The sequence below is a fragment of the Zalophus californianus genome, chromosome 2 (assembly GCF_009762305.2).
Source record: "Zalophus californianus isolate mZalCal1 chromosome 2, mZalCal1.pri.v2, whole genome shotgun sequence".
In the NCBI taxonomy this organism is placed as follows: domain Eukaryota; kingdom Metazoa; phylum Chordata; class Mammalia; order Carnivora; family Otariidae; genus Zalophus; species Zalophus californianus.
This window is the reverse complement of record NC_045596.1, coordinates 62,251,376-62,395,554: the sequence shown is the minus strand read 5'-3', so window position 1 is coordinate 62,395,554 and position 144,179 is coordinate 62,251,376. Positions and strand designations below refer to the sequence as shown.

General features: G+C 36.2%; 1 protein-coding gene across 5 annotated transcripts; it reads left to right on the top strand.

Annotated features, from left to right (window-relative positions):
• Positions 1-27,669: 27,669 nt before the first annotated feature.
• On the top strand, positions 27,670-130,358 carry CNOT6L (CCR4-NOT transcription complex subunit 6 like). Of its 5 annotated transcripts, none has more exons than XM_027598656.2 (12): positions 27,670-28,013; positions 69,283-69,404; positions 72,246-72,432; positions 73,691-73,776; positions 90,370-90,459; positions 98,401-98,469; positions 101,084-101,241; positions 103,463-103,617; positions 114,199-114,350; positions 118,836-119,063; positions 121,414-121,616; positions 126,233-130,358. In XM_027598656.2, exons 2-12 carry the CDS (start codon positions 69,293-69,295, stop codon positions 126,443-126,445), a joined length of 1,653 nt encoding a protein of 550 aa, XP_027454457.1. In that variant the 5' UTR covers positions 27,670-28,013; positions 69,283-69,292; the 3' UTR covers positions 126,446-130,358. The 5 variants fall into 5 exon arrangements, with proteins under 5 accessions (XP_027454457.1, XP_027454459.1, XP_027454455.1 ...); XM_027598658.2 differs by lacking the exon at positions 27,670-28,013 and adding an exon at positions 28,556-28,858; XM_027598654.2 differs by lacking the exon at positions 27,670-28,013 and adding an exon at positions 29,030-29,148.
• Positions 130,359-144,179: the final 13,821 nt, after the last annotated feature.

Below are 144,179 nucleotides of genomic sequence, written 5' to 3'. Positions count from 1 at the left end.
TCTTCTCTTCAAAGAAGTGAAACACTGAGTCACATGTTAAAAAGTTATTAAAGAAAACAATTTAGGTTATGCAAAAAAAAAAATTAAGCACTTCCTGAAGTATTCTTTTGGAGAACTGTAAAATGGGGTGGAAGATGGGAAGCTTTTATAGGATAAGGAATAAAGAACAAGGAAATGAAAAACAGAAAATATCTGATTGGCTGGGGCCAAATAGTCAACCTTGTTTGGGATGAGAAGGCCCAAGTTGGCTTGGCATTTGTGGATCTACTGACTGATATGCTATGTTCCTGGTCAAGCAGAGCATTTACAGGGACACAAAAGTGATCCCAGTTTCAGTTCGCTGACACAGCATCCCATGTAGAAGCAAGCTCCGTCTTGGGTCCAGAAATTTGTTTCGAAACATACTATAAAAATAGAGTGTTTTCTCCTGAGAGAAAGAATAGAATTTGACATTAAAAGAACAGAATAGTCTTTTCAACAAATGATGCTGGACAATTGAACATCCAAATGCAGAAGAAATGAACCTTAACACATAGCTTACACCTTACATGAATTACTCAAAATGGAACATAGACCTAAATGTGATCCACAAAACTATAAAACTTTTAGAAGCATAGGAGAAACTCTAGGTGACCTTGGTTTTGGCTGTAACTTATTAGATAAAACACCAAAGGCACAATCCATGAGAGACAAAATGACAAATTAGACTTTATTAAAATTTTAAGATTTTGCTCTGTGAAAGATATATTAATAGAATGAGAAGACAAGCCACAGACTGGGAGAAAGTATTTGCAGGCCACGTATCTGATAAAAGACATATCCAAAATATGTAAAGAACTTAAGTATTGTTAATAAAGCTAAAATGAATATTTTGTCCATAAATTTTTGCTAAGTGTTTGACCATTAAAAAAAAGAAGATAAGAGTTCTGGAAGGACAACTCCTGGGTCAGAGAATATGAACTATTTAAAGCATGCATCTTAACTTTTTTTTTTAAAGATTTTATTTATTTATTTGACAGAGAGAGACACCGTGAGAGAGGGAACACAAGCAGGGGGAGTGGGAGAGGGAGAAGCAGGCTCCCAGCTGAGCAGGGAGCTCCATGTGGGACTCTTATCCCAGGACCTGGGATCATGACTTGAGCCGAAGGCAGACGCTTAACCAACTGAGCCACCCAGGTGCCCACATCTTAACTTTTAAAAAGTGGTAATATTTAATTTTTTTGTGACAAAATTATTCTATTAAATCCAAATGAGGCAGAGGCGTAAAATAAGAATGGAAGAGAACTTTAGCTGCCTCTATTTTGACCTCAGACTTTCTAGCTGGGTTCTTCTTTCCAGCTGGTCTCCTGGCTCAGGCAGAAAACCCTGACAGCAAAGCATCCCCTGATGGGAATTGAAACTACCCCCTCAAGCAATAAGGACTGCCCTAAGCCAGCAAGACCAGACCCATGATTGACTCCAAGGCAATGATCTATTTGACCTTCATTGCCTACCTGCACGTACCCACCCACCTTTGTCCCACATATTCCTTATATATACCTGGAAGTATTTTCAGTACTTTGGAGACAGTTTTTGAGACACTAGGTTGGTCCACTGAACTAAATTCCTTTCTTGTTTCACCATCACTGTCTCTCTGCTTTTGGATTTTGTCAGCGGTGAGTGGACCAACCTGGTCTGTTTGGGATCCCGGGAGCCAGGTGCTCTTGCACCCCTGCACCCTAGATACAAGAACAAGAAACATAGAAAAGGAAATGAATATAGGTGAGTAAAACACACAGTTGAATAAAAGCAGAACTAGGATTTGAATACTAAAGAAATAACTAACTCATATAATGCTTACTATATGCTGGCACTGTTCTAAGCACTTCAGATATATAAACTCCTTTTATTCTACGACAACCCTATGACATGAGTACTATTATATATTATGCCCATTTTATAGATAAAGAGATTGAGGCATAGGGTGGTTTTTAAAAAAACTTGCTCGAAGTCACATGGCTAGTAAAGAAGTGCCATTTGAGCACAAGGCGTGGCTCCAGTCTATACTATCTGCTATTATACTGTATACCATCATTGAAGCCAACAACCATTCCTCAAATGTCTACTATATACAAGGCATTATATAAGACATAACAAGAAAAGCAAGAGTTTTACTCATGAGAAATTCATAATGTTGTGGGAGAAACCTGCAGCTAACTCACTTTGGGAACACATAAGCAAGAATAACTTAGCCCAGGTGGGGTAAATCTCAGGTTTCAAATGAAAGTTGAGAAATCATTAGTGGCTTAAAGAATGTGTAGGTGTGGAAACTGATAAGGATGTAAAAAACACTCAAAGGAGATTGAACTTTAGGTAAATTGTTCATTAAGAGCCCTGATCATTATTGACATTTGGAAAAATCGGCTTCAGGCTAATTTATTTTAGTTAACCCACTTTAGGCAACTACTTTTGTTTTTATTTGCTTGTTTAGAAAGATTGTTTTTTTATGAAGTCTTCCTGAGCACCTGCTATGAAAACGAGTGAGAATCTGGAGATACTTGAATTAATGCCATAGGGCCGTGGGTCAGAATCCAGAGAAGGGCTTGTTAAAACACAACAGGTCCCACCCCTAGACTTTCTAATTCACTAGGTCTAAAGTGCACGGGAGAACTTCCATTTCTAACAAGTTTCCAGGGTGATGAGGTGACTTTGAGATGGTCTGAAGGATACCACACCTAGGAAACCCGCTGCCCTGGGGGAATCACTAACTGGGAGGGACGATGGTTTTTGAGAAGGTTCACAGCTGACTTTGTAATGGAAGGCTTTTCTAAGGAAAATCCAAGGCAGAGTGGATTCTGGAAGGGGTTTGGCATTGACAAAAGCAGGGACTGTCAGAAAGGGTTCTCAGAAAGCAAGTGGTGTAGGATGTTTGTAAGTTAGGAAAGGTGGGTGAGACCTGGTAGAAAAAGCAGCCTTGCCTGCTAGGCTAAGGAGCTTGACTTGTCACTGAGTCCTTGGGGATTGAAGGCTTTTAATAAAGACAAGGGAGAAACAGTAATAACTTCCATCACAAAGCTCCTTTGGCACTGATAAAAGGTAGGGATACCTGCCACATTCCTTAAAAAATGAGAAAAATAGAACTTAATAATGCAAAAGGACTAAAAGCAATTATTTCTAGATGATCTTTTCCCAAACAAAAGTCTGGAATTGGGCTGCATCTTCCAAACAGAGGGACTTCTGTTAGACATTTTACATTAGAAACTCAAGACAAACTTATTTAATGCTGTAACAACATTTAAAAGTATTTCAATTCTTTCTTCCTTTCTGGTTGTAGCTAACTACCTGGGAAGGGAATACAGTTGATTTTTCTAGGCAGATTTTGACATTTAAAATAATGCATAAGCCTGAGGGGTAGGAATTTTCATTACTTAGGTTTACTTTCAGGAAATCAAATTGCTGTTTGTATAATGTTATCCAGCAGGATTTGTTCCATATTAAGAATGAAAAGGACATTGTAAATGGATATTAATAATACCTCAGATATATTTAAATTTTAGTAGGGAATTAAAACCAGCACAATAATAATGTACATTTGCCAGTGATTATCCTGAGACATAATGCTGGTCAATACTTCAAAGAGGCAGGTAAAGCTAAGAACCAGAGATTGGAATTGAAAAAGGTAAAACACCCAGAAATCACTCAGAGAATTCATGTTCGAAACACAACCATGCAACAAAAGGGATTTTGTGCCTATTAGTCAAAAGCTTTAGTTCAACACTGATGTCTCTCAACCACCTGTAGTTTTGCTTAGCCTCGGAAAGGTCTAGGCATTTACTGGCACATGGCAAGGTAGACTGTGTTCTAAGAGTCGCATGCCACAAAGAAAAACTTTTAATTTCCAGAACAGTTTCTAAATGTAACTGTGAAGGCCTCATTCACATGAACAATAGGCAGAAGGGAAAATTGCTATTCAGAACACAGAAGATGAAGGGAGGTGAATATCCAAAGCCAAAGAAAGTAAATAAAAATTCATATGAACATTAAATGAAATGAGGAAAAGAAATCCTCACTTCTGCATGCAGACAAGTTTCCCCCTAGGGCAACTCGGTTAATTCCAAAAAAGCTCTAGGAAAATACCCAATAAAATGTAGTGAGGAAAGGAAAAGAAGGAAAATAGATTTAGTAAAAGCTCACCTACTGCCAAAAATATAATTTTCCCTCTCTTCCTTCAAAGTATACCTATCAATACCAATACTTTTTTCAGTAAGAACAATTTCATCAATTTTAAAATGTGAAATTCAATAAAATACAGCAAAGAAACGTCAGTAATTCAGATCCATTTAAACTTTGTCCGTATTCTGTCTCTCTCCTCTGTTTCTCTCTTCCTAGGCATAGAACAGAAGGAAATTATATTTTGGCACTGGAGAAGAAATGTGTTTGTGCATTTAAAGAGTGCAAAGCCAAAAAAAAAAAAAAGAAAAGGTGCAAAGCCTAGCTAATAGTGATCATGATATTTTACTATAGGTAAGTTATAAACCAAGATGCTAAACCATACCTGTAGCAAGGAGACATTTCTTATCTGGCTTAGTCTTTCCTCTTTTCCAGCCAAGCATTAGCAAATGACCCACTACTACTGCCATGGGAGAAAGCTCTGCGGTTCTACCTCTTTGTTCCAGGGAGACAACGGGGCTCTGGGACAGTCAAGGGAGGGGCCAATGAACACCAAGTTGTCTTTGCAGCTTCTTACCTTTGGGATCTTAAGCAAAGCATTTATTCATTCACCCATTCATTCATTTAATCACTCCCTTTGAACTCAGATAATAGCACCAGAGGAGTAGCTGTGAGGAAGAGCTAATTAAATAATACACAAGTGCTTTGCGAACATAAAGTGCTTTATTTAATCATTTCTTTAGAAACCGAGATATGGGGCGCCTGGGTGGCTCAGTTGGTTGGGCGACTGCCTTCGGCTCCGGTCATGATTCTGGAGTTCCGGAATCGAGTCCCGCATCAGGCTCCCTGCTCGGCGGGGAGTCTGCCTCTCCCTCTGACCCTCTTCCCTCTCGTGCTCTCTATCTCTCTCTCAAATCAATAAATAAAATCTTCTAAAAAAAAAAAAAACCCAGATATCATATACGACTTAATTTGATAAGTCAGATTTTTTTCACAATCAACTTATTTGTTAAATCAGATTTCCCTGAAAATAAGTAGGAAAATTAAAAAGATCTTTTAGAGAATATTATAAAATCTTTAAGGTTACTAAGGAAAAACAACAACAACAACACTGTTTCAGAGCCAAGATTGGTATCCTTCTGTTTTAAAAGTTTTTCTAATTTCAAAACAGAATAGGATTAAGGTTTATTTAATATATTCCTTCAACAAACATTTATTGATCACTTGCTATGTACCAAGAATATATGTATCAAGTCTGTCCCTTGACAAAATAAACACACAATCTCTGGATACAATAAAATAATCAAATACTCGTGAAGAGAAGGAAGCAAATGAAAACAATTTTCTTCCAAATATCTCCAAACTTAAGCCATAGTGGTAAAATCCACTCCAGAATTTAGAGAATAATTCTTTTCAGCCTGAGAATGATACCCATTGCCTGAAATGTCTGGATGACAAGGCTATTTTCAGTTTAAGATTGTTAATATAGCACAATAAAATTTTTTTAATAACAAAAGTAATATAAATCCAACGAGTATAAAAAATATGGAAGTCTCTCCCCAGCAATCCCATTCCCCAGGAGTCACCACTGTTAACATGTTTATTCATTCAGACTTTGTTTTTCTGTATACTAAATTACAATAGATGACCCAAGAAAGTAGAAATTCCCAAAGTACTGGAAAATTTGACAGTCAAACCTCTTCTACAATTGATGAGAACCCAAGACAATCTTAAGTTACCCAAAGATTGACAACAGTGTATTTCCAGTGTTGTATGGTTCTCCTAGTTGATCAGTAGTCTGTTATGTTTCCTTGCCACACTGGTGTATGAGTAGCAAGGTACAGAGAATTTGTATCTTCAGTCCCTTCCTAGTCCTTGGATGACCATAAAAGTAAGAGCTGAAAACTTCAAAATAATCACAGTATCAAAATTTGGGCATCACTGGGTGCCTGGGTGGCTCAGTTGGTTAAGCGACTGCCTTCGGCTCGGGTCATGATCCTGGAGTCCCGGGATCGAGTCCCACATCGGGCTCCCTGCTCGGCAGGGAGTCTGCTTCTCCCTCTGACCCTCTTCCCTCTCGTGCTCTCTATCTCTCATTCTCTCTCTCTCAAATAAATAAATAAAATCTTTAAAAAAAAATGGGGGCATCACTCTTCACAGGGCTTTAGCTGGTCCTTAATGATTCCTAGACTTGAATCACCTCATGTTGGATACTTCCAGCAGGGAGGACTATAACACGCCCCCTTTCCCAGCCAGTCCTCTCATTCTATTGATATCTGCAAGACCTTCATTAAGTCTGGCCAAACACACATGTGAAAACCAGGCTAATATTTACTCCTTCAATAAGTGTTTCTGAATACTTGCTTTATGTCAAAGAATATTTATGAAGGAATACCCTGAGGGGTGCCTGGGTGGCTCAGTCAGTTAGGCGCCTGACTCTTGGTTTTGGCTCAGGTCATGATCTCAGGGTGGTGGGATTGAGCCCCATGTCAGGCTCTGCCCTTGGTGCAGAGCCTGCTTGGGATTCTTTCCCTTTCTCTCCCTTTCTGCACACTCTCTCTCTTTCTCTCAAATAAATAAAATCTTGAAGAAGAAGAAGAAGAAGAAGAAGAAGAAGAAGAAGAAGAAGAAGAAGAAGAAGAAGAAGAAGAAATACCTGAGAGGAACTTAAGGCCAAATTTCTCAGAAAACTGAGATCAGAGAGGTGAAGAGATTTTTCCAAAATTACACAGCTGGCTGTTAAGCACAGTCAACTCAGGACCTGGGTCTGTATCTAGGTTAGAGTGATACAGCAGGGAAAGAAGTTTCCAGGAGATGTAAGCTTCCCAAGAAAATAAAACAAAATTTGAAAAAAAAAAAAGGGTACTATTTTAAGATAAGTACACAAAATATAGCATGATTAGGTGCTTACCAATCCTTTATGACTTACATGAAATTGCTACTGAGAGCAGAAAAATAGAGCAATGTACAAGAAACATCAAAGGCAAGATTAACAATTTAGTCTCCTGAGTAAAACATTCTATGCGCCCCACGTAAACTGCTCATAAGATGTTTTAGATAAAAAGACTTTCCAACAGCCAGAACAAAACCCAGCACTAAATTCTAGGAGTACATGAAGAGACTGTTACATCTACTAAGTATCTTAAAACAGGTTCTATTCTCAATTACAAGGATTACATTGATGCTGACATATTTCTGTTCTAAAGCTCTCTTTGCTTTATGCTAAATCTTAGTCCACAAATGTATAATTTTAGGAATATGATAGAAAAATATGATAAAAATACAGCTGATAGAGATTTTAATCCATATCTTAAATGACCTTACTGAATTTTCTTACCTGATTTTGGTTGTCATACTACTTGAGTGACAAACATCCAACTTTGATTTGCAGTTTGCCTTTCAGTGTGGCAGGTAGTTAAGTGCATGAGACTTTTGAGACTTAGTTTTATATGATTTAGACATATGTAAGACTAATGAAGACTTTTGGAAGTAATATTATCAAGTCTTACATTTTTACTTCATTTTTAGTTTGTCATTTCCATCTAATCCTTCTATTTAAAAACTCTCTGATGATTTCTATTCATTTACCTTGACTTTAAGAAATTGTCTAGCTGCCCCATGCTGTTTTTCTGAGACAAATATCTAATGCTACAGAATTTCATTTGAACAAAAAGTCAGATCTTTTTTATATTCATTTAATAATATAATATCCCCTTAACTCTCCAATATTTTTGATATTTGGAGCTAATTCATTGACATAGACAATTGGGTCAGTGTTTTCACTTTATGCAGTCTTAAATAGGGCTCATTAGAAAGCGCTGTTTAGGTCCAATGCAATTATGCAATTATTTAGGTCCATGCAGTTCATCTCCTGGGTTTCTCCAGCTCCTATGCTTCAAATAGCACTATCTCCGTTAGTAGTTACTAAGGTCTACATTCAACATAGTGAAAAGTCTAGTCCTACCTGTTAAACATATAAATAAAATCTATACTAATTTTCTACACAAGGGTTTAGTGAAAAATATTTATACAATAGAGGTTGTGGTTCAGAAACTTCAAGAGAGAGTAAAACCACATTTAAATTTAAATATAAATGACCTGATGAAATAATGTATAACATTATTATTAGAGGCAGAAGAATCAGGTCCTAAAGGTAAGAATGGCTGAATTTGAGATCTAGATTTGCCACATACACGAAGATGTCATCTGGCATCTCTGAATTTTCTTATTTGCTAAAAATGACAGTTATGATGATATAACTCTGATTTCTTCAAAACAATACTGTTGTAAAGATCAAATGAGCTGACTGTACCTTAAAAAGTTTTGTAAATTGTAAGGTGCTATGCAAAATCAGAAACACAGTAATAAAATATTTGTTAAAAAATGCAAAGTAATATCTCATTTTCCCTACCAAACTGGAGAAAACTGGAGAGGTTTAGAATGGCATTATACTTTCTTGTCTTACCTCTATTTATTGGACCTTTGCTGCACACCTCAGATTTCAGGTAACTATGCTTATTATCTTTTTTTATAATGAGACAGTATTGTGCCTATGTCCACCATTAAGAATTTCAACCAGCTTCTGTAATGTATTATGTGTTAAAGGGAAAAAACACATTAGGCACAGATTTTTCACTTTACTAACAAAACATTTACCTAATATCTTCTGGGGAAAATATAGAGAGGGCTATTCTATTAAAAGTTAAGAATAGCCAACGTAAAGTATAGAAAAACTTTTTAAGAAATGAAAAGCAACCTAACTTGAGAGATGATCAAAGAAAAGCCTTCAGGGAAGTCTTTTCCCCAGTCAAGAAGGATGTATTTAAAGCTTACTGAAAAGAGAGAGGAAAGAGCTATTAGAACAATAAGAATTGTTGATATGACAGAATCTAAGAATGGTGTCAAGGGAGTAAATCAGGCAAGGCAGATGAAGCACAAAAGCACAAGTGTTCTTACAGGAGAGAGAAATTGAAAAATGCTACAAAAAAGAAAGTTAATGAGCTAGGGAAATTCAGATATCCCTGAAGTTACACATAAAAGAAATAGTTATTTATGTTTGTGTCTATCTCAGCCACTAGATCTTTAGTTCCTTAAAGCAAGATGCCATGTCTTATTCATAGTTGTGTCTCCTGGAGCAACTAGCTAAGTTCCTTGTTCATGGGAGGTACTAAGTAGGTACTGAGTTGAACCTGAATAAAAGTTACCTGTATTGTATGTTAGATGCTGGTTAGGAAACACAGTAATAGTCACAAAGTAAGACAAAGCTCATTAAGTATATACTGGCTCAATTATTCATTCTACAAATTCTCAGTAAGCACCATGTGCTAGGAAGGCTCTGAGGATAAAGCAATGAGTCGTGTGTTAGGATTCTGTTTTTCTTTACAAAAATGTAACCCAGATCTTCCAAGTTTAACATTAGAAAAATTTCCAGATGATTAGGAGACAGTTGGACCATGTGGCCATGCCTTTTTCCTCTGGCCTTCCCTTGGCATGGGGATCTTTAAACTGATTGTCATTGAGATAATCATACTGGGGAGGGGGTGCAGATCCTGCTTATGGCACTCTGGCCCAAGTGTGGGCAAATGACCCTCTCCGGTTTCCCATAATGCATTTAGTTTACTAAAGAGGGGTGCCTGGCTGGCTCTGGCGGTAAAGCATGTGACTCTTAATCTCAGGAGTGTAAATTTGAGCCCCACATTGGGGGGTAGAGATTATGTAAAAAAATAAAAAACTAAAAAAAAGTTTATTAAAGATTGGGGGAATAACAAAAGATAACCTGAACAATAGGGAAATAATAGTGTGAATTTGGATAATCTGGATTGAGGTTATACCATGCCTCCAAAGCTCATGTGCTACCCTAGAGGGGGGAAAAAAAGACAATTAAAAAACAAAACAGATCTTACCTGCATCCTTCCTTCTTGGCTCTCCTTTTGCTACCACATGGTGGATCATGGGAGCCATCTTTAATAGAAATCACTCAAAAATACCCTTCCAGGGGTGCCTGAGTGGCTCAGCCAGTTGAGTACCTGACTCTTTTGGCTCAGGTCATGATCTCAGGGTCCTGGACTCGAGCCCCAAGTCCGACTCTACGCTCAACGTGGAGTCCGCTTGTCCCTCTCTCTCCCCCTCTACATGCAAGGGCTCTCTCTCTCTCTCTCTCTCTCTCTCAATAAATAAATATTTTAAAAAATATACTTCCAAACATTCTGATTCTTTGACCTTTGGAGATCAAATCTTACTTCATATCAATTTTGGGCCCACCCACTCAGAAAAATATTCCTGTCTGAGGAGTAGCCCCTTTCCTTGGCAAGTATCAACGTAGTTGCTCAGACTGCATCACAACACAAGAAGCTGAATGAATATTCTCTCAAGAGATACATACAGGGCGCCTGGGTGGCTCAGTTGGTTAAGCGACTGCCTTCGGCTCAGGTCATGATCCTGGAGTCCCGGGATCGAGTCCCACATCGGGCTCCCTGCTCGGCAGGGAGTCTGCTTCTCCCTCTGACCCTCTTCCCTCTCGTGCTCTCTGGCTCTCATTCTCTCTCTCTCAAATAAATAAATAAAATCTTTAAAAAAAAAAAGAGAGATACATACATACAGTCAGTACAGGTGGGAAAGTTAGTTCTGCATCATGAGGATACTAAACTGTAGTTTCCTCTTTCATTTGTAATTAGGAAAATGGGCTCTGTGTTTATTAAAATAAGAATAATATAAAAACTAAGTTTGTTGATCGGTTCTGATATCCCACCAAGTTTCATATGCAGATCACACAGAAAGGAAAAAAGCCTCTACATACACAGGTTCAAAATTTGAACCTTCATTACTTTGGCACAAAGCACTCTGTGAAGGGGAAAAGGCTGTGAGGAAAAGACAGGAAGAAAAGCTATTCTTCAAATGTCTTCTATGCGCTAATATAGTTCTAGCAACACCCATAAATATCTCATTGTACCTTCCCAACAACCCTGTGAATTTGGCTCATTTTATAGGTGTGGAAAACAAAACACAAAGGATCTAAGTGAAGAAGTCTGTTCATGTTTAGCTTGCAATTATTGTGCTAAATCAGATTGAACTCAGCTTCCTGTAGTCACTCAACAGATATTTACTGTGAATTTACTATGTACAAGCATTACAATGTATCGTAGGGGAAACAAAATGACATACGTTCTCTGTCCTCAGATTACTTCCATTCTAGTAATGGAGGAAAAAATCACTCCACTAATGAGGAGGTTATTCATAACCACTGAAATAATGTTTTCAGATGACAATAGTGGGATTAAAGCAACCATCCAGCAGTTTAAAAAGTGAATGGCTAGGGAGGAAAAAGAGGCAATGAACATGTAATAGGATACTCCCTGGACATGTTGGTGCAGGTTAAAAATTCTCAAGCTCCTTTAAAAATTAAATTTGCTCAGTTATATTGAGTCATTCATTCAGAGACTGCCTGGGGGTAGGGACATTAATTAGAACCAATTGTAGCAGGTCCAAATCTAACACAGATCTTCTCTTTATTTTTATTTTTTTAAAGATTTTATTTATTTATTTGACAGAGAGAGACACAGCAAGAGAGGGAACACAAGCAGGGGGAGTGGGAGAGGGAGAAGCAGGCTTCCCACAGAGCAGGGACCCTGACGTGGGGCTCGATCTCAGGACCCTGGGATCATGACCTGAGCCAAAGGCAGATGCTTAATGACTGAGCCACCCAGGTGCCCCCAGATCTTCACTTTAAAAGGCCCGGGGAGGAGGGAGTGGCAAACAGGCTCATATTTCCAGAAAAGAACTGTTCTAGAAAGATCAAAAAAGAAAGGCAATTATGAAGGGAAGCGGCATCAGAAGGTGAGAAAAGCACTGAACAGAAAGAGAATGGCTGCTCTAAGAAGTAATAAAAACTATATCTGAGCCTGGGTGGCTCAGTCGGTTAAGCATCTGCCTTCGGCTCAGGTCATGATACCGGGGTTCTGGAATTGAGGCCCAGGTTGGGCTCCCTGCTTGGTGGGGAGCCTGCTTCTCCCTCTCCCTCTACCTGCCACTCCCCCTGCTTGTGCTCTCTCTGTGTCAAAAAAAAAAACAAAAACAAAAACAAAAAAAACACTATATCTGGCAATACGTTGTTGTAGCTAAGCTCATGGACCTAAACATTAAAAAGACCTGGATTTGGATCCTGGCTCCCTTGAAGAAGGTTATCCGACATCTTTGAGCCTCAGGTTTCTTATCTGTAGAAAGGGGGAAAATAACTTGGACTTCTTCATTAGAAGTTTTAAAAGATTGCTTAGCATTCCATTGAATTAATAGGACACTAGTGGATTACCAACTATTCACCAAATTCAAGGACACAGTCTCCTTAAATCACCAAATAATCATAATAGAAACCACTTACTGAGAGTTTACAACTTCTTCATTCTGCCTTCTAATGAAGTCATGTCTGAGCACTTCATTATATTATTTCATTTTATTATCCTATATTTTACGACTAATGCATTGTATTGCTTTTAAAAACTTGTTCAAAAAATAAAACTTATTTATGTTCATTGAATATCTTACTTATGCATTTCATCTCAGGATAATAAGGAAGGCATTATAAAATATTTGCTATTAGAATGGAGTATTGGGCCTAATGGAGTTGAAAGCCATGCTCTAGGATTATATTTAATGGCAAGAAAATATATTAATAACATAAGGTCACCACAAAAGACCCAGAACAGCTAAAGCAATCATGAAAAAGAAAAGCAAAGCTAGAGGCCTCATCTGGATTTCAAGTTATATTATAAAGCTGTAGTAATCAAAACAATATGGCACAAAAATAGACACATAGATCAATCGAACAGAGAGTCCCAAGATAAACCTATAATTATAAGGTCAATTAATCTTTGACAAAGCAGGAAAGAATACCTAGTGGGAAAAAGACAGTCTCTTCAACAAATGGTGTGGGGAAAACTGGACAGCAACATGCAAAAGAATGAAATTGAACCACTTTCTTACATCATACACAAAAATAAATTCAAAATGGATTAAAGACCTAAATGTGAGACCTGAATCCATAAAAATCCTAGAAGAGAGCAAGGCAGTAACTTCTCTGATGTCAGCTGTAGCAACTTTTTTCTAGATAGGTCCCTTGAGGCAAGGGAAATAAAAGCAAAAATAAACTATTGGGACTTCATAAAAATAAAAAGCCTCTGCACAGCAAAGGAAACAACAAAACTAAAAGGCAACCTACAGAATGGGAGAAGATATTTGCAAATGACATATCCGATAAAGGGTTAGTATACAAAATATATAAAGAATTTATACAACTCAACACCCAAAAAACAAATAATCCAATCAAAGAATGGGCAGAAGACAGGAACATTTTTCCAAAAAAGACATACAGATGGCCAACGAACATATGAAAAGATGCTTAACATCACTCATCGATGGGAAATGCAAATCAAAACTCCAATGAGATATCACCTCACACATGTCAGAATGGCTAAAATCATCAACACAAGAAACAATAGGTATTGGCAAGGATGTGGAGAAAGAGGAACCCTCATGCACTCTTGTTGGGTATGCAAACTGGTGCAGACAGTGTGGAAAATAGTATGGAGTTTCCTCAAAAAGTTAAAAAATAGAACTACCCTGTGATCCAGCAATTGCACTACTGGATATTTACCCAGATAATTCAAAAACACTAATTTGAAGGAATTTATGCACCCCAGTTTATAGCAGCATTATTTATAATAGCCAAATTATGGAAGCAGCCCAATTGTCCATTGACTAATGAATGGATAAGGAAGATGTGGCATATATATTATATATGTATGTATATTTATATACATATAAATATATATACACATAAATATATGAATACATATATAAATATAAATATATAATGGAATATTATTCAGCCATGTAAAAAATGAAATCTTCCCATTTACAATACATGGATGGGGCTAGAGAGTATCATGCTAAGAGAAAGAAGTCAGTCAGAAAAAGACAAATGCCGTATGATTTCACTGATACAGAATTTAAGAAACAAAACAAATGAGCAAATGGAAAAAAAAAAGAGAGAGAGAGACAAACCAAGAAACAGACTTTTAATTACCAGAGGGGAGTTGGGTGGGGGGGAATGGTTAAGTAGGTGATGGGGATTAAGGAGCACACTTGTGATGAGCACTAGGTGATGTATGGAATTGTTGAATCACTATATTGTACATCTGAAACTAATATAACACTATGTTAACTGGAATTAAAAAGACTCTTAAAGGGGCGCCTGGGTGGCTCAGTTGGTTAAGCGACTGCCTTCGGCTCAGGTGATCCTGGAGTCCCGGGATTGAGTCCCACATCAGGCTCCCTGCTGAGCAGGGAGTCTGCTTCTCCCTCTGACCCTCCCCCCCATGCTCTCTCTCTCTCTCTTTCATTCCCTCTCTCAAATAAATAAATAAAATTAAAAAAAATAAAAAGACTCTTAAAAAATAATACAGGATCAAGTGAAAAAAGAAAATTTCAAAGCATTACCTGTGGCTTGATCCCATTTTTATAAACAAACAAAACCCTCAAGAACTCACACTCCTTTCCCTATGGTAACTTATGGAATCACAGTAACCCAACTGAAGAGGCCTCTTATGTGCTCTATAGTTTGGTAGCATTTTGATCAAATAATTTGTGTGCTTTATTTTAATTAGAGAATTATAGAAATGTATTATTTAGGTTCCCAGGAATCACATGGGAAACAAAATATGGGTTCTAATCTTGGCTTTATTATTTAAGCCAAGTCATTTAATTTTTATAAGTTAATTTTATAAGAAAAACCTAAGGCCTAGGGATACATTATCAATAACAAGAATTCCAGCTTTCTGGTCCTATAATTATAAGCATTTCCCCAAGTATGGTGCATGGAACAATGATACAATAGGACATTTATGGGTCTTAAGTAAATAGAGTTCTGTCATCAATATATTTGAGAAAGCACTGGTTTAAACGAAGTTAGACATGTTTCCTTAGGTAAGACTTTTCACTTTTTTAAAAATTTTATTTATTTATTTGATAGAGACACAGCGAGAGAGGGAATACAAGCAGGGGCAGTAGGAGAGGGAGAAGCAGGCTTCCTGCTGATCAGAGAGCCCGATGCGGGGCTCGATCCCAGGACCCTGGGATCAAGACCCGAGTGGAAGGCAGATGCTTAACGACTGAGCCACCCAGGTGCCCCACCTTTTCACTCTTTTTTTGTTCAGCTTAAGGGTATTGTGAGTTTTCAAGAGAAGCACGGTTGTAGCATTTCCTGTACATAATTTGCTACAGATTTTCCCCTTTCCCTAAACCCTCAGAATTTCATGGAAGTAGTGTTCTATATAGCAGGTGTTGGAATATACTAATTTAAGGCAATGTACATTTTAGAAAAGTTTTTATTTTCAAAGTACTGAGTCCCTATGGTTAATTTTCAGGCATTGTAATAAGCAATGAGGGAAATTGTTTTGTGTAGTGATTCTCTTAAATCACATCATATGTTGGAATCCTAACTTGCAAGTTTAGGCTGACAGAAAGAAGAAACTGAAAACATTAACAAAAGAACACAAATTAAAAAAAAAACAACAACACAGGGGCGCCTGGGTGGCTCAGTCAGTTGAGTGTCCAACTCTTGATTTTGGTTTGGGTCGTGATCCCAGGGTCTTGGGATTGAGCTCCACGTTGGGTTCTGCACTTGTCCTCCTCCCTCTGCTCCTCCCCCTACTCATGCTCTCTCTCCCTCTCAAATAAATAAAATCTTAAAAAAAGAACACAAATTAAAATGTGTGATGAGCGTGAATCATTTTAGAACAAGAGAGTGAAATAGAAGCTCTTTTCACACTAAAAGACTGTTATATTTCATAAAATCAGTCCAAAAAAACCAGGTTTGGCTGGTCTATTCAGTTTAAAATATTGTATCTGAAAATTTTTTATAGAAAAATAATACAATGTAGATATGGAGCACAATGTAGGTATGCACAGAATATAATATTATGGATGGAAAACAAATAGGAAAAAAATTAGATGATTTGAAATATTAGATACACTGTGCTTTCCTCGTTATTTGGGGGATTGGGCCACCAATATAGACTAACTAAATAAAAAAGTGGAGTTTAATTCTGGAAAGAACACAAATAACAAAATTATCTCTGTTGCAGAAAATAGCATAATCTCTTTAATGATTATATTAAAGGTCAACTGGTAGAAGTTTGCCAAAATTGTTTTGTGTGGGTGTATCAGCAGTTGGTATTAGTTAAAAAAAAAAAAAAAACAACCCAAACCAAAAATCTATTGTTTAGCATTTTTTTAAAAAAGATTTTATTTATTTATTTGACAGAGAGACAGTGAGAGAGGGAACACAAGCAGAGGGAGTGGGAGAGGGAGAAGCAGGCTTCCCACTGAACAGAGAGCCCGATGCGGGGCTCCATTCCATGACCCTGGGATCATGACCTGAGTCGAAGGCAGATGCTTAACAACTGAGCCACCCAGGTGCCCCTGTTTAGCATTTAAAGAGTTATTCTAGATTACATAAATGTCAAATTTCAAAATGTAAATTATTTAATGTGTGGAATATCTGATGCAAAATTTTAACATCTAGTTTATTTGCTCTGCCATACAATGTACTTCTGGGCCACAGTTTCCCACAGGAGAAGGTATATCAAAACTAATTTTAATAATATACAAAGTAGAACTTAAATCATGAAGGTAAGTCTACCATCCAAATAAAAACAAAACAAGACAGTCAGATAGGGCGCCTGGGTGGCTCAGTTAGTTAAGCGACTGCCTTCTGCTCAGGTCATGATCCTGGAGTCCTGGGATCGAGTCCCACATCGGGCTCCCTGCTCAGCGGGGAGTCTGCTTCTCCCTCTGACCCTCTCCCCTCTCATGCTCTCTCTCTATCTCATTCTCTCTCTCAAATAAATAAATAAAATCTTTAAAAAAAAAGTCAGATAATGGATTCTAAAACCAAATTAATGATTTACTAACATAAAATTCTTAAGGATAAAAGCAATACTGAAGTCTACATTTTACCAAACAGTTATTAAGTCTCTACCTCACAAGTCATTAAGCTACATTTCTGGGTGGGTGAAGGGAATGTCATCACTCTAATCCAGGGTCCACATCAGTATTATTTATTGTGAGTCAAACAGATAGTATGTGTCTTCTGATGAGAGGCAATATGGTATTCAGAACGTACCTATTAAGTATTCTAGCCAGAAATACTTACTTTGAATCCATTAAAACCTTACGTATAACAGCCAATTTACAAAAAAACACAGGGGACAGTGGAATAAACCAAATGATAACACAAGGAAGAAATTAGACAAATCATAAAGTGTGACATTCTCCAGGATAATTGTCCCAGTTCCTTCAAGTCAAGGTCATAAAAAAGGGACAGTACTAGATAAAGAGAGACTTAGCCACATCAACTCGATGTAATGTGTGGTTCTGGATTGGAGACTAGTTTGGACACACCAGCTCTAAAGGACATTTTTGTGTCATTAGGGAATTTTTAGACTATATTCTATGTGTTAGATAAAAGAAATATTTACTGAAATAGGTGGACATCATTGGCTGATAAAAGCAGGCTACAAAACAGCATACACAGTATGAGTTGATTTAGTTTAAAAATATAGAAAGAGAACCAGGAAGACATACATCACTAAGGTGTTAAATGTAGTGGAAATGTAACATTTTTATTTTTGTTTGTCTATATTTTCTACAATGCAATTCATTAATAAAGGGCTATTAACACCAACAAAATATATGGCCCTCAAGGAAATGAGTTTCCCAATGACTTACCAGGCTGTATATTAGGAAGGGAATTTGACAAAAGCTAAGTTTTTCTGGGTCTCAATTCTACAAGTGAATGCTGGACTTCTAGTCTCATGCAAATGTTTCTGTCCCACCCCATTCCTATCCCCTATTCTTCTATCAGTCAAATACTTCTGAGAGTCTTTCACAATTTAAGAGTAAACTCTTCTTGTCTCCTAAAGACACAAAGAGAAAAGGATTAGGCTTCTTTCCCCAGTTTAGGAAATGGTGGAGGGAATCCTTTTTTTGTTGGGCCCGTTCCTCACTGGTGTCCTGAGAACACAGGAGTGGCAAACCAGATGGGCTAGAGCTTGACATTCACTAGAGCATGGTTTACTGGTGGTAGGGCTGCTGGGTCTGAAGTGCAACTCTGCACTTGCAGTTTTTTAATATCAGAGGGAGGAGATCAGGTTTCTAGCTCTGATGTGCTAGCTGGACATCTGGGCAGAGCCTCCTCAGCAACACACACCCTGAGGACATGACCTGTTACCCTCTGTGTTTTACCTGTAGCTGCCTGTCCACCATTCTCTCTCTTGCTGTTCCAGCTTCTCATGTACAATGGGGTAAGTCAGCCAACCAGCCATCTTCCTTTCTGTGGGAAGGAACTTTGGTCTCAGACCAATAGTGTAGTTAGTGCAACAATCTCTTCAGCATAATAGGGGACATATTTTTAGAGGCTATACTAAATGTACTTTGTTGACAGGAAAAATCCCAGAAAAGTGTAACTGGTTTCTAAAAGAAATATAAAAATGCTTCATAGACATTTCATAGAAATTTTAGAGCACATGAAGTATCCATTCCTCACAACACTTTAGGAAAATTACGGTACTATGCATGCTTTCAGAATAACATGCCAGGTAGCATAATCTTGATAAAATGTACCTGTTTTTCTACTCTTTCTTTTTTTTAATTTAATTTAATTTTATTATTTTATGTTAATCACCATGCATTACATTATTAGTTTTTGATGTAGTGTTCCATGATTGTTTCTTAATGCACTCCTACTTCCCTATTGAATATTCTGATATTTTAATTAAAAAGCATATAATCAAAGCAAATAAATCCAGAGGTTGAACATCTACATTCTCTTAGAAATCTGGAATTTCATAGAAATTTCTTATCTGAAAAATCACCCCTTAAGCACAATATACTAAAAATCACCCCTATAGCAACTGACTATAACTTTATTAACAGATTCACATATCAGTGTGGGGCCTGGATTGACATTATATAATCTATGATTTCAATCTCTAGCTCATGCTTGGTACACAGAATTGAAGGTTGCCCTGAAAAACGAGAACAAGAAAAACAAAAAAGCAAATCCTCCTCAACGCAGTTAGCATGAGAACACAGTGACATTTGGTATTTTTGGTAAAGCAGTTATATGGGTCAACCCATGCATTAGCATATAATTTCTTCTATCCACCAAAAGAGTTGATCAGGTAAAAATTTAACTTAATTGATCAGATAATTATAAATTTTGCACTATCAAAGGAAACAAGTAAGGAAGAAAAAGGTGAGGTTAGGTGGGTAGGTTTGTTCTGGGGAACTGATTAGGGTGTGTTACCAGAAAACAAGGCATTATAGCTCATAAAGAAGAAATTCCTTGCAGGAAGAGAGCAAAAAGAGATATAACTTCCTTTAACCATTTATTTGTCTTTGTTTAATAACATAATTATAAGACATAATAATATATATCATTTTAAAATTATTTAGTATTTTTCATAATATTTACACTTGGTATCTTCACCATTAGGTTGTTCAGGGTATGTAATGTCTTGATTTTACTCCACCGTTTTTGATAGATAAAGAAGCTGGGAAATGACAATCCTGGCAAATTGCCAAAGGTAGAGAAAGTATTTAATGACAGAATTGGAAGTAGAACACATCACTCCTGCCTCCTACCTCGGTGTAAACAGATATGTGTATTTCCACAATTTTTCAGGCTCTGGTTACCTGGAGATTTCTGGTGAAGAAATTTCTTGAAGTAAACACATGCTTTAAGTATTTTCTACTTGTGATTATGTCTTTTAATTATGTCAATGTGTTTTTTTAAATGTGTTTTGTTTTTATGATTTTTACTTCTCATAAAATCTAATGGAAGAAAGTATATTAACTGCTCCTTGAAGGTATCTTTGAAAAATTCACAGTATGACTCAAAATGATATAAGTCAGCACAAGTCTGTATACTATATTTATTGATTTAGTCAAGAAACATTGTCTGACAACAGTTATTATTTCACTTGTTTTCATGCCAACCTTGCAAGTACATATTATACTTATGTTTCAGATGAAGTTAAGCAATTTGTCTGGTATGGTGAGAGGCAGAGCCAGAATCTGTATCCTGTCTTGACTCAAATCTGTTTTACTCCAAAAGCCATAGGATTTTTAGTATACCAAATAAAACGTCAGAGTCCCTTCTCTCAAAGTGCTGTGGGTATTCAGATGGGGAGGGAGATATTCTGGCTGTGGTGGGTACATCAAGTAAAGCTTTACAAAAGAAGGAGCATTGGAACTGATGTTTGAAAGATGTACTTTGCTTTGATTATGTGGAGATAGGCTGAGAAGTGGAAGCCAAGACCAATGCCAAACAAAGGTACAGAGTGGGAGTCAGGGCATATGCAGGGAACAAGTTTGGATGGAATTTAGGGTGCGTGAAGGAAAAATGTGCTGAGTTTGTAAAGGTGTCTGAATCCAGGTTCTAAAGATCCTTGAACAAAAGGCAGTGGGGAGCCTTTACTAATTACCATTGGCTTAGACATATAGGTATGAATACAAAACACACAGCCTTAAAACTTTAATGGTAACAGGGTGAGGAGTATCATCCTCTTCTTAAGGGGACATTTTTCTTTTTTAATTTATAAAGGGTAAGAGAATCCTACTTGACAAGTCAGAATTTATAGAGTGTTCAGTGTACCAAAAATAAACTCTACTGACCTTTTAGAAAGAGATTGATTATTGGTTTCAAAAAACAGACCATGAAAATTTTATTGAAAGTGTCTTGCTTTAATTTAGATAAACATAACTTTAAGTTTGCTTTGTTAGAGTTTAAACTTTTAGTTTTGAAACTCAGTACAATGCCTTAACTGTATTTCTTTGGACTCATCAACCATCCAATATTGAAATGATGGATTGTATGCATGCCACACCTATCCTGAAGCTTCCCAGTGTATTTATTTATGGTGGCAGTACGGTTAACTGAAACACTCTTTCCCAGCTTCCCTTTCAGCTAGTTGTGTCCTGTCATTAAGTCTGGGCCAATGAAATGCAAGGAAATAGGCCTTCCAGGAAAGTGCCCAGATATGGGGGTAATTTTCGCCCTTCTAGGAGAATGGGTGGGATAGCTGGAATCCCAATGGCTATACCTCAGATAACCTCTTTGGTACCTTTGAACAGAATAGAAAGAAACACCATTCCTTGCAGAGGAATTCGAAAAAAAGTTCCTCTTCTGGGCAGCTGCATTACCTTGTGGTATATAGATCCCACTCACTTCTTGGTCAGGTGCCTTTGCAGTAAATGAAGTGCACAGCCATAGGAGGTGGCTCTGACAGCTGTATTGGATGCGGAGGCAGGAAATGGAGCCATGTTTTAAGGATAGCAGGGAGGAGACAAATCCCTGCTGAACATGGATGTGCCATTTCAGCCCTGAATCGACTACTCCCATACTTCCTTTATGTGAGAGCCAAATAAAATTTATTTTAAGTTACTGTTATTTCTGATTTCTTGCATAGCAGCTAACTGTTATAAATTAAGACCAAATGGTTTGGTTTAAGAAGTGCTACCGGTAATTAATTAATTATACAGATGTTTCTTGAGCATTATGTATAACTCTGTGATGTGCTAGGAATAAAAACAGGGCTTAAATCTAGGCTGTGAAAGACAGATGCATACTTACATAGATAATTACAGTATACCATGACACGGTTGCTCAGTTCACATTTTGCACATAGACATCTGGTCAAAAAGTGAGTGCGGGCTGGGCTCTGATAGACTGCATTCATGCAGACAGGGAATCTTTTCTAGTTCATCTCCACAAATGAGATGTCTCTTTATAAAGACTATGATTCAAACAAGAATAATGCCTTAGTTCAGTGATTTCCAAATTTATTTAGCAGCAGTTAGCCTTCTTTGAAAGAACCCTCACGCAGAAACAATGTGTTAGTCCGTATGTTTTGGTTGTAGAGGTCTAGCTCAAATTAATTTAGATGTAGAAGAGAATTTACTAGTTAATTTAACCACATACATTGTAATTAAAGTGGGCACAGTGTGCTAAGGAAATACACAGTAGGGCTTTTAAAGATGGCTCCACAAAGGAAGTGATGCTTGAGCTAAAGCTTAAAACATGATTTCAAGAGGAGGACAAAAATGGGAAAGGGCATACCATGCTGAGTAAGTACCTTGTGCAAAAACATCTAAAAGAGCATGTCCTGCTTTGGAAATAAGTGGTTCATTAAAAGCAGGGGTGAGAGAGAGAGGCTGATAGTTAATGGCTTCAGGTGGTGGTGGTAAGGGAGAGGCAGATCATTAAGGGCCTACATATATGCTTGTGAAATTGGCTTTTCGTTTATAGATTATGGGAAGTCATTGAAAGATTTTAAAGAGCAGAGTAAAATGAATAGAATATGTATTAGAAGGATGTTGGGATTATAGTTAGTAGGGATGCCTTAATAGACAAAATGCTAAAACTCAGGCAAGAGGAGACAGGCTGACTTAAGACATTAGCAGTTCACTGGGATGGAGGGAATAGATTAATGAAAGTATTTAGTAGGTCAAATTGGTAGATTGTGGTGATGATGGGAGATAAAAGTTAAGGATGATTCCTAGGATTCTGCATTGGGGAACCATTCCTATTAGCATGGTGGTACCATTTTTTTCAAAAGACTATTTATCTACCTAGAGAAAGAGTGTGCACAAACAGGGGGAGGGGTAGAGGGAGAGGGAATGGGAGAGAGAGAGAACCCCAAGCAGACTCTGCACTGAGAGCAGGAGCCCCAAGAGGCGCTTGATTCCATGAACCTGAGATCAGGACCTGAGCAGAAATCAAGAGTCGCTTAACCAACTGAGCCACCTAGGTGCCCCATGGTGGTACCATTTTTAATGAGAGAGGGTTCCACAAGGCCAGGAATAGATGTTGGGAGGAAAGACAATGAGCTCAGTTTTAAGCATACTGATCTTGAAATATGTACAGACTGTTCAGGTGGAGATACCCAGCAGGAAATTGACAATGTAGGTCTGAATGTGTGGCGAGAACTCTGGATTGAAAATGTAGATTGGAAATTATAAGCCTAAAGATGGTGTTAAAACCTGTAGCTCTGACCTGTCTTAGACTCAAAAGAGTGTGTTTGGGTCCAGTATGAACCACATCTGAGAGGCTTAAAGAGGAAAAGGCATCTGTTATGGCCTCCATGCAGCCAAATAGCTTCTCACTAAGCAGTCAGTAAGTGAAATTGCCACTGTTGTGATTTATTCTTTTAGATTAAGGTTGTTTCTCTAAGTAATTCCCTCTTAAAAATATCATTGGGAGGAATTAAACAGGTGACAGGATAGTGTAACAAAGAGAACTGAGATCAGTTCCTAACACTGACTTTGCCATTGACTGCCTGTGTGATGTTTAGCAACTCACTTTGCCATAGGTTCCTCATGTGGAATATGAATTAGGACAAGGTGACCTTCAACGTTTGGTAGACTACAATTCAACCAATAATAATGTCTTTTTTTTTTTAAAGATTTTATTTATTTATTTGAGAGAGAGAGAATGAGAGATAGAGAGCACGAGAGGGAAGAGGGTCAGAGGGAGAAGCAGACTCCCCGCCGAGCAGGGAGCCCGACGCGGGACTCGATCCCGGGACTCCAGGATCATGACCTGAGCCGAAGGCAGTCGCTTAACTAACTGAGCCACCCAGGCGCCCTCAACCAATAATAATGTCTTATTATAGTTTAGTTCAGTGACTTTCAAACTTATTTAGCAGCAGTTAGCCTTCTTTGAAAGAACTTTCAGGCAGAGACACAATGTATTAGTCAGGATGTTTTGGTTGTGAGGTCTGACTCAAGTTAGTCTAGAAGTAGAAGGGAATTGACTAATTTAACCGTACTATGTGAAAAGGTGCAGCTGGACCCCATGGGTGACTGGCAGCTCAGACTGGTGCACCACTAGGACTTGCTCTACTTTCATCTCTGTGTAATGGCTTCATTCCACAAAAGCAGTATGTGGCCACTTGCCATTATCAAGACTTCCTTCTTTCCTCAGATTACCACTGTAGTGGGATAGCCCTTCTTTCCTTATTTCCACCTGAACATCTCCTGGGAAAGAGCTCTGCTTGCTTTGGCTTGAGTCACATGCCCACTCTGCAGCCAAGAAGTTGGGGGACTGAGCTGCAGCTGCCACTAAAGTCACATAGTTTCTTCAAAAGAAAGGAATATTGTCTGTAGGAAAAGGAAAGTTACCAGGGAGACAAATAGAGGGTCAATATGTAAAACAGAAACTTTCTAGTTGAAGTCCCAGCTATCTGGTCCCCTCTGTACCCTAGGTGGTTTCTGGAGTATACCTTCGAAAACCCCATGAGGATCCTTGGAATATAGCATTAAAATAATCAATTGTATTGATTGGATAGCATGCCAGGTACCTGCAAGTCCTTGATAAACTGAAGTACTAGATATTGATGGTGGTAGTGCTTAATTAGAAAATTTCTGGAATAAGGTAAGTACTAGAAAGAGTGGTACTGATGTTGATGGGGATGGGGTGGAGATTCTGAATATTCAGGGATCAAGGAACTTGAGATGGGAAGTATAGAAAGAAAGAGAAGGCAAGAGGGCACCAAGATGAACTTTGCCTGCTTTGCCATTTTATCTAGGACTAACATATCATATGGCACACTATAATGGTGGAAAATGTTCATCTTTGGCCAAGGTGGTGGGATGGTCCTTGGTGTCATCCAAAGTCATTCTAGAGAAAGGAATAAAGGGGAGGTTGATGGACAGAGAGAGTTGGTGAACCTGGAGAGGGGCAGAGGCAGTGAGTAAAGACACCTTTCTTGGATGGAAATAGCCATGGTAGATGGTAGCTTAAAAAATATTAGAAATAAAGTAATGAGGATACAGGGAGACAGAAGAGGAATAAGATAAGATGGGAAGATGGAGAGGAATGTGGTTCAGTAAAGGGTAGAATATGTCACTGGAATATAGTTTGGATGCCCTGTCAGGAGGTCTGGGAAGTAAAAATTCAAGATCATCTTGATTAATACCTGTTTAAAAGTTGTACTAATGAGTATCAGGTAAAATTACATTTAATTTATTTTACCAATTACATCTTACTAAATAAATGTGATACTTTTCTTGAAAAATTAGCAATATTAATTGCTAATTTGGAAAAGACACAGGTGGTCACTAGAACATCAAGTACTTTTGTTCTTTAAATGATTTTATTTATTTATTTGTCAGAGAAAGAGCACAAGCAGGGAGAGTGGGAGGCAGAGGGAGAGGCAGGCTCCACACTGAGCAGGGAGGCGGATGTGGGACTCGATCCCAGGATGCTGGGACCATGACCTGAGCCGAAGGCAGATGCCCAACCAACTGAGCCACCCAGGCGTCCCTCAAGTACTTTTTTTTTAATTGGGAGGGAATGAACAATTCTGTAACAAATATGCAAATAAACATAAGTGTTGTTTCAGAACAAATTGTACCTACACAGTGCTGCTATTACCAACTTGGTCAAAAAGGCCTTACTTAAGCCAGAAGCTTTCAGTGGGATAAATCACTTTTTTAAAAAGAGAGACTTTTCTAATGTGTTCTTATTTTTAATCTTAATAAAAAATTGCAATGTCTGACAAACATGAAAAATTCCCATGAAATGAGACATCAAAACAGGTTACCATTCTGTTGCAAACTTTGATCTACTATAAAACTGCTTTTTAAAAATGGCTTAAGTGCTAATGTCTTGCTGTTATTGCAATGTATTTTTAATTGGAATCTTAAGAGTTTTTTAGTATCAATGATGATTTAATTTCTCAGCATCTATACAATGCCAACTATTTGAAAATTATTTCTCTGATCTCAATCTCATAGCAAATGAGAAAAACGATCTGTTTTTGGGATGATATAGTTATTTTTATTAATATAGAAAAGTTTTACTTTCCTTTTGTTTTCGGTGAGTCAATACATTTGCTATGGTATAGAGAGAACATTCCTGAGAGTAGAGGTTATTTAAACTTAATCTGCATTCGATTGGTTTTTTTAATTAAAAAAAACCCCACCTACTATTCTTAACTCCGAATGTCACAATTACAATTATTCAATGGATTGTGATCATTTACTATATGAAATTCAGAGACCAACAATGAACATTCCCCATATAAACCTGAGCTTCAAGACTAGCAAACCACACCATTTATTAATGCTTCCTTAACATCCGCAAAGTCTATCCCCTTTCCTCACCCCAGTCGCTACTTGCTAGTCAGCCTGTGAGAGCGATAGCAGAGATAGCATATGGTTCTAGTAAAAATGCCAGTGCCATCAGCCTTATCCTCCTGGGTATTGTTGTGACTATTAATTTTGTGTTACCTTTCATAATTTCATTTCTGGTTGTTCCGTGAGAATTTCCTGTTTAGAGTCTGTTTCCCCTACAACCATTGCGAGCTACATAAGAATAGGGACTATATATGCTTATCTTTGTGTTTCTGAGGCTAAATACAATGTCTGGAACATAATATCCCCTCCATTGATCTTTGTTTATTATATATAAACGAATAGCTAGGAATTTATATATCTATAGGTATTTGAAGAAGCTTAAATCTTTTGAGGATATGCCATCATCACATTTACATTTTTCAGATGTTTATTTTCCTCTTTTCTTCAGCAGTTGGTAGTATTTCTCCTTGGGGGAAGAGTGTGTGCCAAATAGAAATGCTGTGGCAAAAGGCCATTCAGGCAGGTTTACTATTCTGGGCTCCTGAAGTGCCTTGTTTCTTTATTACTTACAAAGTTAGAAATCACTATTCATATACGTCAGCCTAGAGTGAAGATAGTTGGGAATGAGTGAGGCTTCCTCCAGGATTAAGGCCATTTTGACAACTATTACAGAGGCTGGAATGGGGGTGCTAGAGAGGGAAATAGAAACTTAACACGGTTGGAAAACAAAGTAGCCCACAGTCTTCTATATCTTAAGGGGCTTCTTCACTCACTCACTCACTTTCTGGTGACAAAAATGAAAGTGGTGCAATTGTTCTTTTGCAATGGTGGACTCTTAATATCTCACCAGTTCTGGCTAAATGATGATTTGTATGTACCACCCCCCCCCCACCCCCCCGGTAATGAAGGCCTTTGACATTCAATAATAAAGGCCTAATTAATTCCAACCAACACAACATGCTTAGTATGCTAAACAACACCCCTGTTGGGGGGAAAATACTCTACGCCGCTAATATACCCTTATGCTGCTTGTTTAAGTACGCAAGCCCGGAGCATGCATCGAGAAATTCAAGCAATAGGAGTATTCTGCCTCTAGAGTTGGTATAATTTTTGGACTACCGGTGGTAAAAAGCAGAAGCTGATCCACAAAAACATAATTAATCCCCAGAAACTTAAAATGTCAAGGCCACATTCACCAAGTAAACATTAATCTTTCTCGTTTACGTTTTGATGTTTTCATGGGGGGGGGCACTGCCAAACGAACGTAATTCTATCGCGAGAAGGGAGAATTAGCAAATAAAAAGGAAGGGGATTAACGCAGAGCGTCACAGGTTCTTTTATTTACCTTTCGCGACACAACTTACAGATGTTATATGTAAAAAAAAAAAAAGCCAAAAAAACCCATCGAAGATGTCAGGAAACCTTTCCTTCCGTCATTTCACCTCACCTGGCGTCTCATTAGCTACCCAGACCAGCGCTCAGCTTCGCAGTCAGGCAGCCTCTGGCGAGCATGCAGTAAACAGCGCCGAGTCCAGGCACGAACACAGGGTGAGGAGGGTTCGCCAGTCTCTTCCCCACCATGGCTTTGTGGACGTGGATGTTTGATACCCTACCTGTCTTCCCAGTTCCGCTCGTCACTCAAGCCAAGAAAAGAGAGTAAAAAAGCGGTAAGGGTAAAGGAGAAAATGGGTAAGACTCCGGGCAGCCACGCGCGCACGCGCGCCAAGACCAAACGCGGTGACCAGGGGGCGGGGCCGAGTCGCGGCGCTGGAGCTCCGCCTCCTTCCCCCACCCCCACCCCCACCCCCCCGCGCAGGGGAGTGACTGACTCTCGCCAGCCCCTCCACGTCAATCAACCCTCCTCCTTCTCGCACTCTCTGCACCTTGTTATTAATCTTAGTACCGATATCGCGCGGACGCCTCTCCCCCGGCCTTCGGGGGTGTGAACGTGTGTGAGCGAGAGCGAAGGCACCGAAAGCTGGCGTCTCTGTGCGGCAGCCTTGGGCCCGGCAGCAGCAGCAGGCGCAGCAGCAACCCCCGCAGCGGCGGCAGCCCCAGCGCCAGGAGGCCAAGGCCAAGGCCAGGTTCTGCGCCGCTCTCGGAGTAATAGCCGAGGCTTCGGAGGCTGCGGGGGCGCCGCTTCCTCCGGCAGGGGGCTTTCGCGTCGGCGGCCGCGGGGCCTCTCCTGAGCGCCCAGGGTCACCGTTCCTGAAACCCGGCGGCGCGGCCCTCGTCCCCCTCCCCGCCCCCAGTCCGTGTCCTCGCTCCCGTCAGCCGTCCTCTTCGCCGCCGCCTCTGCTGTTCCTCAGGCGGCCCGGCCCGGCCCGCCCGCCCCGCGTCCCCTCCGGCCGGTGCCTCTCCCCCCGGCGGGCTGCCTGCATGTCTTTGCTGCCCTCAGCCCCGCCGCCACCGCCGCCGCCGCCTCCCCCGCCGCCGCAGCACCAGCACCAGCAGCAGCCGCCCCGCCGCCGCCGCCGCCGTCGCCGCCCGGACCCCGGCGCGCTGAATGCAGGTGAGGAGGGGGCGCAGGCCCTCCGCGACCCCAGGCCCGGGCGCCTTGTGCGCCCGTCCGCCCGCGAGCGGGGTGCGGGCCCTGCCTGTCGCGGCGGCTTCCCTTCGGGGCGGGCGGGAGCGAGGCCCGCCCGTGGGTGTTTGTGTTTGCGTCTGCGGCTTCGGAGGGGAAGCATCTGTGGGGGCCTGGTGCGCGCGCGCGCGTGTTTGTGTGTGTGTGTGTGTGTGTGTTTCCCGTGCCGGGGGGAAATGGCTGCTGTTGCCCCTCCTGGGCCAGAGGAAGAGAATGAGGTAAAGTGTTTTTGTGCCTCCTAGTAGATCGAGAATGGTGGGAAGAGGAGCGTGTCCCCGGGGAAATGAGGTGGGAGAGGGACAAATGCGAGTGTGGGTGTGCGAGTTGGGACTCTGGCGGGCGGGGAGGCTGCCTGAGGACCCAGAGCGAGTGGGTGTGTGTCGGGTGTGGGGTTGACCCGCGTCGCTGTCGGAGGCGGCGAAGGTTCCGGGGTGTGTGTGTGTGTGTGTTGGGGGGGGGCTCCGCGCCCAGGGCCCGGGACTCTGGGGGCGGATTTCGTGTGTCTGGGACCCCCCGAGTGGCGTGTCCCTCCCTTTTTGTGGCCGAGGCTCCGGTGCCTCGCAGGTGAGAGCTTCTCGGCTTCGGCCCGGCCGGGGAGGGTAGTGTGTGTGCGGCACGCGCACAGCAGCCAGGCCGGGAGAGCCGCGGGTCGGGGCCGCGCCGCTGTTCCCGGGGCCCGGCAGGAAGCGCGCCGGCCTGCAGCGCGGCCTAACCGCCTCGGCGCCCGCCCGCCAGCGCGCCAGCCTCCCGCCAGCCTCCCGGGACGCCTCCCGGGACGCCGGGCCCGCGGGGGCCCAGGGCGCTGCCTCAGGCCTGGGCAGGTGAGGGTCGGAGGCGGAACGCGCCGATTGCAGTCGCCTCGGCCGCCTCCGCGTCTGCTGAGGAGAGGCGAAGGCAGATTTTGGCGTTCGAACTGCAAGCTCTTCCCCTAGCCGGCGGTGGGACCCGAGGGAAAGTGAATCAAAGCAGTAAAATCTCGGGAATACGCGGTGTTGAGATCCCTTCCCTTCGTCTTTCTCTGAAGGCTGGGTGGAGAGACTAAGTACACGTTTTCAGTTTTCGTTGCAGATATTTTCTCTTGGATAATATGTATGCAATTTTTAAGAAAACATTTTTCTTGAGAGGCGGGGGAAGAAATGGAGCCTGGCTTCCCTGTCCTGTGGTGTTGGTGGGATTGGATCGATTTTGTGCATTTGAAATTGTTTTATCCTGCCTCCTAGGGGGAAAGGCGTGTACGCGCCGAGCTGAGGAGGTCGGTGAGGAAGAGGAAGTTACTGTAGCTGTCATCGTCCTTAACTCGGCCTCTTTAGCTGTTTAGATGGATTGTGTTCAGGAGTTTGGCTGAGCCGTTTGTACACGTTGGAAGCACAGTACTACATTTTACTACCGTATTGCCCCTACTTATCTTAATTGTCAATCAGGATAGTCACGTACAAACAAGTTTTCACTCAGAATCTCCAGAACCTAGATCGAGTAGCCTTTATTGTCTACCCAGTGTGTGCTCCTGGGAAGCTATTTTGAGGGTAGTCTAAGCAAAACGGAACTATAAAGATAAAGCTGCCAATAGGTGTACAGTGCATTGTAGACCCAAATAGAAATGGTATTTGGGTAATTATTTGCTCTACTTTACTCCACCCTCTTTCCGTTTGCATTTAGTAAGCTCATCTAGCTAAAACCCTATGGATAAAGTCATGATACAGATGGGATCTTTGCAGACCATGCTCTGTATAAAGGCCAGATAGCTCTGTTTCTAAACTGGTCTCACAAAGAAATGTTCCAGGCTGTTCACTGGGAACAAGAGTGGAGGGAAGAATAGGAGTGGAGAGCTGTTTTCTATGACCACTGCTGGAAAAACAACGTATGTAGTTTAGTGGAAAAAAGGACTTGTTTTACAGACCTCAGAACTCTGGCTGTGCCATTTTTCTTAGCTGTTTGACCTTAGCAAGTTACCTAATGTCTATAAACCTCAATTTTCTCATTTGTAACAAGTAGATAATACATTTATAGTAAGATTGTCCTGGAGGTAGAATGAGAAAACATGTTTGGCACATAGTAGTTGCTTAGTTAAATATTCCTCCTCCTGCGGCCCTGATTGTGGGCACTGAAAAACATGTATAGAAGTACAAATACCCATTTGATAATTGAGAGCAATATTATGTAACTGTAGGTTAAAAATCAAGACAATAGAACATTGCAGAGTCCTTTGATAATACATAAGGTATATATAAACAATTTTAAGTTGTATTTTGTGTCTTTCCTAGAAATGAGACTGTCATTAAAGTGGCCTAGTATATTAGTTTATAGACTGTCTAGTCATACATTTTTACCCCCATATTTTTGAATAGGCATCTCCCAGTTTCCCTGTTCTTTATGAATTCTATGTAGTCCTGGAAAAAATTGTTCACACTGTTATGTAGCACATATATGTTCCAGTACAATCAAGCATTAAAATGGATCAAGAAACTATAGTTTACCCTTATAGATTCACAAAGAATAGTGCCCAGAAAATTGCTGTGTAACTCTTTTAGTTTATGTTGACTAATTTGGTAAACAAAAACCTCTTGGAATATTTTCCTGAATGGTTTAAGGAAAAATCCTCAGTCAGCTTTCAATAGTTTTCCATTTTTATTCTGTGTGGAGTAGTAAATGTGCTGTTCAATTTTAATTGTATTGTGGTGGGAAAAAAATACAGAATTTAAAGGCAATGGAGAGGTTAAAGAAGGATTTTTTTCTTTTTTCGTGAAGGCAGGGTGAAGAGAATGTGGGAGGAGTTTCATTGGGTTAAGTTTGTACTATCTGTTTACTAATGCCAGGTTTCCCAGTTAGGCCTTATTTTTATCAGCAATGTTAAACTTTTAAAAAAAAACCTGTAAAGCACTAAAATTTTAACACTTTTATGAAGCCCAGTAGGGAGAACTTTATTAGAATGCAAAATGTCATGGTTTTGTTAAAGTATGTGTCTTACGGGCATGTGTGCATTTACAATGAACAGAGTTATCTGCCATATGGTTATATTTAAAGGAAGAATTCTTACCTTAAGAATTATAGATGATAATAAAATAAAGAAATACACGGAAATTATGGATAATTTTTAATACTTTAAGAACAGTAAAATAGTGAATTTTGCCTTTAAGTATATATTAGATATTACAAATTAGACATGAATTACAATGTTTTAAAGCACTTCATAATTTTTTAATTTGGGAAAATTGAGGAAAACATTTCTTTGTAATTATGAAAATACACTGAACTAAAATAAAATATTAAGACATCTGGACAGTAAAATTTATTAACAGTGGAACTGCTCATTGCTATCATTGTTTAAAGTAATTATGTTACAACAAAATTAAGGTGGAAAATTGTTTAGATTTTAAAATTTAATGTTACTTAAAGAGCTTTTAAACAATCTTTCCAAAATAGCCCTTACAAATGTCTTTGGGGGGAATTGAAATACATAAGACTTTGTGCATGTATTACTTTGGATAATGCTAATTAGGGTAATAAATACACCAGAATTTCAGTGGCTTAACACATGTAAGTTTGTATTTTGCTCATATGTAACAGTTCTGTGCAGGTGCTCCTGGTTAGCAGGCTTGTGGCTTTCCTCCATGTGGTATCTGAGGGACCCACACTCCTTAACATCTATGGCTCTAGCATTCTTTAGGGCTTTGGAGCCTTGTGTGTTACTTACAGGCCATTTCTTAAGAACTCCCAGACTTAAAGTGACAAACATCTGTCCACATTGGACTGGTGAGAATTTGTCACAGAGCCTTATTTGAATGCAAGGGGGATGGGAATGTAGTCCCCAGATGGTGGACGGCTTGGGGCATTTCATGATGTTGTTTTAGATGGTAGCGTATATTTATGAAATTATGTCAAAAAGGTGAGTTATAATACTTGAAGGAGTTAAAGCCACAAGAGGAGGAAGAGCTCTCTCCTATGAGGAGTTTGAATGACAAGTGAAATCTAGCTATTTAAAGATACAAATTTTACAGAGAACATAACAATTGGATTTTATAACCTTTAGTAGGTCTCTCCTTTACTATCTAGTTATCAACCGTCATTGTGGTCTACTGGTTTCGGCTCTTTGAGTTTTTCTCTTTGTACTTTGAAATCAATTGACTTTGAATTTCAGTTTCTGTGTTACAGTTCCATGGGAAACACAGTTTTGAATTTTAACTCTCTCTTTAGGATAAAATGTTATTATTACTTAATACTTTAAGGAAATATTTAGGTGGACCTTACTATGTTTTCTTGTTTGCTGTTGCTGTTTTTGTAATTCTAAAGTCATTTTAATATATGTGAGACTTCGCTCAACAATAAAATCGTCAAATAAACAACAAAGGTTTAATTATTAACTTGTGCTCATGTTTCATGATGAAAATACTACAACTTTCTTTAACTGCACTAACAGTGAGCCTCTAGTATATTAAATGAATTTTATCTCTGGGCAACTTTAATTTTAATTAAATCATAACATTCTTCCATTACGTAGGATTATTGTAATGTGAAACCTTAGCTCTGTGTTCTCCACGTATTTTTATTCTGAACAGTTGGGTTAAAGATCTGAGGAATTTTATATATATCTGTATTCCTCCAAAAGAAGCTTTTTTTTTTAAGATTTTTATTTATTTATTTGACAGAGAGACAGTGAGAGAGGGAACACAAGCAGAGGGAGTGGGAGAGGGAGAAGCAGGCCTCCCGCCAAGCATCGCCATGCGATGCGGGGCTTGATCCCAGGACCCTGGGACCGTGACCTGAGCTGAAGGCAGACGCTTAAGGACTGAGCGACCCAGGCACCCCTAAAGGAAGTCTTTTGAGTAGTCTTGTTAACTACTCCATGGTATATATTTTTAATGCATTTTGAAAATTCCAGCCCTTATTTGAGGGCCCATTCTTACACTTGGTTCTAACGTACGAAAGAAGTAGAAGAAACCCTTGCAAAGCTTGTAGGTTATGAGGAAAGGAGATAAAACATATAATTCAGTTATTTCAAAACAATGAATGAACAAGCGCAAGTCACTACAGTATAAGCTGTTCGCAGACATTCTGAGGGAGTAACATGAAATGGGATGGTGGGTGGGTCAGGGACTACTTAAAAAATTGGGAGGGTTTTTTTGGTAACAGTTTTTTTGAGATAGAATTCACTTACCATAGAAGTAGCCCATTTAAAATATGTAACTCAGTGGTGTTTGGTATATTCACAGTTGTGCAGCCAGCATCATAATTTTAGAACATTTATATCACCCGAGATATAAATCCTATATCCTTTAAGAGTACCCGCCATACTCCCATACCCTTAACTTCTAGGAAATCACTGATCTGCTTTCTGACTATATTCGCCTATTCTGAACATTTCATACAAATGGAATCTTAATGTAATATGTGGTCATTCATTACAGGCTTGTTTCACTTACCCCATTTTCAGGGTTTCATCCATATTGATTTCATTCTTTTTATGGCTGCATAATATGCTATTGTATGCATATATACTACATTTTGTTTATCAGCTAACGGACATTTGGGTTATTTCTACTTTTTGGCTATTATAAATAATTCAGTTATGAACATTCATATACAAGTTTTTGCGTACATAGTTTCAGTTCTCTTGGGTATATGCCTAGGAGTAAAAGTGCTGGATTGTATGCCTCTGTGTTTATTTTCTCTTTCTTTATTTTTTAAAGATTTTATTTTTTAAGTAGACTCTACCCAGTGTGGGGCTCGAACTCAAAACCTTGAGATCGTGAGTCGCATGCTCTACTGACCAAGCCAGCCAGGTGTGCCCCATGGTGCCTCTGTATTTAAACTTTTGAGGAACTTCTGTTTTCCAAAGTACCCTCACCATTGCACATCCCTACCAGCAGTGTATGAGGGCTCCGGTTTCTCCACATCCTTGCCAACGTTTGTTACTATCTTTTTGATTATAGCTGATCATAGCTCTCCTACTGAGTGTTAGTTATTTCACTGCAGTTTTGATTTGCATTTCCTTAAAGATGCTGAGTGTCTTTTCATTTGTTTATTGGCCATTTGTATATATATTTTTTGAGAGGTATGTATTCAAATCCTTTGCCCATTTTTAAGTTGTTATTTATCTTTTGATAACTCAGTTGTAACAGTCTTTTGTATCTTATAGATACAAATATTTCCCCCAAACTTGGTGAGTTATCCTCTCACTGCCATGATGATGTCTTTTTAAAGAATGAAAGTTTTAAATTTTGATGAAAGTTTAATTTTTTTTAAAGATTTTATTTATTTATTTGACAGAGAGAGACACAGCGAGAGAGGGAACACAAGCAGGGGGGAGTGGGAGAGGGAGAAGCAAGCTTCCCAGGGAGCAAGGAGCCCAATGTGGGGCTTGGTGACCTGAGCCAAAGGCAGACCCGTAACGACTGAGCCACCCAGGTGCCCCGAAAGTTTAATTTTTTGTTGCTTGTGCTTTTGGTGTCATATCTAAGAAAATTGTTTACTAATCTAAGGTCATGGAGATTATGCTTCTGTTTTGTGCTAAGAGTTTTTTAGTTTAGCACTTATATTCTTTTTTTTATTTTATTTCATTTATTTATTCATGAGGGACAGAGAGAGAGAGAGAGGGAGAGAAGCAGAGGGAGAAGCAGGCTCCCAAGGAGCAGGGAGCCCAATGCGGGACTCGATCCCAGGACCCTGGGATCACGACCTGAGCCGAAGGCAGACGCTTAACCATCTAAGCCACCCAGGCGCCCTAGCACTTATATTTAGATTTATGATCCATCTGAGTTAATATCTGCATATGCCTCGATGTAGGGAGTCTAACATTATGTTTTTTGCATGTAGATACCTAGTTGTCCCAGTACCATTTGTGGAAAAGACTGTTCTTTGCCCATTTAATTGTTTTGTCATGCCTCTGGAAAATCAGTTAACTATAAACTTGAAGGTTTATTTCTGGAATTAGTTTAATTCCATTGATTTGTTTGATTTTCATTATACCAAGTACTGTCTTGACCACTATAGCTTTATTATTGAGAAGGGGAAATCTTCCAAATTCGTTCTTTTTCAAGATTGTTTTAGCTATTTGGTGGATTTCCTGTTTCCATATGAATTTCAGGATCACCTTGTCAATTTCTACAATGAAGCCAGCTGGAATTTTGATAGGAATTGTGTTAAATCTGTAGATAATTTGGGGAGCATTGCCATCTTAACAATACTAAGTCTTTTCCATTTATTTAGATTTTCTTTGATTTTTTTCCCCCAACAGTATTTTTCAGTTTTCAGAGTCTAAGTTACTGCATTTATTCCTAAATATTTTATTCTTTTAGATGCTATTATAAATGGAATTATTTTCTTAATTTTGGGGGGTTCATTGCAAGTGTATAAAAATACAATTGATTTTTTCTCTTGATCTTGTGTCTTGCAACCTTGCTGAATTTGTTTATCAGGTCTAATACTATTTTAGTTCATTACATAGCATTTTCTGTATAACAAGGGTCATGTCATCAGTGAAGATAGTTTTTACTTCTTTTCCAATCTGGATGCGTTTTATTTCATTTTCTTGTCTAATTGTCTTGGCTGAAACCTCCAGTACATTGTTGAAAAGAAGTGTCAAGAACAGATAATCTTGTCTTGTTCCTGATCTTGGGGGAAAGCATTCATCTTCCACTATTAAGTATGTTGTTAGCTGTGGGGTTTTCATAGATGCTCTTTGTTAGGTTGAGGAAGTTCTATTTCTAGTTTGTTGAGTGTTTCTCTCATGAAGGGGTTCTGGGGTGTTAGGGTTGAGTTTTGAGGGTAGTATGAAATATGGATTACAAAAGTGAAGATACTGTGTCCAGTATTGAGAGGCAGGTAATAATGCTTAACTTGTTTGAGAGAGAGGAGCTAGCTTTCACCACCCTCTTTTCCCTCTCCCTTATTTCCTCCCCTCCGTACTCCTTTAATGTTCTCTAATTGCCTTCCCATTGATCCATATACACATTTGGAGGGGATTAATCCTTTACTGAAGATTTTCTGAATAATTCAGCTTTCTTGAGTAGTGGAGAATATTGTTTCTCTTCAAAAAACGTTTAATAAAAACAATGTGAGGATTTTTTTTTTTCTGATTACATTGATAGCTAGTTTGGAGGGGGACACAGTTAAGCAGAATACTAAACCATAAATGAAGAGCTAACCATAGGATAAAAAAGATGGGAACACATTTTTGTGATTATCGAGGGTGTAGTTAATGAAGAATTCCATATTTATTTTGAACCTGGTTGTTAACTGACTTTTTCCCAAATTATTTCAGCATGAATGGTTTTGTTTTTGTAAGTTTTCTAAAAAACTTGTTAGCTTTCTTGGGAATTTTGTTCTGCAAAGTAAGGTTATGTTTCATTTGATGTGATTATTACCCTTTAATTTTTGGAACTTCAATTGTGTGTCCATGCAGCTACATTCTGATTAGATAAATATTTTAAAAAAGACTTATTTCTGTCCCATGTTATACATCACAGAAGTTAAATAACTTTGGATTAGCCAGAATCTTCCTGTTTACAAGTCAAAATTAGTAAGTGGTAATAGATTTTTTGTTCTGTATTCTCTTTTGTAGCAGGATACATTTCATTTTTTTTCAGATCACATTAAAATCTCTTTACAGAAAAATTTTTAATTTTTTTGAAGAAATAAGTAGTTCACTTTGCTTTGTGAGGGACTAATACTGAATAGATGCCAGGTATTTTGGGGCTTTCATATTGTTTATTAACAGTAGAAATTAGTGACACTAATTGGTGACACAAAGTAGAAGTTATAACACTTTATCTTCTTATATTCATCTGCAGAGAGAACCTCTCTGTAATCTTACAGTTTAGAATCTTTTTCTCTTCCCACGTTACTTAGATTCCCTAAATGAGTAACATAGATCAGAGTTATATAATACCAGTTACAAATACTACTAAGAGAATAGAACTAAATATAGGCTATACTAACTGTAATGTCTCTTTATACAAAGACTTTCTTGCTGTCTGATCATGTTTAAATTTAAAACCAAAAAACGGGCAAGAGTATGTTCTGCTATAGGTTCATGTCAGCGCAATCTTCTGTAATTTATGAAATAATACATTGTGAATATACAGAATATGATCTTGAAACAGTACAAGAATTTTAATCACTTTAAAGTATACCTCACTTAATAAATACTAAGTTTCAGCTGGCTACCAACTATTGTATTCAGGGTTCTGGGCAATAAAAAGTTTGGAAGGTAATCATTTTTACTAGGAAGTGGAACGGGTATTTATTGGACTGCTGAGAACTAAGGACTGTGAAAAGCCATCTCCTTCCCTTTAAATAGTAATCTGAACTAGTTTTCCTGAAAATCCTGTGGAGTATGATTCTCATTCTGTAGGTGGTTAATAATGTGAGCCCTTAGATTCTTCACTTCCTAGCTCTTGGGGAAACTCCCTACACCATATTTCAGTTTCCTCATCTGTAATAGGGAGATGATAATAGTTCTTATCTTGCAGGGTTGTTGTGAGGATTAAATCAGGTATATCTATAAAGTACTTAGAACAGTAGTATGTGGCACATCCATATAAAAAACAAAACTTGGAACTGATAGTACTGTTTCTTATTATTAGGATCCATACAAGTTAATAACAAGTCTTAAATATTGGTGAAATCAGTATTTAGAATAGGATCTGTTTGACTCCAGAATACTTGAACTACTTATACATATAAGGGATTTAAGCCCTGATAAATAGCAAGTGTAAGCAGAATATGCTGACAAAGACCATTAAGTGCTATAACATAGAGTACATACCAGTTTGTAATCTACAAGGATAAAGATCTCTCCTTTTTGGTTAGGAGAAGGAAGGAAAGGAAAAGGTAGTGGAACACTGCAGCGTCCATTATTGCTCCTTTAACTTCTGTTCCTTTGTATACGTTTTGTCACCAGAGAAATCCTTGCAAAAATTCATTTGACACTGCTTAAGTTCTCTTCTTAAAATCCTTCAATAATAGTAATAGTTACTATTTTTTGGTTGCATACTATGTGCTGAGGGCAGGAGTTGGTGTTTTATGTAAAGGGCCTTATATAGTAAATATTTTGGCTTTGTGTGGATCACATTAAGATCTCTGTCCTATATTCTTTGTTTTTTGTTGTAGTTTTTATTATTTTTTTAACAGTCCTTTAAAAATGTAAAACCATTAATTGCTGGCAAGCCAAGCTGTAATTTGCTGACCTCTCTTAGGAGATTTACATGAATTCTTGTTAGAATCCTGGCAAAATTGCTATTATTAATCCCTATTTTATAGTTGAGGATACTGAAGCTCAGAGAGGCAAATTTGATGAAACTCACATAACAAGGAAATGACAGCTCAAATTCAGATTTAGGTCATTGGAATTCCTAAACCTGTGTACTTTCCAGGATATCCTGCTGCTGCTTACTTTCTTTAGAAGGAAGTGGAGATTTCATAGGATTATGTGTAAGACCCATCATGATCTTGTCCTTGTGTACTTCTCCAGTATTATCATTTTATTACTCTACTCTCCTGAACATATTCCCTACACTTGTCATACTGAGTAACTTATAGCTTGGTTTATGGTTTGTATGTGCCTACAATACTTTACACTTGATGAGCTCATTGACTTTTTTTAATAATTCACCTTAGCTTGTTCCTACTCTGAGAAATCTTGCCTGATGATACTTCCAGTCTTTGTTTCATGTTTTTTCTCTCTGCTTCCCTAGCATCTTGTGCATTCTTTTTTCATAACATTTACCATATTGTTTTGTATTTACCTGGTTTCTATTTCTACTTTTCCATTAAACTGTGAGTTTTTAAGGGCAGAGATACCTTACTTTGTAGCCCAAGTTGTTTGTAGGGGTTAAACCCCTACTGTGTATCAGTGTACTGAGTGTTTAGTATATATTAGGGGCTTAGTTACTGTTTAATAAATGCATGAATAATCAAATGGCATTGCAAATGGTAGAAATGACATCAAAAAATATGTAGTAACAGAAAGGAAGTCCAGGTTCAAGTTTGAGAGGGAAATTTAGTTAATTTCTGGTTAGCTTCCAGAGGTTCAGTGACAACAAGGAGGCTGATAAGGCAAATTGGAATGTGATTATTAGGGAGGGGTTTGAATGCCTAGATAAAGAATTTTAGTGTTTTTTTTTTTAAAGATTTTTATTTATTTATTGAGAGAGATATGATAAAGAGAGAGCATGAGAAGGGGGAGAGTCAGAGGGAGAAGCAGACTCTCCGCTGAGCAGGGAGCCCGATGCGGGACTCGATCCCGGGACTCCAGGATCATGACCTGAGCCAAAGGCAGTCGTGTAAACAACTGAGCCACCCAGGCGCCCAAGAATTTTAGTTTTATCCTATGTTCAACTCTAGAGCAGCCAAGCAGTCTTTTACATCTATAAATTGAGGTTCTCTTATTAATGCCTGAATTTTGTTATAATGTTGTTTTACATGATACTTCATAGGACATAGCAATATATTACTTTTGATTAATAGTAACTGCAAATAGGGTTTTAGAATCTCACAGTTGCCAATATGACTTAAACACATTGGTAGCATTGAGTGCTTTTGAGCAGGTTGGAATAATTATTATTATTTTTAAAGATTTTATTCATTTGAGACACAGAGAGAGAGAGAGAGAGAGAGAGAGAGCATGAGCAGGGGGAGAGGCAGAGGGAGAGGGAGAAGCAGACTCCCTGATGAGCCAGGAGCCCAGTGTGGGGCTCGATCCCAGGACCCTGGGACCATGACTCGAGCCGAAGGCAGACGCCTAACCATCTGAGCCACCCAGGTGCCCCTGGAATAATTATTAAGAAGATTATCTGGTTGAGGTATGTAGAATCAGTTGAGATCAGAATGGAAGGAGGGAGGCTCTTTTTTAAAGAGTTAAAATATGAAGTGATAAGGCAAGAAATCTGTGTCAGTTGGGATAGCTGGAGCTTTTAATAAAGTGACATTGGTGGGGCGCCTGGGTCTGCCTCTCCCTCTTGTCTGCTGCTCTGCCTGCTTGTGCTCTTTCTCTCTCTGTCAAATATATAAATAAATAAAATCTTAAAAAAAAATAAAAATAAAGTGACATTGGTGATTAAATATGAAGGAAGAAGTCAGAGATGACTGAGAAATCAGAAGGAGGGGGAGATAATTTGGGGAGGAAAATTATGAATTCTGTGTTAGACAAATTGATTAAAATTGGAATGATTTTGGTTTTTCCCTGGATTTAGGCCCTAATTGCTTTATGCCTGAATAATTAGAATATCCTCATGATTGGTGTTCCTTCCTGCCTCTAATGGATGACTGGTATATTTGGATATAGGTGGATGTTTGGTGCTATCGACCCTTTGGCAGACTGGAGAAGGCTGGAGCCTTTTTAGAATATGATTTTAAGTGAATGAAAGAAAATAAGGTTAAAAAGGAACCTGTTACATTAAAATACTGAAATGTATAGAAACAAATTTGTGATATATTAATAATGTGCCTCTTTATCAATACATTTAAATTACAAGATCTAGTAGTGAGTATAATAACTATCATAATTTTGAAGTTGTACATACAGATGATATTTTGAGATATCTGTAACAACTATAATGCGATATGAAAATATAACTTGTGTTAATGACCAAAATCACAGTTACTGCTAATATCATGATAGGTGTTTTAGTTCTTACTGAAAGAGGTACTAAATTTTCATTAGACATTAGTGAAGGTGGTGATGTAATTTTTTTTCCCATGCAAATTTATAGATTTCCTGAGGTTTATGGACCTCAGGTTAGTAATCTTTGCTTGTATTATCTCCTGGTTTCCATCTATTTTGTGTATTTTTGTCATAGTACTGTCTTTTTTTTTTTTCACATGGCAATACTTTTTCATGTCTGCTTTTGGAAGTACATGTTCCTTATATAAAAAAATACTGAAGGGCATAATTTCCTGGTCATCCTATCTCATAGAGATCAAGACTGTAGTATTGAACAATTATGTGTTTCTGGGCAATATGTGTGTATATAACCACATAAACATATATAAATAGAATGATTCTATATACTATTTTTTACATTTGTTTTCTGATTTAACAGCATATTGTCATTTTTTCCATCAGTAGATATGCCTCATGCTTTTAAAATATTGATAGCATTTTTTAAAAAGTGAGATCACCACAATAAAAAATCACTGTTTTAACGTATACACTTTAGTGGTTTTAGTATTTCACTGTGTTGTGAACCATCACTATTAATTCTAGAACATTTCCATCACCCTTAAAAGAAACCTTATCCTTTCTTCATCTGCTGGCGACCACAAGTCTACTTTTCCTCTTACGGATTTACCTGTTCAGGCATTAAATATATGTGGAATCATACAGTATGTGACTTCTTGTGTCTGGCTTCTTTCACTTAGTGCAGTGTTTTTAAGATTATTTCATGTTGTAGCATGTAATAGTACTTCATTACTTATGGCCGAGTAATGTGCCATCATATGGGTATATTATATTTTGTTCCTCTGTTCATCAGCTGATAGATGTTTGGGTAGTTTCAACTTTTTGGGTATTATAAATAATCCTGCTATGAACATTCATATACACATTTTTGTGTGGACATATGTTTTCAGTTCTCTTGGATTATATACCTGAGAGTGTAATAACTGGATCATATGGCAGTTCTGTTTTAATTCTTTGAAAACTGACAGACTTTCTCACAGCAGAGGCAGCATTTTACATTTGCACACATTATTCTTTCTAATGCCTGAATTGTAATTCATTTTATTGATGTCCTATAATTCAGTCCCTTACCGATTGGCAATTTATTTCCTTACCTTGGACAGTTATCAACAGTAATGCAGGGAAAAGATTCATACGTACACTTCACACTTACTTTTTTTTTTTTTTTTAGATTTATTTATTTGAGAGAGCGAGAATGAGAGAGAGAGAGTACATGAGAGGGGGGAGGGTCAGAGGGAGAAGCAGGCTCCCTGCTGAGCAGGGAGCCTGATGTGGGACTCGATCCCAGGACTCCGGGATCATGACCTGAGCCGAAGGCAGTCGCTTAACCAACTGAGCCACCCAGGCGCCCCACACTTACTTATTTTTAAGAGACGGGGGCCTCAGAGGGAAAGGGAGAGAGAATCTTAAGCAGTCTCCACATGGAGCAGGGAGCCCGATGTGGGCTTGATCTCATGACCCTGAGATCATGACCTGAGCCCAAATCAAGAGTCAGATGCTCATCTGACTAAACCACTAGGCTCCCCCTTTCACACTTTTTTGAAGGATAAATTTCTAGAAGTGGACTTGCTGGATTAAAATGATTGCACATTTCAAATTTTTGATACATGTTGTTGGGTTACCCTTTAGAAATGTAGAAAATGCTGTTCACATCAGCTGTGTAATGGGTGCCTATTCCCCCAAACTCTTATTCACATTATTAATCTTTGCCACTCTGATAATAAAGTCGTATGTTTTTTTATTAAAGATTTTATTTATTTATTCATGAGAGAGAGAGGCAGAGGCAGAGGGAGAAGCAGGCTCCCCGTGGAGCAGGAAGCCTGATGTGGGACTTGATCCCAGGACCCTGGGATCATGACCTGAGTTGAAGGCAGACACTTAACCGTCTGAGCCACCCAGGTGTCCCAAGCCATGTTTTTTTAAAATTTGCAATTATTTGATTAATAGTATTTCTTTTCACTATTTTTTGGCCAGTCTTTTGTGATTTGCCTGATCATGACCTTTACTCTCAATTTTTCTATTGGGGTGTTTACTTTTTTTTCTTATTTGATTTATAAAAGCTGTTTATATATTAGAAACATTACCTCATTATCCATTATAAATATGACAGAGACCTTGCTCCCATTTCCTCTTGATCTTTTGATTATATGACTTTGCTCTTTGCTGAATAGACATTAAATTTTTTTGTATCGTTTAATCTTATGGTCTTTACCTTGTTTAGAAAAGTTTTGTGCGCTCCCAAGATTAAAAGATTATTATTCTGCATTTTCCTCTATAAATGTTTAGAATTAAATTTGTCATAGTTTAGTAGAAGAATCTTGGATTTTGTGGTTGGAGTCATGTGTATTCAAATTTCATTCTAGTCACTTATTAACAGTGAGATGTTGGATGTTTCACAACTTCTCTGTTCTTCGGCTTCTTCATTGGTAAAGTGGGAATTAATAACATGTAGTTTTAATTTTAGTGACATGAAATGTGATAATCTGTGCAAATCATTGAGCACAGTATCTGGACACAGACTGGACATTCTGTACATGTTTTCTTACCTCTCCCACTCAAACTCTTGTCTTCCTTCAACCTCTTTCTAATCTGATTCAGAAGATAAGGAGGGGAGGTTTTAAGAAGTAGAGGGTGGTCCTCAGTTTTTAAAATCAGAGAAATCATACAGGATGAGCTGACTAAAAAGGGGACTGAAAATTGATTTAGTAAACTTGAAGTCATTTAGGTTTTTTTTTTTTTTGTCATTTATGTTTAGTAAGAACAGTTTTCATTGGAGTGATGAGAGAGAGCCATATTTTAATAGGATGAAGACTAAGTAAAGCCATATAGCATACATGAGGGATGATAAGTGCGTATGGGACATTATCCATCATTTTTTATATCTTTGAAAAATAGTTGTAATTCTTCCTTTTTCTCTTCCTTTTTCTTTCATTGTTAGGATGCTAGTAAGAGGACAGGGATTGCAATACTAATACATGGTATATGTGTATATAAGTTATAGACAAGTTTTGGTCATTTTTACTGTTAGTTAGAATTACAGTATTTATAGCACATTTCACAGTTAATCCATTAGATGGGTCAGGAACTACCTTTCCACTTGGATTTTCTTCTTAGTAGCCCTTTATGGAATTTGTACACATTCTTCATTAAGTTACAATTATTTGTAAACAGTGTAATATATCCTTTGTATATTTTAGAAAGAGATGGAAAATACATAAATGTTTATAATACAGTAATCACTGTTTACATTTTCTTATCTTTCCTAGACTATAAGGTTTTTAGGACAGTGAACACAGTTCTAATAATTAAAAATAATGGGTTTTTGACAGATGTTTGTAATGCAATAATTTTGACAAATGTTTATAAAGCATTACACTTTCTTTTCCTCTTCTTATAAAATAACCTCAAAGTACGGTTTTAAAAATTGCTAATAAAAATGTTCATTTAGATTTTTCTCAAGTGGAGAAAAAATAGACATGGATTATATGTAACCGGGTTTTAGAAAATGATACCAAATTCTATTACTTGACTCTGGGTAACTGCCTGTTCCTAGTATGTTGCAAGTATACTGTCCTCATTTTGTCAGCTTCAAAACAAGAAGGAAATTCTGTATTGGTTAGCTTAGGAGGAAGGTAATGAGTTTAAGTAACAAAACAGGAAATTTGTTTCTCTGTGACCTTTGATGAGTTTGTCAAGTTGGCATTTTGACTTCAGGATTGAAATTCAGAAGAGTTTTATATTTAGTTTGTTTTTTGTTGCTTTTGCAGAGTTATCTACCTGCCAGGAAAAAAGTAGGAATCCAAGTTAAAGATTCTGCTACCTTTGTGGGAAATGATGAACAATAAATGCTCTTCCTTTTGCCGACAAAATCTGGATATCTGTGTTTTACAATGGCTGGTTTTTGCTTTCACATAGGGCCAAAGTATCCTTTTCCTGGAACCAAGCTTGACTGAAAGCCTTTGTAAGTTCTTATTCTTTATCCTTTTAATAAAGCAACTATTTTCGGAACTATTTTAAAGCTGACACCCCTTCCCTTCCAACCTTTTCCGCTTAATACAAAGCACCACTTTTTTGGCAGTCATTTGTATGTGTAGAGTGGTACTCTCCTAGGCATTTATTCATGCCAAAAAGTTAAGGATTAGCTCTGTTGTTTGATGCTATCTGTTTTGGATCAATGTGAGTCAGCGTTGGCCCTGCCTTTTAAATTCTTTCATAATTAAGATGCTGGCACCTTGGAACCCTTCCTGGATGGAGCTTTTCTTTGTGCCTTATCAAGTTTTAGAGTTTGGTTACTAAGGTTTTTCTGTTTTACTCTATTTTTTTCTCTTTTCTTTTCTTTTTATTTTATTTCAGTAGGCTCGACGCCCCACAAGGAGCCCAATGTGGGGCTTGAACTCAGGACCCTGAGATCAAGATCTGGGCTGAGATCAAGAGTCAGACGTTTAACCTACTGAGCCATCCAGGCACCCCTACTCTGCTATTTTTAATGGAATCTTGTACATTTAGATATGGCTTTTCCAAATTGTAAACCCTGCTTCTCAGAAATGTCAAACTAGTTTTAACACCTTTTAAGTGTATCTCTTCCTGAGTATATCTAATTCTGAAGCATTGTATTATTTGGTTTAGGTCGGAAGTATGGGAATAGTTATTTTGGTTACTTGTAGACTTTCATATCAGTCAAGATTTAATTAAATTATTTTCTAAAGAAATAGAAAAGCTAAAATAATTAGAAAAGCTATTCCTTATGCGGAGAGATTCATTAGATTCTTAGCTTTTGATACTATCAGATTCAGTTTTCTAATAACAGAAACCAGTTTCTTGAATTAGTGTTCATATTTTCTTGGTGCAGTATAATAGTCTTAGTTTATACACAGATGATATTTCAGTAGAGAGGGAAAGCCTAAAATTGGAAGGTAGAAGAAGGAAAAAGGTGAAGTATTTTATTTTGTATGAAGTATTAGAATGTTACTTCAGGGGGCACCTGGGTGGCTCACTCTTTAAGGGTCTGCCTTCAGCTCGGGTCATGATCCCAGGGACCTGGGATCCAGCCCTGCATCGGGCTCCCTGCTCAGCAGGAGGCCTGCTTCTCCCTCTCCCAGTCCCCCTGCTTGTGTTCCCTCTCTCCCTGTGTCTCTCTGTGTCAAATAAATAAATAAAATCTTTAAAAAAAAATGTTACTTCAGGATTTTTTCTTTTTCCACATTTAAACATGTTGGCTGAGTCCAGTTTTTCTAGTGGATATGTCAAGGTTGATAAGAACTATCAATTGTTGATATGCTTGCTTTTTAACAATATGGCTTATCTAGGTGATCTGTGATCTTTTTACAGCTACCCTTGCAAATTGTCTCGAGTCTGAACATATTTACTCTTAACATATTTACTCTTTGTTTATAGCAGCAAAGATGTTTTCATTTCTGGTAGGCTTGAAGACACAGACTATGCTGTGGATTCGTATTTACTCATCTTTCAGTTTGCACAGCCAATTGATTTAGGAGAATACTTTTCTTTGGGCAGTACTTCTTAATGATTAGAAGTTTTAGAATGCTTAAGTAAGCTTTCTGATATTGTAGACATCCTTGTGAATATAGTTCTCTTGCTTTTATTTTTTCCTTCTCCCACTTAACTTTAGTAGGTTTACTGTAGGGAAAAAAATTCAAATGAGAATTTGCCGCAGTCAGATTCAGTGACCTTTGATGATCAGTATGCTAAGGAGAATGCTGGAGAATAGACAAAATGACTTTCCATGTTTATCCTTGAACACATGCCAGATGTATTGGATAGATCTGTCTTGACTACATAATAGCATCTTGAGTATATAACAGGGTGGAAACTTTGTTCTTCATCTGTGTGGGTTTTTTCTTGCTTACCTGGATATCTTATAGCTGTCTTTCTAAGAGGGATGTGAGTATACTCTTTGAGTTAGGCTGACAGTGAATTTGGAGGTAAGATTATAAACAAAAAAAACCCAAACCATTTTTTCTTATTTATTTGGATTTGTTTTAGAGAGGAAGTAGGAAATGAAAGAAAGGAACTGCTAGTGTGAGAATTCATTAGAGAAATGGGGACATGGTTTCTCTTGTATTATCTCTGTTGAATAGTCAGCTGCACAGTAATAGGTATTAAATTTGTTTCTATGTCAGAAAAATGAACTGTTTCTGAGTCATTGTGTAATCCATTCATTGTGTAGTTACTTGGATTCAGGGTGTTAAGGGTATGATAGTAGTAGGCTGTAGGTATTCCTGGGTCTCTAGCCATATTATCATCTACCCGTCTATCCTTGGGGTTTCTGAGGAGGCTATTCATATGAAGAAAAAGAATTGAATTACCAACTTCTTAATATAGAAATTGTGCTGGACTATTTTAAAATGAATACTTGTTTGGACCTCCTATTACTTAACTCCCCTGCTTCTAGATCAAGTTTTTGAAAATCAGTTTGCCTAAAGAATCAGTTTTCTGAAATTAATAAAATTGTTTTCTTTTCTAAATTTTAATTCCAGTGTAGGTAACATATTGTGTTATAGTAGTTTCAGGTGTACAAGGTAGTGATTAAAAAATTGTATTCTTTCACTCAGCAAAATTATTTTGAAATTTGTCCATGTTCTCATGTGTATCAATAAGTAATTCCTTCTTGCTGAGTTATATTTCATTGTTGTATTTACTACATTTATTTATCTACCAGCATGTTGATAGACATTTGGGTTGCTTCCAGTTTTTGGCTATTACAGATAAAACTAAGAACATTAGAGATCAATTGAGTCTTTGGACATATGTTTTCATTTTTGTTGGGTAAATATTTAGTAGTGGGATGTCTGGGTCATATAGGTATATATTTAACTATTTAAGAAACTGTGAAACTGTTTTCCACAGTTGTACTATTTTTCATTATCTTCAGTGTACGAGAATTCCAGTTGCTCCACATTCTTACCTGGTCAGTCTTTTTAATATTAGCCATTCTAGTAGGTATGTGGTGGTATCTCATTGTGGTTTAATTTTCATTTCTCTAATGACTAATCACATTAAGCATCCTATGATGTGCTTATTTGTCATCCATATATCTTCTTTCTTGAACTATATGTTAAGATATTTTGTCCGTTGAAAAAGTTTTATTATTGAATTTTAAGAGTTCTTTGTTTATGCTGGATACACATTGTTTTTAATTAATTTTTTAAAAAGATTTTATTTACTTATTTTACAGAGAGAGCACAAGCAGGGGGAGTCACAGGGGGAGAGGGAGAAGCAGACTCCCCGCTGAGCAGGGAGCCCATCTGGGGCTTGATCCCAAGATCCTGGGATCATGACCTAAGCCAAAGGCAGACACTTAACTGACTGACCCACCCAGGTGCCTCTGGATACACATTCTTTTTATTGTATGATTTGCAAATGTTTTTTTTCCTAGTCTGTGGATTGTTTTGTTTTTTTTTTTTTTGATGCCTTTCAAAGAAGAAAAGTTCTTGATTTTGATGAAAATTAACTTACCAATTTTTTGTTATATGGATCATGCTTTTCTGTTATTTAAGAAATCTTTGCTAGACTTAAGATCACTATTTTCTCCTGTTTTAGAATTTATATAGATGTTTTATAATTCTAGCGTTTATATTTACAGTTCCTCCAGCTTCTCTAAAATAGATAATGAAAACTCCTACAACCTAGAATAGTTGTGATTACTAGTGAATTAATAAGGCATATAAATTAATACATGTTATTTTTTTGAGTTAATTCTTGTATGTGGTGTGAGGTAAAGGTTGAGGCTTATTTGTTTGAATATGGCACTGTAATTGATCCAGTACTATTTATTAAAGATTATCCTTTCCCTTATTGAATTGCCTTGGCACCTTTGTTGAAAATTAATTGACCTTATATATGTGAATTTACTTCTAGACTCTCTATTCTGTTCTCTCGATCTATTTATCTTTTTGCTAATATCTCATTGCCATGATTACCATAGCTTTATAATAGCTTTTGAAGTCAGGTAGTGTAAGCTTTTAATTTTGCTTTTCCTTTTCAAAGCTAGGTCCTTTGTATTTCCATATACATTTTATTTATTTTTAAGATTTTATCTCTATGCCCAATGTGGGGCTTGAATTCATGACCCTGAGGTCAAGAGTCATGTGCTCCACTGACTGAGCCAACCAGGGGCCGCTCCATTTACATTTTAGAATGAGCTTGTCAATTTCTATAAAAATTACATTGGAATTTGATTGAAATTATTACATTGAATCTGTAGATCTGTATGGGAAGAATTAACATCTTAACAGGGTTGAATCCTCTGTACTATGAAGATGATGCATGTCTCCATTTATTTAGCTCTTTAATTTTTGTCAGTATGTGTTACGGTTTTCAGTGTTAAGGTTTTGCACATCTTTTTTTTTTTAATTTGAATATAGTTGACACAATGTTATGTTAGTTTCAGGTCTATAACCTGGTGATTTAACAAGTTTTATGCATTATGCTATTTTTCCACATTTCTTTTTATATTAATCCCCAAGTATTGTATACTTTTTGATGCTACTGTAAATAGTATTTAAAAATTTGTTTCTGGGGCACCTGGGTGGCTCAGTTCGTTAATAAGCATCAGACTCTTGATCTCGGCTCAGGTCTTGATCTCAGGGTCATGAGTTCATTCCCTGTGTTGGGCTCCATGCTGGCTGTGAAGCCTACTTAAAAAAAAAATCAGTTTCTGATCGCTTGTTACTTGTATATAAAAATAAAATAGATTTTGGGGGGATATATTTATCTTGTATCCTGCAACCTTGCTAAATAACTTATTAGTTAGTTCTTGCATCTTTTTTCTAGTCTCTGTAGGCTTTTCTACATGTATATATACACAATCATGTTGTCTGAGATCAAAGATGAGTTAATTCCTCCTCCTGGGCTCAATGCCTGTTACATTTTTTTCTTGTCTAATTGTGTGGGCTAGAATATTCAGTACGAAGTTGAAAAGAAGTGAGAGCAGATATCCTTGCCTTGTTCCTGATTTTTGCAGGAAAGCATTTAGAGATTAACTATTAAGTATGATGAGACCTATAGTTTTTTTTAATAGATGCCATTTATCAGGCTGAGTACATTCCCTTTTATTATTTAAATGAGAGTTCTTTCTTCTTAAATAGGAATGGTGGTTGGATTTTTCCAAATGCTTTTTAGTCTGAATATAAGTGGATTATATTGATTTTTTTTTTTTAATGTTAGCCCCTGTATTCCTGAGACAGTCACCACTTGGCATGATGTATTATCGTTTTTATATATTTATAGATTTGATTTGCTAAAATTAAAAAAAGTTTCATGTGCTATCTGGTTTTGATATTACATAATGTTCACTTCAGCTTTATGGAAGAGCTTGTATAGAATCATATTGTTTCATTCTTAAAGGCTGTCCAGGGTTGAAAATCCTGGACTGTGTATGATCATCTATTTCTTTCTATTTGTAAAACTTTAATTCTGTTCTCCTACAATACGTTGTATGCATTCTCATAAAGAACAACTCCTATGTCTTATTACTTGATGAATGAACCTCCTTGGAAATGGAGTAGAAGTTGTTTTGCTAGGTACAACATGGAGCAAGTTGATGTTTGATTTGAATTTTTTGGTGAAGCAGAATTGATTCCAAGGAACTGAGCATCTATAGGAGAGGGAAATCAGGATGTTATATACTTAGTGGTATGCTAGAGTTGGCTTGGGCTGGTTTGAAAGAGCCAGTTGCTAATTTTTCCAGGAATTTTGGAAGTCAGTTATTGAATCCAACCTATTAAAATTTAATTACATAACATGAAATTAAACCATATTAGAAATAAGTCCTGAAAACTCATAATTTTCTTATTTTGCTATATCTCACTGTTATAATTTTGAGGTTACTTTTTTCTGAAATACAGTATAATGATATGTTGTTACTGGGCATCCTGTTGACAGCTTGAAACCTGCCTTTCAAAATATGGGTAATTTTGTACCACAAAAGCACATGGGGGTATTTGCGCCATAGAAATAGGCATATGCTACAAATAGAGATTAATTTGTTGATTTAAGAAAGTGATGAGGAAATATTAATCCAGCTTATTTTTTTCATGTATCATTATGCAATCAGTTATGTTCTTGGGAATGAGGTAAATCTCTGCAAATTATAAAATATATTTACACTACACATTTTTTTTAAAATTAAAATTCTGTTAGGTGACATACAGTGTAATATTAGTTTCAGGTGTGCAGTTTATTTTTTTTCTGTTATTTAAATTCCAGTTAGATAACATACAGTGTAATATTAGTTTCAGGTGTGCAGTTTATTTTTTTTCTGTTATTTAAATTCCAGTTAGATAACATACAGTGTAATATTAGTTTCAGGTGTAGATTCTAGTGATTCATCACTTACATATAACACCCAGTGCTCATCACAAATGCCCAGCTTAAACTTTATTATGCTCTGAGTCTGTTGTGAATAGCACAAAAAATTAAGGAAACATTCTTCCAGTATTAGACAACCATTATTGGCAAAGAAATTGCTCACGTTTAGCACCCATGACCTCTACTTACTACATGCCATTAGCCCCATTTCCCCAGGTGTGACAACCAAAAATGTCTCCAGACATTACCAAATATCCCTTAATGAGCAAAATCACAGCTGGTTGAGAACCATACTTTCAGAGAGGATTTCAGTGTGTGGTGTAATATGAGACTGATTTCTTATTTTAGTATTTCTTGGAGTCATGACAGTTATATATTAATCAGTACTTATTTTTTAGCCATTAGTTTTATGCAGATCTTTCTTTTTTTCATTTTAGTATAGCTACTTGATTTGGTTGTGCTACAGGGATTGGTCAGTTGATTCCTCAAACTGATGGCTTAAAAAAAATCCTTTTTTGGCTGTACTGATGTGTGGATTTATGGAATTGGGCATCTAGAGTAATTTTCAATGGATAACATAACACCCAGGCCTAAACTTTTTTTGTATGTTGCTACACTTTGGTTTCAAAAAGGAGAGAAAGGGAATCATTTCTAATTTACTTCTAATGGTGTGCTCAGAGGTGGTTGGGGAAACAAATATTTTCTACCCCAAGAAAGAAAATTACTGCTTGGAGGTGGACTGTTGTCCTCAGGGGCATTTACAAGTGACTTTTAGGCTCCTCAAAAAAAAAAGGAATGGTAACCCAGGGTATTTTATTTGAATTAAATTATTGAATAATTAATAAATACATAATGAGGTGTTATCGGTAGTGGTATTAAAACATCCTTTTAAATATAACGTTTATGTTTCAGATGTGTGTATGTGTCTATATTCTGGGAAGAATATGGTTTTGAATCTCTAAATTAAAAACATCTAGCATTTCCTTTAGATGCAGTTTGCTTTATCAGAATATTTTTCACAATTTTTAAAAAATACCGTGTTACATATGTATATGAATGATTTATAGAAGAAAATATACTACATTTATAACTTAAATAATGCTCAAGGAAAATCAGGTTACTTTCCTTAATCAGAATATGGAAAAAGCTTTAGGAAAATATGGGTGTAACAGATGAATAAACCTTAGAGAAACTGTATGCCATAGTATTACTTCTATGGCTTTAGGCTTTTAACAACTAAACATTTCACAAAAATGCTTAAAAATATTGCCTTTGATCAAAGAAAATGTGGATGTTTAAATGGACAGTGATTGCTTTATATAACTCATTAATTTTGTGAATGTAAGTTCTTTTTAAATTACCTTTCTTATTTGGCAGGATTCCTTTTATTTATTTGTATTTTGTAGAGTACAAGACTGTTACTTATCTCGATATTTTTGCAGCTGTCTGTAGGTAATATATAACTTTCTCAGTATTGATAACATGCTAGGTTATTAGAGTTATGACAAAGATTATTTTTAAAAATGTGAAAGTTTCTCGTGTATCTTCAAATATATGTCAGTGCCTTTTTAGTTTTTAACTAAAAATAATAACAAAATACTACATACCTATTGGAATGGCCACAAGCCATTTGCAGCACCAAATGCTGGAGAAGATGTGGAGCAACAGGAACTCTTTCATTGCTGGTTGGAATGCAAAATGGTACAGCCACTTTAGAAGACTATTTGGCAGTTTCTTCTGGAACTAAACATAGTCTTACCATATGATCCAGCCAGCAGTCATGTTCATTGGTATTCATGCAAATGAACGGAAAACTTACATCCACACAAAAACTTGCACACAGATGTATATTAGCTTTATTCATAGTTGCCAAAACTTGGAAATAACCAAGATGTCCTTGGAAATAACCAAGTAGGTGAGTGGATAAATAAACTCTGGCACATCCAGATAATGGAATGTTACTCAGTGCTAAAAAATGAGCTTTCGGGGCGACTGGGTGGCTCAGTCATTGGGCGTCTGCCTTTGGCTCAGGTCATGATCCCAGGGTCCTGGGATCCAGCCCCTCATTGGACTCCCTGCTCAGTAGAAAGCCTGCTTCTCCCTCTCCCACTCCCCCTGCTTGTGTTCCCTCTCTCGCTATGTCTCTCTGTCAAATAAATAAATCAAATCTTTAAAAAAAAAAAATGAGCTGTCAAGCCATGGGAAGATCTAGAGGAACCTAGATCTACATTATTGCTAAGTGAAAGAAGCTAGTCTGATAAGGCTATAATATAATGTCTGATTCCAACTATATACCATGTCTGGAAAAGGCAAAACAATGGATGCAGTCAAAAGATCAGTAGTTGCCAGGGGTATAGAGCACAGAGGATTTTTAGGGCAGTGAAATTATTCTGTGTGGTGCTATAAATGGTAGATGTCATTATAGATATGACGAAATCCATAGGATGTAAAAAAGCCAAGAGTGAACCCTTTTGTAAACTATGAACTTTGGATGATGATATGTCAGTAAGTTCATTGATTGTAGCAAATGTACTGCTCTGGTGCTGAATGTTTATAGTGGGGGAGGTTGTACTGTGTGGGGGACAAGGAGAGTTTATGGGAACTCTCTAGTTTCTGCTCAATTTTGCTGTGACCCTAAAACTTCCCTAAAAAATGAAGTTTATTAATAAAAAGTCCTTTCCTCATAAGAACAATATATTGTCATTGTAGAAAAGTGAATATAGCTAAATAAGAAAAATTACCCACAATCCTGTCATTCTTTTCCTACCTTTTTTTCCATACATGTTGGTACACATTTTGTATATATATGTTGTTTTGTTACAAAGATGGAATTATGGTATATGTAATCAGTTTTTGTTTTGAGTTAGCAGTACATCTTGAATGCTTTCCCACATACTTAAATGTTCAACGATTTTTAATAATTAATTAGTGCTCATCCACAATTGGAGAATAGACTGTTCTGGTTTTTAGAGAGGTGCTTTTTACTAAATACAGATTACCAGTTTTCTGGTTAGGCTACAAAAATGTAAATATCCACACCATGCTGATTGCAACTTAATGTTTTTCTTTGGGATTATTTATTTCAGAACTGTAAATTAGCCCAAATGGTGGGTATTAGAACCAACTGATAGAATTCTGGGTAAACCAGTTTTTGTAGTATTTTGTATTTTATGTAACTTTGAAAAACTCATTTACTTAAGTCCCATATGTTTAAAAAATAATAGAATTTTCAGGTAGTTGTTAAAGGAAACTTAGAATAATTATTACCAATACAAAATAGTTATTAGCAAATTACTGGTTTTATTGGAGGCTAGTTCTTTAAAGCAAGGAGAATAATAATTTGAAGTTAATTGTACTAACATTGTATAGAATATATAGCCTTTTAGTTACTCTTACACATATTTTTGTCACCATTTTGGAATGACTGGCATCACTTCCTAACCATCACTGGAGAGTTATTTTTCACTTACTCATTTCAGAACTGTCTCCTAAGAACATGGGGGTTTATTATTTGGTATATTTCTTGTACTCTAATTTCCCATCTTAAAAGAGAATCATGAGGAAACTAAATTTTAGGAAAGTTTTTTCCCTTAAGGCAATTCATTTGTCTGCCTTAGTTTTATGGAGCTGAATTGCTATAGCTCTTTTTCTTGCTGTATTTGATGTATCCATGTTTAAAAATTATAGTGTCTTTTATTAAAAAGTATTAATTTAGACATTTTATGTTTTTAATGCAGCCATTCATACATACATTAAATTACTGTGTTTTTCATTAAATGTTAATTCTGAAATTTTTGAATAGGAATTTCAGATGGCCTAATAAACATTTCTAAAATTATAGCCAAGTATCGCTGAGTAGGAATTTTCAATTAACTCTCATAAAGCATAAATTTGGGAGTTTGTTGTTTCTTCTGAGGTATAAAATCATTCTTTTAGATGGAATAGTCTAAGTCTAGATTTCCTACCTTAACATTTATTTCATGTAGTTTTTCACATGTTTTCAAAGATAGATTTATTTTAGATCTAGACAATAGGCTAGTTGCTGACCCTAAAGAATCCTGAATTTAGAGATTATTTGTTTTAAGTCGATTCTCTCAATTTCAAAGAAGAGTATGAGTACACATTTTAGAATTGGATCTTATGCTAACTGGATCTGTTCACTAATAATTGTGCAGGCTAAAAAGCTTGGGTTAAATGTGATGACAGTCAATGCTGTGCGTATGTTTGCTTTTATGTTGGGAAGTGACAATATTTTTATATATTTTATATATACTTATATTTCATATAAGTACAGGGCTTTTAAGGCATTTATAATTTCTTTAAGAATGTTACAGCTGACTCAGTAGAAGATATGGGCCCACTTGGAAGTGTGACTAGAAGAAATGCTATTGAGCGGAAGAAAGTAAGAGGGAATGAAAGAGGGAGGCAACCAGGATTAATAGTATCATGTTTATTATTAGACTCTCTTATGGCTGGCAGTTCTTTATATTAGGAAAACAATCTATAGGATGGAGTCAGGAAAGCAAAACAGACTTTTGAACTTCCCATGATTTTCCCTCTGCCCTCCTATACAACACAATTTCTCTATACTTGGTGTGATAATTTTCAGCAATCCTGAACTGCTTGTAATCCCCCTCTTCTGTGTGTTGGGTGCAGGGGAAGGAGAGAGGGAGGGATTTTACTTTTCAAATGACCCAGGTCACATAAATCCTGTTGGCATTTATTAGTCAATAACAAAGTTGACTTATCATGACTCTTTGACATTAAGTTACCAAGAGTCTGCAAAATGCTGTGGATTTAAGTTATGTGATTTTACGTGCTGGTCAGTTGATGCTCTTTTTAGGCTAACCTGGTTATAAATGCCTTGAGGAGAAGTTAGAGATAGGGAAATCCTACATCCTGTTAGTTTATTTTCCTTTTTTTACTCTCTTAGTGGTTTTTTGGATGGTAAAGCAATTTTTCCCCAAGTTCTGCCTTACCAAGAGACAAGAAGGCTTAAATTATTTTATATCCTGAGTGTATTTCTGATGGTACTATTACGAGTAATTATAATTAACCGGTATATCTAGTTCACATCACAGAAAAATTCCCTCATTCGTTTTTCAGTCGATCCCTCCTTCCAGCCCTAGCGTCTGCCAGTCACTTACCAGTTTTCTGTCCCAATAGTTTTGATTATTCTGGAATGACATATAAATGGATTGATACAGTATATAGTCCTTAAGGAATTGAGATACAATTGACATGTAACATTCTATTAGTTTTAGTTGTATGGCATAATGATTTTATATATATTGTGAAATGATTACCATAATAAGTCTAGTTAACATCTATTACCACACAGATTTTTCTTTTCTTTGATATTAACTTTAAAGATCTACTCTCTTTTTATTTTTAAATATGCTCCATGCCTGATGTGGGCTAGAACTCATGACCCCAGGATCAAGAGTCTTATGCTGTACTGACTGAGACACCCAGGTGCCCCTAAAGATCTCTTTATTCTCTTAGTAATTTTCACATATATAGTACAGTATTAACTATAGTTACCATGTTGAACATTATATCCCCAGGACATACTTTTTTTTTTAAGATTTTATTTATTTATTTGACAGAGAGCGAGAGCAGAACACAAGCAGGGGGAGTGGGAGAGGGAGAAGCAGACTCCCCGCTGAGCAGGGAGCCCATTGTGGGGCTTGATCCCAGGACCCTGGGATCATGACCTGAGCTGAAGGTAGATGCCTAATGACTGAGCCACGCAGGTGCTCCAGGACATACTTTTTAACTGGAAGGTGTACCTTTTGACCTCCTTTACTCGTTTTGCCCATCAGTCTATTCTGTGTCTATAATTCAGTTTTTGTTTTTTTTTTAGATTCCATGTATAAGATCATATAATATTTGTCTGATTTATTTCACTTAGCATAATACCTTTAAAGTACATCCATATTGTTGCAAATGAGAGGATTTTTTCCCTTTTTATGGCTGAATAAAAATCCACTGTGTTGGGGTGTGTGTGTGTGTGTGTGTGTGTGTGTGTGTGTGTGTGTGTGTGTGTGTGATACCACGTTTTCTTCATGCATGTATCTGTCAATAGATATAGTTAGCTTGCATGTCTTGGCTATTGTAAATAATGCTGCGGTGAATATGGGGGTACAGATATCTTTTTGAGATAGTGATCTTGCTCCTTTGGATATATACCCAGAAGTGGAATTGCTGGATCATGTGGTAGTTCTATTTTTAATTTTTTTTAAAGATTTATTTACTTATGTTAGGGAGAGACAGAGCAGGGGGTGGAGGGGCAGAAGGAGAGGGAGAAAGTCTCAGGACCCTGAGATTATGACCTGAGCTGAAACCAAGAGTCGGATGCTTTACCAACTGTACCACCCAGGCTCCCCCTATTTTTAATTTTTTGAAGAACCTCCATACTGTTTTTTCTAGTGGCTGCATCTGTTTACATTTCTACCAACAATATGCAGGGGTTCCCTTTCCTCTGCATCCTTGCCAACACTTGTTACCTCTTGTCTTTGTGATGATAGCCATTCTAATAGGTATTAGGTGTTATCTCATTGTGGCTTTGATGTTCATTTCCCTGATTAGTGATGTTGAGCCCCTTGTCATGTATCTGTTGGTGTTCCTTGGAAAAATGTCTATTCAGATTGTCTACCTGCTTTTTAATTGGATTGTTTGTTCCGTTGAGTTGTATGGGTTCTTTATATATTTTGGATATTAACCCCTTATCAGATACATGATTTGCAAATATTTTCTCACATTGGGTAGGCTGTCTTTTCATTTTGTTGATGGGTTTCCTTTACTGAGCTGAAGGTTTCTAGTTTGATGTACTCCCACGTGGTTGTTTTTTGTTGCCTTTGATTGTGGTATCAAATCCAAAAGTCGTTGCTAAGACCTGTGTCAAGGAGGCTCCAGGAATTTTATGGTTTCCAGTCTTATGTTCAAGTCCTTAATCCATTTTGAGTTGTTTTTGGATACAGTGTAAGATATAGAGATCCAGTTTCATTTTTTGCATGTGGCTGTTCAGTTTTCCCAACACAGTTTGTTGAAGAGGCTGTCCTTTCCCATTGTATATTCTTAGCTCCTTTGTTTTAAATTAATTGATCTTACATGTGTCTTTATTTCTGGACTCTCTATTCCATTCCATTGATTTACATGTCTTTTTATGCCAGTACCATGCTGTGTTGATTATTATAGCTTTGTAATATAGTTTACAATCAAGGAGTAACTTGATTTTGTCAAAAGAAGTTTTAAATTTTCATGAAATTCAGTTTGTCAGTATTTTTCTTCAGTTTTGTCTCCAGCTTTGTTGTTCTTTCTCACAATTGCTTTAGCTATCAGTGTCTTCTGTGGTTCCATACAAATTTTAGAATTACTCGTTCTATTTCTCTGGAAAAGTGCCATTGGAATTTTGATAGGGATTACATTGAATCTGTAGATTACTTTGGGTATTATGGGCATTTTAACAGTATTCTTCCAATCCATGAGCATGGACTGTCTTTCCATTTCTTTGTGTCATCTTCAGTTTCTTTCATCAGTGTCTTACAGTGTTACAGTGTTCATTGTACTAATCTTTCATCTCCTTGGTTAAATTTATTCATAGGTATTTTGTTCTTTAATGCAATTGTAAATGGGATGTTTTCATAATTTCTCTTTGTGATAGTTTATGAATGTATAGAGATAGAGTTTTGTCTATTGTGTATATTGCAACTTCACTGAATTTATTAGTTTGACAGGTTTTTGGTGGAGTCTTCAGGGTTTTCTATGTATAATGTCATGTTGTCTGCAAACAGTTTTACTTTCTTTACAGTTTGGATGCCTTTTATTTTTCTTGCCTAATTGCTTTGGTTATGACTTCCAGTACTGTGTTCAATAAAGGTGGCAACAGTGAGCCTCCTTGTCTTATTCCTGATCATGAAGAAAAAGCTTTCAGTTTTCACCCTTGAGTATATTTGCTGTGGGCTTGTCATATGGCCTTTATTATGGTGAGGTACATTGTACATAGCCTTTTGGTAATGGTATTTTTAATTAAGCATAATGCATTTGACATTCATCCGTATTGTTTTTATCATTAGTTCTATCCTTTTTATTACTGAGTAATATTTCATTGTGTGTACCATAGTTAGTATCTAATTGTCAGTTGAAGGATATTTGAGTTGTTTCCAAGTGTGGCGGCTTATAAATAAAGTTGCTGCAAACGTTTATGTACAGGTTTTTGTGAATGTAAGTTTTTATTTTGCTTGGGTATATACCTAGGGATGGAATTGCTGGTTGTATAAGAGTATGTTTAACTTGGTGAGAAACAACCAAACTCCCTTCCAAAGTGGCGGTACTGTTTTGCTTTCCGCCAGCGAAATGTGAGGGTAGGTGTGTGTGTATGTATGCATGAATATTTATAAAAATATAAATGAATATGTGTTTACATATACATATAAACATACACACAAAAATGGGTGTGTGTGAGGCATCCTTGTTGGCCCTAGATATTGTAAGTTTTTAATTTACTCATTCCAATAGGTGTGTAGTGATACCTCATTGTCATTTTAAGTTGCATTTCCCAAATGCCTACAGTTGAGCATTTTTCCCATATGCTTATTTTTTATCTGTGTCTCTTCTTTGGTGAAGTACCTGTTGAAATCTTTGGCCATTTTTTTTTATTAGGTTGTTTTTCTTATGATTTTGTTTTGAGAGTTCTTTATATATTCTGGAGTGCTTTTCCAGATTTGTGTTTTGTAAATATTTATTCCCAGTCCTGGGCATGTCTTTTCATTCATCTTTCAAAGAGAAGAAGTTTTAAATTTTCATGAAATTCAGTTTATCAGTGTTTTTTTTCTACAGATCATACTTTCTTTGTTTTTATCGAAGAAATATTTGCCTAATCCAAGGTCATAAAGATTTTTCTTTTGTGTTTTCTTTTATAAGTTTTATGGTTTTTGGTTTTACATTTAAATTTAATGGTCCTTGTAAGTTTGTTTATAGTACAAGTTATGGATTGGTGTTTATTTATTTTTGCGTGTGGATGTCAGGTTTTTCAACAAATGCTGCTAGAACAACTAATCTCTATGGAATTACCTTTGCAAAATCTATTGGTTGTAAGGTGTGGTTCTATTTCTAGTTTTTCAGTTCTGTTCCTTTGAACGACATGTGTCTACCCCTTCATCCATACAATACTGTCTGGATTACTAGATCTTTATAGTAAGTCTTAACATTAGATAGTGGGTACACCCAAGTTTATATTTCTTTTTCAAAAATGTTTTGGCTATTTTAGATTCCTCTGTATAAATTTTAGAATTAGCTTGTGGACTTTTAAAGGGGGAAATATTCTAAAGAAGAGGTGACCGATGACTTGAGCCATGAAGGATGGATAGGAATTGAAAGACATGAAAATGTATGTATCAGAGGAAATAGAAAACCAAAGCTACACCAAAAAAACTGGAAAGATAAGAAAGGTTGGTGGAAAGAAATCAGTCCTGAGAAAATTGATGTGAAAATTCTAATCTAGTCCAATTACCCTCCCCCCCCCCCGTTTTCTGTGGGATAATTAGATTATATTCAATATGTTTAGATAAGTGGGAGGAAGTAAGTAAATACAAGAGACATTAAAGCATAGTGACTGTTAGGTAGAGACTAAGTAATTTGGAATGATAGAGTTGTAAGCTTTGGTTATCCAAATTGGTTGCTGATGAAATAAAATGGTCTAATTATTTTGGAATTTTGAAGTGATTGATAGATTTATAATCCCAGGTCTCTCTTTTTCCTTTTAGCATGGGTATCTCACATATGAGAGAAAATTTCCAAATACGCAGAAAAGGAGTTATATTCTGATTCTTTGGGGTTTTGTTTTGTTTTTTTTTCCTCTTCTTGTAGTACTTTCTTTAGCTGACAAGTAGATGTGCCCTTAATCCTTTATAGAGTTAGAAGCTTCCTTTAGTTATCATTGTGGGTTCCCATAAGATTACTTTTGGATTACCTTTAGATAGAAGTATAGCAACTATTATGACATCTCATTTTCATCCACAGGCTTTATTGTCATGTATACCTATACATTTTGTTTGGGTCGGTAACTAGTTTGACTTGGGATTTGAAGTAGATCCCTAAGAATAAACCAACTAGAAAGAAGACCTATTGAGTTCAAGTATTTTTATTTTTTTTAAATTTATTAAAAATTTTTTTTTTTTTAGTAATCTCTACACCCAACACAGGGCTCAAACTCATGACCCCAAGATCAGGAGTTGCATGCTCTTCTGATTGAGCGAGGCAGGCATCCCGAGTTCAAGTATTTTTAAAGACCAAAAGAACCCTTGTTACTGCTTTTTTTTTTTTTAAGGTTTTATTTATTTGACAGAAAGCACAAGTAGGCAGAGAGGCAGGCTCCCTGCTGAGCAGGGAGCCCGATGGTGGGGCTTGATCCCAGGATCCTGGGATCATGACCTGAGCTGAAGGCAGATGCTTAACCGACTGAACCACCCAGGAGCCCCAACTACTGTTATCTAAATATTTGGTTTCTCAGTAAGGGTCATAGAAAAAATAATGTCTCTGGGTTAGGAAAGTGTTTGCTATCACCTTATATTAAGTGTACTGATAAGTTTTAACCTGGTTATCTTTGGTCCATTCCCCAGTATTAAAACTTGCCATTCTTGTCCTGGGAACTGTACTCTCTCCACCTGTCCTTGACCATTTTATAGATTACCTGTTATGGTTGGCCCTTGAATGACTTGTAGGTTAGGAATGCCAATCCCCCCTATATTTAAAAACTCATGTATAACTTTATAGTGCCCTAAAACTTAACCAGTAAAAGCCTACTGTTTGTTGACTGGAAGCCTTACTGATAACAGTCGATTAACACACTTTGTGCATGTTATATGTATTATATACTGTATTCTTAAAGTAAGCTAGAAAAGAAAATGGTATTTAGAAAGTCATAAGGAAGAGAAAATACATTTACAGTACTACAAAAAAGTCTGCTTATAAATAGACCTAAGCAGTTCAAACCCAACATTGTTCAAGGGTCAGCTTCATTACCCTCATCCTTTGTGATAAGGATGTTTTATTTTCCCTTTAGTTGTACTCTTTCAGCATAGTGACAAGAGGGAGCAATGCAACTACCTGATAAGTGGGGACAAAGTAGTAATAAGAAATGCCAAATTCTTTATAGCATTGTTTGAGAGTAGAATATATATTCTATTACTTTATTTTTCAAGTAGTGCTATTAAAATGGTGTAAGCTACATGAGGGCAAAGATATTGTTTATCTGTAAAAGTTCTCTAGTAGTTCTAGTGCTTGGTATAATATGTGATGGTAGTAGACCTGCAATAAATATTTGTTGAATAAATGTTAAACTGGTCAGAAACTTGAAATTCCAAAGATCTGAGGTTATTTTTTTTCATAATGTTTTGTGACTTTACCATCATAAAACATGGATTTTGTTTTGCTTTGTTTAGAGTAGTGTTTAGTGTTTTGTTTAGAGTGGGAGATACTCATGAAAACTTTGGGGTTCTTTTTGAATGTTTGCATTCTTATCATCTATGGACTTTAGTTGAATATGTCATTGCAGACAAATGCCATCCAGAGAGGCCCTTGGTATAGAAGTAGAGTGGGGAATGCTAATGAAATCATTATTTATCTCAGGGTGTCCTCTAAGCTCTTGAGTGTCATCAGTCTTTATTTTTAACAGTATGATCCTACTATATATAGTGTGATTTGGCTAGGTACTGTTTTTTGGTATCAGGTGGTGAGCCCATTCAAGGAAAGTATAAATTTTATGTGACAGTTATAATGATTAAGAGTTGTGTATAGTTAAAAATAGATATTGATGAGGAAATAGAAACTTCAGAAATGCACCTCAAGGGGTTATTTTGCTTCACTATAAAAAAGGTGAACTTAGATTTATTTTATCAGAAAGGAAAATCATCTTAATGCTTAAGACCAGATGGGAAGGATGGATGTTAGGTGGTTATTCATTAAATAACAAATAATGTGTTTCATAACCTTTGGGAATAAATGCCAGTCATAAGACATTTATTTGAGAATATGTAAAATATAATAAATCATTGACATCTTGCTCTAAAATGTAAGCAGAAATATCTAATGTGGGCTTAATTTTGTCTTCCTCCAGGGGCGCCTGGTTGACTCAGTCGGTTAAGTGTCTGCTTTCGGCTCAGGTCATGATCACAGGGTCCTGGGATTGAGTTCTGTGTTGGGTTCCCTGCTCAATGGGGAGTCTACTTCTCCCTCTACCCTTCCCCCCTGCTCATGACCTCTCTCTCTCAAATAAATAAACAAAATCTTTAAGAATTTTTTTTTGTCTTCCTCCAACTCTGGGAAATTTGCTAGCAGTATTTCTGCCTACTTAATATTTGTATAAGTATGTGTCTAATGATTTGTATTTTAGGGTTGAGTAGTTAGAAGTCTCTGATTCATTATGAAGCAGTCTGTGGTAGTTGTAGCATTCTTTCTTTCTTAGACTGAATTCTAAGTGAAATAATAGTAATTGTGGTGAACTATAGATGTGGATAAAATGACCTTAAATTTAGACAGCATGGTGAGAGGGAAGCTCTGGTTTAACACTATAAGAACATTTTATATGTACTGTATAGGCTGTTCTTTTATTATAAGTTGTTCTAGATAACCACTATTCACAGAAGTCCAGATTAGTTTTTTTGTTTTTGTTTTTGTTTTTTTGAGGGGGAGTAGTTGTGTTATTTTATTAGCCTCAGATATAAAATCTGAGATTTGGGATTCTTTAGCAATAGTATATTTGGGTATATTTCACATATATTTTATAATATGCTATTCGCTGAAACAACATGATATATAAGTATCTTGCATTTTATTTATGGTTTTAGAAAATCCAATTTAAACTTTTCTAGGGCAGAGTAGGTCTAGTGCTGTGTATAATATTGCTTGTAACTGGGGGCACCTGGGTGGCTCAGTTGGTTGGGTGGCCGACTTGATTTCTGCTTAGTTCATAATCCCAGGATCCTGGGATCAAGCCCCACATTGGGCTCTGCGCTCACAGGGGAGTCTGCTCGAGGATTCTCTCTCCTGCCCCTCACCCTGCTTGCTCTTGCAAGCTCTCTCTCTTTCTAAAGTAAATAAATCTTAAAAAAATACTGCTTGTAACTGAAAAAAATTGGAATACATTTCCCATACAGTTTGTATTTTATGAGTTTACATGAAATTTTTTCTGTGGAACAGAAGGCTGAGAAATGAACTAATGAAAAATTTCACTATGTGTAGTGATTAAATAGCTTTAAGTGGTGGAGATTAAAACTAGTTTACTTTTAGGATAGTTCATGTAGGAACTAAGAAGTACGACATAATCAGGTTCTTGGTCCTGGACTGATGGTAACTCTCAGAAATTTTGCACTAGAATCTGAGAGGGTCATGTAGATGATATGCTAATTTTCAGTGAATGAAAGTGGATGGCAGGTTTAAAGAAGCTTATGTAGTTAGCATTTGGGGAGCTAGGTGGAGTATTTTTTTATAGTGTTGAAATGGGGTTGAAGATTGGGAAGTTAAACAGGTTGTGATGCCAAAGGGGCTTTTATTGTACTCTGTTACATGATCAGGATCCCTAGTATAAATTAGGTTGATGTAACAAGAGGATCCTTTGGGAACTGATGTAAGATGTTGTAAAAATTAGAACTTACGGAAAAACCAGTTCAAAAACGTACCTGTTTCATCAATTTGAAAGAGAAGATAAAGAATTAGCTGTTAGGCTTTCCAAAAGAAAACATTTCTATTTTTAGGATAAAAAGTATTAATTACTCATTAGTTAAGCCTTAGAACGACCTATGAGACTACTAGAAACCACATTACCAGTGTCACATTTAGAGAGTTAAATTACATTTGAATTATTATTTTATATTTGGCGGTATTTTGAAGTAGGTTTTTGTGGTATGTCTCAATGTGAAAAGTTGATGCTGAGGAACTGAGAGGGGAAACTAAAGCTGAATAGGAGGCTTCAGTATTACCAATTTCCCAAATTTGAATTCTCTAAGTCTTTAGTAGTATATTTGAAAACCTGATGTTTGAGAGAGTAATGATTACCAGAACTATAGGCTCTACTAAATTGCTTGTTAGTTAACCCAAATGTCAGATGTTAAAGCTTTAAGCAGATAATCCAAATCTGTATTAGTTTTGCATTAAATGACTTGTATTTTCATTGACTTCCTAATCAAATTTGAAAGAGATCTCTGACCCCTAATATGACAGTATTAATATTACTTTGGTTTTACATATAAACACTGGTAAACATTTCATGGACTTGTTTTGCAGGAACAGATTTTGTAAATTTTAGTGGATTTAGGAAGGTGGAAATTTATGAAAAAAAAATTCCGTATAGTTGTTTTCAAAATAAGAATTAGAGGACCAAGAAGAGATAGTAATTATTGACCTGTCTAGATTATTAAAATATTTAGGGGATTTGAACATGTGTATTAATTACCATTTCCTAGGATTAATTTTTAGAAAAGCATTGACTGAAAATTGTGAGATGGAAAAGGTGGGAGGAAAGGAAGGTAGCATATTTTAGGATTATAAAGCATGTACTCATTCCACAAATGTAGTTTTTTAAAAAGGCTTTATTTATTTATTTGAGAGAGAGAATGAGAGATAGCACAAGAGGGAAGAGGGTTAGAGGGAGAAGCAGACTCCCTGCTGAGCAGGGAGCCCGATGTGGGACTCGATCCCGAGACTCCAGGATCATGACCTGAGCCGAAGGCAGTCGCCTAACCAACTATTTTAAGTGCCTACTATGTAGTAGGAACTATACAGCAATATAAAAAGGACATACCTCCACACAGAAATAACATATAGTCCCCTTAAAGAACATACCATCCAGCGGGAGCCGTGATTAAAAGCCACATTAAGTTGACCTCTAATCCTATGTTTTTTTTTTTTTTTTTTAAGATTTTATTTATTTGACAGAGAGAGACACAGCGAGAGAGGGAACACAAGCAGGGGGAATGGGAGAGGGAGAAGCAGCCTTCCCGCCGAGCAGGGAGCCCGATGCAGGGCTTGATCCCAGGACCCTGGGATCATGACCTGAGCTGAAGGCAAACGCTTAACAGCTGAGCCACCCAGGCACCCCACTAATCCTATGTTCTGTGGTTTAATGAAAATGATCTAAAATTAATGAAACAGTTTTTTATTTTTGCATATTTTGCAGTCTTAACTCTGCAATGTAGTGAATGGATTTGTAGCATGTCATTGGGTTTGGATCTGTTCAATTTGGCTTTGCTTAATTTTGTGTTTTTGTGGAATCTTATATTAGTATGCAGAAGTACTCAGAGATACACATGCCTTGTGCACAGTAGAAATTCTGAAAACCTTGTCATCTAAAAATTTTACTTTTAGAAGTGGGACGCCTGGGTGGCTCAGTTGGTTAACCATTTGCCGTTGGCTCAGGTCATGATCCCAGCGTCCTGGGATACGAGTCCCACATGGGGCTCCCTGCTCAGTGGGGAACTTGCTTCTCCCTCTGCCTGCCGCTCGCCCTACTTGTTCCCTCTCTCTCTGACAAATAAAATCTTAAAAAAAAATATTTTACATAGATTGAATGTGGTAAAAAGTAATTTTTTTTTCCTGTGGAAAATGATCCTATTCTTTGTGCTGTATGAAGATCTGGGATATGTATGGGAAATAAAATATAGGTTAGCATTAACCAAATTGTATGGTAAGATTAAAGCAGAGGACTTAACCTGGAAACTTGGAAGTAAATTACTGTTAAACCGGTTGAATAGATCTGGGAAACTTTCTCTTTTCCCCTTTTAGTAAACGGGAAAGTGACTATTTTACATTCAGAAATATGAGTAGATATGGTATGGGAAGTTTTGATTGTATTCTTATGAACTAGCTGTGTTTTTGAAACAGTTAGATTACCACTAACTTTTCTTTATTTACCACCTGAAAGTAAATTCCATTGAATTATAAATTCTAAACTCTACTTGGAAATACTCCCATATTAGGCACTTGGTTTTGGTGTGTGTGTGTTAAATATGAACAAAGAACCAACTATTAAAAAAAAAAACACAAAAAACAAGGCAACTTACAGATAGCATGCAGGATTTTAATTAGGCTCAGGGCTTTGTCATTTGCTTTTCTTGCTAGATCTGAACTAGATTTTATTTTCTGGAACTACCAAGCAGTAATTCTTGTGTTGTACCCCTCGAATGGTTACTTTAGGGCCATTTGTCATATGCTTCATACATTGCACACTTGAGGATTTTTATATCTAGTTGTCATCACTCATGATCATTTGGTGATTATTTTCGCAGTTACATAAAGAAGACTATATAATATTTCAATTAAGGTGGCCATGTAACTCCATCATTCAAATTTGGACACTTTTTTTTTTTTTTAACTATTTTTAAGTAGGCTCCATGCTCAGTGTGGAGCCCAACATGGGGCTGAACCTAGGACCCTGAAATTAAGACCTGAGCTGAGATCAAGAGTTCAATGCTTAACCAACTGAGCCACCCAGGTTCATCCCCCCCACCCCCCGCCAAGTTGGACACTTTTGAGAGTGAAATATTACTTAAGAACAACAGATTTAAACCAAGACTGGCTAATACTAAGAAAATATTATGTAGGATGTTTTTGACTGCAAGTAACAGAAAACACAACCTAAACAATAAGGGAAGTATATTGGCTTGTGTATCCAAAGAGCCCAGTGTTTGGGAGTCCTACAGGTATGATTTGGTGAGGGCTCTGTTTCTCTCTTTTCTAGACTCTGACTTCTATGGCTGTCTTCCCTTATAATTGTTGGACGGTTGCAAATAGTGGTGTGGACTATATTCTTCTTTTATGACTAGCAGGAGAGAGAAGCCTGCTCCTTCCATAAGCATAGAATGAATCTTAAGCCTCATGATTATTAGATACTTCTGAACTAATCTCTGTGACAAGAGGAATGTCATGTGCTGATTGTCTTAGATATAAGATATTTGAATATCACTGAGGTAAGGAGGTTGGATTACTCTGATATTCTTAGACTAGTCAGAATCCATTCAGAAAACTGGTGTAGGGTCAGTCTGTTTAGGAAAGCAAGGCAGCTAAAGGAATAAGAAGGGAATGGATGTTTGGGATAGAATGGATGTTCGGGAAGCAACCACAAAGTTCAATGTGAAATCCAATGTCATTGTTTGCATTTTTCCTTAGGCATCTGTTCCCGATTTCCTGCAAGAGCCTAACATACTATGTTTTCCTTCTAGTGAGAATTTGTGGTAAAAATTGACTTAGTAGCCTGGCAAGGGGAGAGAAAAAGAAAACTTATCATCCCATTTTTCTTTTTTTCTATAAGACTGTAGTAATTGATGATCATCTTTTTTGTTTGTTTAAACAGACTAATAGGGATGCCAAAGGAAAAATATGATCCTCCAGATCCTCGCAGAATTTATACCATCATGTCAGCAGAGGAGGTAGCCAATGGGAAAAAATCTCACTGGGCAGAATTAGAAATCTCGGGTGAGTGGAATCTGAAGCATTTAAACCAGGATATAATAGCAATAATGAACACAGATTGAATATTGTCATATTTACCTCTTTGCTGTACATTTTAAAATAGATGAACTAATTGAGAAAATAAAAGATGCAGAGGTACTAGTGTTTAATTTACCTGTGACTAAATATCTTTGTTTCTGTTCATTCTTTTGAGATAATACCTTGGGCCAGGGTTGGCATCTGTAATTGAGGACATTGGGAGTTCAGTTTCTGAGTAAACCAGGTTCTTTGATATGATAGATTTTTTTTGGCTATTGCAGAGTAATTATTTTTGCAAATTGAAATCTTTGCTATTCTTCTGTCATCCTAGTGTTGGCAGAGTAGGAAACCTAGAAGCTATTGGTTTATTCTAACAAATAACTAATAACTGTGTTACATGACCGTTCATGTTTAGGATTTGTTAAAATAGAATATGACTTCTAAAAACTTACAGCCCCAGTCTACTAGTGAGAAAAAAATCAGACAAACCCAAACTGAAGGACATTCTATAAAATACCTAACTAGTAATTCTCAAAATTGTCAAAGCCATGAGTAACAAGGAGAGACTGAGACTCTGTCACAGCTGGAGGGGACTAAGGAGATATGATGACTAAATGCAAAATGGTATCTTGAATTGACTCTTACAACAAAAAGGTGTAAAAACTGGTGAAATCCAAATGAAATCCGTAAATTAGTAATGTACCAATAAAAAGTAATGTACCAATATTAGTTTCCTAGCTTGGACAAATGTACCATGGTAATAGAAGAAGCTAACATTAGGGGAAACTGGATCAGGTGTATATAGGAACTCTATTATCTTGTTAATTTTTTGGTAAATCTAAAATTACTATAAAGTAAAAAATTACTATAAAAGTATTAAAAGAATATAATTACTCTCTTTCTTTTATGAATTGGTACAATACAGATAATATGTAGAATGGGTTTTTTTTTTCCTGCAGTAGGCTTTCATTTGGAAGCATTAAACTCACATCATAGTGTCAATAGCAAGAATTACCTGTACCTTTAGCTAAAAGGTAACTGGGTGGATATAGGTGATGGTAATCAGTGGAATGAATATGAGTAAATCCTAATGGGCTAACCCAGGGTTTCTCAACTTGGCATTGCTGACACTTAGGGCCAGATAGTTCTTTGTGGTTGGGGGCGGTTGTGTGCACTGTAGGTTGCTTAGCAGCATTCCTGGTCTTTACCCACTAGATGCCAATCGTGCTACTTGCTCTCTTTTTAAAGAATGAACGGATGTTAATTTCATGGTAGACATGATATTGGAATTTTGACTATGAAGATAGTTATCGAGCAGTTTGGGTCCATAATATGATAGTTTCCCATATATATGTTTAAATATAAGTTAATATTAATGTATATTAATATATTAAGCATATATTAAGTTTAAATACATATGAATATTAACATGAGGTGTTACCATCTTGCAAAGAATTCCATTAAAACACACATGGGATAAAAGATTGCCGTAATACATAGCAGTGGAGATCTTAAGGACTAATTTACATAAATTATAATTTTTTAAATTAAGTATAGTTGACACATAGTGATACATTAGTTTCAGTTGTACAGGGTAGTGTTTAGCAGTATTCCTGGCCTCTACCCATTAGATGCCAGTAGCACTCTTCTGGTTTTGACCACCAAAATGTCTCCAGATTGCCAAAGTCCCTTAGGGAGTAAAATTGCCCCTGGTTGAGAACTGCTTGATTAAATCCTGGGTACAACTGAAATAGTTTTCTTTTACCAGAACCTCTCTTAACTTGAAAACTTTCTTTTCTATAAATACAAAATCCTAGTTTTTAAAATGATGGCACTTTAAGCCTGCTTATAGACAGCATGAAGGAACCTGTGACAGAAAGAACCCTGGACAGATGTAAGCTTGAGTTTACTGCTTGATAGCTGTGTGAAAAGTAACATTTACTGTTTGAGATTTTGTACCCTCTCTACCTTCCGCTGCTCTTTTAATCAAAATCTGTGTTGATAGTGATAAAAAATTAAATCCTATTTTACTTTTGTAAAGTTTATAAAATGATCTTCACATAAATTATTAAGATAATATCATATTTTAGAGCAGTTGTAGCTGGGTGATTTGCCCAGATTTATATACCTAGTAAGTGGTAAAAATCAGGACTCTGAAATAGGTTATCTGACGTTTTCTAATACATGTTCCAGCATTGAGCTGTCCGATGCTGACTGATTGCTAAAGCTTAATGTGTGACCATTTTACTTGAGTGTATTGCATTTAATAGAAAATCTTAAACCAGAGTTGTTAATTGTACCATCAGAAAGGGGAAAGCTATCTCTTTTAGGGGTGAAATGGTTTTCTAGTGATCAATCCAACGTTGGTTCTAAATCTATTACTCTTATCTATTTAAAGTTTGTAGAATAATCCAGGCCCAAAATATGGATAAATCTTGCACTATTAATTTTTGTGGAGTATGTAAGAAATACTTTCGTTAGGACTGTGCCTTAAAATTCAAGACTCTTCTATCACAAAAGCTTAAGTCAGCCCCATGTTTTTCTTGAGGCCTTATCATCACCCTGACTCCAACGGTCTCCTCATTATGCCACATCTCATTTAATACATGGGAAATTCATGAGAAATAGTGGTTGTCAGGCAGAAGTGGCATGAAATTAAAGAAGGGCCAAGTATGTTTGGAAGCAATCAAATGGCATTAATACAAAATTAAATGTCAAAGATGGAGTATCTGTATATATTGCAGTCTCTTCTACCACTTTTTATTTCTTGAAGTTGAGTCCTTGTCTTTGGCCTTGAATTTAATGCTTCAGTGTTTTGCCTTTTAGGTAGAGTGCGGAGCTTAAGTACGTCACTTTGGTCATTGACACACTTGACAGCACTGCACCTAAATGACAATTACCTTAGTCGCATTCCACCTGATATTGCCAAGCTTCATAATCTGGTTTACCTGGATCTGTCATCCAATAAACTCAGAAGTTTACCAGCAGAACTAGGAAACATGGTGTCTCTCAGGTAAGAAAATATTATAGATATGACTCACTATATAAAATTTTAAATTTACCAAATAAGAAAATTATGGGATATTACTCCTCTTACAGGAGGATTTCCATATGTGTTTAAAGAACAAATGATACGAACTGTTTAAACAGGGCTTGAGTTGGCTTCCATTGAACATTTCCTTTAACTTGAAGGTTTCTAGCTAGAATGCGCTTCTATTTCTTTCGACAGACTTGAGGTGGGGTGGGGTTAAAATACTAAGTCTCACTTTAGGCTCAAGTGTGTGGTAATTGTAAATAATTGGGGAAATAATCTGTTCTTGTAAACTTTTAGGAACATGTCTTTGTTCTATAAGGAAAAGTATAGTTATATATCACAAATCTTTTAAGGAAACCTTTAAAACTTGATATTAAATGGATTTATTTCTAGCCTTTCAGGATTCTTTAAGAATTTCTTCATAGGAAAAAATTTTGTAGGTTTTTTATACTCATTATACAATGAGAACATTTGTATAAATGTTCTCAGTATCAACAGGGATTGCTTTTCTATGTTTGTATGCTGAGAAGTAATTTTTAAAAATTGCTGTCATATATTTAAAATTAAACATTTATATATTTTAGAATCTTGCTCCTCGCCATCTCCTTATTGTATGTTTTTGTTGGTTTTCTTTTTTTTTTAAAGTACTTTTTAGCTATCTAATGAGGGGTTGTTTATTTTTTCTGGAGTCTGGCCAAAATTTCAAAATCATAAACATGGATCTTATCTATATTATCCTATTATCTGTATTATCTTACGCTTTATTTTCAGTTTTTATGTTCTATGTCAGTGATTGTTCATCATAGTATCTTAATGTGATTACAGTTGTAATCAGTTATAAAAATTGGTAAAGGTGGTTGGCCATTTTTTCTATGAATTAGACTGGATTCAAGGATATTGGTTGGATACTAAGAATACCTGTCACTCTGATTTGTAACTCTTAGACATTTGGGTGAGAGAGAAAAGGGGATGGATTTAGCCCGAGAATGATATACAATTCTTACAACGTTAATAATCAGTGTTGGAGAATGAGTTAATTATAGAAACACTGTTAACAGTTGTGGCAATTACACATTTTGTGGTACTTTAATATTGCACAACATTTTTGGATTGAAAGTATAGAAATATGCCTTGAATGTAAATATCACTCATGGTATATTAGGGAAGGTTAAGAAAACAGTTGCAGATATTAATAAAGTTTGATATATTAAACTAAACTTTTTTTTTTTTTTAACAGGGAATTGCTTTTAAATAACAATCTGTTACGGGTTTTGCCTTATGAACTTGGTCGGCTCTTCCAGCTACAAACTCTAGGTTTGAAAGGTGAGTGATTTTTGAGATGACAGTATTAACACTCAGTATTGTGTTTGTGAGGCTTTTAAAGACAAATTTGGTTACAGTATAGATCAGGTGTAGCATAATTTTAAGAATGTAAATATGCTTTCTTTTGAAATAAAGTGGTTCTTCATTATCAGATTGAGTTTCAGAATTTTAGCATGCTGCCATCATTTTAACAAACTTGTTTGGGGAATTTTTTTTTATATGTTTAATTTTTTATAAAATTCTGACATTTCTTAGAGGAGGTATTTTAAATTTAACACTGTAGTTCCCCCACCCTTTTTAAAAGAATGACTTAATAGAGTAAACCCTAACCAGAATGACCCATATTAAGTTTTGGTAGAGTAGATAAAACAGCATTGACATGTTCTATAAGAGAAAAAAATTATAACAGTAAAAATGAACAATACCTAATAAGTCTGATTATTCTAAATTGTATAATCCAAAATATATGTTCCTTGATAATCTCATTTCAGTCAGTTTGGAATGAAAGTCATTCTTAATTCATATAAATACTGAAACTTGTAGTTTTTTCTTATAGCATTGCATAGGAAGAAGGGTTTATTTTGAATTCAGAGTACTAAATACAGATGTACTGTTTGGTTAAACGTTTTATTCTGTGCTCATAAGGAATGAACATTAATCACAGCCTTAGAAAGTAAATCCTTTTGTTATTTTCCTTCTTCAAAGACAATTTGAGTCTCTGTGAAAATGTTTGCATTTGCTTATGTCATATAGTGGAGTATTAAGAATGAAGCTTGAATATGAATGGAAAGAATCCTGACATTATTAGTTGAAATGACAGAAATGGTGTTAGACTTCTTTGTACAGTTAAACCTTTGTAAATTACATAATTATATGAATGGTCTGTCTTGTGTTTTTAGTTTCTCTGTAGGACTTTATTGATATATTTTTTTATTATATGAAGTGGACCAGGGGATACTTACCTAAAATATTTTCTTGAGGTTGAACCCAAGGCAACTCTTGGGACATTTCACCTTAATCTATATATGCTAAATCTTATTCTTAAAAAATAGTTGAAATAACCAGCTAGAGTTGGAGTGGGAACAGGTCTGTTCCTTTCTATTAAATAATATTATGGAATGGTTGTTGTTATTTATAATCTTAGATTCATGGAGTATGAAATCCACATAGGCTTTCATACTGATTGTAATAATTTTTTGTCTCTAAGAATAACATTGTTTCTTTTAACACCAGTTAGAACAGCTGTTTTCCTCCTGCTAATATTGATGGAGAGCACATCAGTGACAAATGGATAATTTACTGTTGAACTCCGTGATTTACCCATTGTACCGTGTAATGTTCCCGAAAAAGCAAATATTATATATCCTCCTGTTTCATAACTCTATTCTGTGTTATCTCATACAAAGATACATTCCCATAAAATTTATACTAAGCATCAACTGAATGAATCATTCTGAATATCTATTATTTCCTCAGGCCTTCATTCTATTTTACTAGTGAAAGTCTTAATCTTCCAAACTACTGTTTTTGCTGGGTTTTGATCCTAGTGTCTTTTTGTCTGCCAACTCACATTTGTTAAAATCTCTTCTTAGACCTCTAGTCTTTCAGATTAGGCACCAGCTCTGCCTTGTGAACTCTAACTTAGCTTTGTTCATGCCTGTAAATAGTTTTCATTAAACTACAGTCCTTCTCTTTTCTTTGAGAATCAGTTTTTCTGCAAGGCTACTTCCATTCAGGTGATCCAGTATAGAAAAGCCAAGGACCTTTCAGAAATGAAGGAAACTCAGAGCCTTTTCTGCCATTTTTAAAAATTTGAGATGGTAAAAACAGGATTGGTTTAATGAAACAACTGAACAAGTAAAATGTCCCTAATGAATGGTAGCTTTATATTCTTAGGAAGGTAAAAATTGAAATAATTTTCTAATCTATTTTAGTAGTCACATAGTGGTACTTTGTGTCTAGAAAGGGGGAAGGAGTGGAGTGGAGCATTTAAAATGGCACTGTGATGTATTTAAAAGAAACAGAATGCACAACCTCTGAGATGCCATTTTGTCTTGAAACTGAAAAAAGGAGCACCTTTTTCCTATTTCCTTGTCTTCCTCTGAAGCACAGATAGGGAACTACTGATAATAAGTTTGCTCATCCTGGCCCAACAAGCTAATTTCTAGAAATTCTGTTTTGACATTTGAGGACTGTGTGTGAAGGCTATGTATGGTATTTGAGGAGTTAGGATAAGAAGGCCAATTTAAAAACTACAGACATGACCAGTCAAGTAATTTGAAAGTGTTCTCTTAAGTCACTTAAAAGAAAAATCCAGAGTGTATTAATTTTATAGAAGAAGTAAGTAAAAGCAGTTATTCTATAGTTTTTTTTTTAAATAATTTAGAACTCACTCATGTCTTAAGGTGTAAGACAATACTTTCTCTGACATATGGGCCAAAGAGTTGTCCTCACACATTAAACATTGAAGTCCCAGGTTGTAAACTATTTAGGACTTCAGCAGATGTGAAGATTTCTAGCTTGCTTCCAAGAATTACTTATCTCCCTTAAAATAAAATGGACCATGGCAGTAGAAGCTTCTTTCACTTGTGAAATTTATTCATGAAATATAATATAAAAGAATAACATGTTTTTGTATTCATGAAATTAAAAAGAGTACCTTTTTAAGAAATGTACTTTGAAAATCTGTCATTCATATAGGAGGCAAAGTACTCATTTCTGTGTTATATAATGAGTTTCTAGAAATTGGTAAGAAAATCTAGTAGAGAGTATATTAATAGTTCGTATAAGAGGATATACACAAGGCTTTAAAACATAGGAAGTTCATCAACTTATGCATAATAATAACAATGCAAATTGGAACTATACTCAACTTGTTAGATTGGAAGAATTCCAAAAATCTGATAAAGTAACTGTTGGTGAGATTATTGGGAAATAGGCACAATCACATCTCGTTGGTGTAGATCCCCTGTACCTTACAATTTTCCTGTGTGCCTTTTTGTGATTACATTTTCATCCCTTCTCCCAGAGATTATTACCATCCTGAATTTTGTGTTATTCCTTTACTTTTCTTTCAATCAAACGACAGGTATTGATGAGCACTTACTCTGTGCCAGATGCTTGGGTTATATATGTAACTATTACCAGTGTTTTAACCTTTATATAAATAAGTGAAATCCTACTGAATATATTTTCTGTGACTTGCTTTTTTTCAGCTTTATGTTTTTATAATTCAGCCATGTTCACACATGCATGTAATTGTAATTTAATTGCTGTGTTGTACTGTGGTATATGAATATGTTACAATTATTCATTCTACAGTAGATATTTAGATTATTTGCCCTTTTTTTTTTGCCTCCTATAAGCAATGCAGCCATGAACATTCTTGTACATATCTCCTGATAGAGTTCTAGGAGTGGAATAGTTGGGGTGTAGAGATCTGCTTGTACTTCCTTCGCTTTATTAGGTAATGCCATAATGTTTTACAAAGTAGTTGTACTAAAATACACTCCCCAAAGTAATATAGTTTCCATTTTTCTGTCTTCTTCCCAACACATAGTATTGTCAGCTTTTTAAAGTTTTGTCTGTTACTGATTGTGAAAGAGCTTCTAGTTCTCTTAATTTGTGTTTTCCTAATTGCTCGTAAGATTGAGCACCTTTTCATATATTTATTGGCCATGTTTCTTGTTTGAAGTTGCTATTGATGTCTTTTGCTCATTTTCACTTTTTTTTTTTTTAAAGATTTTATTTATTTATTTGACAGAGAGACATACAGTGAGAGAGGGAACACAAGCAGGGGGAGTGGGAGAGAGAGAAGCAGGCCTCCCACTGAGCAGGGAGCCCGATGCGGGGCTGGATCCCAGGACCCTGGGATCATGACCTGAGCTGAAGGCAGATGCTTAACGACTGAGCCACCCAGGGGCCCCTTGCTCATTTTCATTTTAAGTATTTATTTATAGGAATTCTTAAGTTTTGTGTGTGTGTGTGTGTGTTTTAAGATTTTATTTATTCGACAGAGAGACACAGTGAGAGAGGGGACACAACAGGGGGAGTGGGAGAGGGAGAAGCAGGCTTCCCACTGAGCAGGGAGCCTGATGTGGGGCTCGATCCCGGACCCTGGGATCATGACCTGAGCTGAAGGCAGACGCTTAATGACTGAGTCACCCAGGTGCCCCAAGTTTTGTGTGTTCTGTATTGTAAATGTCGTCTTCTACTCTGGCTTTTCTTTTTGTTTTCTTAGGTATCTTTTAATGAGTAGATTTGATATTTTTATTGTAGTTGAATTTAAAAATCTTTATGAAGTCATAACTTGTGAAAGAAATCCTACCTTGCCCCAGTCAGAAAAATGTTTTTCTGTATTATTTCCTAAAAGTTCTGTAAAGTTTTACTTTTCATGGTAAATTCTCTCATTCATCTGAAATTTTAAAAAATTTTTAATTGAGATATGGTTGACATATTAGTTTCAGGTGTACGACATAGTGGTTTGACTGTGTGTGTGTGTGTGTGTGTGTGTGTGTGTGTGTGTGTGTGTGTGAGTGTGAGAGAGACATTACAAAATACTCACCAGATTAAGTTGAGTTACCACCTGTTACCATACAACATTATTGCAATATTATTGACTATATTCCCTATGCTGTACTTAGTCCCATGGTTTATTCATTTTATGATTGGAAATTTGTATTTCTTAATCTCCTTCACCTATTGACTCATTTCCTCCCCCCCATCCCCCCACCCCTCTGCTGGCAACCACCAGTTCTCTGTAAGAGACTGTTTTGTTTTTTGTTTGGGTTGTGTGTGTGTGTTTAAAGATTCATTTATTTGTGGGGCGCCTGGATGGCTCAGTCGTTAAGCATCTGCCTTCAGCTCAGGTCATGATCCCAGGAGCCTGGGACCGAGCCCCGCATCGGGCTCCCTGCTCTGTGGGAAGCCTGCTTCTCCCTCTCCCACTCCCCCTGCTTGTGTTTCCTCTCTCGCTGTCTCTCTTCTCTGTCAAATGAATAAATAAAATCTAAAAAAAAAAATTCATTTATTTGAGAGCGCACGCAATTGTGAGTGTGGGGAGGGGCAGAGGGAGAGAAGCAGACTCCCTGCTGAGCACGGAGCCGCGTGCGCGTCTCTCTCTCTCTCTCTCTCTCTCTCTCTCTCTCTCTCTCTCTCTCTAATGACCCCAAGATTATGACCTGAGCTGAGACCGAGAGTCAGCTGCTTAACTGACTGAGCCATCCAGGCACCCCTGTGTGTTTGTTTATTAAGTAAGCTCTAAGCCCATCATGGTTCTTGTACTCAAGACTCTTGGGATCAAGAGTCACATACTCTATGGACTAAGTCAGCCAGGTGCCCATCTAAGTGAAATCATATGGTATTTGTTTTTCTCTCTCTGATTTACTTAGTATAATTCCCTCTAGGCCCATCCATGTTTTTGTAAATGGCAAGATTTCATTCTTTTTTATGGCTGAGTGTTATTGCATATATACACACTGCATCTTTATCCATTCATCTATCATTGGTTACTTGGGTTGTTTCCATATCTTAACTGTTGTAAAGCTGCAATAAAGAGGGATGCGTATATCTTTTTTAAGGTCCTTTTTTTTTTTTTTAAGTATACTTGACACACAATGTTACATTAGTTTCAGGTATACAACATAGTGATTCAACAACTCTGTAAGTTATATTGTGCTCACCACAAGTGTAGCTACCATCTGTCACCATGTAACTATTTAAATAACACTGTATTTCCTATGATGTACTTTTTATTCTCCTAACTTAATTCATTCCATAACTGGGAGCCTTCACCCATTTTGTCCATTGGCAATTATCTGGCAACCATCACTTTGTTTTCTGTATTTATAGGTCTGTTTCTGTTTTTTTTGTTTATTCATTTGGTTTTTTTAGATTCTGCATATGAGTGAAATCATATGGTATTTATCTTTCTCTAACTTTACTTAGCATAGTACTTCCTAGGCCCATCCACGTTGTCAGAAATGGCAAGATCTCATTTTTTATGGCTTAGTAATACTACATTGTGTGTATGTATATGTATGTACGTATACGTGTATACACACACACACAACATCTTCTTTATCCATTCATCTATGGATGGACACTTGGGTTGCTTCCATATCTTGGCTATTGTAAGTAATGTTGCAGTAAGCATAGGACTGCATATATCTTTGTGAATTCGTGTTTTCATTTTCTTCTGGTAAATACAGAGAAGTGGAATTACTGGATTGTATTGGATTTCTGTTTTTAATTTTTTGAGGAACCTCCATACTGTTTTACATAGTAGATGTACCAGTTTGCATTCCCACCAACAGGGTTCCCTTTTCTCCACATCCTCACTAACACCGGTTATTGTTTTTCGAAATTAGCCATTCTTACTGGTGTGAGGTGATACCTCATTGTGGTTTTGATTTGCATTTCTTTGATGATTAGTGATGTTGAGCATCTTTTCATGTGTCGGCCCTCTGTGTGTCTTTTTTGGAAAAATGTCTATTCAGGTCCTCTGCCCATTTTTAATCAGATTTTCTTTGGTGTTGATGTATATGAGTTCTTTGTATATTTTGGATATTAGCCCTTTATGGATAACAGCATTTTCACATACCTTCTCTCATTCATTAAGTTGTTTCTTTGTTCTGTTGATGGTTTCCTTCACTGTGCAAAAGCTTTTTAGTTTGATGTAGTCCCAGTTATTTATTTGTTTACATTGCCTGAGGAGAGAGCTTCACAAAGATATTAAGACCCATGTACAAGACTTGACTGCCTATGTTTTCTTTTAGGAGTTTTATGGCTTCAGGTCTTAACATTGAGGTTATTAAACCATTTGAGTTCATTTTTGTATATGGTGTGAGAAAGTGGTCCAGTTTCATTCTATTGCATTTACCTATGCCTGAGGAGAGAGCTTCACAAAGATAGTAAGACCCATGTCCAAGATTTGACTGCCTGTGTTTTCTTTTAGGAGTTTTATGGCTTCAGGTTGAGGTTATTAAACCATTTTGAGTTCATTTTTGTATATGGTGTGAGAACATTACGTTTATCTGTTGCATTCCAATACCATTTTGGAACCGGTTTTTTAATATGGTATGACAGGTCTCAGGGAGTGATGTAGTCACTTCTTCTATGTATAATCAACTGTCTCACTATCATTTAGTGAATAGTTTTCCCTTTTCCCACTGATCATCAGCAGAGTCCCCTCTCTATCACCTGTGTCACGGTCTGTTTTTGGATCTCCATTTTATATATCCAGAAGTCAGTTTGTCTAGACTTGCACTAATTACTACGTTATCATAATCATTATTATGGCTTTATATTAAGACTTGATATCTGCTTTGGGAATTCCCCTTACATTTTTCTTTCATAGTGTCTTGGCAGTTTGGCTATCTTGGATTCCTCATGCATAAGAAGCAGCTTGTTATGTTTGATAAAAACGCTCTTGGGACTTCAGAATTGCATTGTTGAATGTGTAGATCAATTTAGGAAGAATTGACATCTTAATATATTGAGTCTTCCTATCTCTGAATTTTGGCATCTTCATTTATTTAGATCTTATTTAATGTCTTCAAATAAAATTTTATAACTTCACATCTTTGCTCAGGCACTTCTTTTGTTGGATTTGTTTCGTAGGTACCTTATACTTTTTTTTTTCCTGTTACAATTATTTTTAAATTTGCTTTTTCTGCCTATTTGTTGTGGGGGTATAGAAATACAAGTAAGAAAAAAATTGATCTGTAGTAGGCTTTCTTGGTTAAATTCTTACCTTTCAGAAAATTTGTCTGCAAATTTTTTCAGGTTTTGTATGCAGATGATCATTTCATGTGCTGATGACAGTTTGGTTTCAAACGCTTACGTGTTTCTTATTTTAATGTCTGACCAGAATGTTTAGTACAGCATTGAGTAGAAGCATTAATACTGGGTGAGCATGCTTCTATTCCCAATTTTAAAAGAAATGCTTCTAATATTTTTCCATATTTGCTTTGTATTTTTGGTAAAACATTTTTTTTTAGTTTCTAGAAGTTTTCTTCTGTTTTGCTAATCCTTAGGTGAGTGCTGAATTTTATCAAATGCATCATCTATTGTGGGATAATTTTCTCATTTCATAGGTTGATTTAATTATATCTATACATTTTTCCTACTTATTTGTTCATTTTTTAAAGTTTATTTAAGTAATCTCTACACCCAATGTGGGGCTTGAACTCATGACCCCGAGGTGAAGAGTCAGATTTTCTTCTGACTGAGCCAACCGGGTGCCCCCATTTTTTCCAGTTTAAACTCACTTGCATTACTGAGATAAATCCATCATTGTGCATTTTGATAATTGTCAAGGACTGTGAAGGCCCTGAGATTTTTTTATTTTTAAAAGATTTTATTTATTTATTTGACAGAGACAGTGAGAGAGGGAACACAGGCAGGGGGAGTGGGAGAGGGAGAAGCAGGCCTCCCGCTGAGCAGGGAACCTGATGCGGGGCTCGATCCCAGGACCCTGGCATCATGACCTGAGCCGAAGGCAGACGCCCAACAACTGAGCCACCCAGGCGCCCCAAGGCCCTGAGATGTTAGTCTACTAATAGGTTAATAAGTTAGCCAATTATTGTTTCATGGATAGTGGCAGAAGACAGTGAGACTCCTGGGTCGGAGACAACGTTATCACTTCAAACAACAAGATGGGCCCAGACATATGCTTTGTACACAGTGAGTTTGCATTGCAACTGAGTAGTTCATGTCCAACACTCCAGCACTCTTCAAGCAAGCACCAAATACTGTAGTGAGCAGCAAAAAACTAGTTCTGATTCCCTAGGGGGGCAAAGAGTTACATGGAAATACTGCTGTGGTTGCCTTAACCCGTTTGGTTGCCTGTGAATTGTGCAAGACTGTTGAATCACAGATCTGTACTTCTGAAACAAATAACGCAACACATTTTAAGAAAAAAGAAAAAGAAGAAGATAGCAGGAGAGGAAGAATGAAGGGGAGTAAGTCAGAGGGGGAGACGAACTAGGAGAGATGATGGACTCTGAAAAACAAACAGGTTTCTAGAGGGGAGGAGGGTAGGGGGATGGGTTAGCCTGGTGATGGGTATTAAAGAGGGCACATTCTGCATGGAAAAAAAAAATAAAGTTAGATCCATTTTAAGCTAAAAAAAAAAAAAAGAAACTGCTCAGTATCAGACTCATAGGCCTCAGAATCTGTCACACTCACCAGGAATGAAGAGGGAAGCACAGGTCCCTGGTGGACTGCCTCTCCCAACAAAAAAAAATTTTAGGACTTTTAAACATATGCTCATGAACAAGACAGACCTAAATAAGATTCTTAATCAGTTCTCTTAAAGAGTTTGTATAAGATTGAACGAATATGTTCCTTGAAATTTTGGTAGAATAATTCTATAAAACTCTCATTGCCAGTTGTTTTTTTGTGGAAGATACTTAAGTACCACCCCAGTATATTTGTAGTTACAAGAAGCATTGAGGATTTCTAATTGTTAGTCAGTTCTGTTGGACTGTTATGTGTACTATTGGAATTTGTTAGCTTTAAATTAATTTTTCAAATTTATTTGCATGAAAGTGTTCATAATTGATATATTTTTAGACTCTGTTCTGTTTATAGCTGTATCATCCACTCTTCATTTCTGACATTGCTTATTTGTGCTATTTTTTTCTGGTGTAGCCTCCCCAGGAATTTTGTCAGTTATGTTTTCATTGAATCAGTGTTGCCTTTTATTTTTCAAAAACTGGTTCATTTCTGTATTTCTTTATTCTGTTTTGTCTAGATATATATTTTCCTTTTTTCTCTTCTTAAGTTGGATATATGGTTTAGTTTATACTTAGATTTTTTTATTTTATATAAGCATTTAAGTAAGGCTATAAATATGCCTCTTTGGCTCTTTTTGTTGTTGTTGCATCCCACAATTTTGATATGAAGTATTTTCATTTTTGTTTTGGCCTAAGAACTTTTAATATAGGTTATCATATCTTCTTTGACCCATTAATTATTTAACATTTCTATTCATACATGATTTTAAATATATCTCTTTTTTTATTGTTAGCATTAAAGTTAACTACATTATAGGCAGTTAGGGTAACCTGTATGAACCCATTCTTTGACATTTGTTGATTCCTCCTTTATGACCTAGTATGTGATCAATTTTTGTAAATGTTTTACTGCATCAGAAAGAATATTGTTTTTCTAATTGTTGGGCATAGGTCTATATATTTGTCCATTAGGTCAAATTTGTTGCTCAGATTTTTTATATCTTTGCAAATTTTTGACTCTTTGCTCTTTTAGTAATTAAGATGATTAATGCTAAAATTTCCACTAAAATTGTGGATTTGCTCATTTCCCCATGTAGTTCACTCAGCTTTTGCTTTATATATCTTTCGAGATTATTTTATTAGGTATCCCACCTACCCCTATGTATTGCTGTATATTTGCTCTATTATATATATTGCTAAACCTTCTTGTGAATAGAATCTGATATTAGGTAGAGTGAGCCTCTTCCTCCCTTGTTAAATATTTTTTCTATGGTCTATGTTGTCTAATATTACAGCTGTGCAAGTTTTCTTTTGGTTAATGTTTGTCTAATATATCTTTTCTCATCTGTTTACTTTCAACCTTTCTGTGTACTTATGCTTAGGTGTATCTCTTACAAATAATATATAGCTGGACTTTGCCTTTTTTTTGTCTTAAAGATTTATTTGAGAGAGAGAGAGCACGTGTGCAAGCAGGGGGAGGGGCAGAGGGAGAGGGAGACAAGCAGACTCCCTGCTGAGGTGGGGGGACCCAGTGTGGGACTTGATCCCAGGACCCTGAGATCATGAACTGAGCTGAAATCAAGGGTCCAGTGTTTAACCGACTGAGCTCCCCAGGCACCCCTGGACTTTGTTTTGAATCCATTCTGATTTTATTTTGTTTTTAATGTGGGTTCAGATCAGTTGCCTCACAGATATTGTAATTATGGATTTTTTTTTATTATACTGTCCTACCTTTTGATACCACTCTTTGTGGTTATGTAGCATGAGATCTCCAACTTTATGATTATTTTTCACGTTTGCTTTTATACCTTTAGATGCTATACATTTCCATACACATTTTCAAATCAGCTTATTATTTTTGCGATTGTGATGAACACCTAGGTCAGTCTGAGGAGATTCAGTTTCTTAATCTTGAGACTTAAGATTGTGTTTTCCAATCTATTAATACAGTATATCTCTTCATTTATGCAGGCCTTCTTTACTTTCTTTAATGCTTTATAGTTTTCAGCATGCAGATCTTATAAATATTTTGCTGTATTTATACTTGATATTTTTGATGCTGTTGTAAATGGTAGTGCTTTTTAAATTTCCAGTTATTCATTGATATTACAGAATTAAAATGCAGTTAATTTTTAAATATATTGACCTGGTCTCTCTCAACATTTGTAAACTTTTACAAACTTTAATCTGTGAATAGAGACTGTTTCAGTTCTTCCTTTCTGATACATATTCTTTTAATTTGTTTCCTTACCACAGTGGCGATAGTATGAGGAGAGTATTAAATACGTGTGATGAGAGTGCACATCCTTGCCTTTTTCTCAATTTTAGGGAAAAGCAATTAGTCTTTCACCATTAATGATATCAGTGACAAGTTTGTTGGTAGATGCTTTTTCAGGTTAAATAAATTTCCTTCTATTTCATATTTGCTTGGAGGTTTTGTCATTGATGCAAGTCGAATTTGGTCAAATACTTTATGTGTGACTGTAGAGATGATCATGTAACTTTTCTTCTTTAGTCTGTTTATATGTTGGAATTACATTAATGATTTTCAGATGTTGAACCAGCCTCTATTCCCGTTTTAAAAATGACTTGGTCATTATGTATTCTCACTCTAATATATTGAGATATATTATCTAAATATATACACTAGTATATATCTAAATATATACTATTTTATTGAGGATTTATACATTAATGATCATAAGACATAATTGTGTAGTGTTTTTCTTACGATGTCTTTGATTTCAGAATACTGGTGACCTCATAAAATGAGTTCGAAAGTGTAACTAACACTTCTTTTTTTCTGGAATAGTTTGCATAATATTTGTATTACTGCTTTCTTAAATGATTGGTAGAATTTTCCAGTAAAGCCATATGGACCTGGAATTACCTTTGTTGAAAAGTTTTTAACTAATTCAATTTCTTTCATCGATAAAGGACATTGAAATTATCCCTTTCTTAGTATAGACACTCTAGCTCTTTTCTGTTTGTGTGGCATACATTTTTCTATTCTTTTACTTTCAGTCTTTTTGTGTCTTTGAATCTGTAGTGTATCTTTTGTGGACAGCATATGTTGAATTATGTTTTATTGTTCATTCTACTAATCTCTGCATTTTAGTCAGAGTTTAATCCACTTATACTTCATGTATTTGCTGATAAGGTAGGATTTTTGTCACCATTTTGCTATTTTCTATCTTAGTGCCTTCTTGTTCCTCTGTTTCTCAATGTCTTTTTTTGTGTTAAATGAGTATTTTCCAGTGTACCAATTTCATTCCCTTTTTTCTTTTGCTTTATTATATTGAGCTATTTTCTTAGTGATTACCCTGGGGATTGAAATTAACATTTATAGTAGTCTTAATTTGGATTAATATCAATTTAAATAATATAAAAAAATCTTTGCACCTATAGCTCCATTCACTTCTCATTTATGCTGTTATTGTCATAAGTATTATCTTTGTACATTGTGTGGCCATCAGCATAGATTTATCATCATTGCTGTATGCAATTGTCTCTTAGATTGAAAAATGATAAAACCACTAATTATATTTATGCTGTCTTCATAGATACCTATGTAGTTACTTTTAGTGGTACTCTTTATTTTTATCATATGGATTCAAGTTACCATCCAGTGTCCTTTCATTTCATCCTATAGGAATCCCTTTAATATTTTCTGTAGTGCTGATCTAGTCACAAACTCATTCAGTTTTTGTTTATCTGGGAATGTCTTAATTTCTCCTCCATCTAAGAAGGATATTTTTGCTAGATATAGAATTCTTAGTTGACAGTTTTTTTCTTTTAGCACTTTGAATATGTCATTCTTCTACATTTTGGCCTCTGTAGGTTTTTGTTTTTTGTTGTTGTTTTTTTTTTAAGATTTTATTTTTAAGTAATCTCTACACCCAACACGGGGCTTGAACCTATGACCCTGAGATCAAGAGCTACATGTTCTACTGACTGAGCCATTGAAATCTGTTCAGTTTAGTGTTAGCTTCTGACTTGTGCGCAGCCTTAAGATGAGGAAGAGGTGAGAGCTTAGGCTGTTTTTAGGTCTTTCCTAAGCATATGCAAAGCCGCCCACATTTACGGTTTTCTAGATAACCTAGAATATATCAGAACTTTTCAAAGCCCTTAGTGACATCTTACTCCCAAGCCTTTCTTTTAAGCATTTACGTTAGTCTTTTGTTTGCTTTACCTGTTTCCATGACCTCAGACAGCCATAAGTTAAATCATTTACCGGTAGTGGTTTCCTCAAACATGTCGTTAGACTCTCTCCCCCTTTCAGGTGGAAGGCTTTTAGTACTTGGCAAGAGTCAAGGAACTGCCACCACAGAAGTCAGATAAATGGCTACTCTTGAAAATGAAGTTTTGAAAGGCTCTAGCTCAATTTTGGTTGCTTCAGTGGTTGCCAGGCTGCCTTGGCAGTGAGGGACTAGAAGAAGGTAAAACTCCACAAATTACTGTCCTTACCCATATTCTGCCATTTTGCCCTTATGAAGGAGCACGTTTTTGGAGGTCCTTACTCTGCCATTTTTGGCTGAGTTTTCTATCCATTTCTTTTTTTTTTTTTTTTTTTAAGATTTTATTTATTTATTTGACAGAGAGAGAGAGAGAGAGCACAAGCAGGCAGAGAGGCAGGCAAAGGGAGAGGGAGGAGCAGGCTCCCCGTGGAGCAGGGAGCCTGACGCGGGGCTGGACCCCAGGACCTGGGACCATGACCTGAGCCGAAGGCAGACGCTTCACGACTGAGCCACCCAGGCGCCCCTGTCCATTTCTTTTTGAGTGAGGTGTGATGTTTTCTGTCTTTCAAGGAATTTGGTCATTTTTTCTAAGTTATTGAACTTAAGAACAAAGTTTTCTTAGTATTCCCTGTTCTAGTGTCTCCAGATCTATTCCTTATTTAATTCCTGATATTTATTGAGTTGTATCTTTTTTTTTCTTGATCAAGTGTAGTTTATCAATTTTTTTTGTCTCTTTTTCACAAAGTACCATGTTTAGGTTCAGTAGCAGTCTCATGTTTTTGGTTGTAAATTTTATTGATTTCTGCTCTTTATTATTTCTTTCTGGTTTCTTTGGGATTCATGTGCTCTTTTTTTTAAGATTGTTAATAGGGGGGGCGCCTGGGTGGCTCCGTTGGTTAAGCGACTGCCTTCGGCTCAGGTCATGATCCTGGAGTCCGGGGATCGAGTCCCGCATCGGGCTCCCTGCTCAGCGGGGAGTCTGCTTCTCCCTCTGACCCTCCTCCCCTCATGTGCTCTCTCTCTCATTCTCTCTCTCAAATAAATAAAACCTTAAAAAAAAAAGATTGTTAATATGGAAGTTAAGGCATTGATTTTAGATTTTTTTTTTTCCAGTATAAGGATTTAATGCTATAAACTTCCCTCTAGACACTGACTTTAGGTTCATCTTACAATTTTGATAATGTATTTTCATTTAAATTAAAATTTTTTGTGACTTGGTCTTTGACCCATAGATTACTTACAAGTATGATGTTTAATTTCAAAGTACTTGGAGATTTTCCAGTTCTCTGTTGTTGATTTCTAGTTTTTTTTTTTATGGTCAGTATGCTCTGATCTCATTTCTTTTATTTTTTTTTTTTAAAGATTTTATTTATTTATTTGAGAGAGAGAGAATGAGAGATAGAGAGCACGAGAGGGAAGAGGGTCAGAGGGAGAAGCAGACTCCCCGCTGAGCAGGGAGCCCGATGTGGGACTCGATCCCGGGACTCCAGGATCATGACCTGAGCCGAAGGCGGCCGCTTAACCGACTGAGCCACCCAGGCGCCCTGATCTCATTTCTTTTAAACATGTTACAGTTTTTCTGGCCCAGAATATGGTCTGTCTTGGTGAAATGTTCCTGTACACTTGAAAAGATTGTATATTTTCCTCTTTTTGAGTACAGTATTACATAAATATCAGGTCAAGTTGGTTGGCATGTTTTTCTGATCTCCATCTTTACTGACTTTGTTTACTTTTTTTGTTGATAACTAGTGGAGGAGTGTTGAAGTCTCGAATACCATTTTGTACCCTTTGGAAATACTCCCACTGTATTCCAGCTTCCATTTTTGCTAATGAATTTGATTGCCATTACCATGTTTTTTGTTTTGGTTTTAAGTAATTGGTTATTTTCCTTAATAGGTTTTATAGTTTTCTACTTGGAATTGTAATTCTCTAGTTTGCAGTACAAAGTAAAATGAAGTCCTTTCATATACTTCTTTGTATACATTGTGCTGCTTGGGTCAGTTTATTCATTTTTAAAAAGTTTATCTTTTGAAAGTTTGCAACGTTTTTCTTTTTAAATAATGCATCTTCTCACTTCTTTCCAAACTCTTTCTGGCTAGGACTTAGGCTGTGTTTACTGTTTGCTGCTGTTGTATATCAGAGTCTTAAAATTTCCTTCAGTTTTCTTGTTTTTATCTCCTCTGTTGCCTTTGGGTTTTCCCAGAGACTCTGAGGCTTATAGTTCCATTTACCATAATCATCTTACTACACAGGAGCAATACTGAAGTGGTTGTACGATGTGGAAAGAGAGGAAGAATCCTGTAGTTTTATGATTAGGTCTCAGTCTTTTAATGGGCCTTTGAGTTAGATATGCTCCTTCCTACTCTCTCTGCCCCAAATCAGGCTAGAGGGGACTGGAGTGTGGGGTAGTTACTTGAAGTTAAATGGTAAAGCATCATCTGATTATATTCTGGTAAAAAGTTTTCCTTGCATGCAGGACTTGTTAAGGAGAGCATTACCCCCTCCCCCACCCCCCCACTCTCCCTTTCCCACCAGAAGCACAAGGGGAAGTTTTTTCCAGTCTTTATATTAAAAACCTGATGGGGCTCTTGTAGATAAAACTCAGGGAAGTGTTAGAGGCTCCTAAGATTTGGTCCCTTTGATTTTTTTTTTTTAAACTCTCTTCCTTTCTCCATAGGTAATATAAATATTTTAACTAAAGGAAGACCCTCCTTTTTTTTTTTATGATAGCATTCATTCTTTCTCATATAGGACTGTTTGTCTTTCAGTTAGAGTATTGTCTTCAAAGATAAATGTAGAACTTAACAAAGGTTAATTCAGGGTGTTGAATTGTGATACTACTTCAGAATTGACTAAGATTAACAAGTATGTTTATATATGTGATTTTGGCAAACAAATTGTAGATATATAGTATAAACAGTGAAATCCAGAAAGAACATTTTTGAAATCTTAGGACGATCTTAACAGAGTGTTTCTTTAGATTCACATAATTTCAAATTTATGTAACAGACTAAATACTTTAAAATTCACTTTACAAAATTAGTATTTTATTGTGTACATTTGTCTGGTCTTAAAATTGTAAGTCTTACAGATTTTATTTTTGTATTCTGCTTTAGGCAATCCTTTATCACAGGATATTCTCAATTTATACCAGGACCCAGATGGAACCCGAAAGCTACTGAACTTCATGCTTGACAATCTTGCAGGTAACTCTTAATGATTAGTCAGTGAACTCTACATGTATTACTACTAGCTAATATGTCACATGTTGCTTAAGAACATCTGACCATTTTTTTTTTTTTTTTAAATAACTTCTCATAGTTTTAGAGTTCTTCCTATTATGGGACATTCTTTTCATACACTGAGTGCTTTCTATTTACCAAGCAATATATTAGGAGCTTTAATTACATTATTTCATTTAATTTTTCTAAGAACCTAAGAGGTCCCAATTTTTACTGGTATTCTACAGATGCAAGTTCTGAGATTGGGAGAATAAATTAATTTTCCCAGGTTAACACAGCTGATTAATGCCAGAGCTGTTAACCCAAGATTCTCTTGCTCTTAATCACAAATACATAGTTATTAATTGTTTGAATTTGATGGAGATTACATGGATCCCATACACTGTACACATTTTTTGTGCATGAAATTACTAGTTTGATTCACTACACAGTTGTGGAAATTTTGCAAGCAGGATTTTGATCAAGAACACTAGAGATATCGGACTAAAATAGTTGTATTCCAAATGGAAATTTTTCTATGTAAGAAATCTTTTAAGTATTTGACTTAAAACTTTTTCTTTTTTTGCTTAAGCACTCAAAATATGTATGTATGTATCTACACTCAAAGTATGTAGATGCTTAAATTCAGATCTTTTTCTTGGAATAATGTCTTTCTAAAATACAGAATCCTGAAACAGAGTGAGAGAAATCTAGAATCTAGCATGAGGCCATCATCACAGTATGTTGTCTATACTCTTTTTTTTTTTTTTTTTAAAGGATGGAATTTAATCTTTATTTACAGGATATGTACTCTTTTTAATTCTCTCCATTATAGAAGACACCTACATACAAAATTTTTTTAAAATAGTAATATTTACAATAATGTAAAACCAAATTAATATCCTCTAAAATTTTTTGGCTATAAAGACTAAAATTTGATTGATGGGAGAGTGATAATAAACTTGAGAGGTTCTTTTAGTAATAAATTAAGAATATATGGCTAAAAGTTTAATTTAGCTCTGTGTGTGTGTGTGTGTGTATGTGTGTATATGTATACGTATACGTATATATATATGTATATATATACATATATAGTGTGTATGTGTATAGTATGTGTACGCTATTTCCTTCCTGCTTTAAAAATACATATCTTCATTGTCTAAATAGATGTAGCCACTTGGTCATTCATATGGCATGTGTGTGGGGTGTATGTGTGTGTAATTTTTAAGGAGTTCTTCTATACTTTAGATAGAAGTCATTTGTTGGTGTATATTGCAGGTGTCTTGTCCCATGCTATTGTTTGCCTTTCCTCTTTCTTAATTTGTCTTTTGATGAACAGAAAACATTTTACATAATTGAATTTATCGATTTTTTCTAGTATGGTATTGCTTTTGTGTCCTGTTTAAGAATTTTTCCCTACCTCAAGCTCAAGGATATATTTTTCTGTATCTAAAAATTCCATTTTTTACTTGTAACATTTAAAGCTAGTATCTTCCTAGAATTGCAATTTGTGTAACACAGGAGTCAATTTTCATAACTTTTCCATGATATAGATTAAATTGACCTTGATCCATTTATTGAAAAGACTGTCCTTTCATTACTGTTTTTTAGTGTCATCTTTGTCATAAATTGTCATTGTAAGAATGGGTTTATTTCTGACATTTTGTATTCTCTGTTCATTTCTAGTAGTCTTTATGGCAATATAACAGTGTCTTTAATTATGGTATTTTTATAAATGTCTTAAGATTCAGTAGAGTAAGTCTCCCCTCTTGATTTGATTGTAAAGTCTAAGCTAGTTTTGCCCCATGCTTCCTTTACCTTGTATTTTCATTAAAATTGTTGGAATTGGCTTTTCTAATTTCTCCCCTCCCCAAAAGGTAGGGATTAAGGTTGAGAGTATATTGAATCTATAGATTGCTTTGGAAAGAACTGACATGTTTACAACACTGGATTTTCTAACCTAACAACGTTGGTTATTCGTTGATTTATTGTGCTTTCTCTAATTTCTCCCAGTATTGAGTTTTAGGTTTCTGTGTAGTGGTCTTTACATTTTTTATTACATTTATTCTAAAGTCTTTTCGGAAATGAACTTAATAAGATTATTATTGCTTATTTATGGAATATAATTGGGTTTTGTATATTTATTGGTATTCAGGTACCTTGCTGAACACTTGTAAATGCCTTTGGTAAATACATATTCAGCCACTTTGCTAAACTTTTTAATGCTACTGTATTTTTATTTCAATTTCTATAATTGTATCATCTGTGAATAATGACACTTTTATTACTCTCTAATTCTTTTATCTTTTATTTCTTTTTCTTGCCTTACTGCCCTTGCTAAGATCACCAGCAGATGCTAACTAAAAGTAGTGATAATTTGTCTAATTTCAAAATTTATTAGCTTTTCATAATTACAAATAAATGTGACATTCACCATAATTTTTACATATGTTAAGGAAGTTTATCAGATTAGTAAGTTTTCTTCTGTTCCTAGCTTGTTCTTCTATTCCTATTCTATTCTCCTATTCCTTCTATGTTTTTAATTTTTTAGTATGAACCAATGTTTAATTTTATCAAATGCTCTTTCTCTATTAAGATGAGCATATATTTTCTGTCCTTTATTCTGCTAATTTGGTAAATGTATTTATTTTTCATGTTATACCACCTTTGTATTCTTAAAATAAATTCAAGTAGGTTGTAATATAGTAGTTTTATATATCCCTTTATTCAGTTTGCTAATATTTTACTTAGGATTTTTTGCATGTGAGTTTGAGATTGGCCAATAATTTTCCTTTCTTCAATATCCTTGTCAGGTTTTAATATAAAGATTATACTGGCATCATAAAATTTATTTTCTGTTATTTGGAAGAGTATATTTGAGATTGGTGTTTTTTTGTGTTTTTTTTTTTTTTTAAGATTTTATTCATTTATCTGACATAGAGCTCCCCCTCTGGTGTTCCCCCCCCCCACTTCATTTTTCCCTTCCTTCTCCTAATGTCCTCCGTGCTATTCCTCATGTTCCACAAATAAGTGAAACCATATGACAATTGACTTTCTCTGCTTGACTTAGTTCACTTAGCATAATCTCCTCCAGTCCCATCCATGTTGATGTAAAAGTTGGGTATTCATCCTTTCTGATGGCTGAGTAATATTCCATTGTATATATGGACCACATCTTCTTTATCCATTTGTCTGTTGAAGGGCATTTCAGGGATATTCAAATCAAAACTACATTGAGATACCACCTTACACCAGTTCAAATGGCAAAAATTGACAGGGAAAGAAACAACAAATGTTGGAGAGGTTGTGGAGAAAGGGGAACCCTCTCACACTGTTGGTGGGAATGCAAATTGGTACAGCCACTTTGGAAAACAGTGTGGAGGTGCCTCAAAAAGTTAAAATAGAGCTACCCTATGACCCAGCGATTATACTACTGGGCATTTATCCCAAAGATACAGATGTAGTGAAAAGGGAAACCTCGAGTTCCGATTTGAAATTCTTTTTTTAGTGGTTGGTCTAGATATCACAATATACATCTTTAGCATAGTCTACTGATAATGGTTTTATCACTTCAAGTGCATTATTGCTGCCTAACTTCCATTTATGTGCCTTCATACTCCCCACTTTTTTTAAAATGTAATTGTCTCTAATATTTCCTCTACCTACACAGAGTACCACACAGATGTTATAATTTGTGCTTTAACTATCAGATAGGATTTAAGAAGCTCATGTGGAGAGGATAATCCATTGCATTTACCCCTAATTTTACTGCTTGTTCTTTACTTTTTGGTGTTCCTCCTTTCTGTTTAGAGAGCTTCCTTTAGCCATTTTTTAAGGGCAGGTCTGTTAACAACAAAGTTTCGTGGTTTTCCTTTTATAACATTTTTATTTCCCCCTGATTTCTTTTTTTTTAATTTTTTAAAAGACTTTATCAGAGAGAGAGAGAGAAAGCGAGCACAAGCAGGGGGAGGGGCAGAGGGAGAGGGAGAAGCAGACTCCCTGCTGAACAGGGACTGGATCCCTGGATTCAGAGATCATGACCTGAGCCAAAGGCAGACACTTAACCTACTGAGCCACCCAGGTGCCGCAATTTCCCCTTGATTTTGAAGGGAACTTTTGCAGGATACAGAATTTGTGGTTTGACAGTTCTTTTCTTTCAGCACTTGAAAATGTGCCACTTCCTCTGGCTGCCATGGTTTCAGAAAAGAAACCCATTGTTCCCTGATAGGTAATGTGTCTTTTCTCTTTGATGTTTTTCAGATTTTTTTTTTTTTTTGTCTTTAGTTTTCAGCAGTTTATGATGTGTCTTGGTGTGGATTTCTTTGGGTTTATTCTACTTGAAGTTTGCTCACCTTCTTGCATTTGTAGATTTATGTCATTTACCAAATTGGAGACATTTTAGCCATTATCTCTTAGAATACTTTTTAAGCCCATGCTCTTTCTTCTCTTCCTTCTGGACTCTGATGATATGAGTCATAGAGTTTTTGTTAACAGTGCCACAGGTCTCTCAAGCTCTGTTCATTTTTCCCGCCCAGTTTATTTTCCTTTTAACTGTTCAAATGAAATACTCAGATTCACTCATTTTTTTGGGTTATCTTTATTTTTGTGCCCTTCTGGTGAGTTTTATTACTTGATTATTGTATTTTTCAGTTGAGTAATTTCATTTTGGATCTTTTCAAAAAAGTAGAACTTACGCTTCTTTGGGCTTTTTATTTTTTCATTTGTTTCAGGAGAATTTATAATTCTAGAAGCAGCTGTATGATGGCTGCTCTAAAATCTCTGTCAATTTCAACATCTGAATCCTCTCTGTGTTGGTCTCTGTTGATAGTCTTTTCTCGTTTAATTTGTGATAGTTCCTGGTCTTTGGTATGACCAGTGATTTTCAGTTGTATCCTAGATATTTTGAATGTTATGTTTGGAAACTCTTGATCCTTTTAAAATTAAATCTCAATTTTAGCAGGCAGTTGCCCAGTTTAGGGTTAGCATGTGGGTTCTGTCAGCTCTTCCAGGCTCAGCTGACACCCTTACTGTGGGCAAACCAGGCCCAATGCTGCTGGTTACTGGAGTGTTGGGATGGATTGTCTCTCTGGGGCTCTGTTAGAGAGATTGCCATTAGCATGTTGGATTACCACTGCCGCTAAGTGTGTTTCCCACCTAATACTTGCTGTACGTCTCCTTTTTGGCTTCACTGGCCAGAGAAATCAGGATTTTCTTGCTGCCCTACTCCCTGCCCCCAATCTATTCCTCATGGCTCCAGGGCTGATTGCAGTACTGTCTGGCACCTGGTGTGGCATGTATAGAAGATAAAAATGTTTTATCACATTTTAGGTATGATCCTGAGAGACATATTACTGTGTTAACTGCTGTCTCTTCTTTTCTATTCATGAGAACAGACTTCCATATTGATTCAAATTCTAGTACTGTATCTAGGACCATATACATATCTGTTAAACAGTCTTTATTTGATGGTTTGTCATATCACTGACATTGCAGTTTCATCTTAGAAAACATTAATTTTAAGTATATGTCACACATGAATATATTATTCTCCTTATAAAAATTCCTGTTAAGACTAAAATTTTCTTTGACCAATATCTTTAATTCCGTGTCCCCTCCATGGTAAGTAGACACACTTATAAGTTGGGTGTGTGTTCTTGTAGATATTTTGATAGACATTTACATATAAAAATTATACTGGTAGAAATGTTATGATACTACTATTCATGTGTGTTTTTAAAATGTTTTCTTATAAACATATTCTATTTTATCATTATGTATATATTTAAAGATTTATTTGAGAGAGAGTGCATGCATAAACAGGGAGAGGGGCAGAGAGAGAGAGAGAGAGAGAGAATCCTTAAGCAGACTCCCTGCTGAGCGGGGAGCCCAATGCAGGACTTAATCTGAGGACCCTGAGATCATGAGCTGAGCTGAAATCAAGTCATCCACTTAACTGTCTGAGCCACCCAGGCGCCTCATCATTATATATTTTCTAGTTGTTTTCACTCAGTATTTCTTGTATAGCTTTCCACTTTAGCACACATGTATCTATCCTTTTTTTCTTAAACTATAGCATAGACTTCTATAAAATGGATATTAGCCATTTACCCTTGTTTTTGCTGTTATAAACAATAGTGTAATATCTATTTGAATGCTTCTTTAAGCAGATAGGGCTGATCCCAGGAAGTAGAATTGCTGAGTCACAGGGACATGGATGTTTAAATTTTAAAAGATGATCCAGCTTGTCCTCCCAGATAGCTCCCAGTTTATATTCTTACCAACTATATATGCAAGTATTCATATCTTATCACCATTATCAGTTCTGGATATATTAAAATTTTGGGGACAACCTGGATAAAAACATGCTCTCTCATCTTTTTATTTTTCCTGGTTACTGGTGAGATACACTGTTTTTTCATAGGTTTTGGCTCTTCGGCTATTGTTGGTGAATACTATGCATTTTACTTATACTGATATATTGTGATGTATTAGTTAAAATATATTAGTAAAGTTTTGGGAAGCACCAGAATGTCAGCATCACCTTATTTGTTTTATTCTGAGGATTTTTTGATTTCTGAATTTTTAACCATTTGCTAAGGAACCCAACAGCTAGAAAGTTCATTTATACTTCATTGTATTTATATATTGGGCTTTCCATTTCTTAGATAGTTCTCATGATTGTGGCATGGCACTCCTGGCAGGCATGATTTTTTCCAGGATTCAATATGTTGATTCAGCTGGATGGTTTGTCATCTTATGATAACCTTCATTCCTTTCCTGGCAAGATATAGACTATGCAAAATAATGAAAAGTATGGATGTTAAAACATGCATCCTTTAGATAGGCTTTTGGAACACCAAAATGGTTAGTAAAGTGAAACTTTTAAAGATCTTAAATACTCTGGTCAAAATTTCTGTGGCTGGATGAAGATAAGAGTGTTTTGTTTTAAAGGAATACATTTCTCAGCCACTGCATTCCCTGGGAAAATCTGCAAACTTAGAATCCAATTGTCCTGTAATTGTCAGTGTTCTTAAAAGGAAAAAGTAAAAGTGAAGTTAAATCTTAGCTTAGTGAATTTTCTCTCATCTGATAGTTGGGTAGCTTTTAGTTCAATGGTATTGATAACCATATCTGAGTAATTAATGTTTAACCAGTGCCTTACTTTTTTCTGTATAATGTAGTTCTAATCTCTTGTTTTACATGGATGTTATAAAATAAAAAGTTTAAAATTAGGAAATGAAAGCCCCATTATAAAATTCATTCATTTCTATTATGCATTCACGTGTGTTTTTTTCTATTTTAAAGATATTTGAATATTTCACTTTATTAGTATTTTGGAACTTCACAAAGCTTTGATTTCCCAGTAGGGAAATTTACATTGTTAACCTTAAGTAAACTCTTATGTCTTAATTACAAATGTAGTGGTTTTTTTTTTTTTTTTAAGATTTTTATTTATTTTAGAGTGTGTGTGAGCAGGGGGAGGGGAAGAGGGAAAGGGAGAAAATCCCAAGCAGACTCCCTGCTGAGAGGAGAGCCCCTGGCTGGGCTCATTCCAGGACCCTGAGATCATGACCTGAACGGAAATCAGGAGTCAGGTGCTTAACCGACTGAGCGACCCAGGCGCCCTGATCTTATTTAAGGTTTTAAATAGGTACTTCTCATAAATACTGTGTAAGTGGAAATGCCAATAATGAGTTTCCTAATGTTCTTTTCTTATGTTCATTATGTATTTTCTGCATAGGTCTGCTTAAATTTCCTTTGGCTTCTAAATCTTCTTTATATTTCAGTGTTAGATTTTTAAGTCAGTTGTGGGCCATTATAGCAGAAGAGAAAACAGAAGTTGATTTTACATTATAAAGTAAATGTACTGATTTTAGAAGCACATGAAATTAACTTACGTTTAAAAAAGATTTTTCCTCCCCCCAGTTCATCCAGAGCAGCTTCCTCCGAGGCCATGGATTACATTAAAAGAACGAGACCAAATTCTGCCATCAGGTAAATAGTTTTTCTTATTTTTCTTTGATTTTTTTCAGAAATACTTGAAATGCCATTTGGGCTTTGTGATACAATTATAACTAGCCTTCATTTTATGTCCACAAGGTAGATGAGCTTCAAAAAATACTGACGGGTAGATTTGAAAGTATGAAACCCACTTTAAGGCCATGTGTAGGATTCTCCTCTATCTTTCACAGTGATGTAGCTCTTGGTTTTACAGTTACTCCTTGTAATAAAGCCTTCCAAATAAGAAAATAAAGCCTTCCAAATGGCCTCTTCACACAGGGTATTGGTGACTTAAAAAGAAAAAATGAAAAAATAATGATTTTTTTCTGAAAATTTTAAACTACTTGGGTACTTTATCTTTCTTCAGTGGGTAGAGTGGTAACACTTGCGAAAGAGTAATTTAGACTGAGTCTGTATTTGCTATATTGGAAACAAAGTATGATACCGGGCCAGTGGTGTAGAAATGGTAGAGTGTGAGTGAGCAATTTAAGGATATAGTTTAGCATTTCTAGAACTGCGGTAATGTAGAAAATATAAACCTTTATCTCTTTGTGGAGACTAATAATGATTTGACATCATTTATAGTGCTTCTTACTGCTTATTAGACATTTTAGGATTGGGAATTCTACTTAAGTTGTGAATTAGTATTTCTCCAAATGCCTTCTTTTTAATCATAAGGGTAAGTTTTCATTATACCTAATTTCATTTTAAAGTTAACAAATAAAAATTTTATTGTTTTAATACCAAGGTTGGATCAGTCACTGAAGACTGACAACTTAGTAATTTTTTAAAGGGTAAATCACAGAACTTATGTACTTTTAAAGTCCTTCTGTTTGTGTGCTTTTTGAAGTAAGAGGATTCAGAAAAAATTATTTGCTTTGAAATTGGGAAATGTAGGAAGTGTAACATCTTCATGGTTCTTTTGCATTTTAATAACACTGAGAAATAACAGCATATACAGTACATTTCTGTGTCTTCCAGAGGCAGTAATTTTAAAACTACCACACTCTTAGAGTCAAGCCTAGAATTTCTAGGAGGCACTGTGTCAGTGCTCCATCATGAGCAACACTTACTATTAACAGGATGCACATTGATGGTCTGAGTAAAAGGAATATTTAAGGTTTTCTGCAAAGCCTTAACTTAGGTGGATTTATTTTGTTTAGCCTTCCCTAATGCATAATTAATTGGTTCCCTTTCTGATTTTAAAAACGTCATTTTCTGGTTCTTCAAAGTAATCCTCTCTTGAGCACTGGTAAACATAATCTTGAAGAAAAGCTTTCCTAATACTGCATATGTACATTTTCATTAAGAAAAAGAACAACAGAAACATTTCATCAGTTGTTGAATTCTCAAAGTAATGTGTTCTTGGGCTTTCCTTATTGAAAAATGAGTATGGATTTTCCTTGGGATGTGTTGTACTTTCCTAAGTAGAATCTGAGTGCTAAATAAAATGGCTTTTACTTCTGGTGAGTAGGGAGATGTGTATAATAACTTACGATTTATAGCTACAAAACTCTAAGAATCAGTACCAGATAGTGAAAAAGTGAAGAGTGTACAAAATGGCCTCCAGTTTGATCCCCAGGGGACCATTGAACTGAGTTTCTCTTAATACTTTCCCCATTATCTAAATCTTAACCAACTTCAATCGAGTATTATTACTTCATTATTTGGATTCCTCACCTTTTATTTAAGTATGTGATTCACAACCATACCTGCCCATTATAATCATCTGGGATGCTTTTTAAAAATACTAATATCTAGACCCTAAATACACTAACTTACTTCGTCTTGAGCAGGGCCCTGGATATGAGCACGTTTAAAAAACACTCTACAGAGTGATAATCAGGGCTTTTCAAACTAATGTCCATGTGAATCACCTGGGGATTTTGTCAGCCTTCAGGTTCTGACTTAGTAGGTCTTTGTGGTACCAGAGTCTGCATTTTTGAGTTCCTAGGTGATAACTGACGCTCTTGGTCTTCGAGCACATTTTTGGGTAGCAAGGCTATAAACTTTGTTCTCCTGTTAGTTTGTTCACAGTTCTTTTGTTGTTCAAGGGCATTTTAAAATGAGAATTCAGTTTCAGAAATGATTATATGATTTGGCAAAAAGGATTCTCTTAAAACTAAACTTTGTTAGTCCATATCCTTCTGGCTTACTGTAATAAGAGCAGTAAGAGACTCCCAAAAGTATTAAATAGTGGGTATTTTGTTAATAAAAATTGATGAAGTTAGAGTCTTTTAATGGACAAAACTAAAATTCACTTTTGTTCACTTATATAGAGCTTTGCTCAAAAAATTATGTGCAAAAAATTAGCATTCTGACTTATAATTTGAATTTTTATTAAAATAAATTTCCTAAAAATCTAAAATATGAACTCTAAGTCTAATTCTAGTGAAAGAACTTTGATGTGATGGACTCCAATGAGGTCTTAGTAGATATAGTTTAACAGAATTTTGCCGAAAAGGCATTTCACAATGATGATATTTGGGATAGGTTTGTGTGCCATCTGTGCTTGTGCAGGTATACACATGATACTTTACTTCTTTTTGAAAAACTTGCCTAATTTTCTCCCTTTGTCTTTTGTTTTTTTTTCTCTCCCACTTCTTAGCATCATTCACGGTTATGTGTTACAATGTGTTATGTGATAAATACGCCACCCGGCAGCTATACGGCTATTGCCCATCCTGGGCATTAAACTGGGAATACAGGAAAAAGGGAATTATGGAAGAAATTGTTAACTGTGATGCAGATATCATTAGTCTTCAGGTAACACTATAGAAATTAATTGTCTGAGGTCACCTGGCTGGCTCACTTGGTGGAGCAAGCAGCTCTTGATTCCGGGGTTGTGAGTTCTGAGTTCCATATTGGGTGTAGAGATTACTTAAAAATAAAATCTTAAAAAAAAAAAATTGTCTGAAACTTAAAGGTGAACTTAATAGATCTTACTTCCAGGAGAGAGAGAGTCTGTGTTCAAAACAGAACTCAAAAGGAATTGTTTTCTCTCCTCTTAAAAAGGGCAATTTTAATAAGCAGGTAAGACATTTCCACAGTGGAACTGTTTTGCTAAGTACAGCCATCCACCTATACTCATTTACTATTAAGTGAAAATAATCTCATCCATTATTCTTGTTAAAAGTTTATCTTATGAACAGATCACTTGCATTGTTGAAAGGGAAAACTTTTAAGAATGTGAATTTAACTTATGATGGAATCTTTAAAAAATATTATTTGTCCACTGTTCCTTAATGATAAACATTGTAAACATTTAAAAATATTGTGCTATAAGTCATGCATTTTTGCATTATTTTAAAAACCGTCTCTGAAATTTAGACTTTCTGTTTTATAACTTTATTATAATAAATTTAACTGAAGAAACACCTTTTTGTTGAAATACGTATTTCAGCGCTTCAACACTCAACTAGCCAAGGTTTCTAGGTAGTATTTAATAACTTTTTCTTAGCAACTTTCAAAGCATATTACATGTTTATGAAGGTATTTTAAAATTTTAAGTATTAGAATTTTATAGCTGCTTTTTAGTATAGCCTGAGGAGGAGGGTATTACTTTTTAAATAATTTTTTGTACTAGAGTAGCTTGATAATTTATGTTGTCTATGGTTCATATGACTTCCTGGGAAATAATAAAAATCTTTAAAATTAAATTTTCTTCTAAACACTGAGAACTGACATAGAATTGGTGGAGAAGGAGGCAAACAAAGGTAGTTACTTAGTTGTCCTCTTTTTATTTAGTATTTGTAGTAATGATAGCCTCACATTCTTCTAAGTATAGTTTGAAGGATAAAAACATAATTTAAAAAGTATTTTTTGGGGCGCCTGGGTGGCTCAGTCATCAGGCATCTGCCTTTGGCTCAGGTCATGGTCCCGGGGTCCTGGGATCGAGCCCCACGTCGGGCTCCCTGCTTGGCAGGAGGCCTGTTTCTCCCCCCCCCCACCCCCCCCCCGCTTGTGTTTCCTCTCTCACTGTGTCTCTGTCAAATAAATAAAATCTTTAAAAATAAAAAAATAAAAAGTATTTTTATTGTAAAGGTGATACCATAGTATAAAATGTTCATTCTAGAGAAATTGAGTATTTTGAAAAAAATACAAGGAATGATGGAGGAAAACACCAAATCTCATAATCCAAAAATAGTTTTTGTGTTAAAATTTCTGAAATATTTGTTCTACACTTTTTAAAATTCACTTTCCTATTTATTTACAGACCTGTTTTCCAAAATAAAGTTGAGATCACACTGTTGTACTTAATGCACTTTCCATATTACTAAAATTCTTCAAAGCCAGTTCATTATCTGAATATATATTTATTGATTTAGCATTTTCTCTACTGTTGAACATTTAGGCTATTTATTAGTTTTTACTGTTAAAAATCATGTTATGAGCATCATCATAGATAAATCATTATCTTGACATTTGATTATTTCATTTGGAAAGATTGATTAAAAGTATTTTATGGGTCAAAGAATAAAATAGTCTAACTCAAAAATACTGGATTAACAGAGACCGTTGGATGATTGGTGTTCTGGTACCTAAAAATTCCTTAAAGTAGAACTTTTTGTTGATCTTAAACTTCTCAGTCTTGGGTATCATTCATTTCCATTGCAGTTGAGAAAGATAAATAATTTTAAAAATTACCCCTCTAAATAAAATTTACTACTCCTTCCTGCTTATTTATAATATGTCCAATTTTACCAGTTTTGAGGAACTGATGTATAGTAGGATGAACTCTAAATTGGAACTAAAGAGACTTGGGACCAACTAGCTGGTAAGCAAGAAAAAATCATGCAGCAGTTCATGTTCTTTCAGGTTTAAAAGCTACCATTATCAAATGACTGCTGCTAGTGGTAAGGTAGGATAGATAATACTTGTTATGTGAATTATTTTAACTTAGTCACATTTTACACTGCTAAACATTTTTATATCTTAGTCAGAGTTTTCCTCTGTCATGTCGGTGACAACTTTTCTTTCACCTCAGGAAGTGGAAACAGAGCAATACTTCACTCTCTTTCTGCCAGCATTGAAGGAGCGTGGATATGATGGATTTTTTTCTCCAAAGTCACGTGCCAAAATCATGTCTGAGCAGGAGAGAAAGCATGTGGACGGTTGTGCAATATTCTTCAAAACAGAAAAGTGAGTTAAGGAAACAAAGCATAGTAGTGTATACTTCTTTAATATACAAATTAACAAAAGCTAGCTAGAAAGCAAGCTATGTAAAAATTAAAATTGCTGGTAATGTTATATTTCTTAGGCTGTGTTTTTAAGAATGTTTATTATACTTTATGCTTTATTGCCAAATTACACTAAAAATTTTGAGAGGTAAATATATTTTCATGAAGTAAAATACTTCTGGTGTAAAAAAAAAAAGCATAGTGCCTTTTAAGATTTGAAATGAGTGATCTGGTTTCTTTCTGTGATTTTTGTTTTGGTAGTTGGCTTTTTCAGAATCATTAATGTTGTTAACCTTTTTCATCCTTTTCAATTAACATTTCATATATATAATCATTTATTCACTAAATGTTTACTGAGCAGTTGCTTTGTGACAGGTGCTATGCTGGTCAAGATAGACATAAAGATAGACAAGACATGGTTCCTAATCCCACTCAGAGCTCTGGTCTAGTAGGAAAAGGTAATTGTATAAGAAAATCAAAATAAAATAGAGATGAGGGAGAGTGGAAGAGGGACAATAGAGTTAAAGGATTGACTGAGATAGGACAGTGGAAAGCAGTCATTATCAAACACAGAGAAAACATTTGTGTTTTTTGGGGGCTGTTGATGTAGTTGATTAAAGTAAGTCAAAGGTGAGAATGTCACGAATCTGCTTATTAAAATACATAAATGATCTTGTAGAAGCCTTTGTTATCTTGTGTGCACTGGATTTAGGAAACTGCATTTCCTACTCGAGGGTAGAGTGCCACAGCACACTCAGAAATCTGTCTCCTTTTGAGTGCTGGCTGAGTAGCTAGATGATTACAGGCATATTTAATTGTTATCCTGAGGAAAAGAGGGAATCATATTTTTGACCCAGAAAGGCAAATACAAAGGAATCTCCAACAGAAGACTGAAATGTGTAAAATCTGGTAGAGGTTGAGTCCCATGGTTAATAATTTGGGTTTGATACATTAGATAAGGAATCATCTACTTAGAGGATAAGCATATACTATTTTCCAGTATTGCCCCCTTTTTATTACCAGTTATCACAAAGCCAGTTACATGTTTTTATTGATAAAGGCATATTACTAGCATGTTATGTTAAGTAAATGAATTAAGTGAATTTAAAAGATACCTGGCGTACTTTTTCTCATTTATTTGTACCCAATTTCCTGTCTTTTCGCTGAATTTTTATTTATTCCCTGAGATAGTCTCATTTTGGCTAATAATGGATAGGCCTGCAGTATTTGAGGTTAGAATATACTAAATTCTTCTATTTGGTTGGCGATTTTTTTTTTTTTTTTTTACGAATTTCAGACTAACAATAGATAATACTTTCATATACTGGTAGGCCTCTTATGGATTCTCTTGTTGAATTTTTAAAGCAACCTCAGAGCTAGGGGTAGAGCTATATTCTCATTTTTATACATGAGGAGACAAACGTACAGGGAGTAGTGTGGCTTCAGAGTCAGTGCTTTTAACCATGGTGCTAAACTGAATTTTAGGTTTCTTATTGAGCTTCTGGTATCACTTGTACCTCTTAAAAGGTTACCTTATTTGGAAAAATTGCCTTGAATTTGATGTTTGTTACCTATATTCATATACACATTTCCTTGAAACGTCATAATTGAAGAAAGAGTACTGGTAATATTGAGAGAAAACATCAAGTTCTTTTTCCATTTGCCATTGTTTCTTCCCAAAGGAAGATAATATAATTTTTATCATCCCCATCACAGTTTGAGAGGAAAATCTAAAATGCCTTGATAATTTACTAGAGGTAGTTAAGATTTTGAACTAACAATTATAACTAATATCTAGGAAACTCTCAAACACTTCTAAAAATTGATGCTTGAATTAAGTGAATACAAAGGAAATAGTTAGGTGCATCATTTGGTTTTCTTCCATATGTCAACTCTTTTTGCCTGAATAGTAGCATGAATCCAGTAGTAGATGAATACTTTGAGTATATATATTCTTTTGTGAGCAGTATCAAATACTTGTTGATGTTGTATGAGCTAACTATCCAGTGCCAAACTATTTGAAATTTAACACAAAGTATACTACCATGCCTTTATTCTATTCTTTCCTCAGATTGGAGAGATAATACAGTGCAAAGAAAAGAATTGTGAAGCCAGGTGGTTCTCCTGCTTACATAGCTATATAATCTTGAATGAGTCACTTACCCTTTCTGGGCTTATTTCCTCATCTGTATTTATTTGTGCGTTACCATCTAAGATAATTTCTTTTTGTAGTTAATAAAGCTGACAAAGTCAAAGGGTAGCTGTAGGAAGAGTACTTCAAGTCTCATTCTCAAAGTCTCATTCTTCTAAAACCAGAGTATCTCATAATTCCTAATCTTCACTGATGACAGTTTTTCATGGAAAATGGTGGTACAGAGTAGGTAACCATAAATAGAAACTATAATAATTACTGTTTTTAGCAAAATGCTGTGATAAAAATTTCTTATCCATTGTGATGAAAGGATAGGATATTGCTTAGTAAAGACTAGGACATAGATTACCAATTTTCAGGGAACTGGAATACAGTAAAATAATCCCTTGCATCATACTCACTGTAGTTTAATCTTCGGGGCTTCAGAAGGTACTTCAAGATTTGGCAGGACCTTTTTTTGGCCATCATTACGACACTTTTTGGGTAGTTAGATGCATGGAGTTACCAGAAAATAGAAATTTCGATTCATAAAATGCTAGAAGTCAGCTTTTGCTTTGTCCTTTATCTCAGTAACTATCACTATATTCAGTGCAGAGATTTTATAAGATACGTGTATGTATTTTTTTGTTGTGTGTGTATGGAAAGACTTACTATAGATAAGTTTTTTAGGTTCAGAAATTTAAATTTCCTTTTGCCATATTTTGTCCTGTAGACTTAGCAGTTAGTAGAAGTAGGCTTGGATCCAGATACACAATTTGAAGAAATTGAAAATGGAGAAAAATGGAGATGAAACAAGGCCTAGATACTAGACTTACTTGCTTCTCCTGAAGTTAAAGTTCTGATCTGATCATGACATCCGGTGAAAAAGGGAAAGATGAGACAGTGTTAGAACAGATGACCATTACACTGTGGAGAAGCAGTCTCTTCCAATAGAATTTAGAACTAGGTTGTCATGGTTCTCAGTCTTTGCTGTATTGTCTCTGCTTTCTAACCTGCTTCCAGTCTCAGATTTACCAGGTAAGGCCAAGTCTTCGCTTTTCCTTCCTATGTTATTACAGTAGTTTTGTGCTTGAGAGAGGGCATCCAGAGGTTATAGTATTCCAAAAGGACCTGATGTGGTAATTCCTTCTCACTGGTTTCTCAGATACTGATTTCCTGTGTCATCGGTGGTGGTTGCATTTAGAATTTGTCTGTGTGATTTTTAAAAAACAGATTGTGATTTTTGGTTTCTGTTGTTCACTTTCCCATAAATTTAATCTGGAACATAAAATTACTGCTTTGTGCCACAAATGGCACAATATAGATAGTAATAACTTTCACCTAATTTGAGAGGTTTCCTCTGGGGCTAAAATGATTAAGAATGTAAAAGTGGTTTCAGTGGTTCAAAGAGTTGTACAAAGATAGGCAGGACAGTGCATATCTACTTTTCTTCCTAATTTATCCCAGTGTCTAAGCTTACCTTTTTTAGCAAGTTCTTTTCTGGCACTCCCATGATTATTTAAAGGGACCCAAGAACACATAGCATCTTACCCTAAATATACAGTAAAAACTTCTGTTTGGTTTAGGTTTAAGAGTGCTGGAATATGACCCAGAAAGGGTCATAGTTTACTTTTGTGTGCTTATATTCTTTTCTTGACTATGTACCTTTTGTTCTTTTGGCTTGTAAATGAATTCAGGGAGGGAATATTACTCAAGTCTTATATATTGTTTCACTTGCTCATAGTTGGCATTCACTGTCCTCTCTGCCATTGATTTAATCACATCACAGCCCATAAAATTACTTTAGATCCAAGCTAGTAAGAAATTGAGTTATCTCATTGTTCTATTTGCAGGCTGTATTTGAAACATTCAACCTAATAATCTTCCTCAAATCATGTAAGAAGGGTGGGGTCTTTGTTTTTTGATTATAGCATATATGATCTCTCTATGCCCATTTGACTTTCTATAAAATAAGACTTTTCACAAAGATAAAAAGAATTCTTAGACTAAAATAAAAAAATAGCATGAGGATTAATACAGCATCTGTGTACTCGATATAGAATAGGATTAATAAAATGAAATAGAGACAAGTTATAAGATTTTACATATTAACCAAGGATTGATGGTTTGGATTAGTGAATGGAAAGTAACATAAACCAGTATGTTTTATTCAAAACTAACATCTAATAGAAAGAATGAGGAAGAGATCTCTGTATGTCAGAATGTCACCTATAGGTAAATCTGTGAGACAGAAAGTCAAAGCAGAGTGGAGTGTGTTTGGTTATGTGTAGGAGGGGAAATTAAGAAATAGTATTGATCAGGTAGTATGAAAATAATATGGATAATTATTTCTTACTGTACTATAAATGTATTATAAATACCGTATAAAATAAACACAAAAACCAGACAAAGTGTGGGAGACTACAGCTATCTGCACTAATGCTGGAAATTTTCTTAAGGCAGAGCACCTGAAAAGTTCTTACCTATAAGAAGCCTATCTTGCTTTTGCTTAATTCTCACTGTAAAGAAGGAACTTTCTTTGGTTCCTTAGTTCTCAACTATCTCTTTGGTTCTTCAACTCTTGGTGAAGGGGCACCTGGGTGGTGCATTTGGATAAGCATACAGCTCTTGGTTTCAGCTCAGGTTGTGCTATCAGGGTTGTGAGACGAAGCCCTGCGTCAGACTCCACATTCAGCTCGAAGTCTGCTTAGGACACTCTCTCCCTGTGCCCCTGCCCACGCCCCACCCCCCCCATATGTGCGCTCTCTAATAAATAAATCTGGAAAAAAAAAACCAAACTATTGGTGAAGCTGAAATGATAAAATTTGAGAGTGTGACCCTGTCCTCTTTAGTATTTGTAAGGGCCAAGGAAGGGAGTGTTAGTTATAAGGATGTATATACTCTGTTTAGGAAAACTGCATTCATTTTTCTGAACTGTTTGAAACCACAGATATTAAAAAGCTGATATTTGAAGTTGTAAAAGTCAAAAGTGAGGCAATACAATCATTAATTATACCAATTAGGAAGAAAGTTGAAGGGGTAGGTGGAAGAATTAATAAACTGAATAATTGTTCAGGATTCATTTATAAATGAAGAAAAGTCAGTAGCTAGGCATGTGTTTTAAAAAGAAGTTGACTGAACCTGTGATCTTTGCCAAGAAGACTAAGAAGCAGAGGCTTGGTGAAAATGCTAAGAAGGGTATTTTAAATACCATGCACTTAAGGGATATACCCATTGTGGATTGTGTAATCACTAATTGAGGATCAAGGTATAAAACAGCTGTACAACTTCTGTTTTGCTTTCATGACGAGAATTTTGTTCAAAGTGGAAAGACTAATAAAGTAAGACCAGGTGAAGAGGAGACTGGTAAGGCAAGAGAGTCACTAAACTGCCTGAACTAGTTAGGTTTCCAAATCAAGATAATTATATCACATGGTACTAAAAGATCCTGTGAAAGTATGATTGCAGAACTGGCATGGGTAATCTGTTATGAATGTTGCAGTGTAGGAGAAGTTCTAGGATATTGAAGATGAACAAATCACCTCATTTTTCGAAAAGATAAGGTAGTTCGGTGTTCCTTTGTGGAAGGGAACAGGGAAGAAATAGAATTGGGCATAGAGAACAGAGTTGTTCTGTTCTGTCAGCCTGACAGCCTCAGCAGATCCTACCTGTAGCTTTGGAGCTGAAATGGCCTGTGAGAGTTAACCCAGGAGGAGGGACCAACATCCCTAAACTTTGATGTTTTGTTTTTGATCTATAACTGGATGTAGGCCACTCCTAGAAGTACTTGACCTTGGGTGATGTAGCTATCTGCAGCTGGAGCAATTCCTGAAGGATTGATGAGGAATCTGGGTAGTGTGTTTCCATATTCACCCCTTGCAAGTTTTTTTGCAAATTTTAGGACTAATATGTATGAATTCAGTACCTATCACAAGTCTTGATACAAAGTAGATCCTCAGTAATGGGCAGCATGGTGTTTTTATTATTGGTTCTGTCCTGTTGAGAATTTTGATTATTTCAGAAAAGACCAATCTATACACATAAGATTTATGAAATTCAAAAGCTGGAAGGGATATTCAATCTTCTGGGAAAAAAGAATGAAATTTCAGTGTCCTTAATCAGGAAATTCTCTGACATCAGCAGTAGCAACTTTTCTCTAGATAGGTCTAGGTCTCCTGAGTCAAGATAAACAAAAATAAACTATTGGGACTACATCAAAATAAAATGCTTTTGCACAGCAAAGGAAATAATCAACAGAACTAAAAGGCAAACTACAGAATGAGGAAAGGTATTTGCAAATTACATATCCAATAAAGGGTTAGTACCCAAAATATATAAAGAACTTATACAACTCCACACCCAAAACACAAATAATCCAATTAAAAAATGGGTGGAAGACATGAACAGACATTTCTCAACGAAGACATACAGATGGCCAATAGGCACATGAAAAGTTGCTCATCATCACTTATCAGGGAAATGACAGTTAAAACTACAATGAGATATCACCTCACACCTGTCAGAATGGCTAAAATCAACAACACAAGAAACAACAGGTGTTGGCGAGGATGTGGAGAAAAAGGAACCTTTGTGCATTGTTGGTGGGAATGCAAACTGGTCCAGCCACTCTGGAAAATGGTATGGAGTTTCCTCAGAAAGTTAAAAATAGAACTATCCTACGATCCAGCAGTTGCACTAGTGGATGTTTACCTAAAGGATACAAAAACACTAATTCAAAGGGATGCATGCACCCTATGTTTATAGAAGCATTATTTACAATAGTCAAGATAGGGAAGCAGCCCAAGTGTCCATTGATGGAAGGAATGGATAAAGGTGTGTGTGTGTGTGATGGAATATTATTTAACCATGAAAAAGAACGAAATCTTGTCATTTGCAACGACATGGATAGAGCTAGAGAGCATAATGCTAAGTGAAGTAAGTCCGAGAAAGACAAATACCATATGATTTCACTCATGTGGAATTTAAGAAACAAAACAAATAAGCAAAGGGGGGATAAAGAGAGACAAACCAAGAAACAGACTCTTAACTGTGGAGAAGAAACCGATGGTTACCAGAGGGGAGGTGAGTTGGGGGATGGGTGAAATAGGGGAAGGGGATTATGAGTACGCTTAACCTTGATGAGCACTGAGTAACGTGTAGAATTGTTGAATCACTATATCCTACACCTGAAACTAATAGAAAATTGTGTATTAACTAACTGTAATTAAAATAAAAATTAAAGTGCCTGTAATACGTGAGTGGGTGAACTAATGAACAGAAACTCATGAAATGATACTCAACAGAAATAAAGTGTGCTGCACTTAGATTATTAAAGGAAGTGAAAGAGGGAGCGATAAAATCATTTGATAGTACAGAAAAATATTTGTATGTAGAAATGTTCATAATGGCATTAGTTATAATAGCTCAAATCAGAACTAATTTAAATGTCTACCACAGAATATTAAATAAATTATGGTGAATCTCTAGAATGGACTGTAATACAATCATAAATATTGATTTTGAATAATACTTAATTTTATAAGTGCTCATACCTTATAGAATGTTTATTAATAAACCAAAATATAAAATTATAGACTATTATAATTGTATAGAAATATTTGTATGCAAATTCATGGGGAAAAGTCTGGGGGAAATACATTGACTTAGTGGGGATATTTGGTTGCAGGTAACTTTAAATTTTCTTTATATTTTTACTTATTCCCAAATCTGAACAATATGTTTATTGTATGATCGTTTTTTTCCACTTGTTTGTTTTTAAGCATCTATGAAATGCAGGACTGGTTTAAGAGTGAAAAAGTCCAGGAAATTTTAGTTACATCTTGGTTCTTATTTGGCTTATAATTAATATGGCTTTCCCTAAAGTGCAGTTTCAGTCTTTATTAACAAAAATACAGTCTAAAATGAAGAAAGCACTAGTTCTTTTATGCCCAGTTCTAAGTACTGTAGCTTTGGGTAAACTTGAGTTGTTCAAATGAACAAACGTCTCACACCATATATCATATAAAGAAATGGCCATTTCTTTTCTTAGGAAAGATGTGTTGGGATTATTTAAAGGGAATTAAGGAGGGCACGTACTGCATGGAGCACTGGGTGTTACACAAAAACAGTGAATCATGGATCACTACATCAAAAACTAATGATGTACTGTATGATGACTAACATAACATAATAAAATAAAAAAATTAAAATAACAGTGTCAGGTAGAAGAGATACTAGGTTTTATTTATGAAGAAAGGTACAGGGAAACAAATTTGAGTTAAGGAAGACATTTCTAATTATTAGATGCCCCCCTCCCTCACAATGGCCTGACTTTGGTAGAAGTAAAAATATTACTTATTAAGCAGGATTTTTACACTTTCCTACAACATTCCTGTAAATAAGCCTTAAGAGTTCTGTAAATATTTAGAAGGTATTTTAAAAGGTAAATATAAATAATTAAACTGTAATTTTAAAATAACATATTCACTCAAATACCAAATTTTAACACTTTGGAAATTAATAACATGTTTTGGAGGTGCTGCTTAGTTGACTTGTTTTTGTGCAGACCTCTGAATCAAGTTTTTGCCTGCTTGCTTAGGTTTTCTGAGTTCAAGGTCAGTTATTTATCAATTGTATCTCTGTGTCTCTGTGAATCAGGATTTTTATTAATACTCTATAACCAAAACAAAAATACAGAAATAAACTGGATGCAGAGATGGATATTAGATTATAATCATCTGTACCCTCTGATTTAAAGTTTTTATATTCATCAAAACAGATTCATTGTTTTCAGTGATTGATTTATTCAAACATAATACTACTTAAATTTGTTTTATGTGCAGGAATCTTACCAGAAATTGTTGAAAAAGTTGTCTACTGCTTAGATGTTTGGAAAAGTCTGATATGGAGGATGGTCAAGTCTACCTATAGAACATATTTTGAATCTTCCTTCTTTATTTCTCTTGCCTTAGCCCAAGCCATCATCATCTGTCATTCATACAACCTCAAAAACTTTATTTGGTCTCACAGTTTCCACTTTAGCTCCTGTTACCCGTTCTCTCCACCAAGCAGCTGGAGTGATCTTAAAACATATAAAGTAATATGTTCTTACTTAGAACCTTCCGTTGTCCCTTTCGTCTCTAACATCATTTCATACCCTTCCATTCTTTTCTGTCCCATAAATGTGCAAAGGTCTTCGCTGCCTCAGGATCTTCTTCCTTTATCTGGAATGTTCTTAATCCCATTCTTCACCTTGGTAACTCCTCATCCTTTATGTTTCAGTTTAAATGTCACCACCTTAAAGTAGAGGGTGAAAACTATGCCCCTTTTTATCACTCTGGGTTAGAAATAAGCATTTGACCTGATCTTTTATACTTCTCAGTGCAAGAGAACTTTAGAATTGGGGCAGGGAGAGGAGTATGGTTTCATCTAGCAGTGTCCTGCAGCATAGTAAGATTTTCGTCCATATTTATAAAGATATGAGGGCATGCTTCTGTTTCAAAGTAGGAGGAAGATGGGATGGAAGCCTGTTAAAAGAACAAAGGTGTCTTCTCTCCACCTAATACTTAGTGAAAAGTAGTATATTTAGTTAGTTTTGGCCATTTATAAGTATTTTATAAATCAGTAAAACTAGGCTGAAAGAGGTTAAATGGCTTGACCCAAAACAGTATGACTTTGTCATATGTATGTTATCAGTATGACTATGTCAGTGCTAGGCTGAATTCTGTTAAGTCCTATAAATCTACAATACTTAATTTGGAAGTAAAGTAAGAAAATACTATCCATGCAGAAACTGTAGTCACATGGAGAGCCATTTTTCACCTTACAGAAGTTGTTTCCCTGAAGCCTTACATACATGTAACGCCGCTTTTTAGTAAAGGCCAGGTGGAAAAATTGCCTTCTCCTTAGTTGAGATAAGGGTGTGACACATCTCTTGATGCGGTAAGAATAAAACTGCAAACAGGGTAGGTAGATTTTATTCTGTTCTTTGTCTGCTGACTCAGTTAAGGTTGTGTTCACCTTTAAATACCAGAAAGTTCTAACAGTAACTTAAAGAAATGGGAGAAGGACAGTGTTCTCACACAAGTCCAGATGTGGCAGTCCAGAACTGGTTCAGCCGCTTCCCCGACCCTAGTGGGTTGGTTTTGCCCTCCTGCTTCTTACCACAGGGATAAAGCCATAAAAGCGCAAAGGGATATATATGCAGCCTTTGCTAGGTGGCACTTCTAAGAAAGTTTTTAATCACACTTCTTATGTCTCACTGGCCAGAACTGATCACATGTCCCCTTGTAGATGGAAAATGACTGGGGAGACAGTGAATAGTGTCTGTGTCTTGTGCTCCCTCATTTAATGTCTTTTAGCATGATAGTCCAAGTACCTAATACCATACTAATAATGCATTGTACCTTTTAGATTTACATTGGTGCAAAAGCATACAGTGGAATTCAACCAAGTGGCAATGGCTAATTCAGATGGATCCGAAGCTATGCTGAACAGAGTGATGACAAAAGATAATATTGGTGTCGCTGTGGTATTAGAGGTCCACAAAGAACTATTTGGAACAGGTGAGTGCAGTTTAAAATATTCTTACTAAAAATAAACACCATCTCATGCTTTCTCATCTCAAGCGTACAGACTCTTGCCTTATTTATTGCACAATTATTTTTTTTTGTCTTTGAGGAAAGTTAGGGGGATGGGCAGGAAAATAGCACTAACTATGTAAACCATCATATATATATTTAGGGATATTACTTACCAGGTAATCTGTGAAAAAGGAAAGCCTTTGATATGCCATTATTTCAGAAAGGTTATTTGAAGTAGGAAATGCTTTAGTTAGGCCGAATTTGGAAGTTACGATGAGTTGGTTCTCTTTCTAGCCATATTTTTAGCTTCCTGAGTGTGAAATCTTTTGTCTTTAAGGTTAAGTACTTGGCAAGTTTCTCTACTTTTTTTGTTAGATCTCAGTCATTGTCAGGATAAGAGCGGGATCTTTTATCTACCTGGTACTTACTTAGCTTTTGCATTTTAGATTATTTATAGCTTCCTTCAAAGTCAAACTCATTATGTACTTTGCATATCCAGACCTTTTTTTCCCCTTTCTCCTGCCTGCCTTTGAGCATTTCATTGTTTACTTAACTAGTATATTTTAGGCAAGAGCAAGGAGAAGATGTTAAGACTACATTAGGGCTTTATTTTTAAACTTTTTTTCTGTTCTTACTGTAGAAGAAAAGATGTTTGCCTTGAGTATTGATTTGAATTATTCAGACCATGCCTATCTGTCAATCCTCTCCTTTTCTGTTATTAATTTTATCTATCATCACATAATCTTTGATAGGATATTTTAAATTTCTTCTTCTTTTTTGATCTTTCCATTTTTACCTACTTTTATGTCCTTTCCAGTCTTACTTTTTTCAAAAGTTAGGTACCTCTTTTTCTGGTAACATGAAAATTGAATTTCCTTTGGAATTTTTTTCTTCTTTTAATTTTCAGAAAAGCAATTAGAAATTATACAGCAGATACACATAGCACATTTTGAAATACGTCTCTTATTCCTACAAGAGGAATTTAATATTATAGAAGGTGCTGGTGGCCCTGTTGTTTTTAATAGTTCTTAATATTTAATATAGTGAACATTTAATGTACAGCCAGAAGTGACACCGTAAAATTTCTAGGAAAAGAGTGGAGCATAGAGAATTTTGTCTATAAGATTTTATCTTGTCAAATTACTTTAAAAATGACTTTCTATATTTATAAATCATATATCCAATAAGGGTTAATATCCAAAATATATAAACAACTCATAAAGCTCAATAGCAAGAAAAATGAACATTAAAATATGGGCAGAGTGTCTGAATAGACATTTTTCCAGAGAAGACAGAGATGGCCAACAAGCACATGAAAAGATGCTCAGCATCACTAATCATTGGGAAATGGAAATCAGAGCCACAATGAGATACCACCTCATACCTGTTAATATGGCTGTTATCAAAAGGACAAGAAATAAGTCTTGGTGAGGCTGTGGAGAAAAGAGAACCCTTGCACACTGTAGGTGGGAATGCAAACTGGTGCAACCACTATGGAAAACAATATGGAGGTTCCACAAAAAATTAAAAACAGAAATACCATATGATCTAGCCATTCCACTTCTGGGTATTTATCCAAAGAAAATGAAAATACTAACTTGAAAAGAGATATACACCCCCATGTGTATTACATCATTATTTACAGTAGCCACCACATGGAAGCAGCCTAAATGTCCATCAGCAGATGAATGGTTAAAGAAAAAGTAGTATATATACACAAAGAAATACTATTTGGCTATAAAAAAGAGTATCTACTATTTGCAGTGACATGGATGGACCTTGAGGGCATTATGTTAGATGGAATTAGTCAGAGAAAGAGAAATATTGTATAACCTCACTTATTTGTGGAATCTAAAAAACAAATGAACAGAGACAACAAAACCAAAATCGTAGATACAGAGATTATAGAATTGCCAGAGGGGAGAGGGATTGGGGAGTGAGCAAAAAGAATGAAGTGGATCAAGAGGTACAAACTTCTACTTATAAATAAGTCATGGGGGTATAATGTACAGCATGAGGGCAGTAGTCATATTGTAAAATGTACTTGAAAGTTGCTGAGAGAGTAAATTCCAAGAGTTAACTTTATATGGTGACAGATGGTAACTAGACTTACTGTAGTGATCATTTTGCAATGTATATAAATATTGAATCATTATGTTGTACATCTGAAAGCAATAATGTTATGTCAATTATGCCTCAATAGAATTTTTTATTTTATTTTTTTAAGATTTATTGATTTGTCAGAGAGAAAGAGAGCACAAACAGGGGGAGTGGCAGGCAGGGGGAGATGGAAAAGCAGGCTCCCTGCTGAGCAAGGAGCCTGATGCAGGACTCGATCCCAGGACCCTGGGATCATGACCTGAGCCAAAGGCAGATGCTTAACCAACTGAGCCACCCAGGCATCTCTCAGTAGAATTTTTTAAAAATGACTACTCCTGTCACATATAGCAGACACTTCAGTTACTTGTTTTTATATTCAACATTGAAGATAATTATATCTTAGTAAGGTGGAAGGAAACATTATCAAAATAGTAGACTTAAAAAATTGTCTTTTCTGCAGAGTTTATATTTTCAATAGAAAAATTTAAGACATTTCTATAGAGGTTTTTTTGGTAGTTTTAAGATTTTATTTAATTTCCATTTAACATACAATGTAATATTAGTTTCAGGTATAGAATTTAGTGATTCATCACTTACGTGCAACATTCAAGTGCCCTCCATAATCCCCATCACCAATTTAGCACATCTCCACCCCCCACTCCACCCCTAGCAACCCTCAGTGTGTTCTCTATAGTTCAGAGTCTGTTTTCTGGTTTGCCTCTCTTTCCCCCACCCCCCCCATATTCATCCATTTTTTTTCCTTAATTCCACATATGAGTGAAATCATATAGTATTTGTTTTTCTCTTATTTCACGTGGCATATACTCTCAGACTTCATCCATGTCATTGCAAATGGCAAGATTTCATTCTTTTTTGATGGCTGAATAATATTCCTGTGTGTGTGTGTGTGTGTGTGTGTGTGTGTACACAGACCACATCTTCTTTATCCATTCATCAATAGGTGGACATTTGGGCTCTTCCTATAATTTGGCTATTGTAGATAATGCTGCTATAAACATTGGGGTGCATGTATCCTTTAGAAGCAGTATTTTTGTATCCTTTGAGTAAATACCTCATAGTGCAATTGCTGGATCATAGGGTAGTTCTATAGAAATTCTAGTAGAAAAATGAATTGTGCATGTTTACTAATATTGCAATAGTACAAAAGTGTATAAAATAAAAAGTTCCTTATTCATACTCCCTAGGAGTAGCTCTTGCTAATTTCTTTACACATTACTAACAGAGACTATGTGTAGTTTTATTTAAAAGGCCTCATACCATGCACATTGAGCTTTATGTTTTAAATATTTTATGGATGTCTTTCTCTGTACCTGTTAACCAAATTTAATTTTCACAATTTCTAATGTATTATCTATCTTGTTTTCCATTTTGAAAGTTAATACTTTGTTAATACTTATTTTGACAAAATTTATAAAACAGAATTTTAGGGGGAAGAAAGAACCTTACACATTTTCTAGTTGAATATCTCACTTTCCAAATGAACCTGAGTACCAAGAAAGTTAAGTGACTGTCCCAACACCAAAATAAACAGTAAAAAAGCCAGGTCTAAAACCCATGTGTCCAGGTTTTGAGAGCACACTATTCCCTGTGTCACCTTTTAAAAATAATTTTATTTGGGTGTTTGGTATGAATTTGTTTTGGTAGGAAACTTCCTTCCTTACTTAATTTGTATAAGTTAATATAGTGTTACTGCCTTTTATTGATCCATCACTGATGTGCTCAGGAAATGCAAGGTGAATGAGCACTGGGCAGTGGGAAGAATTTAAATTAAGGTTTAGGTCACTCAAATAACTGAAAACCTGCCTCACTAAGTAATTGTGATCTTTATATGACAGAGATATTTAAAGTGCTTGTTGACACTAAGAACTCAGCAAATCAAGGTACTATAATCAAATGTTAATTACATCATGATATAATTCTTAACTTGGGCATATAGAGCAGAAGTCGACAAACTCTTTCTGTAAAGGGCCAGATAGTTAATATTTTAGTCTCTGTGGGCCACATTCAGTCTCTGTCACAGTCTTTCAAAGAAATTTTTGTAGACTCCTTTAAAAATGTAAAATGAGGCTTAGCTCATACAGGCTGTACAGAAACAGGTGGTGGGCCAGATTTAGCCTGTGGCTAAAAGTTTGTCTACCCTGATCTAGAGGAGTAATTCCCGTGTTGGGATTATCAGAATCTTAGCACTTTAGTGTCTAAGAACTATATTACGAGATAAAAGGGAAGATACAAATTAATGGAAAAAAAAATAAAGGGCTATGGGTTTTTGGGAGAAAACCTTAAGATAATTGCTTTTTTGATCCAAAAAGCATAATCTTACCCTCTTTTTATAATGTTTAAATTTAGGTATGAAGCCTATTCATGCTGCAGACAAACAGCTGCTTATAGTGGCAAATGCCCACATGCATTGGGACCCAGAGTATTCTGATGTGAAACTCATCCAGACCATGATGTTTGTCTCAGAGGTTAAAAACATCCTGGAGAAAGCCTCCAGTAGGCCTGGCAGCCCAACTGCAGATCCTAATTCCATCCCGCTGGTGCTATGTGCAGATCTTAACTCATTGCCAGATTCAGGTATTTATAACATCATTTCCTCATTGCTTTCAGTTTTTGCTTTAACTTCTAGTTGAGGGGCTAGCTAACTCCCAACTTTTGGGTGGAGAATTTCTCTGCTAAATTAAGGGAGTGTATTAGTATGAATCCAGGGATAATAGGACATGGGATAATTGAGAGTTTAGTAAAGAAGCTATTTCCAAAAATGTGTACAGGGTTAAGGGACACAAAATAATGGGTGATGCAGTACTCTACTACGAAGGGAATTAGGGACCCTTTACCACACCTATACCTAAAGGTTTGAAAATGGTGGGAACTGTTAGCAGAACTTGGAAAAAGTAGTTATAAGGAGAGGGTTATGTAGGGGGAGTGAAGGCTTGGAGTTAATTGATGCTATTAATCTCTGGCATCAACAAAGTGGGAGTCTCACTCTGCTCTCCTGCCGGTGCTGCCCATTGACCAAATCCAACTAGAAGGGAGAGTGGGAGGGAGGTTGCCGTTGATGCAAGTAAAAATCAGCCTTCTGAGGCACAGAGTGCAATGGAGAAGAGGCAGCCAGGAAATACTCAGCACGGGTAGTTTAATAAGGTTGGCAACTTTTCAGTGAATTCATTAAATGATCAATGAATACTGATAATTTGGTGCAGAAGACTGATCTGTATTCTCCTTGGATTTGACATTACTTCTTGAACTCCACTAAACTATTTTATGTCCTAACTTACATTATTTTAGATCTCTGTAAAAATTAATTCTGCATTTTAGATGTTAAAGTTCAAATGTAAAAACATATAAGTATTACTGTTTTGCTATTACTGAAGCATATTCTACTTTTTTTATATTTTCAATAAGCTATTTTAAATTGTTTAAAATAATCTCTCAACAATAAATGTGAAATAACCCAAATACTTGCAGTTGGAAACTCGTAAGTCACAAATCTAGAAAATATCTTTACTTTTTCTACTTCATAAATAAATGCTGAAATCATCCTTTTACAAATACTTGTCTTCAGCCCCCAGCCCAGTTGGCACCTTACCCATGTCTTCCTTTCTTGGTCCTTTTTTTTTGAGTTGAAATGCTCTCAAGTACAAGTTTCTCCCATTTCATTTTTTTTTAAGCCTGTGAGCTGTCATTTGACAGCACAGCCTGGTGAGCTGATTATGGAGCCAGACTGTCAGGGTTGGATCCTGGTTCTACCACTTACAAGTGCACTCTCCAAGTTCCTCATTTTTAAATAAGGGGATAATAATTTCATCCACCATATAAAGTTGTTTGTGAGGTTTAAGTGTATAAAGCACTTGAGACAGTGCCTAGTGTGTAGTAAATGCTAGATAAGTGGTAGTTGCTTTTCACCTGTTCACAGTACTGATAACTGTGCTCATCACTCAACTCATGATATGTTGCTGTCATTCCTGATCACAGATAGAGATGGTGAACAGTGTTCACTGATCATCATCAGAAGGGTTGTGATATATTTTCATGTTTGCCTGTTAAATGGAAGCAATGTATTTTTTGAATGCTTCTACTCTTTTTAGCTTTTTATACATATCTAATGTTTTTGACCAAGTAGCATATAATGTCCCTTATAGTATGAGCCTGAAAGAACCTCACTGTAGTTCAAAATAAAGAATATTTTCTACCTAACCTAGACATCAAAGTGTTGAAGATGCAAAATCTATTTTTGTTGTAAATGACTTTTTATTATGTATGCTATATTTTACATATTCCCAAAGTTGTTAATTGACTGCATAGAATAGTGAAATACTAATGAGACATAGTGGTTTAGGATAATATTCTAAAAGCTTTCAGGGTTAAGACCTTGGTGAATGCCACCGTGGGCTCAGGGAATCATCTTTAGCTTGAAGTATCATTAAGAAAACTGAAGATATTTCTGGATGATCCTGATACTTTGTTCCTAAATAGGCAAATACCCTTCAGTTTGATTTAACCATATGAAATTGTTGGTGTTTGGTGTTTTGTTTTGTTTTGTTTTTATTTTTTATTTTATTTTATTTTTTTTTAAGATTTTATTTATTTGAGAGAGAGTGAATGAGAGATAGAGAGCACGAGAGGGAAGAGGGTCAGAGGGAGAAGCAGACTCCCCGCTGAGCAGGGAGCCCGATGCGGGACTCGATCCCGGGACTCCAGGATCATGACCTGAGCCGAAGGCAGTCGCTTAACCAACTGAGCCACCCAGGCACCCTTGTTTTGTTTTTAAACAGTGACAACCACAAAAAGACAATTGCATATGGCTCAACCTAATTAAACCACTCCAAACCTGGTATATCCACCTGACAATGAAATTTTGGTCATAAAGTCTTATATAAGGTCTAAATGCTACATGGTAGTGTTTCTTCCTTCTTTATTCTACTAGGTGTCGTGGAATATTTGAGCAATGGAGGAGTAGCTGACAACCATAAAGACTTCAAGGAACTAAGGTACAATGAGTGTCTTATGAACTTCAGCTGCAATGGGAAGAATGGAAGCTCAGAAGGGAGAATCACACATGGCTTCCAACTGAAGAGCGCCTATGAAAATAACTTGATGCCTTACACCAATTACACCTTTGATTTCAAAGTGAGTGACAGCCTTGGGGCTGATAGAGAAATTACTTCAAATATAAACATAGGACAAGAAAGATATATTTTTATAATGCTTACTTGTATAATCTTCAAGCATTTTTAGATTCTCAAAATGTCTTGACTAAGTATGCTTCTAAATGTCAGGAGATTTGTTAGCTTTGCTTTTTGTTATTATTGATTAGAGAATTTTTTAAAACCCTCATATTTCCACATTTCAGGTAATACTGATAAATAGCAAAAACTTCCAAAATGCTTACTGTGTGCCAGGCACTGTTGAAAACACTTTATATTTATTAATGTAGTTAATCTTCACTTGTCCATACCATCCCTAACTTTCAGTAAGGATCTAAGTAATAAGTAACCTGATACGGGTATATGGGTAAGTTCACCTTGAATGAATTTACATAATATTGTCTCAGAATTTTCTTTGTACTATTGATGTCTTATTTATCTTTAAATTTTCTAAGTTTCTTTGGGAGATGGTTGTACTTAGGGTCTATTTTGTATATATATAAATATATATCCATGTAGTCAAATTAATATATTCCCAGGCAGTGGAACATTCCAGCTTAATAAAAGGAAAAAGATATTTTTTCAAAATAAAAAAATTTAGAGGACCCACTGTTTAAGATAAATTGTTCTTTAGAAAGATTGAATGTAGTGGTTTTCTGTAGGTAAGATTGCTTTCCCTTTGCCAATTATCTGATCAGTTAGCTCCTCCATTGTACTTCTGACTTTCTGGTATTTCAGGCATCTATACTAAAATCTTACACTATCTTGAAAAAATGCAGATTTTAGAAAGTGATATGATGTAAGAAGCCTAGAGGGAATATAATAAAAATACCAAAGGAAGTTTTCAAAACGGGCCCTTCACATCTCCAATAACCCTTTTATATTTTCAGTGCTTGTTAGCCCCTTTCTAAGGAACAAATAGGAGGAAGAAGGGAAATTTGTGTGATGTTATCAGTCAACTTTCGAGATCATGAAGTGGAGGAAAAAATTGCGTAGAATAAATTGAATCTAATTTTAGTATTTTTGCTGTTAGAGTAGATAATACTATCCCTAGTGATAGTTCGTTTTATTCAGATCACTCAAACACAGTAATGTGCTGGTAGATATTTAATAACCAGCTTCCTGAGAAAAAGCAACGCTAACTTGCGGTGTTTGCTGATTTCTGTGTGTAAGTATTCCCAATGTGGTAGATTTCAAGCTCCCAACATAGTACCATTGAATTCAGAGTGGAGATGAGGCACTTAAGAAAGCAGGTACCAGCCGACTGTAGCACAGCACTGCTGTCGTGCAGCCTTAGAGGAAAACCTTTAGACTTCATGATGCACCGTTTACTGTAGGTTAATTCCTATCCTTGTGACTGTAGTGGTATGTAATACATCTCTGCCAGCACAACCCAGAAAATCTAAATTAAAGTTCCCTAAAAAATAAGTTATTGTTGTTTTAGTATGGGTGTGGTTAAAAAGACCAAATCATTTCTACCTCAACTAGGCTTTGATAAATGTTATTTTTCCTTGTCCATCAGTGGAAATTGGAGAAACAAAATTGGGAATATTAATCTGAGCCATCTTTTTTAACAGTCTGAACTGTTTTAAAATCCTTTGTTGATATTGAATCAAAAATCTTACTGAACCATTTACATTGTCCAAAGAAGTACAGGTAAAGAACCAAAAGGGCATGACTCAGTGTGTGGTGATTGTGTATGTAGGATAGGGTGAGACAGAAGGACAGAGCTATAGATCCATGAGAGACAGGCGTATGGGGAGATAAATATACTGGCTGGCCCGGTCGATTGGGGGGTGGAAAGACAGGGCGCCCAGAGAATAAACTAGGGGCATATGTAACAACAGAGAATGAAGCCTTTAGTCCACATAACAGTGACTGTTTTCAGTTTTATGTAAAGCATTTTATGCCATCCCGTTATTGAAGTCAGTCAGTAAAAGAAGGATAGGTAATATCAAATATAAAAATGTCATGTAATTAGCATTACATACAGATCTAAATACAGTGTTCTGCCATTGCATCAGTAGAGTTTTAAGTTTTATTCACTTGGCTTAGCATTTGTTTACCTTCTTGGTCCTTGAATAATTTAGAAATGTAGAAAAGTGATATTTAGAATTCAGATTCCCTTAATCTAGAACTGATTTGGAAGATACCAAAGGGTGGGTAAGCAGGAGAATTACTTGTAGACCAGGTGTCTTCAGGATAGCTAACAGAATATGGGCTGTAGACTGTGTGACTTATAAATAACAGAAATTCATAGCTCACAGTTCTATAGGCTGGAAGTGTAAGGTCAGGGTACCAGCATGGTTGGGTTCAGATGAGGGCCCTCTTCCGGGTTGCAGACAGTCACATGGCAAAGAGTCAGAGCTCTCGGGGGTCTCTCTTTATAGAGCACTAATCCCATTCTTGAGAATGCTACCTTGATGACCTCATTACCTCCCCAAAGCCCCACCTCCTACTTCCATCATGTTAGGGGTTAGGATTTCAGCATGTGAACTTTGGGGGGACAGAAACCTTCAGACCGTAATACCGGATACCTTGAATTAACAGCTTAATTCAGACTTTTCACTGCAGCTGCTCCCCCCTGCCCCACCAGTCTAAGGGTGTGCCTGAGCCAGTTAGTGAAGAGAGGAAGGACTCCTCCTGTTTTGTCAAGAAGTAAATCTTTCTCTTTTACATTATGAAATTTATAGTATATAATTTTCTTAACATTCTTTTATAAGACAAAACTTAGCATAATGCCAGCTCATAAACTATTTTCATTATTTTTACTTTTTTTCAAATACAGTTCCTATAGAATTATTGTAGAATTTCCTAATTATATAAAGACTATTTTCCCACAGTGTAGCTTTTTAAAAAGTTTGAATCAAAACAAGGTTAGGAATCATTAGTCTAATAACCTACTTTGTGGATATGACAGTATATAAATGTAAATACATACGTACAGATATTTGGGTGAGTTCGTAGATATGTCCTTGCTGAGGGTTTTAATAAGAGCTTTTACTCTGGATGTTTCACATTAAGAAAATAGTTAACAAGTGATGCCTCCAATTAAATACATCTTACTTTCTAGAATGTTTAACATCTTCTTGGGGCCTGTGTTTGCAAAGGATTCTGTAAGTCTCACAGCTCATGTGCATAATGGCACTCTAATAAAGTGATACAGGAAGTTTATTCACCCTAAGTAACAGAGTATTTCACTTGTGTTTTGTTTACTTTATAGTTGAAGCAAAGGGTGGTCTCATAAAGGCAGATAAATCCACCCTGACCCTTGTTAACACTTTTCCTAAAATGTCACTGTAAAACTGGGCATTAGCAAAAATGAAAGGATAATACCTTGTACTAATATCATTTCTTAACTATTTGGACTTGGAATATTAATGGCAGAAAGTCCTTTCTTGGATTCAAGTAGGGTACCCTATTTGTGGCAAGGTTAAGGTTTCTAAATGTTGAATGAGGCCTTCTTCCTGATTAACATAACACAATAAAATAAAATTAAAAAAAAATCTTGTTATTTTGGTCTTGGTCATGTCAAAACCAACAAACTTGAGATAATTATTTCCAAATTTCATAATATACATTTTTTTCATTAAAAATTTTTCTTTTTTTTTAAGTAGCCCATTTCATTGTGATAATATTTAAAATATTACTGGAACTCATTATGTGTAGCATTTCTAAATAGATACTTCCAGATCTGGAAATGTTTCTCCACACTTGGGCTCAGGCTTTCTTGACATGGATAGGAAGAAATTTGACTTTCTCCCCTCCTCCCGTTTTTAAGTAGGCTCCATGCCCAGTGCTGAACCTAATGCAGGACTTGAACTCATGACCCCAAGATCAAGACCCTGAGATTAAGACCTGAGCTGAAATCAGGAGTTGGGTGTGTGTGTGTGTGTGTGTGTGTGTGTATATCCCTGCTGAATATTTTTTTGCTAAGCAATCCAGAATTTACAGTGTACCAGAATTTGTGAAAATGAGAACACATTGTGAAAAAGAACACATTAGAAAAATTAACTGTGTGTAGTATTTTGTGTGTATGTAGCATATCTGAGAAAACTGAACTAGAATTGGCAAATCTGAAAACATGCTTTACCATGGCTTCATTCAGGTGTGTTTGGTTATCTTGATGTGCAAATAACTGAAAATAATGCCAGTTAACATTAAAAAGTTAATTTGAGCCATACCTTTTCATTACGCATTTATATAAAAACAGCTTGTTGTAACTGATACAGTGTAGTTCCCATAATGTTTATACTGATGTATTAGATTTCACTAACCTAAGCAAGCCATTTTTAAAAGATGCCTAGACATAATTTGGTGTGTTTAGCTTCTCACTTTGCTTACACTTAGGCACAAATGCGGGGCTTTATGACTCCAGTAGGGTCCTGTATTTCCCTATTGAGCCATCTTTATTTCATGTAATACCTACTGAAGACTTGAGTCCTATTTGACCTGTTGTCAAGACAACAGGTACCAAAAGTACAGGTTACTCAGGTATTTGGCTTTTACAAATAATGGGTTGTTCTTTATATATCTTGAGTTTTTCTTTCTTTCTAAGCATATATTTTTCTTTTTCCCCAACCCCTAATCTCTTTCCAGGGCGTGATTGACTACATTTTCTATTCCAAGACTCATATGAACGTGCTTGGTGTCCTGGGGCCTTTAGATCCTCAATGGCTGGTTGAGAACAACATCACTGGGTGTCCACACCCTCACATCCCTTCAGACCACTTCTCACTGTTAACACAACTTGAACTCCACCCTCCACTTCTGCCTCTTGTCAATGGTGTTCACTTGCCTAATCGGAGGTAGTGGAGTACTGCCCCGCAAAGACGGGGGGATCTGTTGCTATGGACCTGTACAGTTGTAAATCAAAGTATGTAGGAGTGAAGTATGGCCATCCTTAAGCTGCTTCTTCAGGTTCCTTTCATTATGTGTTTGCTCTAAGATTTTGTACATTTTTGTGCATATTGGTATCATTTGGCACTAGGGCTGGAACCAAAGTATTACTCTTTCCAAATTTTTAATTTAACATGTTTTTAAATTGGACCTCCTTCATATTATATTAGGAGTCAACATTCATAAGTAATAAATCACCAATTCAAGGCCCAACAAGAGTGTGTTTTTCCAAAACAAATAACTTTCTTTTGAATGGTTTCAAATGAGCCAACCATTTTTGTAAAAGACAATTTTTAAAAACTAAAAAGACGACACTTTAAACTGAATGATGGCATGCCTTACAGGAAAAATTTCTTGGATTTCTGTTTTCCATTATAACAAAACTGATTTTTGGCTCCCCTAGTCTTTTGCACATTAACAAAGCACTTAAATTTGCTAGATCTGTACATAAACTATGATACAGCCTTTAACCATAATATGAAAAATAGAGAAATTAAAGATGGTTGCACAATATGCTTTTGAAATCAAACATTTGACAGCACATGACAGTTTGTTGGGCAAGTGCTGGTTATTGGTTTTTTTTTTTTTTTTTTTTTGAGGAATCACTCTGTATCTAGTTCCTCTATTAGTTATAACCTCATTAGAAGTATTAATTTTAAGCCTTTCTCTCCAGTTTATTTATTGGGAAACAGTGGGTAATTTTTACTGCCACATATCTTGAAAATAGAATTTGTTATATTTAGGATGCCCACAAAATTAGTGTCCAGTATTTTTCATTATTCTCATCCACCTTTTTCTGCCTGGTTGTGCTAGAGAAACAGGTATTATATGATCTGTATAATTTTTGCTGTTATAGTCAAATGTTTTAAAAACAAACAACTACTGAATGAAAAGGCCCTGATCAAAGTTTTAAAAGGGAAAAGCGATACAAATATCTCATTTGTTTCCTGAAGTAGGACAAGTGGCTATTGGTTTTGGCTTTTTGAAGTAACAATGGAAAGGATTTGGCGGGGGGAGAGAACAGGGAGTAGCTGAAAACCTCTGATCATTTTTCCTGACTCTAGTTGCCAAATGGCCATTATATGCTTTTAATCTTTGTTTCCGTTGTCTGTCAGGGTTGAATTAAGAAGCTACTGGTTTATTCCCAACTGTTGATGCTCTTTAGAAATGTTGGAATCCTTTTTTTGCCCAGGAGGGGCCAGTTGAAAATGTGTGACTCAAGAGGCAGTTAACGTAATACCGTTTTCTGGGGGAAAAATTGGTTGGCTACTTGATGTTAATTATGGCACAGTTAACAGGAAAAGGTTGTGTCTGTGTTTTTAAGTTTTTCTTTATTCTGCTTTTTTGCTGCTATAAGAGTTTTCTGAAATTTATATTTTAAACTTTTCATGCACTTTACTGTTTCTAGTCTCAAAATGTGATATTTTTAATAAACAAGAAATTTTCCATTATGTGAATGAAATTTTAAAAGAAAATAGCCTATATTTGTGTCTCACTAATATATAAAGTACAGGTCAAATTTAAATTATTTAATTAGTTTTAAATATATACAATTTGCCTCTTCTTTCAAACCTAACATCTTAGGCTGTTTTATTAGTCTTAAATGATGCATTTCCTTTGGTCATTTTATACTAATTTCTTCCATAGTAAATTAATCAGGCTATATAAGATAATATTTCCCCAGAAGGATAATTTTAGTGGGACGAGGGTGGTGGGATGATGTAATGTCATAATGGGATTGCATCAGAAGGGTTCTGTAAAGCCTAAAACTCCCTTTTAAAAGTGCCTAGTGATAGAGGCGTTGTTTGTCATCTATTATAATTGGAATGTCATTGTCGTTGAGTGAAGTTTGATGTAAATAAAATATTCTTTTAAAAATGGTAAAGTACCAGAATAAACAAACAAATAAACAACCCTTAAGATGACAGATTTTCCTCAATGTGCAGGTATCCCTTCTTATATACCTCAAACATTCAACATCTAGCCATGCAAATTGATTACCTGAACCATAGTACTGGAAAGTAGAATAGCATGAAAAACTTAATTTTGTGGACATTACCTTTTTTTGTAATCAGCTACTGTATGTTTTATTTGAAATCTTTTGTTTTGGGTGGGTTTTCTGCTCTGGAGGTATATGCACTAACAAAACATTTTCCTCCTTTCATATACGCATGTTAATTAGCAATGTGAGCAATATTTCCTACCATACTTCACTCCCAATATTTTTTGAGATGTTTGTATAAAATGGAATTTAAAGTTCACTTATGATTGTATATGAACCACAGAGGAGCCCATTTATTAATAAAAAACTTTTTTAATAGTTAAATGTAGAGGGGAAAAAATAAAAAAAATTGGGAAACATTGTAAACAGCTTAAGTTTATTTTGTGTATGATCGAGGCACTCTGTTGCAGGAAGGTGTGTAATTGGGTTCTCTCTGCTTCCAAATGCACTCTTTCAAACCATTCATTATCCTGTGTATTTTTAATGTGGTTTTAGTAAATGTTGGTAGTAGCTCTGTTGAAGTAGGTAATTGTGTTATGTTTTGGGTGGCACACACACTTGGGGCATGGTAACCCAAATTTCATGTGCACGGTTTCCCTTTAGCCCACTGCCCAAATTTCACACACCTTTCACCCTTTGTTCCCTTTGTAAAAGGAGTGGTATCTGTTTTGAGCTGCCAATTCAGATGATCAGAAATGCTGCTCTCCTCAGTATTGTCTTGTTAAAACGCATGCCATTTGGAACTTTGGCAGTGAGAAGCCAAAAGGAAGAGGTGAATGACATACGGTATATAGTCAGTGAAAGTAAATATTTATGCTTATATACTTTCTAGTTCTCAGAATAAGTTTAATAAGCTTTATGCCATAGGGCTGCTGCATATTTTATCTGAAGTTAAGAGAAAATTTGGGCATTTTTAGGTTGTGATAATGTGGTTTTTTTTTTTAACTGTTAAATATGATTTCTGGTACTTGTGTAAGAACTGGAGTGTTCTTTAAATTTATTAAAACAGTGTTGTTTGAGGAAGGGAAAACTGCACTGTTTGCTATTACAGCAGTCATACAAGTGCATGTCAAGTCACCCACTCTCTCAGGCATCAGTATCCGCCTCATAGCTTTACACATTTTGATGGGGAATATTGCAGCATCCTCAGGACTGACATCTGGGAAAGGCTCAAATCCACTTACTGCTCCTTGCTTGTTGACTTTGTTTTAAAATATTGTGCCTGGTGTCAACTTTTAAGCAACAGCACTGCCTAAAAGCAAGCAGAGAACAGAATCCCAGCACCATTCTATAGGCAACTTTTTAGAATTCAGATAATAGTAAATCTGTTCAAGATTTATGATGTTTTATGTAAAAAAAATTTTGTACAACGTAGCTGAATATTTTTGTTTCATTTCTTTGATGTAAGGCGTGTGAACGTTTGTTTGGATATCACATGTAAAAGTCAGGTAATGGCACAATGGGTTTTGAGACCAGCTTCCCTTCCCCCCCATTTGCCTTGTTCCAAGCTCTTTCTTTTCATATTACTTTTCTGATTTTCATAGGCAGATATTTAATTTTACTAATAAGCATCCTGTGTGAATGTATTAAAGAAGCCACTGTGTTTTAGTGTTGTAGTTTGCAGAAATATAAAGCTTCGTTTCTTATTTGTCCCTATTATTTGGTGTGTTATGGTTATGTATTGAATCACAGAGAAGGGAGAAAGCTGAAAGGATACCTAAGGCTCGTATCACTTGATTCTATGGTGGGTTGTATTAGAATTGAGGATGTGGCACATTAAAACTGGAACATGGGCAAACATAACTGTGTTCCATTTTAAAATTGTATCTCCTAAGTATCTGTTGTTAAGTGGGCGAAAAATTGTTTGTATTTGCATTTCCAAGAGTTTCTAAAAATCACAAATGCCATCTATACTTCCAAATCAAATAGCAAGAAGTAGAGAAAGCACAAGACAAAATAGGTTAAGTAATGTTCTTTGATGGAACGAGAGGCATATGGTTTTCATTCCTAATACAGAGCTAGGTTTTCTAGCAAATTGATTGTGTCCCAGTACTTACAGTACTTACTTGTTTTTAAGTCTTATATTCTGAGAGATTTTAATAGCTTTGTAAAATGCACTGACTGAGCAGTAGCTTTGGTCACAGAAAACATAATCAGTTTCTGATACATTTGGCAGGCCATAGAATAATGGTTATATAGCAAGCAGTGACTTTATGGCACGTTTTCAAAGTAGCACTCATATATACTTATATTTTGACAGAAATGTGAATTCTCACGTTTATAAGGTACTCTCCGACCTGCCCTGCCCTTTAAAAAAAAAAATCAACTTTCTAATGTGTAAATGTTTAATCTTTTCCTTCTGAATTATATCATGTTTGTAGAACTCTGAGAATTACAGGTAGACAAATTAGCTGGGAAAAGTAGAGTATTTTTCTAAGCCAGGAACTTCAACTAAAGTTTTCAATTTGTAGACAGATGAGAACTTTTATACTTAACGGTTGCTTTGAGTGATTTTAATTTTTTTAAGGCATCATGATCACCAAATTCAAATTGAAACTTAAGTAAATTAGTACATCTTTAACCTGGCTTATTTACCAAAGTTGTAATCTGTTTAAGAACAGGATGCCAAGAGCATCTTTCATTTTACAGAATGATTTGGAAATCTGTGTTGTGTAAGTGTCATCCTAAAGCTTAAGGGTAAGAAGAAAAAAGAAAGCTCTTATACATATACTGCAGGGTATTCTGAATAAGATCCACAAAAAAGAAAACAAAAAATAGTTCTTTTCCGGAAGGTGGTAAGGGAGAGCATGCATGTTTTCTTATTTTAACCAAATACCTTCTTTATGTAAGTTTCTCTGTTGAATTACTCAAGTCCTACGGCAAGAAGTTAGGGAGATATTAGGACAAACAAGCTTTGTTAACCTACTTAATAATTTCTTTTGGCATAAGTTTGTTTGGGTTATTCTTGGAACCAAAGGAAAACAAGCATGTTGGGGCTTTATTCAACATACATTATGACATTGAAGTAATGGAATGTTTTTAAGTAAAATAGATTTTACTTTCAAAGCATATGAAATAAGGACATTTCTGCCTATTAAATGTTCATTTTTTATGGCACTTAGTATAAACTCAGTAGCATTGTCCCAAAATTAGAAATTGTGTTATCAGAAACCATAAATCACATTTTGAAAAGGGTATGTAAATGCCAAATGATATGACTCTTTTGGGCATAGTAGCTTGGTACGTGCAGCTTTCAGAGACTTTAAGAAGGCATAGTTTGGCACCTATTAGTAGTACTTTTTGTTACAACAATCTCTCCAGATTTAGATAATTTTCCTACTTGTATATCTGTCACTTTTAAATCTAAAAGCATAAGAATCATGATAACCCTCTCAGAAGTGGTCCTTTCTTGCTCGTTTCAGTTTTGTGTTAATTTCTAGTTACATGACATAACTGTATTTTCTTTGACGCTATCAATGGTTATATGTACCACATTTGTTTAATTATCTTAACTCACACAATTGGCTCAGCGTTGATGTGTCAAACAATGGCTTTGCTTCTTAACAGGCTTAGTTTCCTACTACTTGTTTCAGTCTTGATACAATAAGTGATGCAGTAGTCTGGGTGTGTATGTATTGAGAAGCTGTACTGTTCTTTCTCTGCTTAACTTACTAAAAATATATTCCCTTACCTGTGAAATTCCTGAGCGGTGCTCTGCCAACTTTTTTTGGGGGGGTGGGGAGGAGTTTGGATGGCTGTATTACTGCACACTGGATCTGGAATTGTTCAGTGTTGTGAGTGGCAAATTTCTTAAACACCAGCAGCACTGAGAAGTGCACTATGGGCATTCGTACAGTTGTCCAAATGCAAGCATTTCTTTCATCTAGGAGAAGTTGAGAAATAGTGTTCATTGGAGTACTTGGAATATTTTGAGGAGGATGAGCATTTCAAACTTTGGCTTTTTTTTTTTTTAACCTCTGGATGGGGTGGTATGGAGGGAGGTGTTTTTTGTTTTTTGTTTTTTTAAGAGAAAGAGTGTGTCTGTACCTTCTCTTTTAAAAAGGCCAGGGTGTTGGTCATATTCACTATGGTTCTATTGTGATTTCTTTCAACCATAAAACAAGTGCCAACTGAATGTCCATGAGATGATCTACTCTTCAACTCAATTTACCATTTGAATAGGGAAGGGTTCATTTATTTTCATTATTTGGCATTAAATTAATAATTCATTGTTTTGCATACATTTGAGTTATTCTGTGGCCTATAAAGTGTTTTTGTAACTAATGGTTGGAAAGCAAAGCACTTCAGTTTAAAACTTAGCAAGATATTTTGGTAATTTTTCCCCTGAATACATGGGAATTTCTATTGATACTATTCCAGAACAAATTCTCCTGTTTCAGGTTGTATATTTACTTTGTGTTCATCCTAAGAAAAAGCCAAGCACTAAATCAATTTGTTAACTGTGTTCCAGTAATCAGTTTAAAATCTAATATTTTCTTTTTCTTTCTTTTTTTCATTCATTCTCTTTTTAATTAGAAGACGTGATGAAGTGCCATGTAATTGTAGCTTACTAGTGTTTGATGTTTAATAGACTGGTTCTGTGGTGGTTTAATCATTTAACTCTCTGTCATCCTTGGAGAAGGTGGTTCTGCCCTTAACTGAACACATTCTCTCTGACAAAATCACCAGCTGCTTTATTTTTCTATTTATTACATTTAAACAGTTGATGAGGTCTGAAACTTGACCAAACTGCTCAGCTGAGATGTTTTTCACAATAGACACTGTACAAAATGTGCGTGCAAAAGGACACAGTTGGGTGGTAGTATTTTTTCATTAATGTGAACATTGACTAAACAAAGCAGTCCTGCCTTTTAAATCTTGTGGCAGCTCAGAAGGGAGGTGCTTAAGAACCTTAACTACTATGTCAGATGACAAAATATTTTTTCCATTTTGGAGATTGGGTACTGCTCACACATGATGTATAGGGCTAAATATATGCTTGTTTCCTTGCACCTGTGTACTTCCTCTTCTCTCCCTCCCTTTCCTTCCCCTGTAGGCAATAAATGGCCATTTTGCAACTGCATACCTTTGTCTTGGTTTTTTACTCTTTATCTGTGCAGTGTGTGTCTGCTTTTAGGTTAGTACATCTCTTGGAAAGTGAAGTAAGAAGCCAAGGTTATTTAGGCAAAAAGTTAGAAATTCATGCTGGATTTTTCCCCCCTCGTGAAAACTATAGTACTGCTTAAATAGTACTTTGTTTAGAATAGATTTGGAAGTTAGCCATAGTTATGGCTTGCTTTGGCTGAAGAAATCTGAGTGGACGGACGTGTGTCACTTCAGGGCGAGGCTTTAAGGCCAGTGTGCAGTTTGCCATATTCCCTTTTCTTGCCTTGGTGATAATGGAAGCATATATTGAGATTAGGCTTCCCATCCTAGATCTTTGACTTTGATGAACAGAGTTTCCCTGCTGACCTACACAGAAAATGAAGTGTGAGAAACAACAGCCAAATTTCTGTCTTCATAAAGTTTTGTTATTGCAGCATGATCTCTCCCATCCTGACTGACAACCCTCAGATCTGCTGAGTTACAACATAAAACGGTCTTAATAAGTGGACCTCCCAAGACCTAGAGTAAACTCATTCAACAAACATTTCACGTATCTAGTATGAACAAGATGCTTTGGTGATATAAATTTGGACAGGTTCCCCATCCTCCAAGAATTCACTTTCCAAACACTCTTCTATATGACACACAAAATATTGAAGGGTTTTAGTCATAGTAAAGGTATCTTAAATTTTTAGAATCTTGGGAGGGAAAGGCATACTGAAATAGCAATTTTGAAACTCTGTTTAGGGATATTCAGCTGAAAAATGATTTTAAGATATGGTGTGTTTGAGACCAGATAATTCTTGAAGAGCATGAAACAAAAAACAACAGCTGTCAAGTTTAATAAGTGCTTAGGGAAGGTAATGGAAGGCTTATTAAGAAGATACTCCTAAGATAGACACTAACCAAGTGTCCTTTCATTCCATCATGTGACCTTGATAAAATACCCTAGCTGGTAAAATGGATGTAAGAAACAATCTCGTGAAATGATAGAAAAAAGCAGACACCAGGATAAGCTTGCATGCAGGTAATTTATTTGGAGAAATGATCCCAAGAAGAGAGTAGGCATGTAACAATAGAGAAAGAGGGAAAGCCAAGTCAAGGGTGCAATATTAAGCCTATCACCTCTGGGCAGCTGGAACATAAACTTGCCACTGACCCTTTGAAGAGCTGAGTAGAATGCACTTCAAAATTGTCTTAATGAGGGATGGGAGAGGAATTTATGGGCTCCCATGAGAAAAGGGTGTTAATTATTTTTCCTGTCTGTGCATTTATTAAATTCACTAAGATTCCTGCAGGAATCCCATTTAATAGTGGGGAAATGCAGTGGGTGGTGGTACAGAAAGCAAAAGGCAAAGTGCTATTAAGTTACACTTGTGTGCAACTGGTTGCCAAGCTATGATGGCAGTAAGGAAGTGAGCCGAGAGGATGTGAGACATCCGAGGAGTCTGACATAATGATGTGCTGTAATCTCAACAAAATATAGAGGAGTAGGAGAACAAGGTAGAGCCCGTTGCAGCTGATTTTGAGGCTATGATTAATATTTGTCACCTCTCTTTGTCATGCATTCCAGATTTTGCTCAGCTTTGCACCAGCACACCAGTGGATCTAGATTGCTTTCCTAAGGTTTGGCAACCAAGAGTTGTTGGGCATGGTTGGTTGAGTTTGCCCAGCCATCCCTGGATATGAAAGAACCAGAGCTGCCCCATGAATCCCTTGGGTTCCAGATATGCTTATTCTTGCTTCCCATTGTGTAACAGCAAGCCTACTTTCTCATGCCAGTATGATGAATCTTTGTACACCAGCATTGTGAGCCCCAAATGACCCCTTCCTGGGGGCATCCAAGCCTGGGAGATAGTGGGTATTAAGGTTCAGTCTAAGTCCACCTCAGCACCTCTGAAATGCCATCCCATCTTCAGAGTTTCCCACTCGTACATTAATTTCTATTTGAGTACACTTCCCAAGGTTACCCCACTAGATCAGCCATCAAGAGCAGTAGAGATGCTAGTTGAGAATGACAGGAAGCTTAGGGTGGGTGGATAGTGGAGGAGGGAGATGATGAGTATCAATTGTAGCTCCAGAACAACTGCAGCACAAAACTAGCTCATCTTATTAATCTTTCCCTTTTAAGTTTTGGGGGTGGGGCAGAGGATGGAGATATTTTCAAAATGTATTATACAAAACAAGTGACTGGCTCAAGGTGGTGGTGTGGTATACTACTCTGATTACCCTCTTCAGGACTGAAAAACTTACTCTTTCATCTGGGAGTGGGCTGTCCACTGAGAATGTTCCTGATAAGTAACCTAGACTGAGGAAGGACAGCTGCCTTGCCCAACACCATGCCCCATTCTGGGAGGGGATACCTATCTGTGGCCAATGGCTGGTGAATGTGGGGTTAATAAGTTTAGCCCCTCACATAGACCTGTGACAATTCTGAATGGACATGGCCAGCTCCAGAGCCCTCATGGCAATGGCTGAGGTCTTTGTTGTGACTGCATTGCTTCCTTCACTTCACAGGTTTGATCTTGGCACTGTCTAAAAAAAAACTTCCTGAATGCCAGTCTCCATCTCAAAATCTCTTTCCTGGAATATCCACAGGGTGGGTAATTATACTAGTGCTCTCGGATTCTAAGAATCTTACTAAAGAAGACTATAGTACTTGACATATATGATAAGTTCCTAGTATGTATGTGTGTATATATGTGTGTATATTTCATAAATGTATATCAAACACAAAACTGTGCAAAACAGAAACAAATTGTAGACCTTATTTTAAAAGGTCTGTAGATCTGGGGCGCCTGGGTGGCTCAGTCAGTTGAGTGCCTGACTCTTGGTTTTTGCTCGAGTCATGATCTCAGGGTCATGGGATTGAGCCCTGTGTATGGGCTCTGGCTCTGTGCTCAGTGGGAAGTCTACTTAAGATTCTTTTCCTCTATTCCTCCCCAGCTTGTGGGTACCCTCTCTTTTTTTCTCCTTAAGGTAAATAAAGCTTAAGAAAAATAAGGTGTGTGGGTCAAATGGTACAATTTATGGGGATTTATGGTCTCTTCCTATGGATTTGGTTCGGAAGTGTCTATAATAAAAGATTGCATTAGTTAGGATTCAGTTGAAAAAACAGAAGATAAGCTATTTCAATCAAGATGAGTAGAATATAGGGCATGAGTTAAATGGGGGAGGAAAAAATGAAGTCAAACAGTGGATTGTAAGGCAAACCAGAGATTAGCAACTTCCAATAGCCACTATAGCATTTTAAGCCACTGGAAATCAGGAGAAGATGGGGTTACCAGCTCTAAGAAAATGGGTTCACTTATCAGGAGCTAGAACCATGGCAGACACTGCCTGTGGAAGGTGGTGTCACAAAGGGAGGAGCTATCTTTTAGGGGCTGGGATCACAGAGAAGACTCAAGTCTGTTGGAAATGCTACCTGTAGCAGTAAGAGAAAGAGAAAGATGCTGGCTTTCTCTCTCTTCTTCCTTAGAGTTTTCTACCATGTCTCTCATTGGCTGAACCTAACCAGAAGTGATTGACAAAGAAGCCTGAAAAATATTCCCATGGTATATTCAGAATAGAGGAAAGATTGAGGAATGCATGTGGAAGCAAGCAAGCAAATCATTAGCACACACTTTTGTTTTTACCACTCTGCATCTGTTCTCATGCTTTAACCAATCTTTTTCTCTTGCACTTTGTTTGCATTATCTTTTTTTTTTTATTGTGGTAAAAAACATAACATTTGCTGTCTTAACCATTTTTTAAGTGTCCAGTAGTGTTAAGTATATTCACATTGTTATGCAACAGATCTCTAGAACTTTTTCATCTTGCAGGCTGAAACTCTATACCCATTGCATAACAACTCATTAGTCACCCCCCTTCCCCCAACCCCCTCCCCAAGCCTCTGGCCACTTCCATTCTATTTTCTGTTCCTGTTTAGTTGACTACTTTAAATACTTCATATGAGTAGAATACAGTATTTTTCTTTCTGTGACTGGCTTTATTTCATGTAGAATAATGTCATCAAGTTTCATCCCTGTTGTAGCATGTGTCAGAATTTCTTTTTAAGACTGACTAATAGTCCATTGTATATATGCTACTTTTTGCTTATCCATTTTTCTGTTGATGGACACTTGAGTTGCTCCTACATTTTAGCTATTATGAATAATGCTGCTATGAACATGTATATACAAATATTTCTGAGATCCTGCTTTCAATTCTTTGGAGTCTGTACCCAGAAGTGGAATTGCTGAAACATACAATAATTCTGTTTTTATATTTTGAGGAACCACCATACTATTGTCTACAGTCTACAGTGGCAGTGCCATTTTACATTCTTACCAGCAAACACAAGGGTTCCAGTATTTTCACATCCTCACCAACACTTGTTATTTCTGTTTTGTTTCATTTTGTTTGACAGGAGCCATCCTAATGGGTGTGAGGTGGCAATGTCTCATTGTAGTTTTGATTTGTGTTTACCTAATTATTAGTGATGTTGAGCATCTTCTCATGAGTTTATTGGCCATTTATATATCTTCTTTGCAGAAATGTTTACTTGAGTCTTTTGTGCATTTTAGATTGAGTTGCTTGTTTTTTTTTATTGTTGAATTTTAGGAGTTCTTTATATATCCTGGATATGAATTCCTTATCAGATATGTGATTTGCAAATATTTTTCTCCCATTCTGGGGATTGTGTTTTTATTCTGTTGATAGTGTCCTCTGATTCACAGAAGCTTTTCATTTTGATAAAGTCCAATTTATCTATTTTTGTTTTGGTTGCCTGTGCCTTTGGTGTCATATCTAAGAAATCATTGTCAAATCCAATGTCTTGAAGCTTTTGCCCTATATTTTCTTTTAGAAGTTTTCTAGGTTTTGGTCTAGCATTTAGGCCTTTGGTCCGTTTTGAGTTAATTTTTGTATTTGGTATTAAGTTAAGGTTTAACTTCATTCTTCTGCATTGGATATTCATATTTCCCAGCAGTATTTGTTGAAAAGACTGTCCTTTTCCCATTAAATGATCTCAGTACCCTTGCCAAGAATCATTTGACTCTGTACTTGAGACTTTATTTCTGGGCTGTCTCTCTGTTGTGTTCCATTGGTCTCTATGTCTGTCTTCATGCAAATACCACAGTGTTTTGATTACTGCAGCTTTGTAGTAAGTTATGAAATCAGGAAGAGTGAGCCTTCCAGCTTTGTTCTTTTTTTTTTTATGATTGTTTTGGCTATTTAGGATCCCTTGGGATTCCATGTAAATTTTAACATGGGCTTTTCTACTTAAAAAAAAAATGCCATTGAGATTTTGATAAGGATTACATTAAATCTGTAGATCACTTTGGGTATGGATATCCTAACAACATTAAGTCTTCCAATCCATGAACAACCACATTCTGTTGCTACTATATAACAGGATGCAACTATCCTTTATATGAATATGCTTTCACCAATGAATTTCTTAATACTGTGCTGAGAGAAATGTCTTCTGGACCCTTCACAGTGAGGGTATGGTTGGGAGTGGCTAAGCAGTTTGTACTTTATGAATCCACTCCAGATTCTTATCTCTAGGATTTTCCAGACTCCTTTACCTATGCTGTGCTACCCAGTATGGTAGACACTAGCCTCATGTGGTTATTGAGTGCTTGAAATCATAATTTTAAAAATATATATTTGATTAAAATATGAGACTAGAAAATTAGAAAGCATGTATGTGGTTCACATTATATTTCTGATAGCACTGTTCTTCAGTGTGCCAAGCAAGTTCTGCCATCTCTATACCTTTTTGGCCTAATTTTACTAACCTAAAAGGTGGCCAATTCCACCCCCACTCCTGGTGCTTCAGCCAACATGTTGAATCCTGAATCCCAGGCATGTATAGCCTTGTCAATAAATTCAGTGTGATCCAACCTTTATTTCATACTTCTGAGTGCTTTTAGAATATATTTTGCTATGGTCTGAATGACTGTGTCACTCCAAAATCTATATGTTTAAATTCTAACCCCCAAAGATGATGATATTAGGAAATGATGCCTTTGGGAGGTATTTAAGCCATGAAGGTGGATCCCTTGTGAATGGTACCAGTGCCCTATAAAAGAAGCTCTAGAGAGATCCTATGCCCCTTCCTCAATGTGGGGACCCAGTAAGAAGGTACCAGCTATAAATTAGAGGGCTCTCACCAGGAGGTAACCATGTTGATGCCTTGATCTTGGACTTCCAGTCTCCAGAACTGTGAGAAATAAATTTCTGTTGTTTATAAGCTACCAGTCTGCAGTATTTTGTTATAGCAGCCCAAATAGGCTAAGACATATTCTCATACATGTTCCCCAGATTTCTTTCAATACAGATTGACAGAATTCTGCAAGTCCTTTTGTGTGTTTGTGTCTCTTATCAGAGCAGGTCCTGCACTTTTCCATCTGGGCTGTGTTGGGATAGAACTCTTGTTGTGAGACTAGAGACAATGATGGGTGGTTAGAATGGCTCCTGCAGAGAATCAGTATTCTTTTCTCAGCTGCCACAAGTGAAGTCATGTAAATGTTTTTATGCAAGTGAAGATTGGTTGCCTCAGGTGAGGTGTTAACTTGACCAATTGAGGAGAGGAGAATTGCTTCTGCTAGTTAGGAAGGTCGAGGGAGTTGGGGAGTTCAGAGTTCGCAGCCTCCACTCTGTCTGCCCGAATGTCACTATCCGAAGTCTCAGTGAAACACTCCTTTCCATCCAGGGCCCTTAACTTAACATACAATACTTGATAAGAAATTTAATGCTGCAACTTTGCAGCCTGTGTTATTAAGACTTGGGCCTGCTTCTCAGCCATGTCTGTCTTATGGCTATAGGGGCCACATAGCTTAAGATTTTGTGAACTTTTGTTAAAAGTTCAAGATCTTAGGCTTATTTTTGTGTACACTCTTCCTTGTTAATGACAATTCTTGTTAATCAAAATTATTAAGCTGGTCAAGTGCATCAATTACTTGAACAAAACCTCATCTTTACCCTGTACTGTGTCTCAAGAAACCAGTTTATAGTTTAAGTAATTATGATGCCACTGCATGCCACAAATTACTAGTGTAAGGAGGTCTTCACTGCATTCTGGTCAAATAGATGACAACTCAATCCTAGTTACATGTTGAGTATCAGTTTCCTCTGACCATTCTTGGTACCAAGAGCTGTATCAGTAAGGACCCATTCAGAAAAGCAGAAACCACTTTGGGTGTTACAAACAGAAGAAATTCAGTGCAAGGGATTGGTTACACAGGTCATGGAAGAACTGAGAAGCCAAATAAGATACCGAGGCAAATCCCAATCAAATTTCCAATGACATTTTTCGAAGTGCTGGAACGAACAATCCTAAAATTTGTATGGAATCAGAAAAGACCCTGAATCACCAAGGAAATGTAGAAAAAGAAAAACAAAGCTGGGGGCATCATGTTTCCCAATTTCAAGCTATATTACAAAGCAGTAATCACCAAGACAGCATGGTTCTGGCACAAAAAAAAGATACATGGATCAATGGAACAGAATAGAGAGCCCAGAAATGGACCCTCAAATCTATGTTCAATTAAGCTTTGACAAAGCAGGAAAGAATATCCAATGGAAAAAAGACAGTCTCTTCAATAAATGGTGCTGGGAAAATTAGACAGCTATATACAGAATGAAACTCGACCATTCTCTAACACCACACACAAAGATAAACTCAAAATGGATGAAAGACCTCAATATGAGACAGGAATCCATCAAAATCCTAGAGGAGAACATAGGCAATAACCTCTTTGACATCAGCCACAGCAACTTCTTTCAAGATACATCTCCAAAAACTAGTGAAACAAAAGCAAAAATGAGCTTTTGTGACTTCATCAAGATGCAGCAAAGGAAACAGTCAACAAAACAAAGAGGCAACCCACAGAATGGGAGAAGATATTTGCAAATACTACTACAGATAAAGGGCTGGTATCCAAGATCTATAAAGAACTTCTCAAATTCAACATCCAAAAAACAAATAAGTCAAAAAATGGGCAGAAGACATGAACAGGCACTTCTCTGAAGAAGACATACAAATGACTAACAGACACATGAAAAAATGTTCATCATCATTAGCCATCAGGGAAATTCAAATCAAAACCACATTGAGATACCACTTTACACCAGTTGGAATGGCAAAAATGGACAGGGCAAGAAACAACAAATGTTGGAGAGGTTGTGGAGAAAGGGGAACCCTCTTACACTGTTGGGGGGAATGCAAGTTGGTAGAGCCAGAAAACAGTGTGGAGGTGCCTCAAAAAATTAAAAATAGAGCTACCCTATGACCCAGCAATGGCACTACTGGGTATTTACCCCAAAGACACAGATGTAGTGAAAAGAAGGGCCATATGCACCCCAATGTTCATAGCAGCAATGTCTGCAATAGCCAAACTGTGGAAAGAGCCGAGATGCCCTTCAACAGATGAATGGATAAAGAAGATGTGGTCCATATATACAATGGAATATTAGCCATCAGAAAGGATGAATACCCAACTTTTACATCAACATGGATGGAACTGGAGGAGATTATGCTAAGTGAAATGAGTCAAGCAGAGAAAGTCAATTATCATATGGTTTCACTTATTTGTGGAACATAAGGAACAGCATGGAGGACATTAGGAGAAGGAAGGGAAAAATGAAGGGGAGGAAATCAGAGGGAGAGATGAACCATGAGAGACTATGGACTCTGAGAAACAAACTGAGGGTTTTAGAGGGGAGGGGGGTGGGGGGATGGGTTAACCCAGTGATGGGTATTAAGGAGGGCATGTACTGCATGGAGCACTGGGTGTTATATGAAAACAATGAATCGTGGATCACCACATCAAAAACTAATGATGTATTGTATGGTGACTAACATAACATAATAAAATAAAAAAAGAGTGTTATTCTAAGCCAACAATACTCTTGCAAAACATTTTCTTATGCCTTTATTTATTTTTTTAAAAGATTTTATTTATTTATTTGAGAGAGAAAGAATGAGACAGAGAGAGAGAGAGCATGAGAGGGGGGAGGGCCAGAGGGAGAAGCAGACTCCCCACTGAGCAGGCGCCTGATGTGGGACTCAATCCCGGGACTCCAGGATCATGACCTGAGCTGAGGGCAGTCGCTTAACCAACTGAGCCACCCAGGTGCCCCTTTCTTATGCCTTTAATAGTTTGTGAACTGTATCTACCAAAAATCAGATAAATTTGGAAAGTTTGGAAAGTTTACATTCTATTTCAGACTTCCAAAAAAAAAAAAAGACTAAGTTTTGAATATGTGAATTCTTTACCCTGCAATCAGGAAGTTAGATTCAGGCATTGACCTAATAATCCATGGAACATCTTCCATTTTTTTCCCCTAGTGAAAGGAGGAAAGATTTGTTAGAGAGGCTGATAGCATGAGAATGTGCTGCTACTTTTATTTATTTTTTTCAACTAACATCTTTTTAAATTTTTTTAATTGAAATTCAATTAGCCAACATATAGTACATCATTAGTTTTTGATGTAGTGTTCAATGATTCATTAGTTTGTAGAACACTTCTTTTAACCCTCCAGATTAGGTTTCTTCTTTTTTTTTTTTTTTTTTTTTTTTAATTTTTTATTGTTATGTTAATCACCATATATTACATCATTAGTTTTTGGTGCAGTGTTCCATGATTCATTGTTTGTTCATAACACCCAGTGCTCCATGCAGAACGTGCCCTCCTCAATACCCATCACCAGGCTAACCCATCCCCCCACCCCCCTCCCCTCTAGAACCCTCAGTTTGTTTTTCAGAGTCAGATTAGGTTTCTTCTTAATACAACTGGTCAAGCAGTTGTTTCTGAAGAGTCGTGGGTACTATCCACATGACCAGGTTCTCCATTTGACATGATAATGACTTCAGTAGAACCTGGGGGATGTTTTTGGTAATCACCATAAACATCTGACTTTACAAACCTCTTACAAACCATGTGACATTGAATACAGGATTCAGTATGAAGAAGGCAAAAATGAATGTTTCTTCTACTCTCTTGATGCAGGCCAACAAATAGGCATACTTAAAAAAAAAAAAGAATAGAGCCATTAGATGATGCATAGAGTAATTTAAGGAGGTGAGAGGATATAAAAAACTAGGTTCTTTTTGCAACTTACTATTTTTGGAGTGTGCAACAGTTTTTATCATCTTTTCACAGTGCACCCAATAAATGTTTATTAAATGAATTCATTAAAGAAGACTTAGAAATATGATGGCCCTTCAAATATTTGAAAATAATTATCATATGGGAGAGGAATTAATTATTGAGACCCTCTTTAATAGCCTCTCTTTGTTCTTTTTCTCCCCTTAAAGACAAACAGAACAATAATTTGGAGAGATTAGAAATGTTTAAATTTGACTATATATAGAGAGAGACTTCCTTGCTACGACTAATGGAAACACCATAGAGGAAATTCGATTTCTGTAGACGACCAGGCTAGATAACCACTAACTGGCTTCCCAACTCTGGTATTAAGAATTATAGGATCTTCAGTTTTCATTATTGGTTCAAATAGTTATGTTCATATTCATTAATAAAAAGTGTC

Coding starts and splice junctions, on each gene's coding strand:
- CNOT6L (XM_027598654.2), top strand. Junction 98,470..101,083: donor AGACCAAATTCTGCCATCAG/GTAAATAGTTTT, acceptor CCCACTTCTTAG/CATCATTCACGGTTATGTGT. Junction 103,618..114,198: donor ATATTCTTCAAAACAGAAAA/GTGAGTTAAGGA, acceptor TGTACCTTTTAG/ATTTACATTGGTGCAAAAGC.